The 144,179-nt window shown below is 46.5% G+C and overlaps 1 protein-coding gene across 1 annotated transcript; it reads left to right on the forward strand.

Annotated features, from left to right (window-relative positions):
* Nucleotides 1–39,959: 39,959 nt before the first annotated feature.
* Glg1 (Golgi apparatus protein 1) lies at nucleotides 39,960–111,255 on the forward strand. The gene is given in 27 exon segments (XM_077647401.1): nucleotides 39,960–40,335; nucleotides 49,162–49,200; nucleotides 50,598–50,684; nucleotides 50,970–51,179; nucleotides 57,473–57,718; nucleotides 60,477–60,657; nucleotides 61,336–61,562; nucleotides 62,652–62,773; nucleotides 66,099–66,200; nucleotides 67,718–67,880; nucleotides 68,369–68,506; nucleotides 71,483–71,522; nucleotides 71,525–71,631; nucleotides 73,648–73,729; nucleotides 73,732–73,766; nucleotides 73,876–73,890; nucleotides 73,892–73,927; nucleotides 73,929–73,966; nucleotides 78,272–78,386; nucleotides 78,787–78,879; nucleotides 84,771–84,923; nucleotides 89,744–89,962; nucleotides 93,173–93,310; nucleotides 96,754–96,846; nucleotides 104,853–104,973; nucleotides 108,806–108,912; nucleotides 109,029–111,255. Coding segments are annotated over 27 exon segments (3,411 nt in total). The 5' UTR covers nucleotides 39,960–39,999; the 3' UTR covers nucleotides 109,197–111,255.
* The last annotated feature ends 32,924 nt before the right edge of the window (nucleotides 111,256–144,179 follow it).

Here is a 144,179-nt window from a genome sequence, read left to right on the forward strand (position 1 = left end):
TTGTTAAGCACCTTGGCAGGCAAACTAAACATAACCGATTTTCAACCAGCAGATATCTCGGCATTACATTGACTGCCATCCAGAGGCGACTATATTCCACCGTTTCTAGTGCAAACTCGGTCAATTTCTGATAAGCAGAAGTGGCTCGGAAGGGCCTTCCTGATTTGGTGCAAGACGATCAATCTCCTCGGCTGTTCTTTAACGATAACCTGTCTCGGGTTAATCGCGAATTGTTCCGACTAGCAAGGTCTAGGGGCAAGGAAAAGGGTTTTGAGTTCGTCTGGACCAAAAATGGGAAGGTTCTGTTAAACATTCCGAAGACGCACCTCTGATTCGCATCAGCAAGTTCTGGGATCTTGAAAAACTAACATAACCATTCTGACATGCGATATCTAAGGTGCGATATCTTCTCTGCAAATCCTGTATTTGTTGGATATCTTTTGCTAGCTGTGCAGGAAGTTCGCCGATCCTTAGGTTTGTTGTGAACGGATTCCACTACTGTTTCCACTGCTTACACACTACTCAATGGACGTTTGAAAAGCCGTCTGGGGTCTGTACCTCTTAAGTGTTCACTGAATCCAATGGCAGTCATACTGGAGGTTCTGGGGTAGCGAAGTACCGTTGAGTCGATCTATCAGCGTGCGACAGTACGAGTCCGATTGCTGGGCGGAAGCCAAATCATGCTGGATGTCGGAAAAGGCAGCAATCGACGCGGTATTCACATCCTTAATGGGCAAATGATTGGTACGTGCGGGAAATTGTAAGTACTCAAAGAATTACTAGGTGATGGTGTGCCAAGGGGCAACGAGAAAGGGCATCGGCGTCGAGGTGCGTCTTGCCAGATTTGTAAGTTATTGTGAACTGAAATTCTTGAAGTCGTAGAATCCAGCGTCCGAGCCGGCCGGTTAAATTTTTCAGGGATGAGAGCCAGCACAAAGCGTGGTGATCAGTGACTACCCCGAAACGCCGGCCGTAAAGGTAAGGACGAAATCTTTGAACAGCCCAAACAACTGCAAGAGACTCTTGTTCTGTTATAGGGTAGTTCTGCTCAGCCGGAGTGAGCGAGCGACTGGCATAAGCGACAACCCTTTCGCTGGTTGAGTCTTGTTGCAGAAGCACGGCGCCAGTGCCGCAACCACTAGCATCAGTGTACAAAATGGTTGTCAAAGACTCATCAAAATGGCACAGAACTAGATCTGATGTCAGCATTCGCTTCAGCTTCTGAAAGGCAGTCTCGCAGTCAGGAGTCCAGCCGAAGGGGACGCCGGTAGAAAGCAGCCGAGTAGGGGGGGGGGGGGGGGATGCAATAGATGCGAAATTACGGATGAACCAGCGAAAATAAGACGCTAGTCCGAGGAATCTACGGAGATCATTGAGGCAGGGCGGCCGAGGAAAATGCACAACAGCAGCAATTTTGTCAGGATCAGGCCTAATGCCATCTTTGCTGACGATATGCCCAGGGACTTTGATGGACATTTCTTTGTATTGAGCTGGAGGCCGCCGCTGGAGATTGCAATTAAAACTTCTCCGAGACGCTGTAGGTGTTCTGAAAACGTTCGGGTAAATATTACTATGTCGTCGAGGTAGCATAGGCAAGTTTTTCATTTGAGACCTTGCAGAACGGTTGCAATCATACGCTCAACTGTTGCGGGAGCGTTGCAGAGGCCAAATGGCATCACATTAAACTCGTATAACCCATCGTGAGTGGCGAAAGCGGTCTTTTCTTTGTCTTTCTCATGCGTGGGTATTTGCCAATAACCAGATCGGAGGTCTAAACTGGAGAAAAATTCGGCACCTTGAAGACAGTCAAGGGCGTCGTCAATGCGTGGCAAGGGATATACATCTTTTTGAGTAATCTTATTCAGAGCACGGTAATCAACGCAAAATCTAACAGAGCTGTCTTTTTTCTTCACCAGCACAACAGGTGATGACCAAGGACTAGAAGTCGGGCGAATGATGTTGCGATTCAGCATATCCACAATGTTATCCCGTATTATCTTACGTTCTGAAGAACACACTCGGTAGGACCGGCGGCGAACTATGGTAGAACCGTCAGTTGTAATTCGATGTGTGGCTGCAGAGGTGCGACCCAGAATATAGGAGTGAGTGTCGAATGAGGGGGCATGTTTCGTTAAGAGGGTAAGTAATGCTTGCTGCTGGTTTTGCGAAAGGTCATGGCTGATGGAATTAGAAAGCGTCTCACCAGAAGCAGAAGAATCAGGTGCAGGAAGAGGAATGCTGAGGGGTAGAAGACCAACAGGTTGAGTGCGGGCGATAGATCCAACTGCAGAACCTTTCCGTAGAATAATGGGATCGTGAGTAGCGTTCCTGACGGTCAGACGGGATGAACCAGATGAGAAGCGAAGAAGCGATGTATCAACGATGATTCCCCGGAAGAAGGTTCGCGCGCATGATACAACTAAAACGTCACCATCAGTAACATGTTCGCACTTGACTTCAATACCGTGATCTCTCCCAGGGCTGAATACATTGTCAGTAGTTGTGAGCACGCGCAACTATGGCCAATGATCAAGAGGAAATATGTTGGTTTCAGCAACCTCTATGGTGCGATCACGGCACTTGATGACTGCAGACGCAGAAGACAGAAAGTCCCAACCAAGAATCAGTGGATGGACACGTGAGGAAAACACAGCAAGTTCGACGGGATGGCGGCAGCCGTCTATGGTGATCCGAGCGCTACAGTGTCCAGAAAGGGATATGGGTGCTTCATTGGCGGCGCGTAAACGAGGACCAGAGTAGGGTGTACGATCTTTCTTGAGTCGAGAACATAAACCGGATCGTATGACGGAAATAGATGCGCCGGTGTCAATAAAAGCTTCTACGGACATCCCTTCAACTCCTCCGGCGCCGCGCGGCAGCGTGACCCGACCATCTTCAGCGGCACAGATGACACGGATGTGGAGGATTGGTTGGCCTCCTTTGAACGCGTAAGCGCATACAACAAGTGGGACGATAGCGTTAAGCTCACCAACGTTATCTTTTATTTGAGCGACGTAGCCAATCTCTGGTTTCGAAACCACGAGGCTGACATCTCAAGCTGGGCAGCTCTAAAAATCAGTCTGACAGAAGTCTTTGGCCGTCCCGCGGTGCGAAAGCTTCGCGCCGAGCAACGCTTGCGAAGTCGGGCCCAGCAAACCGGTGAAAATTTCACCAGTTATATAGAAGATGTCGTCGACCTCTGCAAGCGTGTCAACCCTTCTATGACCGAGGCCGACAAGCTCAGACACATTATGAAAGGGATTGAGGATGATGCCTTCCAGATGCTCGTCGTCAAAGATCCCCAGACTGTCTCCGGTGTCATCGGCTACTGCTAAAGCTTCGATGAGCTGCGCAAACAGCGCCTTTCTACCCGGCGTGCAGGCTTTCAGGAGGCCGCACTTTGCAGCTTGGCTCTGCCAGGGGACGGTGCTCTGGACCAACAGTCGCATCCAGCAGTTTGTACGTGAGGAAGTCGCACGCCAGCTATCTTTGTCTACCTGCCCGCCTACGCCTGCGCCGTCGCTCACTCCCAACCTACAACGTGTTATCGAGGAGTAGGTCGCTGAAGTCCTGCCACCTCCTCCTCAGCCACCCCTGATCGCGGCTCCTCTGACGTAAGCCGATGCCGTGATGCGGTCGCGGCCCTCACCTGCTGCCCCTGTCTACAGGCCACCTACCCGGCAGTTAGAACCCCAGCGACCTGCAACCCGACCTTACCGTCCGGTTGCCCGCCCCCGATCACAGCCGCAGCCGCTCAACCCTTGACGCACACAAGACAACCGCCCTATTTGCTACGCCTGTGGCGTCGCTGGTCACGTGGCTCGTTTGTGTCGAAGTCGTGACCACCGTCCCTACGATTATAGGCGGGAGCCGACGTACGACCTTCCGCCGTCGTCCTCGCCTGCATCACACTTGCCGCCTCCGGATTCTTCTCCTAGTTACTATCCCCGCTCCCACCGCTCACCGTCTCCTGGCCGACGTTCCCGTTCTCCAATGCTACGCCACCAACCCGCCGTCCACGCGGAAAACTAACGGCCGCAGTTCCAGAGGCAAGAACTGCGTCACTAGCGACTCACTCAAGACCTGTTTCTGCGCCTGCCAATATTATTATAGTACAGGGAGTCGCCATCGAAGCATTTGTTGACATTGGCGCAGCCGTTTCCGTTCTCAGTCACACCCTCTGTCGCAGACTCAAAAAAGTGACGACGCCCCTTCCTGCCGTTTCTCTCCGCACCGCCAGCGCTCAGGACATTCGACCGTTAGCCGCCTGTCCCTACACAATCGAGTTCATCGTCCTCGCCCGCTCCTCTCACGACGTTATCCTTGGTTGGGACTTCCTCTCCTCACATCACGCCGTTATTGACTGCGCCCGTGCTCAGCTTGACTTGCCCTACAGTGACGCTCTCTTGGACGTACCCGGTGCTGCTGCCGCTACTGTGGTCGTCTCAGAGGGCACATGCCTTTCTCTCCAGTGCTGGTGTCTATTTCTTGTGCTGCCCTCTCTCAGATGCAACTGTCACTTATACCCCCTCTACAATGCGCTGGCCAGAAGTCTGTTTTGCTGCCTCATGCCGTGCTGACAATTGTTAGTGGCTCCAGCGCTATTTATGTGGCCAACCCGTTCTCCTGCCCTATCACTTTACTCCATGGCCAATCGCTTGGTAGCGTCGCCTTTCTCGATCCCGCCTCAGCATACCCCCTCGTCGATAGCACGGCCGGCCTTCACGTCAGCGCTATTACGCTTGTTCCCATCACCAATCAGTCGTCTTTCGATATATTTCACCGTTCCGTAGACGGCGCCCTGAAGTCTACCCAACAAGACCAGCTTACCGCCGTTCTGCACCGTTTGCAAGCTTCGTTTGATTACCAGCAACCTTCCTTGGGCCGCACCACCACCGCACTGTATTGACACTGGAACCCATGCCCCTTTGCGCCAACGTCCGTACCGCGTGTCAGCCGCTGAGCGCCGCCTCATTGACGAGCAGGTGACCGACATGATCAAGCGCCACGTGATACAGCCGTCGCACAGCCCGTGGGCATCGCCAGTGTTCCTGGCCAAGAAAAAAGACGATTCCATCCGGTTCTGCGTGGACTACCGTTGTCTGAAAAAGATTACACGTAAGGACGTTTACCCTCTCCCCCGTATCGACGATGCCTTCGACTGCCTGCAGGGCGCTGAGTTCTTTTCTTCATTGGACTTGCGTTCCGGTTATTGGCAGGTGCCGATGGCGGAGTTCGATCGCACAAAAACTGCATTCGTCACACCCGACGGACTCTGTAAATTTAATGTCATGCCCTTCGGCCTCTGCAATGCACCCGCCACATTCGAGCACATGATGGACAACATACTCCGAGAGCTCAAATGGCACACATGCCTTTGTTACCTAGACGACGTTGTGATATTTTCCCCGGACTTTTCGTCCCACCTCCAGCGTCTTGAGACTGTTCTTCGCTGCCTGGCCGACGCTGGCCTCCAATTCAATTTGAAAAAGTGTCGCTTCGGAGCTCGGCAGCTCACTATTCTCGGACATGTCGTGTCGAAGGATGGAGTTCTACCGGACCCGGCCAAGTTACGAGCTGTGGCCGAATTTCTGAAGCCCACTTCTGTAAAAGACCTCCGCAGCTTCGTCGGCCTCTGCTCCTACTTCCGCCGCTTTGTCCGCAATTTCGCCACCATCATCGACCCTCTCCGAAGTTGTAGAAGGTCTCCTTCAGGAATGGGACATCGTTCACCGCACCAGCTCCGCCTACCATCCCCAGACAAATGGCATGGTTGAGCGTTTTAACCGCACCCTCGGCGACATGCTGACCATGTATGTTGCTTCCGACCATTGTAACTGGGACCGCAATCTCCCTTTTGCCACATACGCTTATAACTCCGCTGCTCAAGTCACAACGGGATTCTCTCCGTACTTTCTCCTGTACGGCCGGGAGCCTTCTTGCACAATGGACACCATTCTACCTTACCGCCCTGATGCTTACGAATTTACAACTCTTTCTCAAGCCGCAACTTATGCCGAAGAAAGCCGACAGCTTGCCCGGTCCTTCACTTCTCACGCCCAGCAGCAACAGAAAAGCACCCGTGATCACTCTGCACTTCCTCCCGCTTACCTTCCTGACTCTTTGGTCTGGCTCTGGGTACCCTCCTCAGGTCCCGGCCTTTCCTCCAAACTTGTTAGCAAGTACCAGGGACCCTACCGTATTCTTCAGCAGACATCCCCCGTCAATTACCTCATCGAACCCCTTACGCCGCGCCATTGTCCACACGACCCGCCTCAAACCATACTACGACCCCGCCGTCGTCACATCGCCCTAGGCCATCAGGATGGCGCCCTTTCGCCCGGGGGGAATTGTAAGACTGGCCTTCGTCTTTGGAATCTTCAGAGGCTGGCGCTTAACGAAGAAGACGATGAGAAGCACCGAACGCTCCGTCCCTCGTGCGTACTCTTACTGACGGCTGCCGCTGGTTGTTCGCGACGCTGTGTTTTGCAAGACGTTCCTTATTACAATGCTATCATTGCAGCCGGTCACGCTTTGTGTTAAACTGCGACGCTCTCTCGCAGTGTGCATTGCACATGGTCGTCTATCAGTTTCCATCTGCGGCGTGAACAGATCAGCATAACCTCGATCAGTGCTTAACCTGAGTCTAATATCGTTGCCAGGCGTGCCTACGATCCAACAAAGCAAAACCATGAGCCAATCAGGGGCCGTATTCCGAGTTTGTGTCATGATAAAAAGCGTCAATCTACCGCAGCAGCCACACCTGATTGGTCGAAATACAGGAAGCGGATGTCGGTTAGGTTCCGACTGTGAGCGGCGGCAGGATGTCACTGCGTTGCGGTTGCCGCATCGAAACGTCCAGCGGCGCTTTTGCTCTTTCCCCAGAAATGGAACGCGACCAATGCGTAACCACGACCTCGACGTAACCACGGACGGGCTCATTCGGAAGCTGGATCCTGGACTCGAGCAGTCATTCGGCTCTTTCTTTAATCACGACACTGGTGAATACCTTCGATAGTTCTCTCTTGAATAGCTCCCATGTCGTAAGGGACGACTCGCGGTTTTCGTACCACGTGCGTGCGGAGCCATACAGTGAGAAAAATACGTCCAACTTTTGCCGCATCATCCCACTTGTTGAATGACGCCACGCGCTCAAATTGGTTCAACCATTCTTCGGGGTCTTCGCCTAGGGATCCATTGAAAGTTGGCGGCACCCTCGGCTGCTGCAGTATGATCGGTGTCATCTTCGTCGAGGTTGCGGTGCTCGTAGCAGCGTCTTTTCGCTGTCTGGTGCGGTCCGGCAGGGTGCTGAACTCAGGCTCCTCTCACTGGAGACGTCGGCTGGCTCGCTGAGCCGCTGGCTCTTCTTCGGGTGCGAAGCGCTGAGGGCTGGCGTCATGACTTGAAGGAGGCGCCCGGAACATGGAAGGCCACCCAGCACCTCCACCAGATGTCACGTAGTGGTGACGGCAGTCGAAGGAGCGATGAAGACGGACGGAAGGTCTTCTAAAAGAAAACTGTTTATTGGGCTGACTTGCGCCCACAATGGACTGAATCGGTCAGCGGCGGCGAAGCGACAAGCGTTCTCGGCGGTCGTCGAACAGAATGCCCGCCGCTTTCGGCAGTGCTCAATTTAGAGCTGATAGCGAACTTTCTAGATAAAGCCTGCAAAGTAACCAGAACATTATGGAACAACGTAGAATCAGCTCTGCCTGGCTGCGATCAATCGAGATAAATCTAGTCGCGTCTTGCATCGCAAACAAAGCGATAAAGTGGCGTGGCGGCAGATTTGAAGAATGAACAAACACTGCGAAGATTCGCGGCAATATAACGGCCTGAAGCTCCGTGCCACGCAGCGTCAATTTTGAATGGGCGATTAGAGCACACCCGACGTTACTCTCCAAGCTCCGATCTGTGATTTTAGCAGATGAGTAAGACAAACACGCCCTACAAACTGTGCTGGGAATTGTTCCGTTCAGCTTGATGTCTGCCCGCTGCACAGCGTGCGTCACGCAGACGTATGTACGCTGTCACTTTTAGAATGACGGTATGTGGGGCGAGTTGCTGCATGACTGAAAAAACTGCGGTGCAATGAAGACAACACACGGAAGAAAAAGACAACACATGCGCACACTACCAGCTGTTTATTGGAAGAAAAGTGGAAGCGGAAAGGAGAAATAAGCAGAAAATTGGAACCAACTCGAACTTCGTCGCTCTTGTGCAGGTTTTATCCCGATAGGGTACAGTGAAGTAGTGTTTCAATGCAAATTCGATCTAACGAAGCCTGCGCACACTACATGAGCGAGTTCGCGGCCTTTGAGAGAATAAAAAGAAATACGGAGGGTACTTAAGACCACTTGCGTGGCCAGCATGTGCGCGCAGTGTTCGGCTGCGGCGATATGGCGCGCTTCTGTAGTGCAGTGGCCGGCGAAGCTCATCTGTTCGCGCCGCCCGAATGGGAGAGGATGAACACGACGGTACCCAAACCAAGCGCGAGAGGCTGGCAGTTGAGCGCGCGGGGTGTTGTGCTGCTCTGATGGCGCAGTGCCCTAATCAAGTGGCCAGGTAAGCTGATATGTTCGCGACGGCCTGGATTGGATACCCACCCCGGGAGAAATTTGATTTAGGCGACTTCCTTTCCTGGTGAGGTCAAGTGGGTATTCGGACCGTCTGGCGTGGACCACTACGACAACGCCGGATTTTCCGCCTCATGAGCCATATAATGCCTTCGCATTAATCAGCAAAGCAGACGAAGAGGAGAAAGGCTGAACACTCATTACCTACAAGGCCCGTCTAAGCATCCCCTGCACTTGTTATAGGCTAGGGCAACTATCGGAGGCCGCCTTCGAACGCGCCGTTCAGCGAGCGGAGCTGCACGGTTATCACAAGGGCGCTCGCGTGAGCCCGCAACTCGCGAGATAAGCGAGTGTATAGGTGCGACGGGCCGGCGCTCGTGCACGCTTTCCCCCTTTTCCTCGAATAAAGCATGCTTGCTTTGCCAATGTCTTCTTTGTGGCGCGACGGGTAAAATTTGACCCACTTTTCTGGGCTGGCTTTCAGCGCCTGCAGGCAAGCGCAAGGTAAATTTTAACCCAGCTTGTATGGTGCTGCCGGTTCATAATTGAAAATAGATTAGTTTGTAGAGTTTTCATTTGATGAGAACAGGATCGAGAGGAGTTTTAATTGAGTAGTGCATGTGCGAGTCTTTGCCTGGACGCCGTCAGCTACGCTTCTTCTCGAGCATGCTTGCATGGTAAGGTTCTCCATTTCCCGTTTTTGACATCAGTACCTCAACGCTCTATATATAAAAAGAAAGTTAGCACCCTATGTTCACAGGTACTGATCTACAAGGCTTACACATGTATGGGTGCGTGCCAGCAGACAGCATACAAGTGGTTGCGATTGTTGCTGCTGGGCAGCCAGCTGGTCAATGAGAACAGTCAGCGAAAAACTGGCGTATTCAGTAGAACAAAAATGATGCGTTACCTCTCGGCATTCTCAGCTTTAAGTTCACGAAAGGACACATTCAGCTAATTAATGGTATGCAGTTTCCTCGACGTAGTTTCACTCGCTTTTCATGCCAAAATAATTTCTTACTACCGAAGCCTAGAACTAACTACGGTAAATTCCCAGTATATTTATCTGCCTCATTTTTATGGAATTCAGTGCCATTTAGTATGAAGCGACCATCTAACATTCTTACTTTCAAGCGTAGTTTCGGTACTTTTCTTCAATCGCAATAATCTTTTTTTTTTCATAGAGCATACGGAGCACTCGCTTGAATTGTTCTCCTCTATTTACGTATTTATGTACGTTTACCCCATTATGTTTCGTTTACAGTTGCATCTTACTGCATTTTTGCGTGATTTACTAATTATTTTATGTAGCCTGTTTCAATTTTTTTCGCCGTTGTTTGCACATATTCATTTTTTTGCAAGTAAGTTTGTAACAGGAGGTCCTCTGAGCAGCCATTGGCTTGGGACCTCCTCCTGTACTTAGCAAATATGTCTATGTATTGTTAGTTCGTTTAAATAAACTGATTCTGATTCAAAAAGAATTCTCAGGAAAATCCGTCTAATTACGCGTGCGAAGGCGTGGCACTCGGCATGAAGCTCCTGCCTGGTGTGACGCAGCTATTGCGCTCTAAACACGAATACACCCATAAGGGAGTAAAATGGGAATAAGCCGTCCTCTATAGCACACACCCCTGTACAAAAGGGTGTGCGCTACAGGACAGCTTACTTCCATTTTACCCTTTTACTCCATTCTGTTTAGAGTGTATGACGCTCCATCTGATAAGAAAGCGGAGCGACAGGCGACAGGGATTACTTTTCGTTTTTGGACTGCGTTTTCGTTCTTGGCCAGCGAAGCCGAAGAATGCCTCTGCGGACGACGTCGGTGACGCGAGCCTGCTTCTTTTCTTTTTTTAGGCGATTCCTATTAGAGTGGGTGATAAGACGGGGTGCCGCATTTGACCTGGCATGCGGTCAAGTGCAGATATACCGCACTGCTAGCCGTGGGCGAAAAACAATGACGCTTTCTTGTTAGACGGAGCGTCATACGCAATAGCTTCGTCACCCCAGGGAGGAGCCTCATACCGAGTGCCACGCCTTCGCATGCGTGATTAGACGGACTGGGCTGAAATTTTAGGCGTGCACATCTGAGGACAGAGGCGCGTTACTAAATTTGCACGAAATAGAGTACAGACATCAAATGCCTAAGCTTCTACGTTTTCAAAATAAAAGTGCTTGCTAACTGTCGTGCATAAAAAAGTTAATTATCTATTCTAGTTAATTACTGATATTACGAATAGAATTATCCTCACAGTATGCGTCCGCCTGGTCGCATATCCCGTGTACAAAAACAACTTTTTTGTGTAGTGCTCTTTGTATGTTTTTTTTTAATGCAGAGAGAGAGAGAGCAACTTTGAACACCTTGTGTAATGCGCTCGCTGAATAGGTGAATGCAACATGGACACGACCAGTCACAATACGTCGTCGTGTTATATGCCAGCTCAAGATATCGCTAGTGCAGTCAGCCGGTGCGTTCTGTTCGAAATTGAGGAGACACCCAGAATATAGCCACCGGAAATAGACTCGAAACCAAGTGAGCCGAGACTTCCACAGCCGACGCTGCGGTGGTCGCGATCTAAGGTCAGCGCAATGAACACGTCGTAGCAACTCGACTAGGAAAATTATTCACATGCGCTGAATATTATGGAATGAAGGAAACGAAAAACATCCCAAACCCAAAGGCCAAGTGTGTGTGTGCAGCATGTCCAAAAATTTCCACGCTGTGAAAAAGAAAAAAAAAAGGCAATCGCGCGATTAAAAAACACCGCAGTAATTGCGCGCAAACTGGCCAGGAAGTTGCACGTTCTTTCTATGCACTGATTTTTGCGAGCTAAGGCTGCGTCTTGATTATAAAGAATGGCGTATTATGAGACTCGGAGCGAAATAATTTCTACCGCTAACACTCCCTTACCCTGCACGGAAATTTGTGGTCATGAGCATTTTGCATTTCACAAATACCGTATATTACACCGTATACCATACCGTGTACCGCAAATAATACCGTAAATACTGTTTGTTTTTTGTTTTAGCACGGGGGGGGGGGGGTGCACAGGGCAATCGCAGACTTTCAGATACCCTGAAAACGTATAACATGCTAGCCTGCTTCCCATACGTTGAGGATTACTTAATATGGCTACCAAAATGCCCGGATGGATCGCTGAACACTGAAAGGATTATTAATGAATGGAAAACAACATTTCCATGGGCTTGAGTTCACGTGCGAAACCCCAAAAGACTGCCAGGTCAGATTTCTAGACTTTCTCATCGATTGCAGTGATAATCACACATGCTGGGCTTACAAACCCACAGCAGAAAATCCTTTGTTGCGTTTTGATTCCGGCCATTTAAAAATCGTCAAAAGAGGTGTTGCATTATCGTGTTTAAAGCAAGCGATCAAAAAATTGTGTCGCCACTCGGTAATGCACAGCCTTGATCAGCAGGTTACCCGATTTAAGGCGAGTGGCTATCCTGGACAGCTTTATTGAGGAAACCTTCTTAAGAGATATTGCAGGCTTCAAAACGGCAAATCAAACGAGCGATGAAGGATGCTGATGAAGCACGATGAAGGACACCCCGTTGTGATGCCGTATATTCACAAAATTTCTCACAGATAAAACAAAATGGTGGGCAAGTACGGCCTAAACGTAGTTTTTTCGGCCCCTCGTAAGCTGATAGGAAAGTGCAAAAACGTGAACGAACAAGGAGAACATAAAAAGAAGCCCGGGTATGGCGTCAGACACGATATACCTATGCTCAGTGCGCCGAAAACGTCATTTACAATACTGCGCTTAGCATCAAACGGGCGTACGTTGGGCAGACGTTTAGGTGCCTGAACAAGAGACTAAGAGATCATGACAGGGCCCGTGAACAAATTGCAAAATCTGGAAATCTAGCACCTTACTGCGCACACTGCGAATGCATTTAACTACTAAAAAAGGCAATTGTTAGAGGTAGAGCTAAATGTAGGAAAGAACGAGAAATCGTCGAAGCTTTTGCAATGATGATTGCGCCAGGCAAGCAATGTGTCAGTGCGTCTTCGGTCATCTTAGGAACAACCGAATTTAATTCGTGGTGAGATTTTATACTCGTCTCTTCCGAAAAATAAAGTTTAGTTGCGCTTCGTCGCGCGCGCACGTGTGTGTGTGTGTGTGTGTGTGTGTGTGTGTGTGTGTGTGTGTGTGTGTGTGTGTGTGTGTGTGTGTGTGTGTGTGTGTGTGTGTGTGTGTGTGTGTGTGTGTGTGTGTGTGTGTGTGTGTGCGTGTGTGCGTGCGTGCGTGCGTGCGTGCGTGCGCGTTGTTGGGATGGGGTAGCGTGGTCGGGCCGGAGAAGGGACGAAGAGGTCGGAGACGTGCTTACGAAGGAAAAGGCAAGGAAAACTTTATACAAAGAATAATTGCACACTGTACAGGAGAGAGCAACTAAGAGTGCCTCTCAGTACAGGGAGCTTCTTAGCGGTCGGGAGTGTCTCGGTACCCAAACCAGCAGCTCGTTAAGTACCCTTCGTATTCCCCAGATCCCTGACTGGGGAGTACAGTTCGAAGAATGATGTCCAATCACACGATGACACTGATGGTACCGCCCACGGCAGGGCGGTGCTGATGTTCTCTCGCAGCTCGGTCGATGGAAAGGGAACAGGACACGGTCACGTTGTTGTCAACACAGCCTCCGGGTGGGCGCGCACGTGGGTCCGGAATGCGCCCACGTAGCCCAGGAATGCGCGTACGTGACACAAGAATGCGGGCCCATGTGGCACAGGAATGTCTGGCTGTCTGTGCCAGCAGGGGTTGAAAGACCTTGCACTTCCTCTTCTGATGACGGGAACGCGGAACCTCTGTCGAAGGCGCAGCTCTCCGTCAATTGTTCAACCCAAGCGTGACTAATGAGGAGAACGCTCGGTTCGTCGACCCGATGGAATGCTCGACCACGTGGGGACGCCATTGTCGTCGCTGCCTCTGCCGTTCCTTCCGCGAATGCCAGTCTTTGCAGTCACGTTTGTTCCAGAAGGCTCAACAGCCTTCAAGATGGTTTTTTGGAAATCCTGGTCGGGGAGTCCGCGTCTTTATTCGTTTGGGCTGGAAGGCACGCCAGGCATAACAGCGTGTGTGTGTGTTACCCCGCTTTCCGAAACTATGATGAAATGCCAACTAGCCCTGGTAGTAGCTCTTCTAACCGTATAGCCACTGCGTGCGCTGAAATTCAATGTGCAGAAAAAACTGAATATTTTAACACCGCATTCATTTACTTCAAGCTGCACGAGCTGGTTGCTATGCTACGCCAAGCAAGAATTATTAAGACGTCAGAGCTGATGTCTGCGCGACGCTCAGGAAAAAAGTAAGGTGTGCGCTATTATAAGTGCTATTTAAGAAAAGATAATGAAATGGGTGGCTGGTAGACATCCTAGGTTTACCTAGTAATTTTACATGTCATTGTCTGATAACTAGAAAGAAGGAATTTGCAGTTATTTTTTGTTCATATAAATTATTCAGAAACACAAAAATTCATCACCAAAAGGTCGGCTACTGCGCTTGCGAGCATTGGTGCTTTTTTTCAACTTTGGTTACTGATAACTAAGTATGTATTGTGAGGAGATGCCTGATTTTTTTTACAGGAATTTTATGCTTGTAGTGAGTTCGTACAGCTCCTTTTCTAGGTTTCTAGTAAACTCCGCGAACTTGGCGCATGGAAAGTTTTTCCGCTAACTTTGGGGGTGTTTGTCTTAAAGAAGTAATAGCATATAACAACGAAAATTTAATGCTGCATTCGACGCAGACTATCCACTAACCGATACAATATTCTACGACATATCTTTTATGGATAAGGAAATATTACTGTGAAGGCACAGAACAAAGATATTGGATTATTAAAATTAAAAATCGCTGGGTTGATTTACGAGGTGTAACGTTCCATAGCGACATGGGCTATGAAAGTGCAGGGCTCCAAATTAATTTCGACCATCTGGGGTTCTTTACCGAGCACTAGCATCGCACAGAACGCACGGCGTCTTGCCTTTCGCCTCCATCGAAACGCGGCCGAGATGAAACCCGAGACCTCAGGCCCGTCAGCCGAGCGCTATAACCGCCTAACCAACGCCGCAGGTAACAATGATTGAAAACAAAGAGAATTTTAATATCATTTTTTATATATTCTGTCCAGGCACTGTTTATTCTTGTGTGCGAGGTAGCTCAGAATAAGGCTCCTTAGCTCAGAATAGTGTTCCTGTATGTGCTCCCGTAGGGAGCAGAGTTGCGCGTCTGTTTTCCCTTGCCGCTCCGAACGCCATTCGCCGAGAGGCGATCACATGATTTTCGTGACGTCAAGTGTTCAACTTTCCGCGGGGAAGCTGGCTTCACAGGCATAGTGTTGTTGTTTATGCTCCCACAGGAACACTACACAGGGGGACAGCCCCTCCTATCTCGAGCACAGTCTGCTTTGTTATCCGACGGGGGGTATTGTGAAGGCCCCACCTGGACGAGGATGGGGCCAGGGGCTCCCCATCTTGAGTGCGGTTTGCTTTGTTATCCGACTGAGGGGGTATTGTGAAGCCCCCACAGGGACGAAGAGGGTTGCCTGTAAACAGCCTTCTCGTGAGGCTCCTGCCACACGAGAAGCATCTTTCCCACAGAGCTTGGAACAAAATTGCGGACCTTCGCGCAACTCTGCTCCCTGCGGGAGCATATACAGGAACGCTAGCTCAGAAATGTGGCGAGGGCCATCTTCCCTCGCGAACATTCACCTCGGCCAACAGGGGTGATCCGGCCCGACAGCGACTCACGTGTGGAAGAGCGCCGAGCGAACACGTGCAGTTTGCGCACCTCACCGACCCTCTGTCTGCCACAACTGTGCGCACCGTTGACGGTCGTCAGACATGCCGTACGCGCATACGAGAAGCGCCGTCTTAGATCGCTATTACGACACCCGCTTGGTTTTCCACCTCCGTCATGGACGACTGCACACGCTTGCATGAGTCCCCGGCGTCATGTTCCCACCTTTTGAAGCTCTAATGACGAGGTGCAACGCCCCGAAGCCGCTCGTGGGCGTGTATGCCCATTAGAGGCACTGCGGAGGTAAGCTACTGAGTAATTTCGACTGCACAGGCTTCTTTGACGTGTACTCACAGCGCACGGGTGTTTTGGCATTTCGAACCCGCGGAAACACATGATTCGCCCCTGCAATCGTGGAATGAGAGGCATTACGCCACAGCCACTCAGTCACCGCGGTGGGTCGAACGACCAAAGATCTCAGCACACATGGTGTCGAAAGCGGTCTAGGTTTTCAATTACCTGGCAATAATTTACGAGAGGACAAAAAGGCGACACGAACTAAGTAGAATATGAATTTCTGTAGCTACGCTTGATCGTCCCGGAGGTGTAAGATCACCCTTTCGAACGACTTCGTCAAATTCATTGCAAGGTGCACGAAAACCCGATAAAATGTTAAGCACGCGTTCAGTTCGTTCAGCAGCCCATGCTATAATTAGGAATCGGAGCTTTCGGTTTGAACAAAAAAAAAAAACGATAAACACATGCCGCATTTATTTTTTGATGTTCGAGTTTTACCGAAAAAAGGTCATCATTGTTCAGATGTGTGCCATAGCTTGCTGGCTACTGAGTGCCAGCTACAAACGGTCATAAGTGAGAAAATTAAAACGGCATTGTTGGAATGAAGCAGTGCTGTTGTACGTTTTGAGGCATTGCTTGGCTACATTATGCAAACGCCGGGTGCAGACCAAGAGGCCCCATTACTTCGTCAAGCTTCGGCTACTAGACTGTCATCATTTTATCAGAGCCGTTGCTTGTTCAGGGAGTTTTCGCAAGGCGCGTAAGGACATGATATAGAGCGAGACCAAAAGAGAAGCGGTCTCTTCCCGTGCCACTAAATATAGTGTATCTCGGGTGGCATGTGAGGACACTCTGGCAATTCTTGTAACCGCGTAACAAACCACTGTCAATTCGAAACCGCGCAACGTTAGGGCTTTCGCGACGGTTCAGCGGCACTTCCGCTGCCTCCGTCATCGCAGACTACGTGACTGGAGACCCTCTGACTGCAACATTTGCTGATTTCACAGTTTACCTCGTGACTGAATGAGTGAGCACTGTGTCGCAAGCAAGAAATATTTGTACTTATCACAACCAGATAAAGCTACACCGGCATGAAGGCGGAGACAGAAAGGACTGGTTCTACCTGCCTAAGCGGTGTCGCTCCCTTGCCGCTTGTAGATAAAGTGATGTGGCTGACAAATAAGCCTAGACAAACTACGCGCGACATTTCATCGCATAGGGGTGCCACATGCACCACAACCAAAAAAAAAAAAAAGAGAGAGAGAGAGAGAGAGAGAGAGAGAGAGAGAGAGAGAGAGAGAGAGAGAGAGAGAAAGCTGGTAATTCTTCCGCGAGACATGACGTTCACCGAAAAAAAAAACGAAAATTATGTTCTGAAATAAACACCGAAAGAAGTCGTTCGAAGTTTAAAAAAAATAAAAACCGAGAAGTCCAAATCCTTGGTATAATAAACGGTAGAGGTAAATTCAATTGATGCTGTAGGTTGCCGTCGCAAAGTAAGACACAGATGAAGGTGTACTGTACACACGAATGTACACTCATCGATGAGGCATGTAATTATACTGTTAAAGGTATTCTTTGTCTCTAGTTTCTATGCGCAATCAACGAAGCCAAACCAAGCAAAGAAAGAGGATAAAAAGACTGTTAAGCAATCGGCCTTAAGAGATGTGGCTAACAATATTCCAGCGGTACTTCAATGGGCTGTTTGGTCTAGCTATTGGTCCGCAAACCAATATTGGTTGGATAAGTCAGACACGCCCAGAGAAACATGGATAAATAGTAAAAGGAGAAAGATGTTTTCCTCTGAGGTGTGCCAGACTGAGCAATACTTTGCCTTGCAGCTGCTCTAAGAAATTATAAGGGAGGCCTCAGAACGCCAAGACACCAGCTGTGCATCCGCGCCTGTGCATGGACAGGTGCCTTTTCGTAGGCACACAGCACAATGACAATGAATGGTAGGTTGGAGAGAGGAGAAACACGAGAGAAATTCTTGTATCTGCATATCGCCCGTATACAGATCGCGCACAGCAGACCACAAAAGGGTGATTCACAGTATACGAATCATCATTTGCTTATCTGTTCATGTTTTTAATAGACAGCGCCGAAAGGCAAAGTTTTGGAGGACAAAACAAAGAGCAGTGATGTGATTGACCACCACAACACTCAAAGCGGCGTATGTTCGCCGTGCATCGATAAGTTAACAGCAGGCAAGGTACGCAAGGCAGCGATGTGGGCTAGTTGGTTGTACATTTGATGTGAATAACGCCCTGCACACTTCCGTTCCAGTTGTCGTTTTTGTCAGTGTGTATCGCGTTATTCACAGCAAGGTAGGTTATGGTAGTAAAACTGTATTGCATAGTTTGGCACGCAAAGAACAGCAATAATCATAAAATGACGCGAAATATAGGTAGTTTTTTTGTGCATTTAAGAAGCAGGCCCCAAAATGCGTCTTCTTCATTTATTAAAGATAGAAGCAGATAAACGTGATTTTAATTCACGAATTAAAAGCAGGTAACTATTGGGCTAATTGTATTCCGCACAATTTATGTTCATGGTTAAAGCGCAGTGAAGACAACACCAGGACGACGAGCACAGGCCGGACTTACTCATGAAAAATAGATGTGAATCAAGAAACATTACAGCAACGTGGAATATGTTCTGAATTAGACAAGCCCGACATTCCATTTCAACTGCGTTACTACGTGCAGTAAACTTCAAGCAGGGGCACAGTGACGTATTTGCATCTCTTAGGACAGACAAACCTGTGCGTATGGTACGGTATCGAATTCAAGAGGCATGAATGGGCAAGTATCTTATCAGTTTACTTCTCCCACATCGAGAGAGCGCGTTGCCCCGAAGCGACGTGACATGAGTCACGAGCTGATACGGTGCCAAACAGGAAGCACGGCATACCGGGCATAGAGCCTCGCGACGGCAACGGGAGCCGGGAGTTCCCGCTTCTGAGGCCTGTCCGCGTGAACTCGAACGTCTGCGAGATAACTTGCCGCATTCGTGATACTAAAGTCTGTTTCACAGCGCTGCACATTCTGATAAGAGTGTACGTTATATGCAAAGGCACTTATGAGTACTTAATATGCCTTACCGAGTATGAAAGCAATGGGAAGTATAAGAGCCGTCTATTTCACGCGTACACACGCGGAGGGAATTCCCCTTCGCGAGGAGTGTTATTTTTGAATCGTAGCGCCCTCTATTAGCGGCGCGCAGCACTGAAGCAGAGCGCGGTTAATTCAGACTGGCGTGTTCTACGTTAGCACAACCGCTGTGAGTTGCACAGTGGCAGCTTATAACTTTCCTGTCCGATATCCTGTTATGGAGACGATCAGTCTTCTATAGGCAGCCTGCACATGGTGTTGCAGTTGCCCGAGGTGGGAGACAAGAAAGAGGTAACCTGTCTCAACTGGATTTGCTCATCAGCCGGAGGCAGAGGTCAGCAGGAGCGCATGACACTGTAGGCGCTGGGAGTGAGCGCATTGAGACCCGCTCAGACCACTAGATGGTGCGCCAACCGAAACAAATACCACAGACCACTTGCGATATTGTTATCGCCGTCGGTTGTTATTCCTGATGTAGTTAAGGAGTCTTTTTTTTCTTTTTTTTTTTCGACACAGGCGCCACCCGTGTTAGACACTTTGCCGAAGCGCGGCACTAATGCCCGCGCCTTATGACTGCTGCCAAAAGACGTCACCGCGCACGAGGGCATCGAGGCGCCGCCGTCACAATGCTGTCTCGCTAATACTGACTCTGGTGAAAGGCACTGACCGAGATGCATGAGCCGCTTGAGATAAACCTGGATGAGTTGTTTCCTGTTTGGATCTTCACCAAACCCTGGCCAATTGTCCCCCCCCCCCCCCCCCCCCCCCGCACCGTGGGTATGTGCGATCGTATTTGAGGCAACAACAACAACAGCTGTGTGGGTGCGAGACATCCCATCTTAACTGCTCCCGCAGAGGCCACGCTCGCCGCTGCGTGAGGCAGTGACTCCGCTCAGTTAGTTTCGCCTTCCGCACCTTCCGCGAAGGGTTGCAGTGCGCGTCGAAACAGTGCGCGTCGGTGCAGCCCCGAGAAAAAAGGTCCGCACGACTGCCAGTAGATCTTTGTCAGCGTCAGCGTAATTACAAGCCTAATTATAGCACCAGTGCTGCAGTCTGCAGGAGAATGATAACGACTATCTCTTCCTTGTCATTGACTGAAACAATGAAATGTTTGGGATAACTCGCCGCCACCACACGTGCTACCTGCTTTTCATCTTCCAGTAGAAGCAGGCCGCAAGTAGCAGGTGTCGCTGCGGTCGCCAACGGCGACAGCGGGAAACTCAGGAACGAACTAATAAGAGCTGACGCTCAAAAATACTTCTCCAGCGTTGGAGGCGTTAGAGGTGTCAACTGCATGCTGTCATAACATTCAATGACGCAACACAGCGGTAGCCACGGTTCTTTGGCCTAGTCAGAGGCCGTAAAACTCTCAAGTTGACCGGTGTCGAGTTTACTCTGCTGACCGAGCAGCACAGCAAGTCACAAAACAAGCCCAGGAAGCTAAACGGCTGAGTGGTAAGATGAGTTCAATAACGAATTAGAGGCGGTGCGTACGGAATAAATGAGTCGGAACATGTTAGCAGAGGGGAAAGCTTCGCAGTGAAGTAACTTTATGCCTCTAACTCATTTATCAAAAGAATATTTTTGTTACAAAGGTAGCATTATTTTCAAAACGAAACGAGACAGACAGAAGTTCAAATCTATTCTTGTGTCTTATATAATAGTGTAATGATCTTGTACTTCGGCCCGTACAAGATCCATCGTCCACTTGGAGAGGTGGACTATGAAGGCCCCCGACGCAGCGACAAGATCACAGCGGCGCCGCGCACGCCCAGAAGGTGTACATGTTGCGGGTCTGAAGCTTTATTAAGCGCGTTAATGGATACAGTGTATGCATTCACAAAGATTGTTTTTGCACTTTCAGTGTTTATTTTTCCCTACATTTCTTTTCGTTGTAGAGCATCGGGGCGATGCTTCTTTATGAGGTTGGCAACGATGCAAAGCTTTGTAATTTGTTCATTCCCCCTCAACGCTGCCGCATGCGACTTTATCGCCTTGTGATGCAAGATGCGATCTGATTTAACCCGCATGATCACACCCAGGCGGAACCGATTCTGAATTGCGAGGCTATTTTGGCTACTTTGCGCGCCTTATCTCGAAAGTTCGTTTATTTATTTATTTAGTCCTCAAATGCCCCTTGGGACAGGGGGTCAGCATTAAACTGAGCATGGCCAAGGGCGGCGGGGATGCTGTTCGACGACCGCCGAGCACGCTTGTCACTGTCGCCGCTGCGGAGTCATTCAGTTCTTTGTGCGCGCATGTCAGCCCAGTGAAGTTTCTCTGGGAAGCCGTTTTCGCTGCCTTGCTGCCGCCGGACTGACCTCACCACTACGTGGCAATATAATGAACCAAAATTTGGCATGTGCAATGAACGGTGGCGGCTGCGTTTTTATGGAGGAAAAACGCTAAGGCGCCCGTGTGCTGTGCGATGCCAGTGCACGTTAAAGATACCCAGGTGGTCGAAATTATTCCGGAGCCCGCCACTACGGCACCTCCTTCTTCCTTTCTTCGTTCACTCCCTCCTTTATCCCTTCCCTTACGGCGCGGTTCAGGTGTCCAACGATATATGAGACAGATACTGCGCCATTTCCTTCCTCAAAAACCAATTATTATTATTATTAATGAACTGTATCAATTTTATAGAGAAAAACAACACCAAAAGTGATCGTTAATTTAGTGCTCTAGAGAAAAACATAAAAACCAGTGTTTTTCTTGTGTTAAATAGTATTGGTTCAATAGAAAGAACATAAATCACTGAGCAAAACGATACGAACAGGCAGCCGTTATCTCTATTGGTTGTCGAGAAAAGTGTACTGGAACATGCCCAATATGCAATGGGAAGATAGGACTTACTTTTGTGGACTCTTCTTCGGGATAGTTGGGGCACCCCGAACAGCAAGGGCACCGATGAATGCTGCGAGCCGATTCTAGCTGAAACAGGCAAAATGCGAAAGGTGAAGAAAAAAAAAATGATTGATTCAAACGCATGCACTCATCGAATTCGAGCAATGCAAGGGCTCGGGCCGGCCCGAAAGCCCGGGCCAAAAAATGCTCTATCGCTGGGACCGGGGTTTGAATTGCGCGCCCGGGCAGCGCTCCGGCTCGGGCCTGCATCCGATTTTTTTTATTTAGTATTGCAGGGTGAAGCACACTTGGGGCGTTCTACCGGCGACACGAATCAAACAAGGCCACAGTGTAGGCAGAGAAAAAAAAGTTACTCAGTGCCTATTTGTTTATTGTTTGATGCCTTGCATAGTCGCGTTTTACAGCGATAGCTGTTAGGCGCCCGTCCCTGGCCTGCGAGTCGTAGTCGTCCGGCGTCGTCGCCGTCGGCGTAGCCGGTGGGCGCGTTAATGACATCCACCCGATTTCATTAACATCCCCCCGATGTCATTAACATTAATGGCATCCACCGGATGGGTGGATGTCATTAACGACCCCACCGGTCATTAACGCACTCATATTACATCACGGTCAACCTGGGGGCGTATTCCCAGTTTGTGTCATAATAAAAAACGTCATAATCTGCAGCAGCGGCCGCACCTGATTGGTCCAAGCTCCGGAATCGGATGTCGGTTCGGTTGCGACTGTGAGCGGCGGCAGGATGTATAGAGTTTCTAAATATTGCCTAGAGAGAAAGTTGGCGCCACCGTCTATGCGAGTTTCTGAAGGAGCCACGAAAGAGCACTTCATCTACCGCGGGAATGCCGGGAAGATGACAAGGCGCACTTGGCTTGGCACTAAAACATAACTACGACTGCAGAAATACAAATTTTCGCAAATTATATGTTGCAAGAAAGCTTGTTTTGCAATCAATATGTCCTGTAATAAAATATGCAATATAATATAATATAATAATAAATATAGTAAGTGAGCAGAAAAGCAAATGATAACCGAATTTGATCCTGGGCAGAGAAGGCTTTCTCTTCAATCAATCAATCAATCAATCAATCAATCAATCAATCAATCAATCATGTTTATTTAACACCATGACGATGTTGGGTGCGCCGACAAAAAGCCATTGGGAAGGCTTGACGAGGCCGACGCACCCCACAAGGGCATTGCAGTGGTACACAACATGTTAGCATTTCGAGGGATAAAAAAAAAGGAAATGAACAAAAGTAACATATTTGGCATTAGCTGCACATCAATTCGGACTCCTTATTTAGTTGATGTGGGAGAGTGTAGCTCAACATTTGATAACCATAATTTGTTCGCATCCTAGGCACATACCATTTGGGTGTCGCACGTGTAGTGTACTTTGGCTCATTGCATTGTAATCTTGACAGATTTAGCATATTGCAATTATGGTGATTAATACCGGTTTTATACCGTTGTAGAAGTAAAACATCGTACAGCTGTGGCAAACGGATGATTCGAAGTTCATTGAAAAACGGTTCGGTGTGTTCTAGTCGAGGAGCATTCATAATATTTCGAACAGCTTTCTTTTGAAGAAGATACAAGCGGTTAATATTTGTAAAAGACGTGGTACCCCACACCAAAAAACAATATTTTATAACAGAGGAAAAAAGTGCACTATACAACATTTTCTTGATACTCTTCGGCATGAAATATCTCAGTCGACACAAAATACCGACAACCTTTGACAGCTTGTTCATCACCATGTCAACGTGATCAATCCAACTCAAATGCTCATTAAAAATAACACCTAAACTTTTGACCGCAGGGACCGTTTCGATGAGCGACTTACCGATCCTCAAACAGAGTGGTGGCATATTTGTCAACTTGTTACGAGGCCGGAAAAGCACGGCCTTCGTTTTTGCAGTGTTTATGTTTAATAAATTATTTTGAGACCATTCTTGGAGTGACTGTAAACATTTTGTGGCTTGTTTCTCAAGATCTGGCAGCTGTGCAGCTCTAAAGAATAAAGTGGTGTCATCAGCGTAAATCACAAAGGTTGGAAGATTACTAATACAGACGATGTCATTAACATAAAGAAGAAACAGCAATGGTCCCAAGATGCTACCTTGCGGGACACCAGAAACGATGTGTCTAATATCAGATAAATCATTGTTTATTTTTACTTGTTGCGATCGAGCACTTAAGTAAGACTGAATTATGTCAAGAAACTGTCCGCGGAAACCGTAATGCTCGAGCTTAGTTAACATTATTTTGTGGTTAATGCGGTCAAACGCTTTTGAAAAATCGATGAATATGCCAAGAGTGAGAAGTTTCTGCTCGAAGGACTCTAAAATTAGCTCTTTTGTGTCAGCAGCGCGGTTTCCGTCGAAAGGTTCTTCCTAAGCCCATGCTGACTGGGCGTTATTATGTTATTTTTGTCACAAAAACTAGATATCTGGTTGAACAAGATCTTTTCAAAGCACTTTGAAAAAACAAGTAGAATAGATATTGGACGATAATTTGACAGACTGTTTTTGTTTCCACCTTTGTGAATAACTGTGACCTTGGCAAACTGCATTTTCTTAGGGAACACTGCGTGTTCAATACAGCTATTGAAAATACATTCTAACACAGGACTAATTACATCAGCGACATATTTTACTGGGGAAATTTTCAGGTCATCAATATCACACGACTTGCTGTTACGCAAAGCTAGAAGACAATTTTTGATTTCGTTCGCATCAGTTGGAGACAAGAAAGCACTGCAAACAACCCGCGAGTCAAGACACTTCATGTTCATAAAATTGTAGCTCACGTCTGCCTGAGACACAAAATAGTTATTGAAATCATCTGCTAGTCGTTTCCCACTCACTGTTTCGTTGTTGACTAAAATTTCAAGTGCACTAGGAACAGTTGTACCTCGATTTAAAATTTTGTTGATGTTTTTCCACACAAGATCGCTCCTTTTTAATAAGTCTTGGTTGAACAGATTTTCCATGTACTCTTTTTTCGCCTGTCGAAGAAAATACGTAACTTTGTTCCGGTATGTTTTAAATTGTTGAAGGTCATCTAGTGACCTGGTTTGGATAAAACAGTTGTAAAGGTCTGTTTTTGTTTTTATCATTTTGAGGCATTCGGCGGTTATCCATGGTTTGCGAGCTTTGCGGGGTTTCTTTGAGGTTACGAGAGGAAAGCTTTGTTCATATATGGATTTAAATATGGTAATAAAGACATTGCAAGCATCTTCTGGGTCCTTGTTTTGCACAACACTCCAGTCAAAATTTGATAGGGCTGCCCTAAAGGGATTTAGTGTGTCATGATTAATGCGTCGGTGTGTAATACTTGGAGGCATACGATTTTTAGTAGAGGGGGGGGGGGGGGCTCTCGACGACCAGGTATATTGGAAGATGGTCACTTATGTGGCCATTAATTACTCCAGAGTTCAGGCGATTCGGTGGGGAGTTAGTAAAAAAGACGTCGATTGCTGTCGCTGCTTGTAATCGTGTGGGGACATTTATAACGTTAATGAAGCCATTGCATTCCAATATCGACTCAACCTCTAACTTATTAACTGATTGTGATAGAAAATCTATGTTAATGTCACCCCCTAAAACCTATGTTAATGTCACCCGCCAAATGTAGCGAACCGTGGAAAATAATTTTTGCGTTTGAGAGACGTACTTTTTACAGCCAATATTCTTTAAAAAAAATGGTTAGCGCTTAAAATACTTCGCTTTAGAAGCTTCCGCTTTCGCACTGTGAAAAACAGAAACCTTTCATTGGTGCAGTCTGCTATTGCTGGACGCGCCCTATGTGAAGTGCATACTAGCTACGTTCGCGCCGTGAGAAACTTGCCCGATCCCCCGATTTTCTGTGAGAAACTAGTTTGCGCACACTAGGTGCCGGCTCTGTAGGCATGTCCTGGCTGCGCTTACAGATTTTGCCAAGTAAAACATGAATTAGGAAGCGAGACCTCTCCTACCACAAGTAAGTGACGACCGTGTTCACGCCGACAAGTGCAACATGCGGGTATTTGTGTGAATTAATTCATGAAGTGGAAGACATTCCTGCATGCAATGCGCGGCCACCGTCAGTCTTCGAAATGAAACAAGCGCAACCCTCGGCGAGTACGGTTAAGATATAAGTTGCACTTGCCGAAGTGCTTAATTTCGCGCTTTTAAATTGTCTCCGACTCTCGTATACGAGAAATGTGCAGAGTGATCACATCAACGGACTGTTGCGTTGTCAGTTCACATCACAAAAACTTTTTCCCTTCTTTCACATTTCATTGCACAGGTAGCACAGGTTCCCGCTGAGGAAAACCCAGCTTGCTGCATAAATCGCTCCCAGTGAGGGGGGAAACGGAATTTAGGCCTAGCAGGCACCAGGCGCTGTGCTCAGCTCACAGGAGTCAAAACGCCTTCGGATGTTTCGAATCTCAAAAGAACGGTGTGAGTAGCTGCACTGCACAACCACAAAACTAAAAAAAACATCAGTGAAAAGTACAGTAGTGCAAAAATCCAATTCGTAGCACAGTCAACAAGCCACAAGATGTCAGTCCAGTTTGCTGTCTTCCCAGCATGCATCGGGCGTCCATGGTGAATGTGAAAAACCGACAGCTTTCCCTCTGGGTACACTAAGGAACTCCATAGCATGATGTCACCGCGTTGCGTTTGCAGCACGGAAACGTCCAGCGGCTCTGTTGCTTCTCTTCGCCGACAAATGGAACGAGTTCAATGCGAGGGAAGAAACATTCAGCCACAAGTTCAGTTGCCCATCGGATTCCAGCGTAAAGGGGTAATATGAAAGCTGCTTTATTTGCCCAATGGATTTCAACAAACTGAAACAATAGTTCAGATACTCTTTTTTGTAGCGAAAAGGCCGGAGGAATACTTAAAGAAGAAAATATTGTACGCAATACGCATGCCGTTTCAGTGACAGAAGGTGGCCCCTTCAGCCACGATCGCCTATGGTAAATAAAAGGCAGCTAGCTTGTTCGCATAACACGGCGCTTTACATTTATCTTGAGCAAAAGGGAACGGATAGGAAAATTTGTGACATGCACTCACCGATCGCTTCACAATGCGCACTCCGTGCCGTGCTTTACCAAGACGCCGTGACGAACTGCCGTCTGCAACATCGCTGAACTCAGGTTGGCACTGTTATCGGACGGTTGTGCAGACGGTAATTTACTTTTGTTCATTTCTTGCAAGAAACGTGAGATACCGTTGTTATGTTTTAAAATTTTCTGCAGTAAATAAATAAAAGGGATGTGCTAAAAGAACCTTCTTGCTGTGTTTCTCTTCATAGATGCGTTGGGAGACTTCGCAGACGAACTTTTCATAGGTTGGCCATGGTACGAAGCGCAGGTACGCCCACGCTGACGCCTGAAAAATAACTTGCAAGCTAACTCGCGAGCTCTAGGCAAAGCCACACCACCGCAGCTTTCGAGAACTTTTAAGTAGTGTTTTACAAGATATTGTAGTGGCAAAAGCGGCTCTCTCCCCGTGAGGCTCTAGAAGCGGTTGCCGCGGCGCGGCGCTGGCGTTAACAGCGTGCCGTCGGTAAGCGTGGCGCGCGGCTACGTGGGGCCGACCGGAGAACCACGCTTGTGACGTTGCGTTATCACATAAGTGACTCATTTTTCTAATGCATCAGCGCTTGGCTGCCAATGAAGATGCACAAACTAATGGATAATTATTTTTAACCTTTCAAAGAGAAATCAGTAGCAGCCCGTTTCAGTGACGGCGCCAACGCAATGCGAGGGATGGCGGCCGCTACCTCAAAGATTTGGCCGGCGCTCCTTTCTGTCCCTGGATAGGGTGCCTCGATGCGCACCTGCTCTCATCGAGGCACCCTATCCCTGGATGACTTTGTTTACTCACAAACACCTTAGCGTCTTAATCCTTGCGTTCGGTTATGCGAAACGGATGTATCGCTGTCTCAATGCCGCAATTTGTTCTTTTTATTTTGTCTTGAAGAGGAACAATGTCCAAAAATTGACTCCCCTTTCGACGTACGCCACCTCCGTAGGATATCCTGGGCAGCCCTAAAACTAACCTAAAACAATACTTTTGGCTGCAAGTTTGTTCTGTTTGAAGAAAGGCAACTGCCAATCTTGTTTTTTTCCGAGGGTTTTCGTTCCTTTTTTTTTTTTTCAACAAGGTAAGGTGGACGTGGAATATTTTCCTGATGAAATAGGGTAGCGCTTGAACTATGAGTCCGCAGGTGCCGTCTACAGTTTCACTGCATTCATTGAGGTTCAGAACACAGGACATCGGAGCTTTGTTTTTTTTTTCACTGGAATATTAATTCATCACCGTTCTGATTGTAATTTTATTCCTGATACTTTTATAATGCTATTATAATATTATGCGCTCAAAGTGTTGCTAACGCTACTAGGAGATTTTATAGCTGCACTCCCCTAGTTTGACATCGCAATGCTGGTGGGGCGGGCGGGTGTAGCTTCAGCTGCGTGGGAGTACGACGCCCACTATTCCCCAAATGAAGGCCATTCATACATTCAGGCAAATCGTCCTATAGTGCGCCATTTTCTACCCAGTGTCAGTGCTTATTCAGGAGGCTTGTGCTTCCAGGCTCCTACTGCTGTGCACCGAAAAAAATCATGGTTGCTGCGTTTAATTACGCGCTTTCCCCAAAGATCGCCTAGAAGTCCCCCTCAAAATTTCAAGTGTCCTTTTCGCTTTACCTATCACGAGTATCGCAGAGCTTAACCATGAACCCCAGTTTACTTCCAGGCTCATCCTGATCATGTTTCCTAGCCTGTTGCAATAGGGTACAGGCCACGCGCAGCCTGGGCGCAGCAGCACGAATTCTGCTTTAGGACTGCGCGAACAGGACTCTTAAAACCGCATTGAATACGAATCGAACAGCCAAACGCCTGAAGGGAACACGAATAGGCTCACTGAAAGGACAGAATCGAACGCCGAATATTTTGCAAGCGTAGCTGTATTCTGTATGCACTGCCTGTAATGGACAGGAAGGTATGTACAGCAGTCTTTGATTGATCATGCCATTAGTAAACGGCTTTCGAAGCCGTAATATACTTGTAACACTGAAACCTAGAAGTGAAATCGGTTGTTAAAAAAAAGAAGAACGGTTGCGTTGGCGTCACCAGAGGAATATAACGCCGAGCGAAGAAGATGACATGGTTTATGTGGATTAACTGAAGAACAAACGTGCAATTAGAGAGGAAGCTTGGTGTTGTTACTCAACCCACCCGTGGATAAACAACACTGGCCACTGGCATACTGCATCAGTCACGAAGCGTAGCTTCCCTGCAAGTTGTAGGGATTTATCCATGCTGCCCCTCGACCGCGTTTAGGCATCTTTCTGCCTCTCTTGTGGCCTACCGCGGCTTTCCCCTCAGGCCCCCTGCGTGCGGGGCGGAGGATGCGGGGAAGAGGCGCCCGCGTCTCCGCGTCATCCCGCGCCTTTCCTCCTCCGATTCGTCGGCGGCCGGGCCGCGCACGCAACGGGCAGCCGGGGAGTTGAGAGCGAGACGCCGGACTGATCGGACGGAGGCGACGACGCCTCAGCGGCCCAGGTGACCAGAACTGTTCCCCGTGCCTGCTGCCTGCCTGCCGCTGCTTGCGCGCGACCAAGGGAGGCTGTCCGAATTTGGGAGATCCCAATAAACGGTTCTGCCTGCGGGCTAATCCTCGGTGGTGTCGTTCTTCGCGGCCACAGCTGTGGTTCGAGCTAGCGGAGTGGTGTTGGCCCTGAGTGCAGGGTCCAAACCGCGCTAGAAACCCCACAAAGCAGAGCGTGGCTCACGCACAGTGCACGCCAAAAATTAACAACATGCAAGTGCATTAGGCACTTAAACCGCTCGCACACCAGGGGAAAGACAGAAGCCACCAATTTGGCTCGAACACCTCCCGGCTTGCAGTATAGCCCATCCATCCCCAAGAGTCACGGCGCCGCACCAAAATGCCCATTACAGCGACGAAACTGCGCACAGCTCAACAAGGGACGCGGCTGCGCTTGCTACGACACAGTGCGCGCTGATAATAAAAGCGTTGAAAGCAGTGCAGCGACATTGTTGCAGGCAGCACGACAGAAGGATTAAACTGTCAAACATATCTACCCGCGCATAGGAATAACCGTTGCCGATAACGATAAATCGGCCACTTACGAGGGAGACATATCTGATCTAGGTCCCGGCCCATTCGGACAATCCCGGGAACGGAGCTGCCCGCAATCATGCTCGAGGTCTCGTCGGCCGAGCAGTGGGTACCTCGGACTCGGATGCAGCGAACGAGGGTCTGAACTCATTTCATGACATCGGCCAGTACTGCCGCCACGCGAGGCCAAGCATGCCGCCACCGCACACGTCCCTCACCAAAAATCAAGAAGTAACTTGGCGCAGCCTCCAGGCCAACTCGCATCCCTGCCCCCAGGTATATGCGCACGTATTCCCCGACTGAAACAGTCCGCATTGTAAACTCTGCGGAGACCTAGCTACCCTAGATCGCACATCATGGGACTGCATGGAGAATCCCCCTCCTTCAGATCTCGTGGCTTCTCCCTCACTCAAAGCATGGGAAGATGCGCTGCTCAGCTCGGACCAGACCACGCAAGTGAAGGCTATCCAGCGAGCCGGATAGGTCGCCGCCAGCCATCACAACCGAAGACCAACGGGCAAAAGTGACTACCCACTAATCCCACCCTTTTTTGCCGATGAATAAATGTTTTTTCACTCATTCACTGGCCGCATCACGTCACAACGTGAGACAGGCGCACCGGTCAGGCTTTGGATGCGGCGGGACTCGCTGAACCTTGCCTTGATATCCAAAATAGACGCCTCCGCTCACACTAAACCCTCCTTCCTGCCCACTCCCATCGCGGCCCTTGTGTTGTACAGCGTCACAGAGCGGGCCATTTTTAAAACACATGTCGAAAAACAATAAGTCGCTGCGTCATAACACATTCGTATTCAAAAACAGCTTGAAAATAATTCCAAGGCTACTACTATTCCAGAAAAAAATATACAGTAAACTGGAATCCTGAATGTGCAGTGTAGACGAAATTCGATTTGCTATTCAGAAGTCTCTAGTAGTCACACAGCACTAGTTGCTTCACTTTCTGTCGTACCGCACACTCGCCCGTGCTGCCACACCCCAGTCAACAAAGTAAATCCACTTTGGGACGAAAATGCTTCTCTAGCAAGCACATGTGCGCACGACACAAGAGTCAGTCCCAGAGAAATAAGGAATAAATGTTCCGTACAAACAATACTTCACACGTCGGATGTGGTTGCTTCGTGCGAGAAAGTAAGCAACGTGGTAAGCTGTGCAGCGATGGTGCTTAAACTATAGATTTTAAGCTTAAAAGGGCCCAGCAGTCTTGATGCTGTCCTCAACTGAACGCGCGTCTCATCTAATACCAAAAAAAAAAAAAAATGGGCCAGCTTTGAAATGACAATAAGCAGCGCGCATCGAATGTTTACTGAATACTGGCAAACGTTTCTGCAAGGGGTACCCACTCGTGACGAAAAGGCCTCATTCGGTAGACGTTATTACTGACTGGCGTGTCCATTCACAGTGACGGCAGTGATCCTTGTACACCTGCTTTTTGATGCTCAAGTAATTAGGGCTTGAAACAAGTTCCTTGCTGCAGCTCATCACAACATGTATTCGGGCCATTCTTTGCATTCACCAAGACACCAAAAAAGGATGAACGCCTGCAGCCCAATAAAATAAAGCCCCTCCATGGCGCTCACGCCATGGAGGGGCTTTACAACAGAACAGCCGGCTAAACTATCATTGCGGTCAACTGCTTAGCACAAGGTGCTATTCAGACTGCGCTGAAGATTTACAGCAGTTCACTCTTGGTATAAAGGGTGCTTCACCTAATATTTTACACAATTTTTAAAAATAGGCTTTTTGAGTTAGAAGAGTGCTTTTTTCGGCATAGCATTGTCAGTGGTGTAGTACATCAGAATGCAGCTAAGACGTGCTAACTAACAGGCTGCTTAAATAATATTGAATAGCTAACTTGTTAACTTAATAGGCTCCTTAATTATTGAGAGGCGTGTAGCCTACTGTAAGTAATATCCATATCAGTTTTTAGAATTTCGAAAACAGGGGTGCACTCGGCGCTCTGGCCCAAGAATTTTTGACAACATCGCGCCAAAATGCATGCGCTTTCGAGAACCTTGCAGACAGAGCAACCTCTCCAGCGCACGTAACTCGTCGAAATGACCAAAAGTGGTTGGGCCACAGTGCCGAAGGTAACCGCGTTTTCGAAATTCTAAAACCCGGTATGGATATTACTTACGGTGAGCTACACGCATCTCTATAATTAAGCAGCCTAGCAGTTATAGTTAAATCGTTAACAATTTAATATTAGTTCATCAACCTGCTAGTTAACATGTTTTAGCTGTATTCTGATGCTAAACCACTGACAATGCTATGCCGAAAAAAGCGCTCTTCTAACTCAAAAAGCCTATTTTTAAAAATTGTGTGATGTGTTAGATGAAACGTCCTGTATATGCAGTGGCGACGACAAAGCATCTATGCGGCACGGAAGAAAAAAAAAACATTCTTACACTTCTCACGCTGAAATAAATCGCAATAACGAGGAGAACGGCTGTGCATGCAAGGTTGTTAAAAAAAAAAAAAAACATTCATACTTTACACCCTGGATACTGACAGCAATGGTGAGCTTATTGATTCACAGAATCTTGGTTCCATATGCAGCAGTACTTTTTTTCCGTTTTATGGAGCATCCAGTCGGATACAGCAAGCAACTGAAACCATTCAGTTTATCATGCAGGTGACAACTGGGTTCGGGATTTGCATTTTATCTCCTGGGCAGTCTGCGGGAGAGTAAACCGTATCGTGTTACAACATTTTTCCTGCATGTTGCAGAGCGGGGACTTGCAAAACAAGCAAGCCACAGATATGGACAGTAAAGTATACACGTAATCAGATAAAGCGGACAGCGCGTGTTAGAGGCTCGGTTCCGTCGAGCGTTTCTGTGATAGAAACGCACGATCTGCCCAGGATAAATAACTCGCCAGAAAACTGAAGGTGACGAGTACGGCATAATAAGCTAAAGAACCATAACTGCTGGCATGAATTCAAATTTAACACGTTGTTTTATAGCTTGTCAACTTTGACAATTTCTACGTGTGAAGGTATCCGGGAGCTGCTGCGCCTCCTGGAGAGTATACACTGGGCAAAATGGTTTGGTTGGTTTATGGGGGTTTAACGTCCCAAAGCGACTCAGGCTATGAGAGACGCCGTAGTGAAGGGCTCCGGAAATTTCGACCACCTGGGGTTCTTTAACGTGCACTGACATCGCACAGTACACGGGCCTCTAGAATTTCGCCTCCATCGAAATTCGACCGCCGCGGCCGGGATCGAACCCGCGTCTTACGGGCCAGCAGCCGAGCGCCGTAACCACTCAGCCACCGCGGCGGCTGTATGGGCAAAATGGTGCGTCTAGTATAAACGAACCTCACAACTGTATACGCCATGCCAGACAGCGGATATTGCACGTAGCGATTCCAAACAATACTCGTCTATCTCATTGTCGAACATACTGTCTATGTGTAGTCCGTCTCATGGGCACTCATTTAACCTTATTTACATCGAGATTTTTCTAGCGCGACCGAAGCAAGCCGCAATAAAGAGATTGATTCAGTACTCGCTAATGCGGTTAGTTAACGCTTCTTCTTTTCTTGAAGCCTTGCTGCATAAATTGTTTTTTTTTAATGGCACGGTACGGTACGGTATGGTAGGTTTAAAGGACTATATACGCCTCATTTTAGTGCATTTTTTTTTCAAACGATGCGTTGACATTAGCATACATGGACCACCATATGGCGCTCCCCTACGACCAGTAAATAATTTAGAATTTAATCCCTTCTTGATGCTGTTTCGGTTTCAACAAGACGGTGTGACGTGTAAGGAGTGTTTAGGTGACGTGAGGAATGAAGAAATGAGTTATTTTTGTCATTCCAACTTTTGAAGCCGGCTAGCTCAAGCATTGTAGTGAATAAAAACTACGTTTCAGCGATTATACTGCAGTTTTTTTTTTTTTCATGGTGAAACCACCCTGCATTAACAACCTGCCAGAGGGAAGGCCAAAGGCCTTTCTTAAACAGGGCCACCATAAGTGTGGGAGCCTTTTCGTGCTCCTTCGGGATAACATGTATTGAGTATATAGATCGGTGTCTGAACGCATTTACGCCTTGGCAGGGTTCGCTAGCATCATACAGCAATCACCGTCACCGACCACGAGGAACGTGGTGCGAGTCGGGCAAGCGCAATGCCTTATCCTCTCTCGCCACAAACATAATGTGCCCTATATTTACGAAGGAAGGCGCGACGTCAAATTGTCACGCGTCGGCGGAATAAGTTCTTGGAACACCGACGATGTAGGCGATGGATAGTTGTCACGTATTCGGGCGCTTAACACCTCTTCCCATCGCCTAACTAAGGCCGCAGTCCTTCCTCTGCGCATACAAGTTAATTCATTCTTTCGGAATGTAACCAACTCTCACGAACGCTTGGCGCCCGCCGAAATCCGTGGTGACGGGATAGCGCGACGACGAAGTGTTGTTTTCTTCGCATGTAGTGCATGCTTATAGTTTGTAACGTGGTACGCTAACGCGATACACTGCTCGTTTAGCATCCTATGAGTTGCGTGCTCGCCTCGATAGTCCTCGCAATCTGAAGGTTAATGGTTGAATTCATTGCACCTTCGGAAGAAATTTTTTTCTTTGCTGATGACCGCATTGGGGGTCAGATACCTCGGGTCCCTCCACGACTTTCAGGGTTTGTTTCGGACCTGCCAGCACTAACCGTCGAGTGCTTTTCGCGGTTTTTCAGACACCGGAAGTATGTGTGGTGTGATCCAGCCACTAGATGCTTTAGGTCGTCAGCCTTTTGGCCCTCCGGCCCTCGGCGCCATGACCTAACACCTCCGGGGGGGGGGGGGGGGGGGGGGGGGGCACCTGTGCTTCCAACCAACCAACCAACTATGCACTTATTTTCTCCCCTAGCTTGCTCCACGCCTACTGGGGGAGGGAGTGTTCAAGGCTCGGCTGACCGGGCCTCAAACCAAGAACATGGCTTAGGGTGAGATGACACGGGCCTATTCCGCCGGTATTCCACAACATCGACGGTTTTCGCACTGGTCGTACTACGCCCCACAACCTCGGCGTCCCGCAATCACCGCAATGGCCCCGCGGTCAGCCGTGAGGCTGCCTCCCCCGAGGACATCGCTTCCGATGAGCCTGGCTGCTGTAAGCCCCCGCGCGGACCTGGCCTCCCCGTAGCCAGAAACCGGCTCGTCGGCCGTCAGACGTGCACGCCCCCGCGTGCGGAGGTGAGTAGCATGTATTTGAAAACCTTTTGAAATTTGACACATGCCTTCCGTGTCGGATTTTCGTGGGTCCAGCCTGGGTGTGTCCCCACGCCTGTCTCCGCTCAGGCATCGGACCACACGAGCGCGATTGGCCCTCACAGTCGCCTGGGAGTCGCCTGCCACTCCCACGGGGCTTTGCATCCTCAGAGGATGGGCCCGGCCAACCCATCCTCACCGCTGGCGTTGCACCGGAACAAAGCCTAGTAGCCGAAACTACACCGGCCCGTATCAGGCGGGGGGAAGGGGGGGGGGGGGGGGGAAGCAGGTTGCACAGTCGGATTCCCCCCCCCCCCCCCCCCCCCCCCAATATTCTCACATATATTAGTGTTGGCAGAGAATATTCTCACAGAAGTTAGAGTCGGCTTAAAAGAAATGAAAACATTAGTGCTCAGCCCGCACCAGCAATATGCTACAAGGGGCTCGAAAATATTCTCACAGCGGGAAGGATGCGCTGTGTTGTCAGACTGGCGGCAAGATGAAAAGAACATCGAACTATTGCGGCTTGCGGCACTGAGTGATCTCGCCGTTGAAGCATCATCGTCGGAACATTCCAAACGGATCGAATTCCAAAACCATGACAATGCGCATGCGCACATTCTCATTTCGCTGCACCAGAGCGCGCGGACAGCTGCCCTCAATTTTGTGCGTTTTACGCAGCACAGCGCAAACGTTGTCAGTTTTTTTTTTTGTTTTCTGGGCCAACCCTGCAAAAAAATGTGTAATTCCATCTTCAGGTTCAGTTGTAGAAAAAGAAAGAGTAGGTTGTGACAATGGAGAATAGTTAAGCAATCATTTGGTTGCGAGCAGGAGAAGACAGCTTGTCATCGTAAGTAGTGGAGAAAGCCCTCGTCGTACCTCGGTTGAGTACGTTCGCGACTTTCGGAGGTCATAGGTTTGGCTCCTATCGGCATGTTGTTTCTCCCTCTGCACAGTGCCAAATTACTATACCTGTGTGAATAATTGCGTAATTACTTTTCTTATCTAAAGGAAAAAAAGTAATATTCCTTGACAAGGGTGGAAAGTTGGGCGAGTCGGTATCGATCCAAGAGAAAATTAGCGCGAAAACGAGACGACGGACGAAGACGGCGCTCCTTTTGTCGTGGATCGATACCGACTCGCCCAACTTTCCACCCTCGAAGTAAAAGCGATAGCGGCTGCGACTGCGTGGTCGCGGTCGACGCAGAGCAGTGGATCCGATGACTCACGGCACCGCGGAGAAGTTTGCAGATGCATGACGCGAGCATCCGGCTCGTTACCCGGGGTGATGCAACGCACACGGCTTCCGCTTTCCTTTCCTGAACCGCGTCTGAGCGGTCTGCGGCTTTGTACAGTCAGCGCCACTAGGAGGTATTCACGACGGGCGCCGTTTTAGAGCTCAGATTCGGCGATAAGCCAGTCAGACATGCGTGCCGCCTTTGGCCGTGCTTCATGTGCACCAAAATGGCGGTCACTGTGGCTTGAGTGCGTTACAAGGGGATCGCTTGCGTGCTGGCCAAACGAGAGCGATGTTTGCTTTCTGTTGCGAATTACACTCCGGTAAAAGCGGGGTTAAGAGTAGGGGAACCAACAGACCAGCTCTGCTCATGAATTTTGTTTCATCTTCTTGCAAATCGAACAGCGCGTGGGTCTAGATACGCGCCTCGAGCACGATGCTGCATCGTGATTCAAGACTGAAGCAGTTACCGGTGCCTTCCCTTCCTTCGTAATCTCCTCCTCCTGTTCCTCGCAGTTCCCGCTCAGCGCTCCGCACTGTCGCCATCTGAAGCATGCCGTCTCGGCAACAATGACCGTACACTGTTCTTTGTTAAACCGTCGGTTTCTCTCACTAGGTGCGTGTACGCTTAAACTCGAGCACAGCACATCCTTCGTCTAGAGAGTGCGCGACGCTGAGCTTTCATCATGTTTTCACTATGTTGTAACAAAGAAGAAACGACACATAATAAAGAAGCAACGTTTCGCGATAGCCTCACTCTCCGAAGAGTACAGTAAGGACCTTGAAGTGTTCATCGCGGGAATATTTTAGCTCACTACGCAGAAACTCTCAGACCACCTTGCCTAGCTCGTACCTGAAGGAACAGCCTTGGCTGGTCCAACGGGTGCGAGCAATCGGGGAAGCCAGCGGCACGTTGGAGAAAGGGGAGCGACCAGACCAGGTGTCACCAGTTCATGAGTAAAATAAAGTATTTCATCATTATCGTCTTATCATTGCCAATTTATCATATTATCATCATTATCATCATGACCTGGCTGACGTGTTAAAAACTTTGTGATGCTCTCCCATTACTATGCTTGTTATGTAATAAAACAGTTAAAACTCGTTAACTCGGACTCAAAAATCTCGAAATATCTGTAAATTTAATGTTTTTCATCTCGGCCAATAAACTGCAATAGGTACGGCGCATGTTTGCACCCGCTTATCTCGAATTATTTTCGTGACAAAATTCGAACGTCTCGAAATTGAGCCTGTGAAGATTCAAAAAGGGCTAGGGGTTCGCGCCGAACCATTCCACCACGTGTCAAACCATTCCGCGAACCGAGAGATTTGTGGTATACAATACCACACCTCCCGCCACAGCTTAGATTATAATTATAGCGACGCTGTCGGGCGCTTCTGTCGGCCATGTTTTTTGTGCTACCGCGCCGCGTTGCGGGACACTTTTTTTTTTATTTAAGTGCGGGTTTTTGTGCAGTACAGTTTGGGTTCAAAATAAAGGTAGATCGAAGGCTCGAATTTTTACATTAAACGATCAGCGCAGAAAAAAAATAGTATTCCGTTTTTCTCATAACTCCATTTCTCTCGATTTCTTTTTTTATGTCTTCGAGTTAACGAGGGTTTTGCTACAAGTAAGGGGTTCTTGCATGCTAAGGCACGCTTGGGTACGCTGTGGTCTATATGAACCATGGCCTATGCTGAGTGCCCCTGAAATGCACAGGTACACAGCTGCAGCCTCGGAGCTATACCGCGGCGCGTCAAGCTGTATAGTTGAAACCGCAGGACTTGTGGGGCCGTATTCCTAGTTTGTGTCACAATAAAAAGCATCATAATCTGCCGCAGTGGCCACACCTGATTGGTCGCAACACCAGACGCGGATGTCGGTTCGGTTGCGACCGTGCGCGGCGGCAGGATGCCACTGCGTTGCGGTTACCGCAGAGAAACGTCCAGCGGCGTTTTTGCTCTTTCCCGAGAAATGGGACGCGACCAATGCGACAGAAGGAACATTCAGCCACAAGTTTGGTTGCGCATCGGATTCCACTGTAAAGGGGTAATATCAAAGCTGCTTTATTTGCCCAATGGTCTTCAACAAATATAGACAGCAGTTCAGACATTCTTCTGCAACGCATGGCTTTTCAGTGACAGAAGGTGGCCCCTTCAGCCGCGATCGCCTATGGTAAACAGAGATAGGCATCCTCACAAGGGCAAACCCTCATGAGGGCGTCCTCACCCTCATCTCATGAGGATTTCACACTGTGAGGTGAGGGTGAGGCAGGATGGGCGGATGAAAATACGTGAGAACGAGGGTGAGGGAGGAAAGACATGTTGAGGTCAGGGCGAGGGTGGTGGCCCAAACCGTACTCTGGGCTAATGCTTTTGCCTGTGCCGCCGTTTATGAATTCTCATTTTAAAGCGTTACTTCTTAGGGTGAAGATCCCGGGGAAGACGTAGTTTCTGCGCTCTGGAGGTACACGAGGCGAACCGGAAACGCGGGTGCAGCACACCTTCTCCGTCTCCGTGATGTACTACACCGCCGAAAAAAGCGCTCTTCTAACTCAAAACCTTTTTTTTAACTGTGTAAAGTATACGGTGAAACACACTGAATATATATATAGTGCGATAACAAGGGGCCACTGGCCGGACCGTGCGGGTGGCTGCCATTCCAACGGGAACCATGGCACCGCCGTCAACATTTTCATTATCAGCCCCAAGTATGTCGGATGATCAGAGTGTAGAGTAAAACACGTAGAAATTATACCTAATAACAATGTTGAATTACCAAGTTCTAGGCCTTCTTTGCCGGAACGATGTCAAATTTCAGCTCAGTGAGGTTTCACAGAATTGGCTGCAGCGCAAAAAATGCTTTCGCGAAATTCCGCTGTAAAATCAGAGCCTGTTGGCGGCGTTGGTGTGGATTTTTTTTTTATTCACGCTGTGAGTAGTTGAGTACAGTGGTAACTTCTTTGTATATTCTATTTTCTCTGGAACTGCGGTGTATGAAAGCGGTGCCGCAATTTGGTGGCGTAGTCTTACCATGAAAATAAAGCAGCACCTTAACCACCGTTGTCTGAATTATCGCTCAATCCGCCTTGCATTGTACTATGTGCTAAAAAAGAAAAAGTTGTGCTGCTCTCCAAATAACATCAACATCTCTTGGTTTATTTCTGTCCCTGGTAAGACCTGCGACCGCGTAATCGCGCGCCTGATTTTATGAACCAAATTTCTAGCAGACATGGTAGGTAACTGACACTCGGCGTTTGATTAAGGCGTAGATCTTGCAAGCAAAAATAATCGCGGACGGTTTCGCTTGGGGTTAACCATGAGTTCTCGTGCGCTAGCACCGTTAGTCCTGTTTCAAGTTCTGGAAGCTCAGAGACTGACCACCAATTTTAGGTCCAATTAAAAAATGCTTTCATCATATCAAGCAAGTAAAGCGGAAATAACTACATAAGCGCTGCTTCAATTGTGATGTACAGACCACATGTGCGACGCAGCTCTTATATTTAGCATGCCTTATTGCAATAAACCAGTTGCGAGTGCAGCGTTCGTCTCACTGTGTGTCTTCCTAATGTGAAGCGGTTCTTGCGCTGCAGTTCTGTCTTAAATTTTAGCTTGCGCTAGAGGGCTTTGAAGCGCGCGCGCTGCGCAAGGTACCCAGCCGCTCAAGCCGCTCGCGCGTAGCGCCACGCCTGGTGGTTCGCACGTTCGCGTGCGCCGCTTGCGGGTTGCGTCTGAAGCAGGCTGCGGCGGCGGTATGAATACGTCTGTCAACAACTATCATGGCGTCTAGGGACGATCGTGGTTCGGTGACGCCGCGTTGTACCATGTCGTGCTGGCGGTGGAACTCGTCGTGGTGTTGTCTGTCCGCAGTTTTATTTGCCTTTGTTCTGCTTCAGCAAGCGCCTTTTGCGTATTGCTTAAACGCCGCTGCGGCGCGAAATAGTCAGGACAATAACGTGGCTGGCAATGCCGACAGCAAAGTAAGGCGTGTTGAGCCGCCAACAATTGTGAAGCTTGCTGATGATCCTACGTGCGCTAGTGAACTGAAGCTTCTGTGCTCTCCCAGCCAATTGACGAACAATTTTAATGTCTTGGAATGCGTTCAGAACGCCCATGTAAGTGGTTTTGATCCTAGACGCTGCCACTTGAACTGTTTGAGGAGCGTGACGTAACCCGCCCTCTTGCACCTTGAGCTGTCGAAGTGTTTCACAGTGTTTTTTGTGCGGTAAATGTTGCGTGGCTACCCACAGAAAAGCACGGCAGCGGTACTGCTGCGTGCAAGCATATTCCGCGACTGGTACGGTGTTATTCAACCCGTGTCACTCGTGAATAGGCTCGTGAATAGGCTCCGTATTTGCTCTGCAGTGTACGATTGCACATTGCGTACGCTTTGTAAGTTTTGACATATTGACTGACCTAAAGAGAAACGCCCATAACGGCTATGAGAGTTACCCTTTGTTATTTAAAGTGTTGCGGCGTAGTGCGTGTACTGACTAATAATAATAATAATAATTGGTTTTTGGGGAAAGGAAATGGCGCAGTATCTGTCTCATATATCGTTGGACACCTGAACCGCGCCGTAAGGGAAGGGATAAAGGAGGGAGTGAAAGAAGAAAGGAAGAAGAGGTGCCGTAGTGGAGGGCTCCGGAATTATTTCGACCACCTGGGGATCTTTAACGTGCACTGACATCGCACAGCACACGGGCGCCTTAGCGTATTTCCTCCATAAAAACGCAGCCGCCGCGGTCGGGTTCGAACCCGACCGCGGCGGCTGCGTTTTTTTTTTTTTCCTGCCATATCAGAACAATTAAGGGAAAGTGAATGTGTTTAAAAATCACAAATGGCTCTTCATAGATATCACGGCGACGTTATTTTCTTTAATGATATAGCTGGTGAACCCCATGTCTGAGTCCATACTCAATTCTCATGCCCTGCTCAAATGACCGTACTCAATGATTATAAAGTAGTCCCCACTAAATCCAAATACTGGCTGTTTGCTGTGTCCTGCGCCTAGTTTGTTTTTCTTCTTGTAATGGGTGCCCGTAAGGAATAATTTTGGGCATCATTTAAGGTGTAGGTTAGGTTGAACTATGCTTGTCGAAATTGTGCAGTTACATAATGAACTCGGACCATGCCTGCCATTTGTTGAACTTTGGACTGCTGTTCTTTTGTGTCAGTGAGTTCAACAAACGTAGGCTTATTCCTACAGTACAGTAATGTAGTGGAAAGTTGGAGCTAGCTGATGGCTTATTTAAAGCACAAACACATAATAATGCTAGTATATTCATCTGCAAAGAATGGGGCATAGTAGCTATGCAACAATTTTTTGCATGCATTATTTGGACTGACTTTTTTAATTTTCAGTAGGTTTGTGGAGTTGTTACGTTAGGGTCGGAGTGGTTTCAGCATCATTCTTTCTTGTCTGCCCCAAATGATGTTGGTACGGCATGGTGGTTGCAGCTTCAGCAGTAGAATTATGAATGGGAATGAAATGGCCTGGGCCTGTTTTGCTTTTAACGTAATGGGAGTGAAATGGGCTCTTTTCTCAACAGGCATTCACTGAACACTGGAATGCATTTTATTTTGTATTAAGCTTGTGCTAAAGTAGCATGGATCTTGAACTCAGCAGTATCATGCAAAAAATTCAATAAAAGGGATTCAGTATGGTAAAGAGCTATTTTATTTTCTCTGTGCTATGTCATAAGCCTCGAGGCATGCATTCAAGGTTTTCGCATGGATACCTGGTGGGCCAAGCACTATGCACTGTTGTAGACAGCTGTGACACATTCATCTCTTAAGTTGCATAACTGCATAGCATGCTTTTTTCCAGCAATTGCTCATATGTAGTCATGAAGGCACTGGTCACCAAGAAAAGTTTGGTTATGGATTTAACTCGTGAATGAGCTAAAAAAACAGAAATGCTAGAAATAGAATACAGTCTGCTCTCCCAAGCCAGCTGTGTGCTTCATCATAACAAAAATTTTTAAAGCGAATTTTGTACATCCTACATGGAATCATGTATACCGAACACAAGTGCTTGTAAGTAGTTTTGTGGGGTTACTGGGGTGCAGCTCAACATGAAGGTGCATGAAAAAATACGAAATGCATAAAATTTCTGGTTCTTGGTTCTTATTTGCCTGGTTTCTACATTTACAAATTAAAAAGATGTTTAGGGAACCGGAGCATGTGCTAAATGTTTAGACCATTATAGTCGGATACAACTTAAGTCTGCAGTGAAGCTCCGCCCACTTTAAGGACCGGCACACAAAATTCCTCCACGACAAAAAAGTAGTCCGTTGTTAAAACTTCTCTTGTCACCTAAACAAGAAACTAATCAGCAGAAAAAAAGTTATGAGCTCTAAACTTCTGATACGTGGCTTGTTTAATAAAGTCAAACGTTAAAAAGCTGATTTCGTTTACTTTTGTGACTGGCAAGCGTAGCGGTACAGCACGCTGCAGACCGTGGCCCAAGGTTAACAACTGCTGTTTTTTTAAGTTGTATCCTACTGTAGTTATTTTTAAAGAAGTTATGCGGAAGCTAACAATAAAAAGACTACCGTATGAAGATATTCAGCTTCAAAGAAAATTTGCCCATACAGTCTACATTACAGATCAGACTGTTTTCTTTACCCCTCAGTGAGAACGCCTGCGTTTTTCTACATTTCCGAATGGCGAGATAGTTGGATAAAAGATATAAGTTTGGACACAGGTAAACTAATCATGCTGTTCACAAAGGTTTTTGCTGATGTAACCCTTTGCAGCAAATAAAAAGATAGGTTGCAAAAAATTTCTCAGTGAAATTATACTTAGGGCTGTTGGGGGTTGTGTATAATTAGTGCGAGAGGTGAAATAAGTATTGTGTACAGGCATCGGTACTGTTGCTAGCTGAAGTTCTATTACCATGAGAGTGGTAGCCAATATTCATTGCAGCACTGTCTGACATTGTGGCTATGGGACCTAGATCTGTGTAACCTGTGTGCATACCTTTCTAATTTGCTGTTTTGCTCACTTTGATTCAGTGCACATGTGCTCAGTGGGGTAGATGCATGGTGTCGCTTCCATATCCATTGTGGCACGTCGTGTGTGCTTACACAGTGAGTAATGCAGTATGCCAGACAAACGATGCTCGCTGCTCTGTTTAAGCATTGTGGCTAAGTATTCATCATGCACCTTACAAATGGTGTGTCAAAATGCACTGCCATGCATTTTGGATGGCACTCTCATGGCTTCCAGGCTTTCGCTTGCGACATTGCATTTATACAGATGAAGCTTGCTTCATCTTATGCCAGAAGAAAGTAAATGTGACATATTAATTTTCCCTAATCATTTGTGCACTCATCACATTTGAATAATTAATACACCTAAGGGTCATACAATTTTAACAAAAAGTAGTCACTTTTCGTCATTCCACAGTTTGGACCTGTGTGCCATATTTGAATAAATTTATGGGACTTTCATCATTTCAGGAATTGGAATTAGCCTCCATTCGGTGCTCTGGGGAGTTAGAAGAATAGAATAATTCCAGTACCCCATTTTGCAAGCTGGAATAGGATAATGCCACGTTGGTACCATAATTATGATATATGTATTTTCTGTCTATAAGCTAACCTTATATAAGTCGCAGCCTTTTATAAACAGCCCTTTACCTTGAAATCATTATGGAATAAGCCACACTTCTGTATTGGCGATTTTCGCTGCCTAGAGAGGGTCCCTCAAGTATTCCAGTATGGCGGTGTTATGGAGGACTTCTGTGGGCAGCCTAGGTAGAATTGCACTTCTCTAAAATATTGCAATAAACTCGTGCTTATTGGCCGATGGTAGCAGCATGTGTGAGTCACCATTTCATTTCTCTTGGGTGTAAGGGAATATTTGAAAGACAAGGAATAAATTTTCTGGCATTTGAAAATGGCAGCGTGGAAGCAGAGAGGTAGATGGTCGATGTGTGGTTTGGAGAGAATTTAAAGTCTTTGACATTAACATTAAAGAATCATGCGCAGTCTTGCACAGCACCTCAATCACGTTTCAGGTATGTGGCAGTGGTGTCCACCTGCAAAAAACTGCTTCCGCACAATATTTTGTGCTTAGCAATGCTAAACCACCAGTCATTTTTTTCTGGCCCTTTTCAAGGCACTTTTCAAAGTTTTTGTGTGCAAAGTAAAAAAGCACGCTGTATTGGTGTGGGATACAGGGTCAGCAAATGGAATGCGGTGCTCCAAACGGCGATACCTGCATTTAGCACTGCGTGAGGCTTGTTGAGAGTATTTTTACTATATATATATATGGCCATTTACCAAAGCAATTACGCTTTATCCAGCATGGAATATATTGACTATGAGGCAGCCATAATAATATGGCAGCTTCATAGTCAATATATTCTGCATTTTATTCATTTATGACCGTACGTGCGGCACAGTGTGTACAAATGCACCTTGTTGTATGCCGAAGTAGCTGATTCTGTCATGATCTTCTAGCAAAAGTGTGCATTCTAAAAGATAAGTTCAGTGAATTCTACTTATGAAGCAGTATATTAGGGAGGGATCCCTGCGCAACGCTGAGGCAGGTGGCATAACAGTTTGCATTGGCGTGAGGTATGGCATTATGCATACATGAAAGGCTCTTGCCATGCACAGGTGATATGAAAACAAAAAAGTGACTAAAGATAACTGCTGAAGTGAACAATCAATCTTTGAAGCAAACTCAGTGGAGCTAGGCTTCACGTTGTAGCTGACTATTTTCCGCTTGTCTGCAGGGGGCATATGGCACATATTAGATCGGGTTCTCCTTGATGGCTGCAGCATCACGATCATGCGCACTTTTCACAAGGGCACACCTTGCTTACTTCATTATGGAGCGTAAGAAATAGGCAGAGACTGGAAAAAACTTAAAATTGCTGCCGTGAATGTCAGCCATCCTTGTAGGGACGAATGAATGGTGGCAACTGCTGTCCCAAGCATGCTTTCCAAAACAACCACCAGGCGGCTTTCAGGTGTGTCCTACAGTCAAGCGTCAGGCCGTGAAGTCAGAGATGCGGCGGCGCTGGTGTCAGCAGTGACTTTTGTTGTGTCAGCAAAAAGCGGGACCTTCCACATTGGGTGGCCATGCTTGCGTGTTTTTGGGCACAATTCACGGCGTGCCGACAAATTGTGGTGCGGTTGGTTGAGCTGCAATGCAGAAGAAAGGAAGCGGCATAAGTTTCCACGAGTTTATTGCAGTCAGGCGCAAAAGCGATGGGCACGGGCCGAGGAGCAAGACAAGTTCGGCGATGGATCGGCTTCATGGCTAATTATTACCACCGAGCTCGTGGGTTATTATGCCGAGCTCCTTTCGCCCTTGGGTTATTACATTGCGTTTCTGCATTCAAACCTGATAAGTTGGTTCATGCCTCTGACTTCGCATCGTTGCTGTTCGGTCGTGTGATGAACAGTGCAAAAATCAATAAACGCCTGCAACTCGTTCTCAATCTGTCGTGCTCGCAGCGGAAGTTTAGGCACGATATTCCGTGTGCTTGGGATTGTAAGTTGAATGCAGGGGGCCATTTTCAAATGCTTATCACCCGGACAACGTCCTGAACATCACTCCGCGCAAAAAAAAAGACAAAAAGCTGCCGCCAGTCGCCTTCAGCATTCACGCCGTGCTGCGCTTGAGGAAGCACCGTACTCTGGTAATAGCATACACAACTTTTTTTTTTTTCGCGAATTTCAACAAGTGTGTCCTTTAAACACCGGTCCAACGACGCTAGGGTCTTGACAAAGCTGCTCAGTGTTATTTCCCAAATTATTTGAATTTTCACATTGTAGGCCGATCAGAACCTGGCGAATACAGCAAATTCCGCGTCGAAAGCCACTCAGACCAAGCAGAATGAGCACACATGAATAAATTCTAAAAGAAGAACCAAATTTTATAGCTGAGCATAGTGAATATAAATTTCGTTTGGAACTTGAGGAAAACGTCTATGCATGTACTCGTGGAGCTCTTGGATCGCATTTGCCTTATTCAGAGCAGCTATAGTGTTCATTAATTTCCAAGGTCTCCGGAGTGAAACGGCTTGGTGAAAATAGGAAGCACATTACAAGGTTCGTCGTGTGAGTAAGCTGATTCGCATCGTGCATCACGTTGCCCTATCTTACACTAGCAATCGGATATGCTTTATCGGCCCATAAGTTGAGAACTGTGGATGGTTAGTTCCTCCCCATATATCGTGCTTTCACCCGCCGTAGCGCTGTGCTGTTACTTGTTGCCAACTAGGAGCGGAGAAACACCCGATGCAGCACTCCGCCTACTAATTCCGTCTGGTGAACAGGCTGAAAAAATGCAGAACTACTCTCCGAGCATCAACAAAAGTGTTTCTAACCACAAGCGACACGCACGCTTTGAAATATTCGCATACGCCAGTTTGTTTCGAAGGCTGTGTCGCTTAGCGCAGTGTAGGCGTGCTGCATTTTTCCTACGCCCCGCTTTGCTGCCGACCACAGAACCACCTTTGTTTATAAACATGACGCTTGTCTATAGAACCTTTCTAGGGCAAGGAGGATGTTGAAACGCCTCCTCTCTGGGCTGTTGCAAATTGGCTTAGCTGCCACTTCCACCGTGCTAGTGCCAAGTGCACACAACAACCCAACAAGCAGAAAGGCGACACCCAGGGATCTCTCAGTGCAAAGGTCTTTAGGCAGTACATTGGGCATGCTATAGGTACATGCAAAAGAAAGCCTCGAAGCATTGATCACATAAACAAATAAAGAAGGCTAAGGATTTTGTCGTTATCTAAAATAGTTGATGAGAGATAGCATTGATATCTTCTTGCTATAATTCAGGGATCGAGTTGGATGTTAAGCAGGTAGTTTGGCGGTGGAGCTCACCTGCTCAGTGACAGGATCCGATCAAATTGGGCAAGCAAAATCAGCTTAGAGCACTGAAGCTCAAGAGGAGGGATACAGAATTGTTTTCACTTTACCATGTACGATAGCATTCCATTCATTATTGTGTGATTTTGCTCCCTTTTAAATGAGAGAAGGTAGGTCAGTATTTGTATGGCAGATGACATCTACGAGTACAATCTGTACCCCAAATATTTTTTGTTGCAGCTTTCTTTTTTTTTAATAGAAAAAACAGAATTATACTAGTATTGCAACAATGTGGCATAATTAACTGTGATAGAAAAGGCATGTTAACATTTTGTGCACATAAACCCTGTGCAGTAAAGTTGAAAGGGTTTGCCGATGAAATGTGATTTGGTGTCTTCATTTTATATGTTATGCCTGTTAGTGACGTGAAAAACATTTGAAATATGTCGGCCTCAGGATAGACAGTTAGTTTTAATATACTAGTTGAAATGACTACAAAACAAGTTGCTAGCTAGCTGCCAAGTGGACAGCTTATAAGTGTAAACAAGTGTCAACTTTTTTTTTTATTCAGGTGTCAAGTATTATTAAATTGCATAAATTTCTATACATAAAAACCCTAGTCCTAGAATATTGTTGAAGACACCTTTTCAAGTATATTGTAAGATTTTGTCCATCATTCAAGATAAGTAACCTCCATCATTCAAGAATAACCTTAAGCAATAGTGAAAATAGTAATTTTTTTATTTTCAAGTTGCAGAACTGTGCTTTCATTTTTGGCACAAGAATATTGAATATGAATGCTAGTGAATAATAGACCTTTTGTTTGTTGTTTTCTCATCTCTGGTTTTTTAACTAGCTTTCTTCAAGGAAATATTAATAGGGCCATTTGTTTTCAGGTAACAACACTCAGTTTCTACTGATTTCTGCACCCTGAGCAAGTCCTGTCAATGTTGCACCAAACCCAATTTCTATCCACAAAGTACCTTTCCAAATTGTATTTTGTCAGTGCGCAGAGCTGAACTGAGGTACTGCTTTAGAAACCAGCAGCTATCGTAACCCTGTTTCCGAAAGGACTTCAAAGTTTATTCTTTGTCACTTGTCACCCAATTTTAACCTGTTTTTAGTCACTCAACGTAAGGCTTCACTGCAAATGAGATTGAACCATTCACATCAAAAGTGAGACCTCAGAATACAGGTTTTACATCACTGTCATGCATTACCCCTTGTTATCTGATGGTGCTGTTAAGTAGTTGTGTATTTCACTATTCACGTTTTCTCAGTATACATGAAGTGGTTTAGCAGGTCAAGAGTTAAATGCTATGACTGCTAGTAATAAGGAAAGTAAAGAAAGGTTATGAAATAAAAAAAAGCATATGTGTGTGCTAGTCAGTTTTTCCTTGCTGTCACCTAAATTGCATAGTTTCTGTGTAGAATTTAAGAATTTAAATATTTTATGCCCTGAAGCAAAATGAATCCGTATGGTTCATTTTCTCTAAATGTTAAAATAACCCCAAGGAACCTGTAACAGTGGAACAGCGCAAAACCTAATTCCTGTGTTTTTCAGTTAAAAGATAACACTGATTTTTACCCCTCGCCCCTCTTTCTAATTTTGAAAAATATAAAACCTGGAACAAAAGTATTTAAATACAAAGTATGAAGATAAACAGTAATTCCCATTAAATCTTCATGTTTTCCTGTTTTCCCAATGGCACATATGTTTACTGTATTATTTTATGGCGGCCTGTTCTGTAGCCGTGCCAACTTCAAGTGCTGCGAATTTCGCTCGCTTGTGCATTGGGTAATGAATTTAATACTCCTAGCACTTCTCTTGTAGTAAATTTGGTGATAAGTATTGCTTTTTTTTTGAGTGGACAAAAACACCTTCGATGCATTTAATTTGTATCAAATGATGTTCTGTTTCTTGGTTGGCCTTTTCTGTATAAAGCCCCTAGTTTAGTTTTGTCTTTTTGTTGACACTTTGAGCATTGTGGATGTAAGGGGTGCTTTGGAAGGTCGTTCACATGGCCTCAGTCTGTATCTCTCCTGTTTTCCATCTATAACATTCTTAACTGTACATTTCTTTTGGGGATTCTCTAACAGAGGAAAGAAGATGAAGGGCTCTCCGAGGCCTGCCATCATGTAAGTTCTCTTGTTCCTCTCATGTGTCACGTTATCCTGCCGCATAATTTTGTTTCCGAGTTGTTTTTGTATTCTTTGCACTTGATGCATTATGCTTCTGAAGTTTATTGCTAGTATTTCTTTAGTGTACACAAGTTTGACTGACTACTTGTTGACACACACAACTTGCTGCACCAGTCTGACGTGACATGGGATTGTACTCTCGGTCCCACTCAGCCATAAAAAACAGTTGACGTGTATTTTTTTGGTCAGTTTTGTGAAACTTGTCTTTGCCTCAGCAGTGCTTAGTTCTATTTTTCTCTTTGCATCTATGTCAGTGGCCCTTTGAGCCCGTGGGGCCCTTGAATATGTTTCTGGGGCCCTTGCAGCTCTTGCCTTTCAGAAGCCCCTTACCTCCCATTTTTTTCTTCTCCTTGATGGAACACACCTCATGGAAACACTTGTGCTTATTGAAACCCAGCTTATAAGCTGCATTTGAGTTTAGCCTTTGTCTGTAAACCTTGCTTGTAGTATAAAAATCTGCAAAAGTTTTTTACCCAGCTTCGGTTCCTAATGACGTGTCCTGGAGACTTTTGTCCCCGACAGTACGTGTTCTGCCCATGGTTGCTATTATTTGTTATCCATTTTTGGCACATGATACTAACTAGCACAGACAAACCAGTGTGTAGAATTCAGGGTATTTTTTGCTTATTTCGATGGTAGTTTTTTTTTTTTCCAACTTTTCATTGTGTTTGGAAATTGGCTGAGGGCTGTGCAGCTCTGGTGAAAGGGGCTCCATCAGATATCAATGAATCTAGAGGGAGAATCACGGCATACCAGGGATTAAGAATGGCTTACTTTCCTTGTAGGGCCCTTGTGTCTAAGCCAAGTATTATCCACATCCACTGCAGACTTGATTTTTATTTCCTGATACCATGAGGAATGAAGTGTGCAGGCATTTTGTTGCCTGATCTCTCTTTATCATTGGGCATTTGATACATTTGATAGCAAAGCCTTTGCTCACAAGTTTCTTGTAGGACTGAGAGGTGTAATTACATTTTTGCTCTATAAAGGCAGGCATCATCTCTGCAGATATGTTTTTAAAGTGGCCAGAGGTAGTCATTATTAAGGTATGCTGTATCTGGCTCTGTTGTATAGTATAATTCTGCCCATGTGTATAAAGAGTTTCTCTGTTTGGGGTAGAAATACACATTTTATCCGTGCATGTGCTTAGGAGCAGCATTGGAAATGGTTTTCAGATCTGCACATGTTTTGTTGCTAGTATTTTGGCTGCCTTAGTTGCTGATGTGAATCTGCTGTTTACATTTTTCCATTGACTAAGCTTATAGCTTTGATATGCTTGAATAATGGTCTTGTGTTAGTCTAATTACTAAATTTATTTTCGTATTTTATTTCAGTTGCTCTGGAAATATCGCCGTGATATTACTCAAGACAACCGTTTTAATGACGCAGCATCAAAGTTCTGCCCACGACTGATGGAAATGGTGCGACACCTGCCTTGTTTTCAGCTTATTGGCATACTTATATAGGGTGCTACCCAACTGTAATGGCGCCCCTTGTAATGATGAATAATTTATTGCTGTGATTCTTTTACCATGGTTAGGATGCTTCACATTTATTGTGCTATCATCCCAGATATGGTGTATGCTTATGATCACATTTTCCTATGTTATTTGAGTTGTGGTCATAAGTATCAAGGTGCTTCTCTCTGGTTGTGTTTTGGCATAAGTATATTTATCTGCAAATTTTCTCCATTTTTCTCCGGGCAGTTTCCTCAGTGCGTACCAGGAGAAAAGGGGAAGCTTTTGGCCTGCCTCATGGATCACAGTGAGAATGCAACAGAACCAGAATGCCACACCTTCTTAGAGCGCATGCAGTCAGTGGTGTTTTCAGATTACCGGCTTGTATACAAATTCACGGATGCCTGTGGCCCGGACATTGATCGCTTCACTTGTGGTCGAATACCAAAGAGCTCTGATGTAAGCATGAACTCTCTTTTATCTGCTGGAATATGGAGATTTACTTTGTTTTCTGCCATATTTAATTTGTATTCTGCAGCTTGCCTATAAACCATGCCACAACTTGTTCACAGCAGTGGAGTAGAGGCTATGAGTGAGTGTGACTTCTTCGACAAGTGTGCTGTTCTCGTGCTCTTAAAGGGACTATGCAACGAATAAAAAGTCACTTGTAAATGTTTTCAATGCTTAGAAATGATGCTAGGAAGCATTCACACAAAGTATGAGTCTTCGGAAATGAGCCGGCAATTTATTATGAACTTTTAAAAACCGTGTTTTTCAAAATTCGCGGGCCGATTGGTGTACTCGTAGTGACCGATTTTGGAACTAAAATCATGGAACAAAGACGTCACTGTACCATGACATCGCCAGGCCACCACACGGTCTCATTCGCTGGAGCCACGGCAGCCACGACGTCACGGGCACACTTCCGGTAGCCGTGAAAATCGTCTGCTCGTGCCGCCGCGTGACCCTGTCTGGCAAGCGAGCCAGGGCATTGCCTTCGCGCATATGGTTTCAATTTTCCTCTGCCGCCTCCTTCTGTCCGGAGATCCAGAGCCACTCGCACGGCTCTTCGTGCGCACGCATAGGGCTCGATGCCCATCGCGGCCGTAAAAGCGAGCAGTCACACCTCGAGGTCCGGGTTTATTACTGCTAATTACCACAGATGACAAGCAAAGAAAGCCGACGCGCGCTGCAATCCAGGAAGGAGAAGAGACCGGAGAGATGCCGCCACGCCGCCGACGCTGCTGCTGGGGGGCTAGGAGCGACAGCCGGAAGTTGCAAAGCGAACGTCATCTGATGACGTATTCAAAGGCGGGGCCCAGTCCCAGAGCTGTTCTCTTTATTTTTTTCTGGTGCTCCTCGTGTACGAGTTGAGGGGGGAGAGGAGGAGCGCAATTTTTAATCGTCTATATCTTCGTTGTTATTGATGCTAGCTCAAAAATTCTTGCACTGGGGTGACGAGTGATCAAATGCCTATCTCTCGTCTGCTTTACGTAATCTCAATTAATTTATTGCATAGTCCCTTTAAGCAAACCTCACGCATGACATGGCCACTGTTTAGCTGTACTGTAAGTGGCCATTGCTATTCGAGCCACACTCTCTTGTCGTAAATATAGTTGCAGAAAGAACTTCATATATTTTAATAATAATAATAATAATAATAATAATAATAATAATAATAATAATAATAATAATAATAATAATGCTTTATTCATCAGTATTTTAGTCATTTCCAGCCCACTTACGTAATCAAAGTTGGCTTGTGAGCGTCCTGGGCAGTCAAGCTAGAAACACTGCGTACAGAAAAAAAAAGATAAAAATCAGAGTGCCTCCTCGTGACAAATAAATGAACAGCCTTTATACAATGGAAAAAATTCTCATTATGTACACTCATATGCATAGAATGCTACAAAAATACTCATAAATGCACTTGTACATGCTTATACACTCATACATACATACACTGATTATAACATTAAAAAAACATGATATTCACATGGAACACTAAATCTCCATTTTAACAAATGTGCTGGAAATGTATGTGAAACTAGTAGTATTTGTTTATGCACCACGAGATTTGAAAACTGCAACCTCTCACCTCACTTTAAGAAAAATTAGAAAGGGAAACATCAACATTTATTAATTGCATAGCACATTCAATATCGCTAAGAGAGGTGCCAGTTCACTGATTTTTATTCAGGCACTTCGAAATCTGCGGCAGCTGTGTCATGTGCTATGCATGGCTTACTTATTTGTGTAGCCAGAGCACTTAATAGGAATTACAATACCTTCACTGTGGAGGAACAAAGTGTGTTTTGGTGGTTGAGCACATGATTGAACAGTGTGCACATAAAGTAATTAAAGTGACTAATTGAGTGTGGAACTTGCATCATGGGGCATACTGTATGTGGCCCAGCTTTCAAGCCATCTATGTATTATCATATCTTGATCGCTACCCCATGTTCCTAACCTTTGGAGCTACTAGTCTCAGCTGCAGTGGTTTTTGTGTGGAATTGGATAACAGCAAAGTGGGTTAGTGTGTTAGTGATGTTCATCATCTTAATGTTAAAAACACGGGCGTAAGGTAGCGAAATATTCTCGTTGCAAACAAAATTACGAAAGGAGGCTTACTTTGTTGGCAGCTGTTTTGTACTAGCTGAGAGCCACGTTGCCAAGGACTAATCGAAGCAGTCAGCTTGGTCTTTGTAAGACAAGAGAGACTGAACCACCACATCCCACACCCATTGCCGTCAGTGAGCAGTTGTCTCTCTCAACATAAGAAACCGGTTTGCCCTCTGTTATCTGTAGTCAAATGCTTCTATAAGCCATGAGCGCTGCCTGTATAGGCGCCACTGATATCCCCCTTGTGGTCGGTTCTGAAAACAGTGAGGGGGTTCGCTGGCCGCGCTCCCTCTTCTGGTACGAGTTTGCCGACCACGTTGCCGGCTTGTCATGACGACAGTGACTCGAGTTATGGGGCTGAGGTTTTCCTTTTTGTGTTTTCTAGTGAAGGATATTTTTATAAATGCAAAGATAAGAGGTAGAGATGGATCAGAGCTCAGCGAGAGTGGGTGCATCTTTGACGCCGCTGCAGTATGGCGAGCCCAATGCGCGTGTGCATTAAGTGCTTGTGGCAAGACCAATGACGCCCGACTACGAAATACAGTTGACTTCAGTTACTTGTTTTCAAACTCCCAACAGCACTTATATGCTACATGCTACAAGCCCCTGTCGGATACTTGTCCTTCTTATAGCCCAGCAGCCATGCGCCACGGAGCGCCGATTATGCATACCCGCATGTTACGCTTGCTGATAGCAATTGAATGCGTGCCAGTAAATTACCACACTAATGCAGAAACCGAACCTTTCGGCGCAGTTCCTCAAGAGTTTTGAGAAAACTATCTGATGCTTGATAAAATTCTATGGCACCACTGTTACCCGGCCAGTTATTGGCGTTTGTTTTAATTTCATTGCCACACTAGCAATAAGACACAGTATTGAAAAAAAAATCATGGTAATTAGACGTTGCACTTCGAAATATACAGTTTTAGATGGTAACTTTTCGAACTCCTAACTACAGCACTACGAGTGACATTGTCGGGGTAATGTAGGCTCGAGCCTTTGTCACTCGGTACTTCTTGGTTGAAAAAAAAGCAGCAATATACCGAGTGGCTGATTTTCGCCTGACACCTGTCAGCAGCTGTGATTTGGGAGCACTGGACTACATGGTGAGAAATTTGATCCGCATGTTGGCTGGGCTCTTGATTATCGATTTCTTCTCATTAACAAAGTTCTATAGCTAGAGATCTCGCTCTTTTTGTTATAGACTTAGGGACTAACATTGTTTTGTGAGTGGGCTAACAAGCCTGCGAAAATTACCCGCCTTGGTGGTGGCTTGGTAGCTTTGGCGTTTCACCACCGACATCGCTAGTGTAAACAGAGCATGCGGCACGCCCCGTTCAACCGGTCTAAGCGTGGATAGAGTCCCCGAAATGCATTCAAGCATTGTGCACCTGCTCAAAAACCCCTGGACATGGCTACTGAGCCCAAAGTCGTGGGATTGGTGCTTCGCAAAAGCAATGACAGGTGGCGTAGCCGGTGCTTGGCTCATGGCATAAAACGAAAGGGGTGGGACCGCAACATCGCTTCATTGTGAGGTAATTTTGACGGAAACGAAGGTTTATTGCCGGAGGGTACACCATATAATTATTGGAAGAAGCCAGTAATTTTTTTTTTTACGGTGCGCCTCACAGAATATGCAAATACCACTAACCTAATGTTTTCAAGCCCAACGGCGTACGGTGTCAGAAGGTCTTGTAGTGATACAAGAAACAATTGCAGAGTGTCAAATGTTTCTGCGACTTCACTGGTCATTACCACTCTCAGATCTATGACCAGCTCATCCCCGCTGTTTGCATGCGAGATTTAGGCGAAGGGCTGCTGTGTGGCCCTTGCACGCTCTTCACCAGCTGTGTTGTTGCTGTTGCTTCCTGTAATTTCCACATGTTTGTGTCCTCTCCATGTGTCTTTGGTGTGCCAGAGACAACTACTTAGGATTAGGCATCGCCGCAAATCCCATTCAAACCGAACGCCAGTCGCAGTCTGTCGGTATGCAACCTCCATGCGGCTAAAGCGCATGATGCGAAAAGAGAACCGCGACGACTGGATATGCATGTTCTGTTCTGGCGAGCAATGAAATTAGGAGGAATTTGCAATGCGCATGCTCGCACATGGCCTGCTCGCTGTGGTGCCAGATGGTGCTTTTCACCACAACCCTGATTGCAGGATGTGGCCTTCGCTTGGCACATGGAGAAGAGTGATATTTTTGGGGATGATGTCAGCGTGGGCTGCTTTTACTTTGTGACACTGCGGCACCTCGTGGCACTTGAATAGTCGCGCTTTGCTGGCATGAACTCATTACCGAAGGAACTATTATGTCTTGCATGCGTGTTCATTATAACATCACGAGTACATGGTCTGGAATGCGTGAACATTTCATTAAATAGGCAAATTTGTTGTAATAGTCTCTGTTGTAGTGGCATCCAAAACACATTATTAGAATAGGCAACTGGCCAGGGCTAGCTGACTTCTTTGTTCAACTGGTCATTTCGTAGTAGAGGCGTTTGACTGAACTTGTGGAACTGGCGTGTATTCGTACCATTGCAGAAGCATCGAAAAGTGGGTTGAGACGTGCTGATGTGCTTTTCCTTGGCCCATGCACATTTTATCATAGTGCTTGCATGCAGTACTGGCTTGCAGTGGACACATAGGTTGCACACATTGTACCCTGGAGAGGTTACAAGAAATTATACTTTCTTTTAGGAGTACACATTTGGCATATCAGCTCCAACTTGCATTCGTGTACTGCGTGCCAAACCACTATAGTACTGGTAGTATTGAGGTTGCTGACAAAAGTAATGCTGTAATGACTCAGTGCTGTATTTTTTACATGGCCAGTCTACCCTGTCAGGTTTTAAGATACTGTACAAACGCCTGTGAGGGCCGCACTCATGTACGGGCCACACATTGTTTTCTCGAAGGAAATATTAAAAAAAAAAGATCCCTGTAAGGGCCGCACCCAAACTTTCCATGACCCATGCGGGAATAGCCGTGGCCATGCGGGAATAGCCGTGCATGCGCCGTGGCCTCCACGATCCGCTCCGGCTGCGAGCAACGATTTGCTTGATCGCGGAGGCCACGCATATGCACAGGAGCTTCCAGGTGCCGCCCACAAATAGCGCCCGAGGCCGCGGGTCATCGTCATCGTCGTGGATTATCCATATCGGCATTGGCGCCGAGCGTTTTAAGTTTTGCACGATGGGCAGCACCTCAATAACTACATGGCTGGGAGCTTGCGGTGGAACACGGCGAGCGTGCGGCGGGCAGGAAATTCGACAGGGCCGAGAATAGCGTCTGGCGATGGTGCAACCAAAAGGATGCATTGAGTAACACAAGCTGCAAAAAGCGCGCTTTCTGAGGCAAGCCATGCAAGCTTCCCGAACTGGAAGAAAAGCTGCTCCGTTATGTGATGGAAGTGCGGAACAACGGCTATGCTTTGACAACGGACATGCTGTACGACTTCTTGAGGGATGAGCACGCACCAGAGCATAGCACCAGCTTGGAGTCGGGACACTCTGTTAGTGACGATTGAACGTAGAATAAGTGCCACTAATTCCTATTGGTGTGTTTTTACTTAAAAAGAAAAAAAATTGCACATTGCGTGTATGGGCCGCACCCCGAAAATTGGCCCTCGATTGTGGAAAAAAAAGTGTTGCCCTTACACGCGTTTATACGGTATTTCCACCATATTTCAAAGAGAAAACAGCCCAGAACAGCCAAACACTAAAATATAAAGGCGCGGACTAGGACTTATTCATGTGTTCTTTTTTTGTATCATGCACATCGCACTCACATCACATTCCAGCTTGCTCAATTTTTCATCTTGCTGCGTTCCTTTGATAGAAGCTTCGTGCTGAGAGGTGAAGAGCGTTGAGCAGAGAAACTGAAAAACTAAATCTGATATAACTATAAAACTATGCAGAGAAGAATGTTCTACTGTTATGTCCAATCTGACATGTCACATAGCCTTTTTTTTTCTGTCCACCTCTACCAGAAAAAAAAGGCTTTGCTGACATGTCAGCGATTAGGATGTAGCATCACCATCAAGCTTAGTGCATTTTTCTCTGCATAGGCACTATGCCCTTTCATTGATGTCTTTTTTATTTATTTTGTTTCTTTGCTTTCATTTGCAGGAGCGCCACTCACAGGGAGCAACACTTGAGTGCCTGTCACGTGTAATTAACCAGCTTAAAGACAACTGTCGTCGCGAGTTACTGCATTTGGCCCGCCTCCAAGGGGAGGACTTTCATCTGGATCGGCCGCTCTTTTTTGCATGTCAGGAAGATAGAGATCGCTTGTGCCCACATGTTGCCTCAGGTGAAGGCCGAATCTATCGTTGCCTTCTGCGCCATCGTTCGAGCAGGGAAATGAGTGAACAGGTGAGTGAGTCTTGCATTTGCCATGAGAACCGAAGGCAAACGAAAATCTGTTGTCAAGTGGACACTGGCTCTTGTGTTGTGCCAGGCTTGGATATATGAAGTGCTGTTAATATACAGCAAATGACTTAAAATCCCAAGTCAGTCATCTTACAAATTCCTCAAATGCAAGTTGCAGTTTCGCTTGCTGTGTGGCAGGGAAAACTGAGTATTTGATATGATTGGTAGCTGCAGTGGTAGGTTCCATGTTAAGCTTATTCAGTACACCAAAGTACTTGTACTACGTTGCTTTTTTGTTCTTGTGCCTTGTGACTGGTGGCTAATATGAAGGCAGGTACAATTCTTGAGTACGTGTACAATGCAGCCCTGTTGTATTTTTTGAACTGAGGAAGTAAAAGGCAACTACAGGGAGAAACTTGAGCATACAGTAGACTCTTGTTAATTCAGGCTTCAAGAGAACAGAGATACTGTAGAACGTCAGTGATACGAATCTCACGGGGTCACGAAAAAATTCATATCTGAAATTCTGTGTCATCCAAGTGAACAAAATTCATATGCAGAAGCACAGAAAATGCATTCACGCAGATCTATTTATGGCTGACGGGATTTATTCACGGCCGTGCGGCCATGCTATTCGCGGTGCAAACCGAACGATTAGCGATTGCGATTTCAGCGATGTTAGGGCCACGCACCGCCGCTCACTGCTCGCAGTGTGTACCGAGCGATTATCGATAGTGATTTCGGCGATGTGAGCGTCGCACACTGCCGCTCACTGCTCGCAGTGCGTACCGCACGATTAGCGATCACGATCTCGGCGATGTGAGGGCCGCGCACTGCCGCTCACTGCTCGCGGTGCATACTACACGATTAGTGATCACAACATTGGCGATGTGTGGGCAGCGCTTAGTGCTCTAGGGTGCTACCGTGGCTCGCGTGTTTGTATCATCCAATGTGGCTTGGGAGAGAGTTCGGAGCATCCGCAATTCCGCACCTTGTGCACAATGCACTCCAGTCGGGGAAATTTACGAATTCGTATATCATCACGAAATACGTATCAACCATGTTCGTATCACCGAGATTCTACTGTATTTGTTTGAATTATCAGAAGTGCACCTTAATCGAAAACCAAATGCGATTTGCTTTGCGGGTACTCATGCATACAAGGCACCGTGGTGGCTTAGTGGTTATGGCGCTCGGCTGCTGACCCAAAAGACTTGAGTTCGATCCCGGCCACGGTGGTGGAATTTTGATGGAGGCGAAATTCTAGAGGCCCGTGTGCTGTGCGATGTCATTGCAGATTAAAATACCCCAGGTGGTGGAAATTTACGGAGCTCTTCACTGCCCCCGTAAAATACCCCAGGTGGTTGAAATTTACGGAGCCCTTCACTACGGTGTCCCTCATAGCCTGAGTCGCTTTGAGACGTTAAACCCCCTAAATCAAAAAACTTAAGCACACAGAAATTATTTTGGATCTATTTTTCTCTGCAAATGTAGCTAAAAGCTTTAGCATAACGTAAAATATGGTGTAGAGGCAGTGATGTGTTTGTTACCGCATTGAGGCCTAAAGTTACAGAAAAAAAGGTCCCGATTATCCAAATGTCGAATAGAAGAATCGCTGGAAAAGAAAAGTAACTTTCAGAAACTGTTTTGCATCGCAGCAAATTTAATTGAAAAAAAAATGGCAATAGTCGGCTGCTTTTAAGTGAAACTGTGTGGCAGTGATGATTTTTTTTAATTCCATCATGGTGTACTGCATGCAAACTGTTGGGAATATCAAAGCAGAACTGCTCTAAAATAGTAAGGGCTTCCGCAGCCCTCTTCACAGGTGTGGTGTAGTATTGGTGGAGCCTCCTCACAAGCGGTGGTGCCTATGTAAGGAGGCTTCACCACACAATGAGCAGCCTATGATGGGCACACATTATCGACACACAGGACCACATGGACGGAAGCAGAGTGAATGCACATTTGCGCCGGAACAGCGTGACATCTTTTTCTAAAAAGAAATAAAAAGAGCAGCGACATGTCAATTAGCGTACGAATTGGCTCGCAGCTGGGCTTGGCTCGCTGACGCACGTCCAGAAGACAAAACCATGCGGTGACAGAGTGACTCTGATCGACACGGTTTCTCTCTGGCCGGCTTCTGAGTTAACCAGTTGGAGGGGCTGAATTTCCAGCTCACTGAAAACCTGACGCATGAGACCTCGGTGGCTGTCCTTTCGTTTGCCGGGAGCGTTGGAGCAAGACAAAAAGTTTGAATGAACCGAATTTAAGAGAAAAACGGTACGAATTAAGCAACTTTAAAATGTATCGGAAATATAGCCAGCCAACCAAAATTTTAAAATTTGTTTAAATTAACCGAAAGTATGAATTATCCGAGTTTGAATTATGACGAGTCTACTGTATAAGTGTTTACACATGCTCCAGTTCATTCAGACCTTGCAACTGAGAATTCAGAAAAATGGCACCAACAGTAGTTGTTCACTGGCATATTAGTGCACCGTGTATGTAAAAAGAAAAGGTAGGGCAGGGACAGCACTTTGGATTGCTAGCCATTCACCTTATGGAGCATTTGACAGTTTCAGATGTGTCTTACAACTGTGTGCAGCAAGCATGTAATAACTGCTGCTTTGAAGATGAGTGGTGTTGGTGACTTCACATTGGGACATATGGTTCACTGAGTTGTCCAATCAAATCAATCAAGAGTTCACCAAACCACCAAGCACCTTTTCGTGAATGTCACTGTCATGTTGGTCATGTGCAGTGTCGGGAGAAGTTGGCCCAGAGGGAGCAGCTGACAATGCAGGACTTCCGGGTGAGCCAGGGTCTTAGTGGAGCGTGCCTACAAGACATCCGTATATACCGTTGCCGTGAAAAGACCTCAACTCGCCGAGAGTTTCGCTTGGCCCAGATCCTCCTCTGCCTTGAAAATGCAATACACAAAGGTTAGTGTAAGCATGATCGATTAAGCATTTTTTTTTTACATGCCAAATCTGCACTGGACTTGGGAATCCGATATTATAGGGTGCTTGATTAATTTTGATTTTCATGGCTCATTAGTGCGCACTGAAATATTTGTATGTAAGTAGTCTGGCATATGGCCTCCATTAAAGAGCATGACTAGGGCACAAGTTTTGTGCCCCTAGGTTCTGCAATAGGCACACATTGTGGTAAATAATACCATGTAGGCTAGGCTGAAAGTCTGCCTTTGGCCTGACTTCTTTGCAAGCATTGTAGCTTATTTGGTACTACTATTTGTAACCTGGTTTCTAATATGTCAGGGAGGTAATTTTGGTTAGCGTGAGCAAAAAATGAATGTTTAAGCAACGTGGAAATTCGGGCTTGTTGGTTCATATTTCGTGGCAATAGCGCAAACAGGACAAGGGACCAAGACGAGTCAGCGCTGTGTGTGTCTACTCGTCTTGGTCCCTTGTCCTGTTTGCGCTATTGCCACGAAATATGAATGTTTAAGTTTGTCATAACCTTGCAGTGTGGTATGTTAGTTCTCTAAATTGTGCTACTCGTATCTAGCATATATCTGATTTGAATACTTTCTTGTTGCTCGTGTTACATTATCACAGTGTAATTCCATGTTATGACCACCTAATGCTTGGTTGTTGCAGACTATCCAGTGGGAGCTGAATGCCAGCAGGAGATGCTGGAGCACCGCCGCTTCCTTATGGAGAACTTCCAACTTACTCCAGACCTGGCCTCCTCGTGTGAGCAGGATATTGCAGCTTTCTGCCGGCGACGCCTAGAGCCCAATGGCAAAACTCTACACTGTCTAATGAGACATGCTCGACCTTCAGTTCAGGGCAGCCAACGACTCTCAGACCAGTGCCGTCGACAGGTCAGCAGCTTGTTTTGCATTCAGGTTGTCTGTTGTAGAATGCTTAAGCATCTCAGTAAATGAGAAGTGACACGCTTACATGTGCTAAATGGTGATAAAAAAGTTCAGAACAGATGTTGTACTGTATGGCGGGAATTCTGCTATCTTGCACCAGAACTGAAAAAAAAAAAAAAGTTCTGTTGCTTCATTTAATTGCTGGAAACAAGCTTCAGCCAAAGCTCTACTTTCTTGCATACATTTTTGCAGTGTTTGTTTGTGTTGCTGCTGTGTTGCAGATCACTAGGTACAGGGTGCATCAGAAGTTTTGAGGCCATTGGATCTGCTTTTGAGCTGTGCAGGGGGGCATTTATGACACCCTCGAACCTCAAAATGTCCATAGGGTGCAGGAGCAGTATCATTCTCACCTGCAAAACCCTTGATACCTTTATAGGTATTTTTAAGTTAATGGTTTATGAGGGTTTAACATCCCAAAGCGACTGAGGCTATGAGAGACGCCGTAGTGAAGGACTCCGGGAATTTCGACCATCTGGGGTTCTTTAACGTGCACTGACATCGCACAGTACACGGGCCTCTAGAATTTCGCCTCCATCGAAATTCGACCGCCGCGGCCGGGATCGAACGCACGTCTTTCGGGCCAGCAGCCGAGCGCCATAACCACTCAGCCACCGCGGCGGCTATAGGTATTTTTAAGTACGAGAATATACTTCTGAAAGTCAAACCCTACAGGCTAGGAACTTTTGACACACCCTGTACATGTACAAGGAATAATTTGGAGCAGCAATACTTTTTAAGTGCAAGTGTGCAGCTCAGTCATCTTTTACGGTAGAAATTATCAGTAATCATTATCAGGTAGCACGTTTGTTTACTGAAGCATGTTGAGAACAGAGCGAAGGAAAGCATTGAGGATTTTATATTGCCTAACGGAAGGTGAACCTGTGTGTTTGCTATCTTGAGATTTTGCCATTTGATGCATGCTGAGAGTGTGAAAGCAGGGTTTGTAAATTGTGTGAATATTCCTTCTGTTTACCATACACTGACTTGATGCACAAGTGAACCTATTCTTTTTGGTCATCACATCTGTGGAGCCAGGTTGAGCATGTGCTGAAGGTTTCTGCTGCTGGGGAAGATTGGCGTGTGGATCCTGTTCTTCAAGAAGCCTGCCAGTCAACTGCGTCACATCTGTGCCAGGATGTCAAGCCTGGTCGGGGCAGGTAATAAGCAACCAGTTTTGTGTGGCACCCCTCTCTTAATTATTCTCATTCCATGCAAATACTCAGGAAAAAACTGTGCTAGGACATAACTTCATCCAAAGCTTATGTAAGGGCCTAAGTATTGGCATTGAGCACCAAGCACCACAATACTTAAAACTGGCTTTATCATGATGGTGCCCTTGAGATGGCCGAGCTACACCTATGTAAAACTGGAGAACATTATTAAAGGGGCCTAAGCTACTCCATTCTTGATCATGAGACACACTGTAGCCTGTATGTCATCTTATGAGCAATGCCATCCCGGAAGATTTTTTTCTAAACACAAAGTGCAAGTGGTGAAATGAAATGTACACTATTTAGCTCTTGCCTTTTCCTTCAACTTGGATTCTTTTTTTCATTTACCTTTGACTTGTGCTTCTAGGGACATTGCACTGCTTATCATGGCACGTGTTATCCGTCTTTTTCACAAGGCCACTCTGGGCATGCGCGCCTCCTCTCTCCCAGCTGCACTGGTTGAAAAGAAAACCACCAGCTCCTACTGCTTATGCGCAAGTTATGTTAGTTACAAGTGCATGCGACAGATGGTGGCAGCTGTCAAGCACTCACATGCCACTTCACAGTGGCAGTCGGCTCCTCATGGAACCGGGTAGCGTCTCCCACCTGCGCTTGTTTCTATCTGGTAGCAGATTGTGCCTGCATCTGTTTTCACCCAGTAGCAGACGAATTTTTGCCACTCCCCAGAGGGCGCCACATCTTGTGAAAAAGGCTGATTGCCCTTGACACCCCTGCTATCACCATTATCTCGAGGGGAGGCACCAGCAGTTGTGTAGTTGAGTATAGGCATTGATGACTCAATGTCGGCTGCAGCATTACATCATGGCACTGCAATAGAGGAACTGTAAGGAAGGAAGGAGAGCTTACTTCTGTGCTCCTTTTGAGTGCTCCACACCACAGAGGACTGTGGAACTTTTGGCTCATGTGCTTGAGGGAGGTTTGGGCCCCTTAAAGAGAGCATTCTTAAATTTTGGTATATGTGGTGAATCATGTTGCTTTTCCATTTTTTGTTTGTCGTCTAAGCTGCCTCCTTTTTATGTTAATTTGCACACAGCAAAACTTTTGGGGCCGTCGTGGTTTTTATGGCTGTTGGCAAGGTTCTAAATACCGTATATACTCGTGTATAAGTTGCCCTCGTGTATAGCCCGCACCCCCCATTTTCGGCCGCAAAAATGTGAAAAAAAAAAAACTAACTAAAATGTGCCTAGTCCCACAAAGTGCTTCAAGATGGTGCCAGTGAGTATTTCTCTCACCACATTCATTATCATCATTGTTGTGCAACACGACGTTTCCGCGGCTTTCTGTTTCCCGTTTTCACATTGCCTTGCCCAGCGCCATTTAGTCTTTGTTATCCTGTACTTCATTCGAAAGTGTGTGGACTACTTGCAAAATTTGTTGTGTTGTGTGCGCCATCATGTGGCAGGCTGCGTGCTTTTGAACACGAACAAAAAGCAATGGGCAAGTGCAGACAGTCCTACACTGCAGGCTTCAATCTTCAAGTGGCAAAATACGCTGAGGAACACTGTAAACGGGAGACTGGTCACAAGTTTAACGTCAATGAAAAGTGTGTTCACTGCTGGTGTATGCAAATGCAAGACCTTGCTGATACTACCCACACCTGGAAGGCTTTCCGTGGAAAACGGTGCAAGTTCCCAAAACTTGAACATGACCTCGTCGAGTATGTTTGCACTAATAGGAGCAATGGCTTTGCGGTGTCTATGGAAATGATCTGCACGAAGCAATCGCTGTCGCACAGCACATGAACATTTGACTGCGTACTTCAAAGCCAGTCGAGGGTGGCTTCAACGTTTTATGAAATAGCATCAACTCTGCATCTGCCGTAGAATGATGTGCCAGAAGCTCCCAGCCGAATACGAGGACCAAATAATGAAGTTTCATGACTTGCAAATAATGTGGTTTCATCACTTGGAAAACACCTTGGAGGGAGCATGAGTACGACCTCTCGCAAATAGGCAATGCTGATCAGACCCCTGTCTGGTTTGATGCCTCTGAAAATTGCACGGTGGAAGCCAAAGGGGCATAAAGTGTCTCTATGCACACTACTGGTGCCGAACGCAAACGTACACAGTGATGCTTTGCATCACCGCTGATGGAAGGAAGCTTCCACCCTACTTTGTCTTTAAGAGAAAGACTCTGCCACGAGAGAAGTTTCCCCAGGGTATCGTAGTCCGGGTGCAAGAATAAGATTGGATGTCCGATGAATTGGCCATAGATTGGCTGAAAACAGTGTGGCAGAACCGAACAGGAGGCCTGCTATGCTGCAAAACCTCGGCAGTTTTGGAGGGCACTTAACACAGCGAGTGAAGACTCAGCTGGCAGACTGCCGAACGGACTTGGTCATAATTTCTGGTGGCCAGACAAGCGTGCTGCAGCTGCTCGATGTTTGCGTTAACTGGCCATCCAAGACGGAACTTTGGCGGTGCTACACCGATGGATGGCCGCGGGCAACCACGGAACATCTCCAGCAGGGCGGCTGAAGACAGCGTCCCTCCAGCATGTGTACACTTGGATTCTGCACACGTGGTCTTCGTTGTCAGCGGGCACCATCTCAAAGAGTTTTAGAGTCACAGGGCTGTCAAACGGCATGGACAGCACAGAGGACGACCAGCTTTGGGAGCACTCCAATGAGGCGAGCTCGTCTGATAGCAGTGAGAGTGCCGATGAGCTGAGAGCGTCTGACGACTATTAGCGCGAAAGCGGTGATGAATGGTGAAATAAAATGTTCGCATCTGTTTGCCAGCTTTTTAATTATCTGACACAGTAGTTGCAGTGTCACCACAGTGTGTTAATGTGTAGCTATAGGCCTGATTCGTGTATAACCCGCACCTGAAAAAATTTAATGAAAAAAAGTAAGGCTTATGCACGAGTATATATGGTATTTTGCAATCCCTAGTCCTTACTGGTGTGGATGAACGATAGTATTAACGTTTGAATAAACATGTTTGAAGTTACGCTAAGGCAAAAGGCAAGGAAAGCTCTCTAAAAGCATGAACTGAAGTAAATTTTTAAAGAAAGTATTGAAACCATATTGAAACCTCATTCTAGCACTTGTTAATTCACATCCTGCATTCAGTCAGAACATTCAGTCAGACTGTGAATTTTTTTTTTCGAAGTCGCACGCAAATGGAAAGAAGGATTGGCATTTCATGTGGTATTTTAGGGTGAAAACTTGTCTCGTATTGTTTTCTACCTGAGTGTTCGGAAAGCAGTGCAAGTTCTGCGTGCATAGTATTTGAAAATCACTTTTCAGAATGCTCTCATGCCTGATGGATCAAGTGAGCAATATTGCCATGAAGGACACCTGCAAGGAAGCTTTACTGCAGATTCAGTACTTTGTGGCACGTGACTTCAAGTACGTTGTATCTTTTTTATGCTCAATTCACAGCTATGTCTGTTTTTTATGTGTTTACTATTGTCTAGAGGCACCAAGAGGGAGTTTAGCAGTGTTTATACTTCAGCTGTGTACTTGAGGAATACAATGTGTTAGACTTGCTGTATTTTGCTATGTATAGTTTTTTCTGAATTTTTTTCAGCATGTCTTGTGCAACAGGTGTCATTTGTATGTGGTGAAAAATGACACTCCACTGCGTGACATCTCTTGCCATGCCCAGTAACTTTGTTTGAAAACAAAATTGATGAGTAAAGGAGAAAAAAAAATCGACTTCTTTATCTTACTGATAGAATCGCATTATCTCTCCACTGTACTGAATGCAGTGGCAGCATGAAGCATGCACCTCCTCCGTATTCATTCCAGCTGGTGCGGTCATGTCTCGAAAGTTTCGATTTCGGCATCACATCCATCTGGCTTCATGCACATAGTGTTGTTCTTGTTCAACATAACACCACCTGTGAGGGGAAGGAGTTGCAATGCAAAATTCATGTTGCATGCCATTGACTGTGCTCTGGAGAATGGGAACCAGGCAGCAGGGAGTCCATTTGATGTGGGTGAAATTTTTTTTTTTTTTTTCGGGGGGGGGGGGGGGGGGGGGGGCAGAAAGCCGCATGAGTGCTTACGTTGGTGAAGGCAACAAAAAAAAAAGCAGACTGGGGGAAGAAGGTACGTTGACCAGAGCGTGATAATCATCTGTGCAAGGCTGTTGCCGCAAGCGTGTTTTTTCGCCGTGCTTTTTGACGAAGTTATCATCTGTGTATTTTGATAGTGCTTACTGAGTGAACAGGTAATACGTCTTGTATACCGAGATTTATTTTTCACATAACTGCCATTTGCAAGGGATGGGAATTATATATGCAGGTGTGACTTATAGACCAAAATATATGGTGGTTTCGTTTTCAGATAGTCTTAACGTGCCCAGCTATTTTCAGGAATTGAAGGTTTTCCTGTTTTTATTTCTACCTGGTTACAGTGTTGATGGGATAATTCACCCAGAGTCCGAATGGTTGCATTGGCAGTGCAGTACATCCTGTGTAAAATGAGCCAATGTTTAAAAGTAGCAGTTTAGCTGGTTTGATGCTCCACGCTGTAGCTGTTAGGTTGGAGTGGGCAATAAACAAGTTTAGCCCTGCTTCAGTGGAGTCATAAGTTGTGCCTGAGTGTAGTACCAAGTTTATGTAAAAGACAGCTTTGAATTTATAAGCATATTGGTGTAATGAATGCTGATTCTAACAACCCTGAATTAACGATTGTGCCAGTTATTCTTTAAAGTGAGCTTACCCAGCAATGAGAGTCAGTCTGGGTTCTAAATGCTATGTTTGGAAATGACCTTTTTAATGAAAAGAAGAGTGTGCTGAGGATATTTTTAATGTGTGCTTTTAATGAGGGGAGAATTACGGCTTTTAGACCTTTTGCACTGCATTCTTGTTTCTCTCCAACTATAAGGAAATTGATTCATTCATGTTCCTTTTATGCAGGCTGGACCCTGTCTTGTACAAGGAATGCAGGGCAGATGCCGTGGCATATTGTAAAGCCAAAAAGGAGTGGTATGATGACCCCACCCGCATGGACCCAGAAAGAGGCCCAATAGTACTTCCTTGTCTCTACCGTTACGCATACCACCCTGACGACAGCGTCCGAGTAAGGCCAGCTGCATGAAACATCTCTATTTCTAGGCTAATTCACATTAAAGCTGAAAAGCCTTTCATTTCGGTTCTGCATGGTTCTATGTTTATTTTTCTCTCATCATTTGTTTTAATTTTATTCATGTGTTTCACATTTGGCTGCTGAGCACAAATTTGGGGTTTCAATCTTGGCTGTGGCGGCTGCTTTTCTAAGATGGGGAAGTGCATAAACAGATGAATACCAAGATTTCAGTGCACGCTAAAGAACCTCAGATGAGTGATTAATCTGAGCCACCATTTTGGCATGGCATGTCTTCTAGCCAGCAATGCAGCCTAGCATGTAAAAACCTAGTAATTCTAATTCTTTGTATCAATTAATGGTAATACAAAAATATCACTTTTGAATCTGTGTAAATACATACAGTGTAAATACATACAGTGCATTAGTCTACCCAAGTTACTGACAAGAATGGCTTGCTTGTTCTCCCTTACCCCTTACCCCAGCTGTCAAAGCAGTGTTTGTATGAAATTCGGAGGGTGATGCGACAGCGAGCAGTCTCCATTGATCTACATCCTGAAATTGAAGAGCCCTGCATGTCTGATCTGGCTAGGATGTGCAGCGATCACCTTGGACGTGGAGAGGTAATCTGCTGCTAACATTCAAAGCACCTGAAACTGTGGTGCCATTGTGTCTTACAGTATAATGAACTTCAGATGCTGAAAATGGAGAGGTTTTTGGCTAACAGGATAATTGGACACAAAACTTATCTTTTTGCCCCTGGGCTTTTAGCTCCAGGTGTTTTGAGCCCTTAAAAATACAATCAAGAACTTTGTTGTAAACTTTACTACCAGCTGTAATTAACTTTTGTAGTGTTTCAGTTATTTACATCTATTGCTGTTGTAAAGAACAAACAGCTAGTTTCCTTTCTGGGCTTAGTCAAACCCCACTACAACGAATGCCACGATAGCGAAATTTCTGCCACAGTGAAGTATTTGCAATTCCTTGTCAACATACCATACTAGGCAATGCAATTATTTTTTACCACAAAGAAGAATTTTCGGGGCGAGGTTCCGCTTCAACAAAATTTTTCCGAGTAAGCGGCCGATTTTTTTTTTTTGTGCGCCCACATGTGCCCATATCTCGTTAGGTTTCACCAAAAATGGCTGCCGAAGACAGTTAACACTTTCAACAGTGCAGCTGACATTCCCTGGAGAATCGAAATTAATGTGCAGTCATGTGCGCATAAAGATGCGATGCGGCACACGACTACCTGTGATGGTTTTGCCGACGGCCCGGACTCCGCGCTTGCGAACAGCGGTCATTGGTGCACGGTGGCTTTCTCGCTCGCTTTGCTGACGAAGGCATAACGGAAATGAGTTCTACAGTGTTTATTTCACTGCGAAGTAATCGTGTCAACGGAAATCAATGAAAATGTTAAACGTTATACGATAACTGGTGGCTAGTTGCAGAGCGCTTTTTTCGAGGCTTCTTTGCGGAGAACATTAGGCGTTAAGCTTAGCGACACTGAGCAAGTGACGTGCAACGATCCGCTGTTGCTCGGCGCGCCGTTGGGAGGCACGTTGTTGCAAGAAGCCTGACGTCGGCTAGGGTGCACTCTAGTCTCGCTTTTTCACCGCAGGCGAGCATCGTGACAATGTTTCTTTCTTTTTTTCTCCCCCCCCGTTTGGTGCACTCTGGCTCTGACCGAATACAGCCACTGCGAGTGTTGGTGGTTCTTGGCGGATGTTTCAACAGACCGACACTCCGTCGGTATGTTCGTTCTGCGCGTCGCAAAACATAAAATGTCTTCGAAGAATCGAAGCAACTGCATTTCTGGTGCGTCGTCTAAAGGATTAGTTTCGAGGTCCATGTGACCGCTACCCCATGTGCAGTGACAGGGGCGCACATGCGTGTAGGCTACACCGAAATGCGTCCAGGCAGTGTGGTCTAAGTACGGGTTCTCACACGACGAAAGGAAGGGCGCTTTTAAAACGTGTGCGGAAAAATTACTTTTGATAGCAAATGTAGCAGGTGCGTTTATTACACATTCCGAGATTTTCAGAGTGCCAAGGAAATTGCCACGAAGCCCATTTCGAAGCGGCAAAAGACCAAAATTGACGTTTTGTAAAATAAATGTTCTTGAATTGTCCGGCCCTAACTGTCAAATGTTCTGGCCCGATTTCGCGACAATGAAGCTTCCACTTTAACGAAATTTTTCACGCGTCCCGTGGATTTCGTTGAAGTGAGATTCGACTGTATTATCATTGTACAAAATCAGCAAACCTGTTTTTTTTTTTAGGCATGTGTTCGACTGCATTCTGCCCTCTAGCTTGTCATTGCCGATCGTGCTGAAAATAAATTGTTCAGTTCATCTTCAACTATTGCTTTGTTGATCGTGTATAATCTTTTAAAAGTGCTTTCCCTATTTTCTCGACAACCATTGCCAATGAAGTGTGATTGAAAAAAATCATTTGATTTATAGGCAGTGACAAGGGCAGTGATGTGTTAAAATTGGTTTTGCTTTGAATGATTACATTGGCTTATCCCTTTTTAATTGGTGTGCATAAATATTCTTGTTGAGGTTTTTTATTCACATTGTGCAAGCTTATAATCAACTGAACATCTCCAACCAAAAGCCTAAATTTTAACCCAATGTGGGGAGGCTGTGGGGAGGCGGTCAATCATCAGGGGTGACTGAGGGCAGTAGCTAGCGTCTTTAAGTATGGATGGTCATGACTGCCTCCCACAGTGCACAATGTGACTAACAGCCTTAACCCCCCCCCCCCTTCCCCCCACGCCTTTCATTCCTTTCATCACAGCTTTCCTTCCTTTGACCCCCCTCCTCCCCTCCATACTTAAAGACGCCTAGCTACTGCCCTCAGTCACCCCTGATGAAAGAGCTGGGTGGGCTTCCAAACGTTGGGTTAAAATTAGTTTTTGGTTGGAGATGTGCAGTTTACTATAAGTCTTCAAACCCAGCCAGACTAGCAAATCTGTCAAAATGTTTAGTTTTCAATTGTGCAAGCTGGGAACTTCTTTCCAACATAAGGCTTTTTACAGAATACTTTCTATTTGTTCTGCAAGGTAGAGAAATAAATTCAGGTAGCTGAACAGAAATTAGCAAAACCTGTAAAGGCATGTCTGTAGCCTTTAGCAAGGCTGGAACAGTGATTAACTGGGAATGTTGCACAATCAACACTTAGAAAAGATGAGGACAGGAGGGGTGCTGTCGTGGCCTCGCCTTTTCTATATGTTTTAATGCTGTGTTCTTTGTCCGGATGCACAAGTTCAGTTAGAAGGTTCACTGCTGTAAAATGAACTTGCTTGTGGAGTGTACCCCATGCTGTGCGCAATTTAGCGGTATGCTCAGTATGTTTTAATAAACCAAGTATCGTGTTTGTATTGACAATATCTCAAAGACTGGGAAAGACGTGCATTTGTGATTTGACAATCCTGTTATTAAAGGGCTTAATGCAGCATGTCAAATTAAAAGTTTTTCTTCTGTCGTGGCTCAGAACAAGGAGAGTCAGGTTGGTAAATGAAGGCATAAGATGCAGTTGTACTGTTGACTAGTAAGTAGTGAGAAATGGTGCCTTGTGACTTTGTGCCTATACTAGGAGATGCAGTGCCTGCAAGACAATCTGGAGAAGCTGAGCCGGAGTGTCGTTCAGCAGTGGCTAACTACACAGAAGAGGAAGCCGAGCATCTGGAGTTGAACTACCCTCTCTACCACAGCTGCCAGGCTGTACTCAAAGACCTATGCAGCGTAAGAGTGCAAGACACAGTATTGCTTTGTTGAACCAATACCATATTTATGCTGTTGTGATGCATTTTTTTTTTTCTTTCTGAGGAGACTGGGGTTAGCACTGAATGTTAGAATAAGATATGAGAACAAGATTGCTTGGGCCATGGCTTGATTAGCATTCACATTCAGGTATTGCAATTTTATTATCTGGAGTAACAGGTAGAAGGGCGGCAGGGGGGCAGACACTGACATGCTCTCCAAAGTACTGTTGTGAGGAGAACTCTATCATCAGTAGAGCATTGCATTTTCTGTAAACTAAACATTTTGTTTACAAGTTTAGTAATATTGAAATGCAGTGATCTGGACAGGAATAGTGATGCAGGACTATTGAAGAATGGCAGGGCAGAACACTTGTTTCCCAGTAAAGCTTATTTCTTTATACACAAAAAACACTTTCCTCCATTTGACCTTATTAATAAACCATGCAATAAAATTGTCTAATTGTATTGAGCAAAACATAAAAACACTAAAACTGTGTCGTCACAAACAAGCACTCAGAAACTGTTCATGAAAAAGATTGCAGTAAAAGTAAACTGAGAGAAGAAAAACAACGCTGTGCTAAGAACGAGTCAACAAGTACTAATAAATGCCAACACTAGGGGTACAGAAAATTAATGCAAGTGCGTGGACTGAGCATCATTTAACATCAAGTTCTGGTTGACCACCAAAGTTGGCCATTGTTATTAGTGGCTAGGTGTAACTTTTCACAGTGATGTAGAAAAGTAGTTATCATAGTTGGGCACACACCACCTTAGAGGTAAATAACTAGTGGGCAAAGGCCCACTTAGTAAATTTTAATTTTTAAATTGGATTTTATATGCAGTTAAACCTGCTTATAACGAAATTTATAAAAGTCCGTGATTTTTCGATACATGCAGGTTTTCGCGAGAAGAGTCGAAATGACACTGCAAAATAAGAAATAAATGTAGGTAAAATCACCTTGAATATGCTTAAAGAAAACTGTGTTACTCGGTGTCATAAACACGGAGAAACATTTCGCAATCGCGCTGATAGCATGACTGAAGCAGTAGCTGCCGCCACCTCCGCCGCGGCTCGCGCAACGTCGCTACGAGTGGGGGAGGTGGGGGGCGCCGTGGCCGAGTGAGAGAACACACGCGGCTGTACCACTGCCGTAGACCAATCGCGGAGGCATGTGCTTCTACCTGCATGTTCCCTCTCTCGGCCTTCCCATCGCTGTTGCCCGAGGAAATGGACTCCTCACCTTGCGTCGCAGGCACTCTCCGCGGTCTCCGCTCGCTGTCGGGGCCGGAATCGCGTGCAAGTGTACAGCGGTGATGGCCGTGCATTGCTTGTGTTGTTTATTTTTTTTTTGCTATGCCCTATTATTTTTCGCTGCTGTTGAGCATGAACTGTTGTAATGCCACATGGTATGATGTTCCGAAAGAGAAAGCGCCGGAGATGCGCTGACGGCGCTGGAGCACGGCGCGTTGTGCCAACCGCACTTGCTCGTTGCGATCGTAGACATTCTTATCATGTCAGTTCGTGCTTTATCATCACGAAACTTTCGCGTGGTTGTACCAAATTTTGAGTAACTCAGCACAAGCTAACAGATAGATGGTGTAGCCAGTTCATTATTGTACTATCAAGGTCAACGCTGCGATACCTTCGATACATGGAGGTCTCAAATACAACGTGCTTCAGTGGGGGCAGTGTTGGGGAATCGAGCAACTTCATTATATTGAGGAATTTGCTATATGGAGGTTCGTTACATCCAGGTTTAACTGTACTTTCTTTATTTTTTTTTTTTTTGCTGTTTGGAACTATTTGCACATTTGTTTTAGTTTAAATTGCACTCCCCTAATTCCTGCAGTGTTCCAAATGCTAACTACACATTCTCACTCTTGTAGTAGATTTTTAAGTTTTTGGCAATCTATATTGTTTGAAAGTGCCTTTGTCTCCGATTCCAGTGGTAAGTAGTCAAGTTCCAGAGCCAAGAAGTTTCATCTGTGTTTGCAGGACTTGCTTTCCAAAGATGTTGACCAGGGAGACCTCTTGGGTTGCCTTGTTCAACACAAGAATGACTTTCGCATGAAAGAGGACAGCGCTGCCGGGCTGCTCTTGAGCACTTCCAGCTGGTGGGTCGGCCTCTCTGCTTAGGCCTTCATGCAAATGTGCACATAGGCTAGCGTTATATATAGTTCTTGCTTGTATATCTCGCCTCTCTTTTATGCACGTGCACTGTAGATTTCACTGAAGGACTAACAAGTTCAGTTATGCCTTTAAAGAAGCCTGCCGGGAAGGATGCTCAGACATACTGTGGAAACTCGAAGTCTGGGTAAGCTCCTTCAGTGTATTCTGCTACATAGTCATTGCATTTAGGGCCTGTAATGTGATTCTTTTATTGTCCCTGCTTCTATATGTGTGCTGTCATGCAGCTTGATGAGGCAGAAATTGCACTGTAATCGTGCGAGGAAATGTAGTTTTATTTTCACCATGTGTACCTTGCCTCATCGAATCTCAAAAGAACTCCTTCTTGGGCGAGTTGGTCACAATTCATCTTTGGTACTAGCGCGAACACACACACAACACAAGGAAGGCGCTTTGTCCCGTTCCCTTCCTTGTGTTCTGTGTGTTTTCGCGCCTAGTACCAAAGATGAGTCTCTCTGTAGCTGCCCAGTGTTACGTGGCAAAAGAGTGTCCTTTGGAATTTGTAGCAGTGACAGGCAGTGTGGCACGCAAGTGCTCAATATTTCAGAATTAAAAGGTCTGTTCTAACAGAAGCTTTTTTTGCAACTTTATTAGCTTAGTGAAATACAGTCGCCGACTGATTTTTCAGACTCGGCGGGACCTGGAGAATGGTCTGAATAATCCAGCAGTCCGAAAAATCTATGAACTTAAGGGGAGATGCTACTCGTAAAAACTTTCTCTTTAATTTTTGTCACAGTTCAATGAAACTCGCACCATTTATTCAAATCTGCTCTTAGTTTGTTGATAGCTCATTTAGTTCATTTCTTGCACACCACACAATGCTACAAACAATGCATGTTTGTGCACACTTCGGCAATTACAGGAAGCAAAACAGAACACTAAAAATTAGCTCATATTGTTCCCAATGAACAGTAGAATTCAATAAAGCATAGAAATATAGTGTTCCATTACTGCTCTCTTCTAGAAAAAAATTTTGAATGTGAAGTTTCAGTTTTGCCATTCCCAGCCAAGAAACTTATGAAATTATTTTACTGAATATGTTTGGAAAAAGCTCTGAAAGTAGTTTCTTTGAATTCAGGACATGCTAAAGCATAACCATGCCAATTTTCATTGTGATTGGACTCCAAAAAGTGCTCAAAGTTTAGTGCACAAACTCTAGAAATGGGACAAAATGAGGAACAGAGAAAAATGCGTTTGAAAGTTAAAAAACATGTTTACTACTGTACTAGTCCGTCAATACATACTAATGAAATTTGCACAGAATGCCAGCAAGGATGTCTCAGAAGAGGGCACAAAGCTAGAAGGCACCAGCCCCATACATCGGCCCCTCACAGTCCCTGCGAGCCGACTCCTCCAGACGGGCCTTCGTTACGTTGCAGCGACGGACCCGCAACGTTGCGCGATGCCCGCGCATTGCGTCGGTGGGCCTGCAAGCTTTCGCGGCGGCAGCATACAGTTTTTTGCCAATATCAGTAAAAGCATTGTGGTGCGCCGGTTTCGCAAAACCCATAATCGCACAAAACCGCAAAACCTGTTCATGTGTGACGCCGATCGCGCGCACAGCGACCACGGACTTCTTGTTCACGGCGAAGGTATCCTGTGCACTGCCGCGGGCGGATGCCTCATCGCTGCCGTTGCATGATCGAGATACGCAGCTCGAAGAGTATGTTGATGAAACAACAGTTGTCGGACACGCGTCATTTCGGCAGTAGGGTTCCAAAAATGATTCGAGTCCTTTCCGTTTTGCGGCCGATTCTCTGACAGAGAGATCACATCGTCCACAGGCGGGGCATGCCGCTCCGCTGATGAGGTCATGCATCATGCCGATTTCACTGGTAACTGTGCTTCCGCGCTCGTTTTCACGCTTGTTTTGTTCGTCGAACATCTTTATCTTTCGCTCAGACGCACTGACGAAGTCATCGATGCTCTGCAAGAAGCTTGAAGGATCCAGATCGGGTGCATCGCCGTCATTGCAGTTAGGCCTAGAAGCAGACGAACTTCCCGTCACTGGAGCTCTCCGCTTGCGCTTGGAGCGTCTTCCTTTACACTGATGCCTCGTCAGAACTTGCGTGAACGAAAATCTCGTTTCTCGGTCACATCTATAGCGGAGAAAGGAGAAAAACCCGGGCAGAAGCGTTGGTTCATGTCTCGGTGGCGGCAGAACGAAGCAAGAGCGTCTGCGTCCGACCGTGTGTTAGAATGCACGTAGCCAATGGAAGGGCTCCGATCATGCCACGTGATTTAAATAAAATGGCCAGTCGCGACGCTCGACTCAGGTGGGAAACTATCTTTTTTTAAGTATTTTTATCAAGAATGCGCCGCTGCCAAAGTGGCTTCGTGTAGAAGAGGGTTGGGCCTACTTCCCCGCGAAAATTCAAGAGCGGGGGACGCCGTGGAGCGAAATGCGGTGTTCCCGAAATTCGGTCAAATTCGCTCTTTCACGAGCCAAGCCACTGTGAGTGCTTTAATTGCATTTTTTACTAACTTCCCATTGATTATCAGCGTTGATTTTTTTTATAGATAAAAGAAGAGGCTTGGGGGAATACAAAACACAAGAAAACACAAAATCTACTTTTTCGAAAAAAAATCGCGGTTTTTTTCACTCGCATCTCCCCTTAAAAAGATTATTCTGCAAAAAACCGGCTTTCAAATTCGTGAAAATTGCCGCTCCCCATGTTCCGCCTACAAGCGATAATATTAGACTGTATGTAAGCCATAGTCATGCTTTCGTCATTTCCGCACCCTCTCATGTCACGATACCATACTGTGTAACAACGGCCGCAAGTCATGCTGCGAACGAATGCACCCGCCATGCTAACAAGAACAGTCATTTTGCATGGGGCAACGATGCTCGTGAAAACCGAGAGGTAACCCACGGGAAGACTCGAGTGGAAGCCAGCGCCTCCGAATGCACTTCTCCCCATATCGCGTTTGCTGCCTTGCACCGCAGGTGGCATTGTCCGTGCCGTGGCGGACGCTGTAGCTGTACCGCTGCAGCTGCAGCTGTCCCACTGTCGCGCTATCCCGTTGTACTGTTTTCAATGTGACTGCGCGCTCTTTGTAGGCCATCTCGATGGCAATGGAAAGTGTCCCATTATCTCGTCGCATGGCAATGATGGAGAAGAAATAGCCAAGCCATTCCGTCCGATTCACTTCGTCAGCACCCGCTGCCTGCTGATTCCGTCTAAATCCAAGATGGCACCTTTCACGGCGGCGGAGAACGACTTGGTTGTGACAGTGATGCCCGCGCGTCTATACTATGTCGAAATAATGTACTTTCGATTGAAAAACGATCTCCACGATCGACATCTGTTTTAGTCTGAAATATCTAACTTTTAGACCCCACAAAGTCCGAAATATCGGTTGTGAAAATTTAGACCCCACAAAGTCCGAAATATCGGTCGTGAAAATGTACACGTTCCTATGAGGTGCGCGACGATCCCTCAGCTGAGTCCGAAATATTGCAAGTCTGAATTACTGGAGTCCGAAAAATCGGTTGGGTACTGTATTAAAATAAAATTCTGGGCTACAAAAAGTTTATTGAGCATCCACACTATTAAGATAGCAAAGTATGCTCTTCATTTGAGGCTAGCTAATCGTGTACCATAAGAGGGTTTCTCAGCAGCACGTGTAATAAATATGCTTCTCTCTAAATACTTGCATTCTTCTTTTCAGTAGCATTTACTTGTACCATTGAAACACGTCATTTTCATGCCTGTGAACCAAGTAACATGATTTATGAGTGAGTGCTGTGAGTTTCCTGATATCAGCCACTGCATAATGCATATTTTGTGATTGCTTGCTGAATGACTTAAACATTGAGTGTTCAGGGCACTGTGTAATGTGTCCGCTGGAAGCTTACCCTTAGTTTCACCCTGAGCTTCTTCATCACCAGCAGCAGCATCAGTAGTAGCCTGGTTACTTATGCTGCAGTGCAAAGGCCTCTCTCAATGTTTTCCAGTTAGTCATGACCTGTGCCAGCCGCAAACACCCTATCCTCACAGATTTCCTTATCTCTTCTCTCTATCTGGCTCTCTCTGCTGTCCCTTGCTGCATTTTATTCCTGTGGAATCCACTCAATTACCTTGAGAGGTCATTGGTTATCTGTTTTGCTACATATATGCCCTGCCCAAGTTGATTGAATGCAAGTAGGGTTATGTAACATATAAGTGCTATGTAGCCTCCTGTGCACCTGTCTTATTGTGTGAAACTTTCTTAGTTTTAGTTAAATAATTTGAAAACACCTGTAAACATTTGTCATGTGCCACCAGAGAGAGAGATTCTTATGAACTTAAATGTTTTTCCTGGAAATGTTATTCATGTTACAAGCACATTATTCTCTTTGTGCAGTTTTTTTGTCTGTGTGAGTGTTGTACTATTGTGTGTTCTGAAAAAAAAAAATAACAGGTTTTCATTGTTGCATTATATGCAGAGCTGACGTGGTAAGCTGCCTCAGCAAGTTGGTGCTGGACGATGTTACAGATGAGAAGGTTCCTCGGTCTCTTCACCGTTGCAGACTACAACTGCGAGTGGAACTTTTCCAGAGGGTCAGTTCATGCTATGCTGTCTGGCTTCTGAAGTATTGGAAGATTCTTTGGCCAACTATGAGGGCAGAGGTGTAATCGTGGCAAATGCCTTTGCATTTCTTTGTAAATCTGATTTGCTTGTGTACTTTTGTGGCATTTTAATTTTTCTTTTTTTTTATGCTTGTGGATAACCTGAGGAAAGTACTCCTGCATATGCTTGGAAGTTACTAACTCTCCAGGTTCTATGGGGCACGAACGCATCATGTGATGTCCTGGCAGGTTTCAAAGGGGTTAGCTCTTCTTTTTCTTTTTTAGTGCTGGTTGAATATAGTATGATGAAGTTGGTAGTAAGCTTTGTGATGTATGTATGTGTAGTTCTGGAATTTAAATTGTGTAATTTTTGTGCCTTGTATACTTGCAGGAAGAAAATATCAAATTAGATCCAAAACTGGATGCTGCTTGTGCCGTAGACCAGCGCACTTTGTGTAGCAATGTTCACCCTGGAGAAGGCGCGGTAAGTTGCTAAAAACATGCAGTATTTTGGTTGGACGTTGCTAACAGTTTTTCCACACTCTTACTCATTGCACTGTCACCACATAGCTTCTTTGGAAGTAGAACAGTTACCATACTTGTCACAAGATTGTTACTCACCTCCTAAAAATTGTTGCATTAATATCAGCTTATGTGCAGCTTGTTGCTCAATCTACCAGATCACCACTGTGAAGCCAAATCGCTTATTTTTCATTCAGCCTGCATGCTCACGGCATGATCTCGCACACAACCATGTAGACCGTCATGGCTGGAGTCGTACTGTACAATCAATCAATCAATCAATCAATCAATCAATCAATCAATCAATCAATCAATCAATCAATCAATCAATCAATCAATCAATCAATCAATCAATCAATCAATCAATCAATCAATCAATCAATCAATCAATCAATCAATCTATTTATTTACTTAGAAAAGGACGAGTAGATAAAAGTGCCTGTTGTTAGATAAAAGTGCCCATTGTCTGCCCCCTGTTTACTTATTACTAGGCATGTGCGAATGGTGATTTCTTTTTTCGAAGTGAATTCAAAGTGAATACAGTAGATCCTGGATATATCGAACTTGAAGGGGTCGCGAAAAAGTTCGATATATCGATAATTTGAAATATAAAATACGCCTATTAGATGCTTATTTGAAAATTGCGCACATCTTGGACAGTTTCCCCGGGATCGTGACAAGTGGGAGCTTACCGTTTGCTCCTCTAAAGTCCACAGAAAACGAAAGCACAGCTCCATAAAGTTCATTAAGCTGTCCTCAAGCTTGTTGATGTTATCCAAATGAGAAAGTCCAGTGCCTTCCATTGCGCCACAACGGTGACGAATGATGCTGAATGCGGATGCAACTTCAGCCACAGTGCATGGCGGCTGGATCTCTTCACCTGAATCTTCGCCACTGCTCGGGTCGCTTCCTCGGTATCTATGATGTCAGCCACAATCTCAGCATAGCACGATCCACACAACAGCTGCATGTTGTTGTCAGCACTGACAAAATCTTGTGCTGTTTCGCCGTCTGAGACAGCACCTGCGGACGCCGAGAGCTCATGAAACTCTCTCTTCAGACATCCAACACCATCGCCTTCTGTGTCTAGACACTTGTTATCTGAAGCCACCACAAACCCTGCTTTGCGGAAGCAGTTCACGATTATGCTTTGCTTCACGTCATTCCAGGCACCAGCCAGCATCTGTATGGCTCTGAGGAGGTCCACCTTGAGTTTGATTCTCAACCGAAGGTTGATTGGGAGCCTTTGCACCAGTCGCCGTCTGTAACCACCTTAAACGCTTTCACTGTGTCCTGATCGAGAGGTTGAAGCTTCGTCGTTGTATTTGGTGGCAGAAATTTGATGGTGATCTGCTTCAACTCGCAGACGACATGATGGGCAGAACAGTTGTCGAGAAAACAAACCTTGCGGCCTGACTTCTCCAATTTGGCATCCCACGTTAGGAGCCACTCTGCGAAAAGATTGCGTGTCATCCAAGTTTTCTTATTAGATGTGTATCAAACCGGGAGGCCTTTCTTGTTTTTGAAACAGCGTGGTGACCTGCTTTTGCCAATAACCAGTGGCTGCATTTTGCATGACCCATCCATATTTGCAGCGAGAAAGATTGAGGCGCGCACTTTGCTGTTCTTTCTACCATGGCATGCACTGCCCTTCAGGTGTGTTGTCTTATTTGGCAGTGTTTGCCAAAGCAATGCTGTCTCATCTGTGTTCAATATTTGCGACTACGAAAAGCTGTCTCAAATCTCTGGCCGCTCTTCGGACAGCTACTTCTCAGTGTCAATGCTACTGGTTGCTTTGCTTTCACCCGAGAGGGTCTTTCCGACAATGCTGTAGCAACTCTTAAAACGCTACTGCCAACCAGTACCAACAGTGAAGCTCTCTTCTCCGTAGGCTACAGCAAACCATTTCGCTTTCTCCATGAGCACCAGGCCGTCGACAGGGATGTTTCTGGCACGTCTCTAAAAACTGGGCGTACAAAAGTTTCTTGACCTTGTCGTAGGTCGGAGCACACATACGACACACTCCAAGGCGACTGGATTTATTCGGCTTTATTCTTCAGGATAGTACTCAGCGTGTTACGAAGAATTCTGAACGCATCGGTGACCAGTGACTTTTTCTCGCCGGCCTCCACCCGTCGAATGTTGTCTGTCTTTGTTGCCAAGTCCAAATTCTTGCGTTCTTTCGTGTTCATGGCTCATGAACACACGACCAAAGCGAAAAGAAAAACTCACCGCACCGCACAAGTCACAAGCAAGTATTGGCCTCGCGAACAAAGCGAAAAGAACGACCACTGCACCGTACCACACCAGTCACATGCCGAAGCAGCACCGACAATAGTGACAGCCAAAATGACCGAAACGTTGGTACAGCTAGCTGATGTCGCTTGTTTTGGCTACGCCAGCGGAGTCGGCCAACCAGCATGCATAAATCGGGTGCTTGCGGGCCTGCGGCCAGCACGGTTTCCCTCTTCCCAGCCCCTTGCATGCCCCTATGGCCATTCCCATTTCCGTTCACGCCCCACAAAGTTCTCATCACGTGACTCTTACTTGTGCAGCTCCACACAGAAGTGTCCAAGGCCAGCGCCGCACTCGAGGTGCGATTTCGGGAAGATCGTGACTTCATTAGAAGCCCATTTGCAGGGGTGTGAGCGATGGCAGAAGCCCACTTCCAGGGTGGGGCATATTGGGAGAAGCGCACTTGCGGGGGCGTGGCGTGGCACGGAGTTCGATATATCAAATATGGGGTGCAGAGAGGTTTGGTAAACGCAAATAAATATGCAATACTTTTGCATGGGATTCCAAAGGAGATTTTACAACTGTTTGATATAGGCAATAATTCGATTATATTCGGGTTCGATATATCCGGGATCGACTGTTGTAATTTTCTTTAAATAAATGTATAGTGAATATTTTGAATACTTCTGGCAAACAACGATTGAATGGCACAATAGGCATTTTAAAAATCACTTATTTTTTGCACAGACAAGGCCATTACTTAAAAAAAAGGGAGAATGCATTGAAGCTTTGTCACACTCATTGAAGCTGTGATAACTTTTTGCAAAAATGGCATTGGAAATATGGGAAGCCAACCTACATACAGTCCTGATGTATCTGTAGGGTGTGAGACCTGTGTGTGGTGCCTCCAACTGCTCCTCTCTTAATTGCGATTGCGTTGTTGCGCAGCTGTTGCTTTTAAGTGGTGCACTAGTGCAGCGACTGCAGCCAAATCGAAGAGACCTCTTGTTGCTTAATCACATCAGCTTTATTTTTGTGCTACATAATCACCCATAGTAGTTGTTAATGAGTGATATCCCATGTTATGTTATTCGCAGCAGAGAGAGTCATTTTTTTTTATCGTATTTACACGATTGTAAATCAACCTATATATTTTTTTTTAAATTTCAGAATCAAAAGCATGGCAATATAAATAAAGGCGAGGCAAACTAGATATCAGGGCTATTACAGCGTGGTTGCAATTTTATGTTTGCTCTACGGCTCTACCCAATAGCATTCGGCTATTCTGTGCGCTTGTTCGGAAGGATTTTTTTCTTTTTACTTCTAAGTGTGCACTCGGCGCTCATGGGAGTGTCGATAGATGATGGAAGGGCCGCTGTTCCAATCACGGCAGCACTGCGTCTGGAAATGGCAGCGCTTCCGGGGGCTGTTGGCAACTGATGGAAGAGCCGACGCCGTTTACACATAGTTTCCCTTTGGCTTTTGACTGCCAGACACGTTTTACCAGTTTTTAATGTAGTGCTTAGTCAGTTGCCATTTTTGCTCCAGGGCTGGTAAGCGTTTGGCGTTCGTTCATGGTTACATTCAAGATGGCTGCCATTCTTTACGCTGAAGAAACTGACTGTATGCTGGGCCACAAGTTCGACGTTTCAGAACAGCTGATGCAGGTGTGGCAGCTGCAGTGAGGCAAAATTTTCAACGAAATGGAGGATTTTGCTAAATGCCGGCATTAGGACGACATGCTGTGGGACCGCAGCAGCAATGGCGACTGCTGCACTAGTGGGGACAGTGACGCAAGTTTGAACGAGTAGTCCAGTGACTAATACATTTTCATTTTGGAATATGCCCACTGGCATGCCCTTTTTTTTTTTTTCCTGACACGTGATATGAGGGGGTCGACTTACATTTAAGTCTATTTGCAGTCGTGTAAATATGGTACTTAACCAACGGTGGAGCACCTTGGAGTTGCTACAATTGCTCTCAGCAATGTTGTGGTCCATGTTTAATTATTCATTGACTGTTGCAACAGCAGGAGTACAAGTGGGCTTGTGGTGTTCACCATTAAAGCCATGCACATAAATTTCGGTTACACTGGCATTGGCTGCATAGCATCTTTGCCTCCATTGATGTTCGAAGGATTGGCAGAGCTCATTGCTGCTTTTCAGAAGCCTTGTTGTCATCTGTGTAATGGCACATGGTGTATTCTAGAGCAGTTGCTGTCTGTAGTGCTGCTCTTTCAAACCCATTGGCACCCATTGGCATCTTACTTTCCTCATAAGGCACCCTTTCCAGTCTTTAGATGCAGAGTTTGTGTTGTACAGTCTTTGTCAAAAATATACAGCCCAAGGGGTCTGATTCCAAGCCATGTAGTGGGGCGCATAAGCACATTTGACAGCGCTAAGCTTGGGAGGGTTGAGGATTTAGGTTCCTCCCGCCTTCGTGAGATTAGGGTCTCTGAGTATGCAAGAGGAGCCATGCTGCAGGGCTCAGAAGCGGACCCCTTGGGCTGTATACTTTTGGCAAAGACTGTACATCAGCATTCTCTGTAACAGAACTGCATGGCTTGCTAGATGCTCTCACGGCAGGACGAAGAAGAAAAGAAGAATGTGTGTATGAGCTCCTGCACTGCAACTACCAGTGAAAAACAAAGAAAGAGGCAAAGAAGGTGCATAATTACCCAAAGTAACTGTTAACGAACAATTTCCCATGTGTTATTTTGTGTATCGACAGACTACAGCATTCTGACAACAAAGAAACTGTGCTAACTGGAAATGGCTAGAAAAGGCCAAAACACCAAAGCTAGAAAAGACCAAAAAATGAAGTACAGGTTTCACCATCACCATCTAGTTTTGCAAGTAAATTGCATGCGTTGGTACCGAATTTTTTTTTATGGATCCTATTTACTTCAATACGGTGGAAACCGGTCCCACTCAGCGTGGACGTCAGAAGTTTGAATTGACCGGTGGGAAAATTTTAAACTTAATTTTCTAGGTCATAAAGGGGTTTTTTACTGTTATAAAAAAGTTAAAATGTCCAGAAAGAGCCAGAGAATAACATTTTGCTGAGAGCAATAATTGGATTCAGTCATCCTCATTGTCTCTAAGATTCACAGCAGAGCAGAGCCATTGCGGTGTTTTTCGCCATGTTAGGTGCCTCAGAAGTTGCAACCATACTTGATAAATTATACAAGCAGGAACTCTGGCTGCTCAAATTATTTAGCACAAGTTGCTTTTAGAAATTTCAGGACCATAGGTAATCGTTGAATTAACTGGGGTTTCAAATTAACTTATTCCGAATTACCAAGGCTTTTACTGTGGATTGTTCATAAACATGGTTCTGTTTATATGAACAGCGTACTTTTTTTGAATATGAAGGACATTTAGGGGTTGGTGCTTGTCCCTCTACCTTTTCCTCACTTCCTTTGCTGCACACCTTTCTGTGCATACTAATATGGATATTTGCCAGCCTGACCAAACTGTAACCTTTAAGAGTTTTTTTTATAAATGCATTTTGGGCGTAGGTGACCACTGGAGTAAGTTTTATGAAAACTTGGAATGGTGGCCGACATTTACATTAGGACATGGCCTCTCTTTATTTATTTATTATTATTATTTTCAGATGCTGGAGTGCTTGAAGGACCATAAGAATAAGCTAACACGAGAGTGCCACATTGCTGTGTTCCAGCGGGAACGTTTGGAAGCAGAAAGTGTAGGCTTGGACTACAGCCTCACGCTGGCATGCAAGCCAGCCTTGCGTCTATTTTGCCCAGAGGTATGACAATTAGCCTTTCTGGGATTAGTGAGGATCTGCAGTATTTTTTAGTGTGACCATAAATTTCTTTTGGTGCAGAAGTTTTCTCATGCAAGAAAAAACGGTTTTATAAAATAAATACTACAAAGAGACAAAGTAAATGTCGTTTCGTAAGAATGTAATGATTTTAAGGTTTGTAACAGCAGTGTGACCGAAGGTTAAGAAGCTCACAAAAGGTTCAGTAAAAAAAAGCAAATGAACTCATTGAAGCCTAGAAGATTTAATGTAGTCATTTCAGGTGACCACCATGCTATAAATAGTCTCCATTCAATTTCTGTGGAATGGTTTCAAGTAGTACTTCACTTTTCTCAGGCAGCGAGGAACAGTGCTTCTTTTGCAGATCAGTTTTGCTCTTGGTGGTGTTATTTTATGTTGTATATTATGCAGCTTTTTGAAGTTATTCTTTTTGACTGGTGTTTCCATGGCTGTACGTCGTGCCTGCTACAAATTGCTGGTTTTTGATGAAGTTGTGCCAAGGCTGCGCCAAAATACTATTCCAGCAGCCAAGAGTTGTGGCGAATGCAAAGAGGCTGACTACCGCTTATTGTTCACAGGCATGGTTCCTTATGTTACAATGTGTAATGAGAAAGATGACCAATGGAATCTAACCCTGTCCCATTTTGCTTTACAGGCCTTTGCCTTCTATTGTTAGTGCTCAGTGTGTTCATGTTTTGCACATCTGGTTCAGCAGTGCTGTACCACACTGTATGACATGAGCATGGTGAATGCACTTTAAAAATAAAATTGCTGTTAAGAGGCTCAATTTGTGTTAAATTTGAGTCCTGCTATATTTATTGAGCTTCTGCGCAGCACTGTCACGTGTCTCATAAATTCAATGTGAGACCGTGAGAAAGGTTTAGGACACACTTCAGCTGATAGCTCGATTCTAAGGACCTGATTCTTGGTTGCTGTAACAGTGCCGTCAACATACTAGTGTCCGGTTTGCTTGTACAGTAGAACAACATTAATTCGAACTTTAGCTTATAAAGTTGGTTCATATACATAAGAGTTGTAACTAAATTGAGCCACTTCTGATTATGGGTTGGCATTTTCTGTGTGCCGGCATACGATGACATCACACTTGCACGTGTGCACTCGTGACCTCAAGCTTGTGCCGTTCGTTGCCTGACGTCTTCCGATACATGAGCTTGAATTATTTTATGGTGCGAGGAAGTCCGAACCAAGTGTCTTTGTTGAAAGCACTTGAAGAGGAAATAGTCAAGGGTTCAACTAAAGTTTGTCTGGTCTTGTATTAGTTTAATAATAAGTATAACAGTCACAGATGGATCCTGCAACTGAGGAGTGCCAGTCACAAGGTTTTTACCGCCACTGCTGGCATTCCGTATGGATGTAGTGCAAGCGAAGCTTTGTCTCATATTGTAGTGGAATATGACCTCCGCATTGGACACGTACCATCCAGTAAACTTCGGAGTATGCTGGTGAAAGTCAAGAACACCCTGTCAATAACCTGGTGTTGTCTCTTGAATTCTCTGCACTGATTGCAACCAAACCTACATCGGTGAAACAGGAAAATTCATTAGAAGAATCAGATCATCAACACAATGTCAAAATCACAAACTGGCTTCTTGTGCAATTGCCGAGTATGCGCACGCACACGAGCACATGCATGATATCGACTGGAACAACGCTTCAGTTTTATCAAAAGAGCGAAATTTGACAACATGTATTTATTTTGCTTGAGTCGTCATTCATCCAAACGCCTGATACCATGAAGCAGAAGGAAGGGATGATGCTGCCCATTTACATGCAATCATTACGTCATGTGCTGCACTTTTAAATTTCGACTGCTTGTCCTGTTAGCCTCATTGTGAACAAGGAACTTGGCACAGGTTCCGAAACCTCATTTTTATTTTGGCTTGGTCTGTGACAGTCAACTTCTTCAACCTGAAAAGGAAGCAGCAAACCACATGGGAAGCACATAAAAATGCCGAAGCCATCTGTGGAGAGAAATAGCAGTGCTACTTAAGTCAGCACCTGCCCTGTCCAGTGTTTCTTTGTTGAATGCCGGTTTTGCGCTGTTCTTTTATGACCCTGGTTATTGTCCTTTTAAGCCGACAGTCGGTCTTTGCTGGTACATAGTTGTTTACACTTAGTAACTTTGTTAAGATCAAGTGCAGCTAAGTTCCCGTTATTATAGATACTGGCTTTGAAAAAGTAAGGACGAGGGAGCATTGTGTATATGGTGTGCAGTCCTCACTTTTTATAGCAGTGCCATTTCTATTTGTTCATGGTCGCAGCATAGCTTTGTGCCTTGTGGTCATTTCACTGCTTCCTCGTCACATATTAAGGATAAGGGAACTTGGCTTAGAAGAGTTCCTTGAACCGTAACTACCACTCAAGTTCGCGTTGCACACATTCACGCATGCACGATGCAATTGCTTTGTGCCAACCTGCACAGAATGAGAGCGCCTGCAATAAAAGTGCATATTGACTTCACCACTGCATGGTGCTAAACAAACTGGAACACTGCAGTTTCTAAAATCGCGGAATAAATTCTCAAGTCCAGTTGAACTGTGCAAGATTTTGTAGGTTTTATTAAAGCGGATCCCTGTTTCAGAAATAGTTAGCTGTGGGGTCAGTATGTTGCATTTCATTTTATGGTCAGGTGATAGGGAATTCGGAATAAACTTCAGTGTAGCAAAAATTGTGTTCATTTCCCTCCAATATGACAGGAAGCAACCGATTCGCACAAGGAGGCAAATTTTGAGGGTATTTTTCTACTAAAGTTGAAAATATTTTTTGGATATTGTACGCAGAGCTGAAAACTAGTTAGAAAACTGGAAAAAGCATGCTTGTCATACATTATTATGGAGCAGTCATTAATTGAATGTTCAAACTTTGCTTCCTTTCATATTGGAGGGACCTGTATTTGTAGTAGTGTGTAAAATAGTGCTGTTGTAGTGTTTTAAGGATCATAGTACTAGTATTAGAGTGGTGGTGAATAAATTGCATGATTTGATTGTTGCCATTGGCACTAACATGGCTTTATGGTGTAGACTTACTCTACCTCATGTTGTTGCAGAGCTGTTTTCAGCATTAATGCAATCCGCCTTTTTCACAAGTTGCGGCGCCCTCTGGGGAGGGCGAAAATTCGTCTGCTATTGGTTGAAAACAAACACAGGTGCAATCTGGTTCCATGAGGAGCCAGCTATGCTTGCGAAGTGGCGTGTGAGTGCTTGACAGCTGCCACCATCTGTCGCATGCGCCTGCTACTAACAAGAACTGTGCACGTGCAGTAGGAGCTGGCGGTTTTCTTATCAACCAGTGGAGCCAGAGGAGAAGAGGTGCAATGTGCAGAGCTGCCTTGTGAAAAAGGCAGATTGGTAGTGGTGCGTTTTTAGAGGCTATCTCTGGGTGCACAGCTGATCCGCGCTGTGAAAGATGGCAGGAAGGAGTGTGGGTGAAGGGTGGTGTCATCTGGTATTCGAAGTTCTATGTCCTGAAACCGGACATTGGTAATGAGACGCATCGTAGTGGAGGGCTCTGTGTAAAACTGAACACCTGGGGTTTTTTAATGTGCACTGACTTTGCACAGCACGTGGGCAGCCTCTTTTACATTTTGACATCATTGAAGTGTGGCTGTGGTGATAGGGATTCAGACACGCAACCTCGTGCTCAGCAGCTGAACCCTGTAGCCATCGAGCCATCATGGCAGGTTAATTTACTTTCCAGGACAGTGTCAAAGTGAGCACATATGTTCGGAGAGCACTGTGAATTCACATCGGCACACCGCATGCGAGACTGGTTCAACTATATTGCACTGGCAAACTGCTGCTTGCTGCATGCATCAAACCGAATAGATATGACTGGCCGCGCCACATGTGGTGCACTCTACTAGTGGGCAGCAGCAGCCTGTATGAGCACAGTGTGTGCCAGTGTCATGATTACATAAGAGTGCGCTTCTTTTGCCGGCCTGCCAGTCTGGATGCTGGCCACCACTGGCGTCAGAAAAATGCACTAGTATTGTTTCTTCACGTTCATAACAGGCCCTGGGGTAGAGGAATGTCAAAAATTGATCCTTTTTGGGGATCGTTGACCAATAGCAAGTTGCTGATAGAAGTGATAACGACGATACAAGGAAATTTCCTCCCATAGCTGCTTTGCTGCTGCTGAAGGCATCGTGGAAATCAAGCATGTTGTTATTTTATTATGAGATAAGGCTCACAGTAAAGCAGTGATGAGAGTAGTACCTTTATTACAGCACTGGCCAGTTTTGATGCACCGTTCACTACGACATCAATGTGAAACCGGCTAGGCTTAGCGACGATCAGGGAAGCCAGAAAGCATCGCAGTTCGTCGCCCAGTGCCCCCGCGGTCATGAATATAGCAGGTGTTCTTTCTGATAGCACGGCTGTTTTGCCTTTTCTGGTGTGGACTTGAAGTACACCGAGCTAAGCGGTGCTAAAACACTGCTGCGTGATGGCAAGGTGATCCCAGCTGTTGGTAGAGCTTGAGTGAAGCGGCGCACTGGTGCTTGCCGCTCCGTGTATCCCTGCTTGCATTGGGGTGGCAGTTCGCTGGCGGCAACCTGTGCGGTGGCCGGCCAAGTGTCCGCACATGTGTCTCCTGCTTAATTCTTCATGTGCAAATTATAGTTCGGAATGTGCAAGCGCACACACATACAAAATTTTAATTGCTCTAAAATTGTTACCTGCCTTGACAAAAAAGAGCTGCTTCAGTTTTGTTTTTGCTTACTACACCTGGTGTGTTTCAGTGGACACAAGTTTCTAAAATATAATGCACCTGCACCATTTTTTTAGGTCGAACCAAGCCGTGCTCTTCGTTGCCTAGCAGACCATCGAAAAGAACCAACAATGGACGTCCGCTGTCGCAACATGGTGCAACGTCGCTTGGTGGAACAGAACACGGACTACAGGCTCAATGCTCAGTTGCAGCATGCTTGCCGCATGGACATTGCCAAGTTTTGCTCTGCCCTTGTTCTTGACAAGGCAGCGGAGAGCACAGAGCTCCAGGGAAAGGTTTGTTTTATGGCTGTCATTGTAGATGGCTTGAGAGGCTAGAATAATGAATGCTATGTTTTCTTGGTTCCTTCTACCACAGCCCTTCTACCACAGCCATAGCACTGAGGCTAGCTCCGACTGCGGCAGGCAGGCGCTCGAGAAGTGCGCATAGTCACTGCCTCCGTGAGCAGCATGCGCTCTTTTTCGTCATTGGCATTGAACTTGGAGGCATGTTTCCTGCCATCAGTGGCTTCGAAAAAGCAGCACGGTGATAATGCGCAAAATTTCCCTTTCCACCCTGGCTTGGCCAAGAAAGGAACGGTGTGCAAGTTGTTTGCTTGTGCATTATTTTTCACTGGAATCTCCGCTGGTCTGCTGCCGGCTGTCTATTCTGTTAACAGAATGAACAAGGCTGCTGAAATACTATACATATGAACTCTGAATGCTCGTTGGTATGGCAGGGGAGCTGCAACCGCGATACTCGTTGATTGAGAAGGTGCAGATGGTTGTCGCCTGTGTAAAAATGAATGGCAGCACTCGCCTTGCCTCAAGACTCAATGCCTTCGAGAATCTTGGCCGCCCGGTTCCGTCACATACAATGTTCGCTAAAATGCACAAACTGTTCCGGACCACAGGATCAGTGCTTCATTCAAGGAAGGCAAAGGGAGTTATTCGTGCATACCTTGAAGCCAGCATCCATCAAATCGTCGAGGCTGTTGGATCCTCCTGCTATTCAACCTGGAGAGTGCTCAAGGAGCATAGTTTTTATCCTTACCACATATTGCTGCATCAGGAGCTCAGTGAAGACGATTATAAAAAGCGGTATGAATTCAGCAACTGGGCGTTGATCAATTGTGACGAAGACTCAGACCTTTTTAGGAAAGTTCTGTGGACGGACGAGGCCCACTTTTGCCGTAATGGGGAAGTCAATGTGCATAACGCCCACTGCTGGTCTGATCAGAACCCACACTGGCTCCGGGAACACCACCACCAAATCCGGTGGTCAGTGAATGCCTGGTGTGGCATTTACTCAAATCGAGTAGTGGGGACTTACTTTCTGGAAGAAAATCTAACAGCAAAGCCATACACAGCGAGCATTCTAAGTGGTCGACATCCCATTGTGGTTTCAGCACGACGGGGCGCCTGTGCACTTCTCGTCACGTGCAAGGGATTGGCTCGACAGCAATTTCTCCTGTCAGTGGATAGGCACCTAGGTCACCCGACCTAACTCCATTAGGCTTGTAGCGCCCTCTCTTGGGTGGCGCCAGGAACCCGAATAGCGTACGCCACCCGGCGAAGAAAAGAAAGGCAGCACCTGGCCGTGGCTCATGCAGCCACGGCTCGCAGTTCTGTTCGGGTGTCGGTTCACAGCAGTGGTCTTGTTCCTTCGCTCCCGAGGCGTTAAGCCTACAGACTTCTTTCTTTGGGGTTACGTCAAGAACGAAGTCTACGCAACTTAACCCGAAGACGTGGCAGACTTCAAACAAAGAATCATCAAGGCATATGTGAATATACCCCCGCTGGTTTTGAAACGAGTTCTGCAGCCCATGAAAGAGATATTCATGGCATGCATGGCGGTTGAAGGCAAGCACTTTGAGCATTACTGATGCATAAAACCTAGCCACCGAGATACGACGTGGTAAAAGTCGTCAGTTCACGTATTCTGAAATTACCTTGGATGAAAAATAATAAAGCACAAGCAAATAACTTGCACACCATTCTTTTCTTGGCCAAGCCAGAGTCGAAAGGGAAATTTTGCGCATTATCACCATGCTGCTTTTTCGAAGCCGCTGATGGCAGGAAACATGCCTCCAAGATCAATGCCAATGACGAAAAAGAGCGGGTACCGCTCACGGAAGCAGTGGCTATGCGCTCTTTTCGAGCGCCTGCCTGCCGCAGTCGCAGCTATAGCCTTGATGCCATCAGTTGTCGTAATCATTTCTTCAGTCTCTTATGTAGTATCGTGGCGGATTTTTCGGCGCACTCTGAGCGTTCAGTTTCCGAATCAGATCAGAAAGGGTTGAAAATTCAATTGCGAATATCTCAATACCTGTTGCGCTTAGGGACATGCTGCAAATTGTATTTGCTTTCAATCATAACAGTCTCCAAAATCACAATTGCAAAATGCAGCATAAAGTGAAGAGTTAAAAAAATAAATTAACGGAATTTGGCTAATTATTTCATTAACCTAGACCGCTATTTTCTTATCTTGTGTCCGCCGAGCCAAATATACATTCCATGAAGGCGGCATTCACGATACTATCAGCGCCTTCTTTTTAAAAATCTGTAAACAGTTGAAAAAACACCCTGTATATGTGGCTGACACTATATACAGTTGACGATTCCAGGATGCTTTCTCTGTACTGCACTTTTCATTGCTCTGGCATCTTGCAAACTTTTGGAGCCAGCAGTCTGTGCTCTTTGTGCGTATTGCAATCTTCTCTTTAGCGTTAAGGAAGTATTGATTAAATAAACCTTAGTCAGCCTCAATTTGAAGTGATCCTTTCAATACAAATTACACTGTGCATATTTCATTATTGTTCATGGTGTATTGAAATGGTACCACTTGTGTGTTGCTCCTTGTTTTCTGTGTGTATTTCAGACCACAGTGTGTACCAATACTCTGTGTGACGCTCAGAAAGTGTTTCTCATAATGGCATTATACATTTTATTATCCTTGAAGTTAATGGAAGACGTTGTATGTACTGTGATATTGAAGAACTTGGGTCCTGTGGTGAATGATGGCATTGTAAGTGCTTTAAACAGCAGCGAGCAGATTGGGGTAAAGCATGGACAGAAATAAATGGAGTATGCTAAGAGGTTCTAACACTCTTAAATGCTTCTTAGAGGAAATTGCCCAGTAAGATGTGTGGTTGCTCATAGTCTCATCTATATTGTCTTGTATATACATTGCATGGCTCTTAATTTTTGCCAGGTCAAGCATCAGTAGAGTTGAAGCAGCAGAATGTGTTCCATTTACTTCTTTCTTTGTCTGTATGTGTACTGAAATCACATTGTAGGAGCTTGAGTCAAAAAAAGTTATGTACTAAAGATAAACATTTTTTAGTCACGTGCATTTTTACTGTGAAAGCACTAAGTGCAGATCACACTGCTTGGCGTCTGGATGCTGTAATGCTTCATTTTACTTGTGCTGTAAGGTGCTCTTGTAAATTCTGTGGAATATGCATTGGCTCTATAACATGAATGCGCATTTTGTCATGGTCTCAGGTAATCCAGTGCCTCAAGGCCCAGTTTGTTCGTCATCAGCTGACGAAGACGTGTGAACCTGTAGTGACGGGCATTGTACGAGATGCAGCTCTTGATTATCAGCTAGATCCTGTCCTGGCAAGGGCCTGTGCTTCTGAGGTGTGTATATGTGAACCCCTTTGACTTCTGTAAATCAAGGTGTTAGAGCATTGGCCTGCATTAACAAACAGTTCTGCTTATCGTCGCTGATTTCCATCACCAGCTCTCTTCAGTTTGACATTTACTGGCTTCTGCAAAGTGCAGTCAAGATCAATCATGTCCGAGATAAGCTAGCTGTATTCTCATAAGGTGTATATAAGCCTTGACATTGTTCAGAAAATACTTCGGCAGATTTGTCAACCCATATTCAAGGCACAGGCAGGCTATTTGTGCACTAGTCTTAAAAAGGAGGTTTACAAGTAGTGGGGTAGGTCAAGTAAAGTTGTGGAGATCTTTAAAAGGATGGAAAGCTGATTTTGCTAATGCTGGAAGAAGCATCAGAGTCCACAAATTAGAGATTCACATCACCGATGAATTTATGCAGCTTGTCACTAACTGCCGATATTGTAACAGAAAGGGTGTAGTCTTTTGCCACTCTCTTGTGAACTTGCTAGAACTGATGAAGTAAGCCTTCTTAGTGTTTTTTTTTCTTAAGCATTTGTGTTCTGCTGAATGATGATGGCAAGGTGGTTCCTGTGTACTATTTAATGTGCAAGTGCTGCTGTTTAATACTTGTGTCATGCAGCCGTTCAAAAGTCCTTTGAACTGATTGGGTTAAAGCCATGCCATAGAACAGTTATCAAATCAGTTTTCACTTCAGTGAGCTGAGGAGCATTCAATTTCGAAAGAATTCTGTGTCAGGAGAGCTCTCAGAAGCCTTTGCTTTTAAAGGCAAGGCCATTTAAGTATGGTGTGCTGTCAGTATGTGCCACAAGCATTGGTCGCAGGGTAGTAGCAGTAAGTAGTCATAGAGTTGATGTTGTTAAAACAAGAAAAAGAAAAGAAACAAAAAGTAGACAACAAACTGAATTGCCAAAATTGTGACAAAATCCACTTGTAGTTTGTCCAAAAGGGAATGACTACAATTATAGCCTTTTGAAAAAATATTTATGGTGAGTTATAAGCAGTTTATCTTTTGATTGTAATGAAAATGTGCCTTTCTCTGATTTTAACCAGAATTATTCGATAATTTTTTTCTCCTCACTACAATGCCAGTGTGGAGTTTGCCTAGATGACGACCGCGGCCACATTAATTGAGGGCTGCCAGAGCGGAGATGGTAGCTGTGGGACGGTGGCGGCAGCGTCCGGCCCTGGCCAAGGTCTCGAGTGTTCTCTAGCGCGTGCCAGCGACCCTTCGTCCTCTTCGGCATTTCACCACTGCCGGCCGCGCGGGTCGCTACAGGGCTGCCCCTAGACGATTAGTCGGTACATGAAACCGGTGTGTGAAGAATAATGCAGGGCATCCGGGGTCCGAAGGCGAGGCTCAGGCAGGCGACTCTGGCTGTGGCATTGTGGCCGAGCTTTCGGTGGGCGTCGAAGGACGCATAGTGGCAGGTGAGGGATGTTGGTCAGCCTACTAAGTGGACCCACTGCCGGCGGTTCTGGTGCAGCAAATAACGGCTGGCGCAAGATGGACAGTACAGCAGAGGGAACTAGGTGTGTTGCAGGTCGCGAGATTTGTGCAACAGATGCCGGGCCGAGCTGCCCAATATCCAGGCGGGCGGCCGCGGGAGGCGCAGCGAGGTTCGAGGTGGGGTGTGGCTGTGGTGAACTGCATGTGGCTGCTGGGACACGCTCACAGCCAGCCGTGGACTGAGTGGCCTGAACGCAATGGGCAGCCGCACTAGTGGCGCCGTTGCCTCTGGCGCCAAGCCGTTCATGAAGGAGGACGACAGCGATGTATCGTCAATCGGAGAGAGCCACGGCACCGGTGCAGCAACGGGGGGCACGTCCACAGGCCTGGTCAGCCGAGCCATCTTGCTAGATGGTGGCTGGCGAAGCTGCAGCATGGGTGTAACTGGAATGTGCTGTGGACAGTAGGTTGTGTGCAGTGGGCTCCCGTCGAACTTGCATTTGGTGGCGGTCGAGCCAGTGGTGTCAGGATTCTTTGATGATTCTAACACCGATGGGGAGCAAGAAGGGCGCACATCAGTGGCCTGGTTTGGCTTGAGGACAGGCGCTGGCAATGGTTCAGGGTCCTTTTCAGGCAAAATAGGACATGTGACAATCGCCACGCTTGATACTACTGTAACCGGGTTGGCCTTCTGATCCTGCGTCGTGTGACTTTTAGTGTGTTGCAGACCTTTGGAGGGGCTGAGGGCATGGCTGGCAGGCTTGGGCTTTGCTGAGACCTCTTTAGCATCATCTGGCTGCGGCTTCGACATCGCTGCAGAGCCCTGTTGGGCTGCTGGCTGTTATGACGAGGCAGATGGGGATGCCGAAAACAGCAACACGCATCCTGCTGCAGAGCATTCCTTGTCGTCTGTAGGTGGTGGCAGCAGCATCAGTGAAGGGTGATGTGGTGGGAAGTATTGTGATGAGGCGTAGCAGGGGCATCGTGCGACGTGGTTGTGGCCTGACGCGAAGAAATGCAAGAAGGTAGGTCCAAAGAAGCAAAGTGGGCAGTTGTGGGAGCAGGACATGTGGCAAAGCTTGTGCTGAGCCTAACCTGGTGTGGCATGGAGAGGGATGGCCGGGCCGGAGACGCTGGGCAGGAGAGGCGGGGAGGCGGCCAGGGGCTGCCGAGGTGGGCAGTGTTTGGATGAAGGTGCATGGGCAAGAGTGAGGCTGGTACGGGGCCAGATGCTGGTGGCAGCAAAAGCGGGTTTGCAGCATCGTAGAGTGGCAGCGGGACGTAGCAGATGCCGGAGCCCGTAGAGACGGCTGCGCGCAGTTCATCGCATGGCCAGCAGTCTTAGCCAGGGCAGGCGAGTCAGCTCAGCAGGTCGGGCGGGAGGATATTGCAGAGGTCTGCGTGTTTGAACGGCTGGATGGTGATGCCGTTCAGGTACAGCGCAGCCTCGAACTGAGCGAACCACCCGCCAACGTCCTGTAGCCGGAACGTTGGAAGCGGCGGGTCAAAACCTGGGTCCTGCCAGCCTGTCATCCAGGAACGCTGCTAAAGAACTTCTAAAGGTGCGGCTTGGCGGGTCACCATGATGCATTGTGCCGGTTGCGAGGGCGTTCGTGTAGTCCGCGGTCGCCACAATGTGGAGGTTGCCCGGATGACTACTGTGGCCACATTTATAGAGGGCTGCCGGAAAGGAGATAGCTGTGGAGTGGTGGTGGCAGCATCCGGCCCTGGTCAAGGTCCAGAGTGTTCTCTAGCGCAAGCCGGTGAGGTGTGCTAGCATTTGTGGTATCTTATTTCTCTTGCTCTGTGTCCCTGTTCTTACTTGCTAGTTATTATGTCCTCACTGCTAACACCATCTAGCTGAGCTTTCTGCTTCAAGTGCCCTAAAGGCTCCTATTCACTTCGTAGTCACCCAGCTCTGTGAATTCTGTTGATGGCTTGGAAATCACTCATCACATCTGAATCCAATAACTTATCACATGACTTTCAGATCCAGAATTCCTGCAAAGATGACCGTGATATAGAAGAATGCTTAAAGTCACGTTTTCAAAACCGCGAGATCAAAAGCCCAGAGTGCAAAAAGGTATGTGCTCTACAATTTCTGACAGAACATTTTTCTCTTCATTTCATCATGTGCAGTTAATACGAATTTTCAAATATAATGAGCAGTGTGAGAACATTTGGTTGATCGTTCATATACTAAGTGCAAAAAAATATATAATATGAACCACTTCATGCATTTTTTGGCTAAGAGGGATGTGGGGCTGAAATACAGATTTTTGGAAAAAAGTGTGTTAAGTTTGAGTTGTTATGGATTGCTGTCTTAATGAAGAATATTCTCACCAAGTTTGGTTGTTATCTGAGCAGTGGAAAAAAAAGAATACTCTTTTTACGAGGCGGTGGTGTGCATTTGTTGTCGAAGGCATCTATGAACGCTCTTCTCAAGACGCGGCCGCAGTGTGGGCAAAGAAGTGAATGCCCACGGTCGAAAGTTTATTTTTCGCGCTTTTTAGTCACGGAAGACCTTCTATTGAGAATACGCAAGGCCACTAAAGAAAAACTAAAAAGAAAGGAATATATTTCTGGCCGCCGCGGCAACTGCAGAGTGGCTGGCAAACCAAAGCAGGAGCTCGAAATGGCAGAAATATACCACGTGACAGCCCAACGTTGTTTTTGCGCCATTCGGAATGTATCCCGCTTTGGTTGTGTTAGACGCTTGCTATTTTTTACCTTTTATTTCTTCTGCGAGTTTATTGCGATCAGTGAGTGGCCGGTAGTGTGACTGGAAGATGCCCGCAATGAAGGCTTCGACACGAAGAAGCTTAGGGAAGCAAAGACGCACCAGGAAAGACAGGCGTACACAGCACTGGGTGACCGCCAGCAAGTGAGCATGAGGCTTGTGCGTTCGCCAGGCCCAAGCCTGCTGCCGGCGACCGACATGAACCCTTCAAGCTCCGATGATGGTTCGTCATCTGAAGACCTAATTTGTGTCACTAAAAATCGGGGAGACTGCAGCAGCCTTGGCTGTACTAGAATTTAGTACTAGAATTTAGTGAGGGTGCACGTGGCATCAGGAAAGTGTTTGACAAGCTGGAACTAGAACATGGAGTCCAGGCGACAAAGCACGTCGAGCAAGCAACCGATCAATGTATTTCACGAGTGAAAGCAAGGGCGATGCACAGCTCTAAAGATTAAAAAAAGAAAGAAGGCTTGAAGCAATTGCCACAGACCACCGTCGTGTTGAAGAGGAGGGCCCGACCTATGGAGCAGGGCACTTTGATTAATTTTTTTTACCCCAAAATAAAATAGCATGTTTGGAAATATCTGAACTCATTTTTTTCAGTTTGCACTTTTTGGGAAAACAAAACCGTTAGGAAAACTATCATTTCCAAGCTGCATCGCCAGAAACTGCTTTCAAGGTGGTTTCTTGACAAATTTTCTCAGGAACAAGATAAGGTACTGTTTACATCGCTAAATATTTTCCAACACACAATATTTTGTGATGTCTGACATATAATGACGACAAAAAATTGAACTTTGTTTTTAGGGTGATGACATTTTTGCACAAATGCTATAAAAAAACATGCGACTGACCTTATCCTGCACTATGAACCATCTAGAATATATATAATCACACACAATTAGTATATCCTCATTATTTTTTAAATGAGCCGCCGTGGTGGCTGAGTGGTTATGCCGCTCGGCTGCTGGTCTGAAAGACGCGGATTCAAACCCGGCTGCGGTGCTCGAATTTCTGTGGAGGCGGAATTCTAGAGGCCCGTGTACCGTGCGATGTCAGTGCACGTTAAAGAACCCCAGGAGGTCGAACTTTCCGGAGGCCTTCACTACGGCATCCCTCATAGCCAGAGTCGCTTTAGGACGTTAAACCCCCATAAACCATATTTTTGAAACGATAGTTTTCCTAAGCTGACGTACCTGATTGCTCAGTATGACAGCTATGACTTTTTTTTTTTAACTTGAGCTAGAGAGCTGAAATTTTGAACATAGTTTAGTGAGAAGAAGGTACACCATCTCTGAAAATTTTATCACAATTGGCGCAACAGTTTAAAAGTTGACTCTTCAGCCTAGCATCCTTAAGATGAACTATCTCAGTAGCCGTGAACCACAATGACCCCACGCAGTGTTACTCGTGGAGTGTTCATGCGACACTCTAGGGCAGGGTCTCAACCTCATCTCACTACATGCATTGGCAAAGCTTTTGTCTTGTGTGGGCCAGTGCACAGAAAGGAGAGAATAAGGAAAAACGCAAGAAGGTAGCTTACCCTTCACGCTGCCTGTGGTAGCTTCGTTTCTTCAGCTGCCTCGGGCGTAGAAAAATTTTAATGCTGACACAAAGCAGGGGAATAGTGTGAAGTTTGGAGATTACTACCACTAAATTTGCCATTAAGCATGCCCAGCTGCTTACTTGCAAGAAAAACACGGGGAGCAAACAGCCTTTGTCAGAGAGTTAACAGCAGTAAAGAGATGTGATGCTCTTGGAGATTAAAACCAAGGTGTTACTGGCACGGGTCTTTTCTAAGAAAAGCAGAAATTCTTAAGGGCAGTGGGCCGCATGTTTGATTCCTCTGCTCTAGAGGCTAGGAAGGAAGAAGAAAATAATAAAGTTACCATATCTTTGCGCCTGCCTCAGGCAGCAGTGATGGGTGATGCATGTGCTGCACAGAGATTTGATATGGCCAGATCTCTGTGTTGTCACGTCACCTGCTGCACGGAGGTGCTGGTTGCACTGGCTTATAGACTTGAAGGTTAAATAGCCCATTTTGCAACTGTCGCAGTGTCACACCACGCATTTTCACGTCTGCCTGAGGCAAGTACTGCAGGTAGCATGAACTCTGCACACTGTGCATGGACCTGACATGGCCAAATCTTGGCATTGGTGCGTCACCTGCTGTGCATTGCTACTAATGAACAAAAAGGCACTTAGGTGCTGGGTTCACCTGCCCGTAAAACAGATAGCAGCCATGTTGCAGAAGGAGTGAAGTAAGAGGAGAAAAAAAAAGAAGGAAAAAGTCAATCGTGGTCTCCAAGCCAGTACTGTGGGCCTAACCAGCAACACGCTCTGAGCACTTTGACATAGGGGAGGACCAAATAGAAAAAAAAAAGGGCACTGCGAAGAGGATGAAAAAGGAGGTGAAAAAAAAAAATGCCGCCACCGTCTGGAAGACGAATTAACGATCATTAGCTGTTTGGTTTACTAGAATTGATATGAATGAGATTAAAGTGAGGTACACCAATGGAAATACGAATTTGACATCTTGGATTTTTAAGCGATGTCGCCAATCAATCACCAATTGGATAAATCAGTGATGTCACCAATCACCAATTTGATATGCTAATGACGTCACCAATAGGGTTGCTATATCGATTTACTATGGGGGCCTCCATTTCGAATTCCTTGGACTTGGGAAAATTTCACGCCGAAGGGAGGTGGTAGCAGAACCCAAGAAATCGAGAAACGTGATGAGTAAGAGCTAACGCTTTTAAAAATGGCTGGCGGTTTAGTGTTGCTAAGCACGAAGCATTGTGCAAATACAGTTTTTTTGCAGGTGGGCGCCACTGCCGCATACCTGAAAGTGTAATTGAGGTGTCCACTGACCCAGTGCTCCAGTTATGCACGTCTTCAACTTTTTCATTGTCAATGCCATTTACCCAATGTACGCCGGTGGCCTCTGCTCTAGTGCCGCGTTTCCAGAGCCGTGTTTTTGCCACTACGTTGTCCACTCCAACGCATGCAGCGCTCATCTCTCTGTCACTACTGCCACATAGCTCTAAGCGCTAATATTAGTTTGATAGTAGTATTAGTTGATGAATAAGACGTTGCGCAATGCACAGAGCAAGGGTGTGTTGCAGTTTAACACGAGGCGTGTTCAGGTACAGTGAAAGCTCGTTAATTCAAACCTCGATAATTCGAATTTTCAGATGATTCGAACTGCACTACTTGGTCCGGCCAAGCTCCATAGTGATCTGTGCATAAAAAATCCCTTTAATTCGAAAGAGAGTCGGTTCCGCTACGGATAATTTGAGCTATGCGCTGTCGCGCTTGAGCGGCTTGGCACACAGCACATGGCCAAAAAACAAAAAATAACACCTCTGCATAGTTAGAGGCTGCACACGTCCTAAATGGGCAGAAGATGGAACCAGATAAAGCTATGGAAGAGTGGGTAAATCCTAAATAGCGTCATCACCGGCGCGGCGGCCGGTGACGCCGGAGGGTACGGGTTGGTGGCCGCGGGGGCGGCTACGTACCCTCATTTCCGCGCAGCCTCCGAAACTCGCAGCTGAATACTCGTTAATTCAGGCCCTATTAATTCAGGAACACGGATAAATACTGTCAGCGTGGTCCCAGCCAACGCCCATTAACGGCTATGACTTCGGACGGGCACTACAAATTATGTGCGAAAACCTTTTTCTTTCTTTGTGAGTGTCGTCTGTCCTTCCACCCAACAGTCGCCAACGGAAGCACGCGGTCAGTCGCGATCATGACGTCGGCTTTTAGCATTGCCCGGCTACAGTGTTCTAGAACCTTCTAGAACACTGTAGCCCGGCAGTCAGCCGCTGGCCGGAAGCGGCCAACATGGGCTTTCAGTGTGAACCAATCTGGTCGCGACAGCATCTGACTTCCGCCCGCTTCTACAACATGGCCGCGCCTGCCGAAGCAGCCTCTCGCTTCACCATGAACTTGTTGTTGCACAAAATTTTAGCGATGAAACATGCCAGATTTTCAGAATGCTTCTGGATTTTGAAAGCTGCTAGGCTTAGCCACTACGCATCGGTTGGCGTCAGGAAGCGCGAGAGGTTCAAACAGGGTAACTATTTTGTTTCAGAAAAGGGGTCACAAAGAATACACTGTTGTCTTTGTCGTCATGGAATAAATAATAGCTTAATTGTAAATGCACAGCTGTTCTTTTCAGCATTTTACTGAGCATATGGAATCGCGCTGTTTCTAAATCCTTGCGGCAACGGTCTGGCGGCAGCCGCGCGTTTTCGGCGTTCCGCCGCGCCGCTCAAAATCCGCAGCGCAAGTTCGCTCCATGTGGGTCGCCCTACATACGGTACATATACCGTAATGCAAATGGTTCTTGTCAGTTTTTTCGAGGCCATTCGATAATTCGAACATCGGATAATTCGAACTTTTTTCCCGGTCCCGTGAAGTTCGAATTAACGAGCTTTTACTGTATAGCGATAACCTAGTGCTCTCGTGCACTGGCCTGCGAAGCTGATCTATTCGTGCTGCCGTGGGTTTGAATCCCAGTCACGGATATTGATTTGATTTATTTTTATTTTTCTCTTTATTTTCTTGTGAGATATGCCGAATGGTGTTCCCAGTACTTAACGCTCATATTTAAGAAGTCTCTGTTAAACGCCGAGCTCCCGGAGGACTGGAAGCACGGAAAAATTATTCCTATTCCCAAAACTGAAAATTCCTCTCTACTTAGCTCATATAGGCCAATATCTTTACTGTGTACTTCTTGAAAAATACTTGAACATATACTTTTTGGGCATATATCAGCCTTCCTGGAAACCAATCACGTAATTGACGACCGGCAACACGGTTTTCGCAAAGGCTTCTCTACAGTGACCCAACTTCTAGAGACGATGCAGGATTTTGCCGCAGCCATTGATAACCAGTGTCAAATTGATGTCATTTTTTTAGATTTCGAAAAAGCATTTGACCGCGTCTCACACAGAAAGTTCTTGCTAAAGCTAAATACTATCTTTAAAAACGATCTACTGTTGGCGTGGGTACAAGCATATCTATCGTCTCGATATCAGTCCATATCAATCGGCAATGCATGTTCGAGCCCAGCTTTGGTAAGCTCCGGTATCCCACAAGGCTCAGTACTTGGGCCATTGTTCTTTTTAATTTTTATAAATGACATTGTTAAAGAAATTCCTGTCAAAATCAAGCTGTTTGCCGACGATTGTGTATTATATCATGAAATACGAACTCCTGCTGACCAGCTTCTTCTTAATGACGCCTTGGCTAAAATTCATGATTGGTGCTCAACGTGGCAGATGAGTATTAATACTAAAAAAACAGTTTCAATGTCTATTACGCGGAAGAAGCGGCCATTAGGTTTTGCCTATACTATTAATAACCATCCCCTGTCTACCGTGGACAGCTACAAGTACTTGGGATTAACGATTAGCTCTGACCTACGGTGGAACAAACACATTTCTAATATTAAAAATAAAGCTATGAAAAAACTTGGCTTTTTAAGAAGATCTCTCCGGTACTCTACGCAGGAAATTAGGTTACTAGCTTACAAAACTTTTATCCGACCTGTTTTAGAATACGCCTCTGTTGTGTGGGACCCTTATACTAAAGAAAACATTAAAACACTCGAAAATATTCAAAGAAAGTCAGTGCGATTTATTTATAATTCATACAGCTGGCAGACGTCCCCTACCATGCTACTTGAGAAAGCAAATTTGGATTCTTTGCAGCTCAGGAGATACCGCGAGAGGCTTAAATACATGTTCATGATTGTTCACAACAAATTAGGAATTAACAGCAGCAAGTACATTGAGCTCGTGCCGGGTCGTTCGACACGATCCTACCATTCTTTAAAAGTGAAGGAATACTCATGCCGCACTGAAACATACAAGAATTCTTTCTTCCCCCGTACTGTACGGGAATGGAATGTCCTCAAAGCGAATATTGTAGAGGCTTCTACTGTGGAGTCATTTACGGAGTCGCTTAGGAATTCGTAACAATTTTGCAGCATTCAACATTTCCTTTTTTTTTTTTCCCAGTGCTCATTTTGACGCCAGGCGTCGTCTAATATTGTATAATGTTGTTTCTTTTCGTCGTTCATTTTTTCGGTATTGTGTGCTGAGTTGCGTGTACCTCAGGGAGGTTTTCTTTTTGTCAAAGTGTATTTTACACCCACTCCTGCTTAAGGCTTTGCAATAAAGCCAGCAGTCTTCTGTAAATAAATAAAATAAATAAAAAATAATTTCACTTGGCACACAACCGCGAACACCACAAGCTTAATTACATCGCAAGATCTTGCTTGGGGTTTACCCATCGAAATTACTTTCGCACTATAAAAATCTTGCCCAGTGCTCTTTGGGATTGGGATCACGCGTGCTTTATTTTATACCATCACCTCATTGCCCTTCATTCATGGTGCAAAGCTTTTATTGCAATTATCTTGCTGCAAGGCCATTTCATTCATTGTTTTCATTAAAGAGGTTTTTTGATCTCAGTGCTCATTGAGTCAGTGGTCATCGAAATTTTTGAGGGCCATCCAGATGCACCACTACCGTACGATGGATTTCAATGATCTTTGATCAATGAGCATGTGATCTGACAGATGGCGCTATGGTTAGCAACATTTAGGGAAAATATTAAGTGAAGCAGAATAGAATGAGCCTAATATTGGAGTAATTGTTATTTTTAATTGATAGTTTGTAAGAAGCTATCAAAATACTACATACTAGTTCGCCACAATGGGCAATGATGCAACCTTCCTTCTTTTCAGAAGCATTTATTTTTCGCTGGCTAAGCTGCCAGGGATTGGTGACTGTTTTCTCATGTTCATAGCTAATAATTCTATTTTATGGTAGGACTCCATTAATGCATTCATAGCTACTATTGTTTCAGCACTTGTGGGGCGCTTCTTGGTCTTGGTTGCCATTTAACACACTAGAGGTAAAAATGAGCGAAACGCAGTGCCATGCCGTGCAACAAGAACAGCGTTCGATTGTTTACATCTGACCACCAGACAGTCTGCAGAGGTGTCATTTTGACTACAAAATAATAATTAGTTTATGAACTGGTTAATATGTAGTCTAAAATTTTGTAAGTAAATGGTAGTTTTATTTATTTCAAGCATTTATGTCCTGTTTTTTTTTTAATGTATGATGAGTGAGAGGCTGTTCTCAATGGCCCTTGAGATTCCAATGTCGGTTAGTGAAGTTCAATTGAGTCATTGCCCCATCAAGTTCAATAGCCATTGCAAACTGCCTTGTGGCACTGGGCTTTGAAACTGCCTGCTTGTGTGACAGGAGTATTGTCTGAAAGGGAGCCTACTGTACTACCACTGTTTTACTTGGTTACAGGAAGTTGCTCGTCTCATACATGAAGGCAAAGCTGATGTCCAAGCTGACCCAATTTTGTACAAGGCCTGCCTGCATGACATCAAGCATTTCTGCCATGACCTCACACCAGGCCAGGGGCACTGTGAGTCCCTGCTTCTCCATTTGCGCTTCAGCTTAGGAAGTTCTTTTTTTTTTCTTAGTTATGCAGTGCTCTGCTGTGCTGCTGTAACACTTGAAATTTGGCTGTGACGTACAAATGAGCCAGCCTATAACATGTATGACCTTCTTCATTTAAGGATCTTTTCATTAATGAATTTGTTGCTGAAAATGGGCTGGGAACCTAAGTGATGGTGTCTTGGCAAGGCTTAGCATACTTCAAATAACATAAGTAGTGCGCTAAGGTGGCAGTCTTGGTTAGCTGGTCTGACTTGGTGTGAGAGACTTGGACAGTGCCCTATTATTTTTAGTACAGTAAAACCTCGGTAATTTGAAATCATTGGGACTGCAAAAAATATTGCGCACGTCTTCGAATTAACTGAACATAGCAAAAAGAAAAAAATGGGACGCATGCAAAAATTTTCGCTTCAAGGAGTACGCTGCCTTCATTGCAAAAATTTTGCGATTACCTAAAGTTATCAGAGATGCTGGTAACCTAACCCACTAACCGCGGCACACCACACAAAGTAATGGCATAGGCCGGTGTGGCACGCAGTCAGTCCATTGCAGGCGTGCAGGCGCGCAACAAGAATGGTTGCGTCGCAAGGCACGCACTGACGCTGCTATGGTGCGAAGTGCTCGGATGCCAGTGCCTCCACTAGACGCTGCCTTGATGAAGCGCCGAGAGCACAGAACATTGAAACCATCATCTCTTGTTGCGTTGCAGTAAAGCACGCCTTCTCTTCTGCTGGTGGGCGTTTCAGCGGACCACAAACCATACCATGGACTATTTTTTTTTGTGCATCATCAATTTTCATCTGTTGTCAGTGGATCCAGAACACATTGCTATCGCAGTGCCCTCTTAAAGTGCATTAAGCTGTCCACAAATTTTATAGTGCGCGACTACTAAGGTTCCCAATCACCGATTTCACTGATCTTTGCCTGAAGCTTGACCTTAGAATGCTAGCCTCGAACCGCAAGTGAATTGAGACGCGACACGCTAGCGCACATACTTCGCATTTTGCCAAGTAAGCTAAATCGGCTGTTATTTATTTATCCGGGTTCATTTTTGGTATGGTTGGTTAATTTGATTATTTTCTGCGGTCTCAATGGCTTCGAATTAACGAGGTGCTACTGTGTTATGCTCGAAAACTTTCACATCTATCATATTTACTTGTGTAATTTGCACACCCCAACTTTTTACCTAAATTGTTGAAAAAAAAAATTGCATATTTTGCTCTCCCTGCTGTGTCAGACCACCAGCATGCACACAGGTGTGCGCAAGGCAGGCTTGAGAAGATCGACGCGGCCCTGTTGCCATGTGTGTCTATGAAAGGAGCAAGTGGCGAGGGGAGGAACTGTGCGCCGTTTACCCAGCTCGCTCCCTCTGGCAGTCGCTTTCCTGGAGGAACAGTTGCACACGCGCCAGAATCCGAAACTACTGAACCGTTTGCTGTTCGGTTTGCCGCTAGTCAGCTGGGCTACTGCGAGGGCACCGTTTTATCGCTTGTTATATACAGCTGGCTTCGTAATTGTATCGTTGCGCGTTTAGTGCTTAGAGCTGTGCATGCGCCGTCATGCCATCCCATAGGGAACTACATAATGTGGGGTGGGGCGGGAGGGATATGCGTCTTATATATGGAGTCAGCTTTTTTTTTGGCCATCGAGGGGTGCAAGTTAGGGGGTCAGCGTATATGCGGCAGTAATGCAGTATATATTGTGCATTATGACCTTTGTAGAGTTTTTAAGGGCGTTTTCACAAATATTTCGCGTAATTTGCTCACTCGCCGAATGCAATCGGCAGTCAACATCGCTGCGTTTATCTAATTTTTCAGTCTCTCTGTCAGCAACAGCATCCCTCCATTTTGTCCCCCAACTCCTTCCCATCTTTCTCCCGTCACCCTTTCTCATCTTTCTTGCCTGGCCACTTCAGTCGGTGGCCTTGGACGCACTTATTCACATGACTACCCGAGGTGGGCTCTGTATAACGGTTCATGCTGTAAAAAATTGGTTGTTGGGTGTACCGTTTCTAGTTTATGTACAAGAAAAGCATGGTGAGAAAGTGGTACACATGCCATACCAGTGTGTCATACAAAGGGTTAATTTGAATGTTTTGCATTTACTCTCACCATTTTGTTCGAATGTAGAGAGCTTCATGTGGGAACTTAGCTATCTGTTCACACATGCCCCCAGTAACTGTAATTGCACGGTGCCACAATTAGTTTCCTGGCTTATGCTGGTGGTCTCTTTCCTTGCCGGGCAATGGGTGGCTCGAGGGTAACTCCTTGCTGAAGCTACTTCTGGAGCGTGTGCTATACCAGAATCTGAAGCCACGAAAAGGTTGATAATTTACTGCTCACCTGGCTTGCCATACTGTGTGGCGGAGCATTTGTGTGTGGAAAGGATGCTTGTAATTCTTCTACTGTGTGGCCTTCCTTTGCTTCTGGCTGTTAGCCTTGCAACTGCATCTGATTTGCCCTGAACAGTCTCAGTCTCTGAATGTTGCAATGTCTGTCCACAAAAAGTCTCTAGCTTTAGCACTCAAGAACTTGAGGGCAGTAGACATGAGATTGTGAAGAAACATAATGTACAGCTAGAGACCCATGTGCTGTGCGATGTCAGTGCACGTTAAAGAACCCCATGTGGTCGAAATTGTCCGGAGCCCACCATTGTGGCGTCCCTCATAGTCCTAGTCGCTTTGAGACATTAAACCCAATAAAACCTAAACCTAAAACCTAAACATATTTTACAGGAGAGCACACTTTCAACATGCATCCGTGTCAGGGTGACAAAGATGTCTACAAGGCTGAAATCCAGCCATGCAGAAAAGCAGGCTATGGTTAATGCCTTTGACTTTTTCCCATCGGAGGTTCACTGTGAGGATGGTGTTGGTCAACTATATGATGAAAACAGTGATGTTGGTGTTGGTATGGAAAGGGAAGAGTAAGAGAGAAATGACTTCATTTCTAAGGATACCTATGAAAAGGACACACTGGAGCAGCCTTCATCATAGTAGGTGATGCAGAAGACATTGTATGTCGCATGTCTGTTCTTAAGTTTTGAAGGGGACAACGAAAAAAAGTTTTTTTTAAAACAGTCATTTGGTTTGAACCTATTGAACACCCCTTGGAGTTCATATTAACAGGATTTTACTGTATTTGTGTACTTTATGCCACTTGAACTGTATCCAATGCCAAGAAAGTTTTTTTTTGAGTAGGAGCTGTTATGTCTGTTCAAAAAATGTGATGTGCTGTTGTTGATCTTTCACACTGTACTGTGTACTTTGCATATTGCCCAAGCCACAATCTAATAAAATCTCGCCCACTTTAGTAGCTTTAGTAGCTCGGGACGCCACGCTAGCTCAGTGGTTAGGGTGCATGGTTGCTGACCCGAAAAATGCAGGTTCGATTCTGGCCACGGTGGTCACATTTCGATGGAGGCGAAATGCTAGACGCCTGTGTGCTGTACGATGTCAGTGCACGTTAAAGAGACCAAGGTGGTCGAAATTATCTGGAGCCCTCCGCTACGCCATCCCTTATAGCCTGAGTTGCTCTGGGGCGTTAAACCACATCAAATCAAACTTTAGTAGCTCAGTTGCTCTGATTTTGTGCCATTGAGCACTGGCACAGAGGCTCAATTCCTGGCTGCTGCAGCTGTCTGTGTACTGAATCTTTGGTACCTGATAAAGAACTTCCGGCATGTGCGTGCTCCCAGGTGCAGCTTTAGCATGCATAAAACATTTAATCTTTTCCTCCTAACATCTTGGATATTTTTGCAGACAGTGTTGGATGTGTCAAACTTTTTATCTCTTTTGTTAGTGCTTTCTTGCCTCCTGACGGGCCTGGAGTCGGATACAATTGCCTTGACGGAAGAATGTCGAACATTGCTTTCGAAAAGAGTGGAAATGTTTGAGTATGCTGCTCAGGTAGGTGCATAGCCCTTTCATGTCTATAGTTGCTTGCGCACTATCCAAAAGAATTTGATAGGGCAAAAAGAAGCAGTAAACAACATTTATGGTTTTCTTTCCTTACTCACTTACAGGTGGCCCCCGTGGAGTCAATTCGAGATGTAGTGCAACAGATTGCTAACTCGCCATCAAGAAACTATTTTGTTGTGGTAGCCATGGGTGTACTAGGCATCATCTTTGTGGGTGGACTGTTTTGTGGCCGTGTCACCAAGCGACTTCCTGCAAATCTCAAGAACAAATGATGTGTGCAGGTTGACAACCAACATGACCAATAGTGTATGAAAAAGAATGCAACCCCCAGCTGAGAGACCATTGGGTAGTTCCACTTGGCCGCAGTTACCACAGTGCTACAGTTAGCATTGGAGTTCATATGCCTTGGAAGCAGGCTAAAGTTATTTGTGTGAACACTATCAAAGCTAACCATGTGGCAAGATTCATGCGCGCATGCTTGACAGAAGTGACATGACGAATTTGTGAGGACAGAGGCCTTCGCATCCTCCAGTGTTGCTGCCATGTCAAATGAATTTGTGTTGTTCACATGAACAGTTGAGTGAGTGCCCAAATGTTATGTTTTTGGTGCTTTGTTATTGTTTTCATTGTCTTTTTCTGCTGTTCTTTTAGTCTTCATTACTGCTTTGCATCCTGAGTTATGAGCTGTAGTGTGAAAAATATGTTGAACAACCTGGATCATTTGTTTACACAGCAACTTCCCAATTTGTTTTTTATTTTGTGCTTTGCATAGAGTGATACCATCACTGAAATATCTTGCATGGATGGGCATTCTTCTAAAAGCTGCTTTTCCATTGTTATAATTTCTATTATTAGCATTTAGTGTCATGCTTGTTGGTTGGTCTCTCTTACCTGTCATCCTATAGGGCACTATTGTACAGAGATGACAATTGCTGTGCAATCAACAAAGTGCATCACTTGTTGATTTTATAATTACAAGGCCAGGGTTTATAGTTTTGTTGAACTCTCTTAATCACTTCTTTGTTTGGCTCTTTTTGTCATTGTCCTTTGTTGGTGTTTTTATATAAATATATATTATATATATACAGACACACACACACTTTACATACTGTAATGTACACATATTGTGTGGCAGTCTTGCACCTAACACCTGATATTTAATCAGTGTGGTATCATTTTTGTACATTTTAAACGTAATGTAACTTTTCAAAATGGAATTTATATACATATGTATTTTTGCTTATATAGGCATGCTTTGTATCTGTTCTTGCTTTGGTTTTGCTTAATATTTACAACATTCTTTTAGTATTTTTTCTCATTTCTTTGATGTCCTATATTGGATTGAATGGATTTCTCACCTTTACTAATTAGTAGAAGACAAACATTCTAAAAGTTCTTGCTGCATAAGAGCCTGTGTAAGAATAAGCAACAAGTTTTACTATTTGTTAGTCCCTTATCATTTTTTTTTGTGCTCTAGTCTAGCTTTTCCAGGCTGTGTTGCTTAATTTCAGCCTTTTAGATGTATTTCCACTTTGATTTGTTAGGCTTGATATATACACATAGCAAAAAATTTCTGCACTAAAGGTATGTAATGAGTATATTAGTCATGTTTTTGTTTAGAATAGCCTTGTAGCATATTGAAGCATTTTATTCAGTGCCCAGCTGGAGGCAAGTTCTTGTTGGAAAAAACAAGTAACCTTTTAGTGAAGTGTTGATACCGCTGTATGTCACGGCCCGTCCAGTGTTTCTCTGCTGTTTGGTAATAGGCATAGCTTTGTTGTGGTTTTTGCCTGAATCTTATCGTTTTTTTGTAAAATCAAGGAACTTCACTCCTTTTAAACTTGGCGAGAAAACTCAATTTAACTCAATTTGTAATATTGCTTGAGGTAGTGTGTGGCCCTATATTAAGTGCACTGTCTATTCATTTTTGAGACTTTTTCTTGTCATTGTGTTTGCAACGTCTGTAAGACACTAAAGTTACGTTTGCTTGTCAAAGTCACCATCACATTCGTAGGAGTTCCTCCTGTGTTCCTGTTTGTATTGGGTGAACTGCAGTTTGCACTTCCTGAACCAAGTCTTGCCGTGTCAAGCCTCTTGCCATGATATGGATGTCTGGCTCTTCCATGATACTTTTATACTGAATTCATCCAAGACGCATGCTTTTGTGTGAAACTTGAAGGAGTGCTATACTGCATCTCACAGTATGAAATGTCATCTGCATTCACTGTTGCTTTAAAGCAAACAGCATGGGAACATTTGAAGTTGATTGCTGATAGATGCAAGTTGTGTACTGTTGCACAAATATGAAGATACTTCTTATGGTGATTCTGATACTGGTGTCCTCTTTTGTCTTCAGTACGAGTTTTCCACTACGTTATAGGCCTTTTCATTTGCTGCATTGGTCGTGGGAATCAAGTTATACTTGTTGCTAGTGAAGTGACCATTTGCAGTATGAAAGAAGCATTGCAGTGAGGTCTGGAGAGTGGACCCACACTGACCAGCGGACGTAGATTGTGAATCTACAGTTGGGGCAGTATTAAGGATGTGCTGCTTTCTAAACACTTTTGCTAAGTCAATTGTTCTAGGGAAGTTAACTGTAGATCGTGTCTTCCACAGAAAGCCATTGCCATGGCAAAAGCAACAGAATGCTCAGCTAGGGCTATTTAAACCCCCTCCATGGTGGCCATCCAATTGTATAGCCTTGCTTTTGGAGGCAAGAAACAGACTAGCAGTTAAGAGTAAACATTTTTCGGTTTAGAACACCCTCCATGGCGGCCATCCAATAGTATGGCCTTGCTTTTGGAGGCAAGAAACAGACTAGCAGTTAAGAATAAACACTTTTTGTTTTAGAACTTGTTTATAACTTTGATATAAATTTGTGTTGCATATCTGCCTAATAAAGGTGCGCTCATAAGTCTGGTCATGTGAATTGGTCAAAGGCAGCCAGGAGATCCATTGGCATGAACCTAAGCTGTTAGCTATTGCAGTGGGATCTGCATGTGGTTTGACATCTTAGGGCATGATGTGCCTGTTTTTGCATTAAAGGTGGCAAAACTTACAGCAATGTTCACTCAAATTGTATAAATTTCATTGGTGCCATGCATAGAGCCTCACTGCATTAGTACATACAATAGTATTGGCTCACGCAAAAACTTGTATCCCTCTGAGTGAACGTTTGCGTAAATTTCGTTACAATCACAGCTTCATCAGAGACTTTGCCAAATGCTGCAGTGATCAAGGCGTAACGAGGTCGAAATATGACAAATGAAAAACTCAAGGCTCCGCCTACTACTTAAACTACTCTTCCCATGTCTAATGCAGGGTTATAATCAACCACATCTCCAACCAAAAATTTTAATTTTAACCCGTTTCGAAGCCGACTCGGCTCTGTCATCAGCGGTGACTGGGGGCAGTGGCTAGCGTATATTAAGTATGGAGGGGAGGAGGGGGTCAAAGGAAGGACAGCTGTGATGCGAAAGGCGAGGGGGAGGGGGGTTGAGGCTGTGTCACGTTGCACTGCGGGGAGGCGGTTAATGGCGACTTTTTGTCGAGTTGAAGAGCGAAGCCCCTGGGCATATACTGGGGGCAGGTTTCCTTTTGTGCGGTTGATGTTGTTTGGGTGGTTTGAATGTGCGAGGGTTCCAGAAGGAGCCTTTTGTGGTAATTTGTTTCGTTTCCGAGGATGCGGGTTTCTTCGAAGTTGATTCTATGGTCGGAGTCCTCGGAATGTTACCACCACCAAGTGGTCAAAATTTCCGCAGACCTTCACTATGGCGTCCCTCATAGCCTCAGTAACTTTGCGACATTAAACCCCCATTAAAAACCAATAATTTCTTACCTTTTGCGCATAATTTATATGATTTGTATTAGTTTCTTTCAAGTCCATGTCCCAAATATTTGTGGATCGCCACTGTTGGTCGACGGACTCTGGCATGACATAGCGGCTCAAAAAAGTGATCGACAACTCGTCACTTAATGCCGGCACAACTCTCCTTGGCAGCCTTTATCAGCTATACATCTCTGTTGCTGTTTTAACACAGTCTGTCCAAGCTCCAGCTGCCGATTAGTTCAGCTGCCCATCTAAGACTGATGGCCTGCTTGTCACCGGTAGTCCGCATTTTCTGCTTGGGCTGGGAAAGTAGTGAACTGGTCGAGCCTACCTCTGAAAGCCCAGCAACATTAAAAAGTCGACAGGCGCACCGTATGGGATACCTACTGAGAAAACCGAATTCATGTGTGTCGACAGTTGATCATCACGTTAAGCTAAGGAACTTCACCCCCCTGAAAGAAAAAAAAATGCCAGCAGTCCCAAAAGGCGTTCGCTGATTTGATGTCTAATAAAAATGCACTCCTCAAGAAACGCAAAGCCGTTTCTCTTTCATCCAGGATTGGACGCAAAGCATGCACCGGCATGCAACTTTAAGAAATGTAGGAGGAAAGGTAGGGAGTTTAACCAGGCGGATAGCCGGTTTGCTACCCTGCACGGGGCGAAAGGGGTGAGAGGAGAAAAAGATGAAGGACAAAAGACAGGTGCAAGAAATTAGTCACTAGTAAGGTGACAGCATTCAATAAAGTCGCAGCCTATTGTGCAGGCCAGAAGTCTTCAAAAAGCGGAGAAGTGCCCTGGAGGCCTTCACCGCCAACGACCGGGGCCAGTGGCCGGTGGCGGTGGTGAAAACATTTATTGATAGAGAAAGGTGCGGGATGCCTAGTCAGGCACCCCATTGGCAGTGGCCGCAGCCCGGGCGCGCTGCGTTAAGGCCCTTTGGGCCTCGAGGGTGCAGCAGACGGACAGGGTCGCCTCCCAGTCCTCTCGGGTGGGGTTTGGGATAGGGGGTAGGGATGGGTTCTGCTGGCAGGCCCACACCATGTGGTAGGTGTCAGACACCTCCCCACAGTGTGAGCACCGCCCGTCGAATTGAGGATCGAAATGCTTTAGACGACACGATGCTTTAGGGTTGCCTGGCACAGCATCGTGTTAGTGAGCAGGCGCAGGAGTACCCGCTCGTTGGCCTTCCCCAGCCCTTTGCACGGGGTGGAAAGAGTTTGGTGCGTGGATTTGTAATAATCGCACATTTCCTTGAAAGTGTAAACCGGATTGAAATCGGAGTCCTGGTCAGCGTTGGGTCCTGTGGGAAATGCCCGGAGAGAGCGCGCGGGCGGCGGCGTCAGCTGCTTCGTTTCCGCGGAGGCCGTGGTGGCCTGGAGCCCAAACGAGAGATCGGTGCGCAGGATCCGAGTCTCGGCTAGTTTTGATAGATGCAATAAGCCAGCGGAGTAGCCCACCCTTGCTCGACGTTTCGACAAGCCCCTCGCGAGTCTGTGATTATGTATTTGGAGGAGGAGTCGGAGGCTGCCAGGGTGATGGCAACCTCTGCGTGAATTGCTGACTGGGCCTTGAAAGTAAGGCCGTCTACTGCTTCGCCTTCGTGGACGACCGCGGCCGTGTACCATCCCCTGGGGTTCGGGTTGGAAGCGTCCACGTAGAAGACTCCTGGTTTGCTCCCAAAATGGCGGCGCAAGGCTTCCGCCCGCGCCAGGCGCCTGCCATTATGGTTCTCTTTGGACATGGTGGGGAGAGGCCGCATGTGGAGGGCGCGTCTCCAGTGTACGGGAAGGCGGCATCTCTGTGAATCGGGTGTGCTGGATGTGAAGACGGGCTAGAAGGCAGCGACCCGACCCTGTCTTTGTGAGACGAGTGTATTGGTTGTTGCGGTGGGCCTCCCGAAGCTCCCTGAAAGTGTTCACCATCCCCAGTGCCATGACGTGGCTGGTAGAGGTAGAGACCGGGAGGTCCAGCGCTCGTTTCATGATTTTGCGGAGGATGACCTCAAGGGCATCCTCTTCCTGTATCCGCAGGTGGAGGTAGGGAGTTTAATACAAGATTCGACTGGTCACGAATGCGTTCGCCAGCCGCAAGGCGTCTTTGCATCGTAACCCCCCGCGCTTGTTGGAAACCCGGCGGACCATGCGGCCCACCTGGTCCCCCACCTGCCGGAAATTGGCGAGTGTTGTGTCGCAGCGTCGCTTGTTTTGTGTATGAAGAGTCCGAGGACTCTGATTTCCTTGGATTCGTGAATGGGACCGCTTTGCGAGGAGAGATGAATTTGTGTCGAGCATGTGCGTGAGGGGCGCAGATGCACGAATTCCGATTTCTGCGGGGAGCATTGCATGACCACAGTCTCGGGCATTCCAGTCCACTATGCTGGCGGCCCTTTGCAGGCTGGTCTCCATGTCCCCTAGGCGTCCTTGCGTAGCCCAGAGGGTGATGTCGGCGTACAGCGCGTGCTGGAGTCCTTCGACCGCACCCAGCAGGGCAGGTAGGCGCATCATGGCTATGTTGAATAGTAGAGGGGACAGCACCGCGCCTTGTGGAGTTCCCCTCGTGCCGAGCAGGAAATGTCTATGCTCTTGGTACTGTCTTCGGATGTAGGACAGTCTGTACGTGAGAAACTGTTTCACGTAATTGAAGGTATTGGTGCCGCAGTGAGTTTGACTCAAGTGTGAGAGTATGACCTCGGGGGTTACGTTGTCGAACGCTCCTTTCAGGTCGAGCGCGAGGACAATTTTGCCGTTTTGGGGTTGTGTGATGGGGTTCAAGATTTCACGGTCGAGTTGGAGCAGGACGTCCTGTGTGGGCAAAATTCGAACATGGTGTCCACGAGGGTGTTGTGTTGTTCGAGGTATTCGGGCAGCCGATCCCGCACCGTCGCCTCCATCAATTTGCCCACACACGAGGTGAGAGAGATGGGGCGGAGGTTGTCCATGTCGATCGGTTTCCCGGCCTTCGGGATGAAGGTGGCAAGGGCCGTCTTCCAGTCAATGGGGAGGGGGGTTTCCCCCGTCCAGATCGCATTGGTGCAATCTAGAAGGCACTAGTTGGTATGCTGAATCAGGAAGGTTCGCCAAAAGTTTGACGGTGACCTTGTCCCTGCCCGGCGCGGTGCCCCTATTCATTTTGGCCAGACTGGCCCGCAGATCGTGAAGCTGGAAAGGCTTGTCCAACTCCGAGTTTTCCCTGCCTGTGTGGGAGTAGGCCGATCTGCGGGCGTCCTGAGTTGTGCACAGGTAGCGATCCCGGAGCGCCTGTGCCAACTGCGTTGTATTTCCTTGGAATGAGTGCATGGCTTTGTATAGTTGCTTCTGCGTTTCTATGCGGGTATGTGTTGAGTTGATGAGGGCTCGGAAGAGCCGTCACGTGTTGCGGCTCGACATCTGCCTCGCCGCTGTGTTGCAGCGGTCAACCCAGTTGGAGTCAAAGTGAGTTGGGCCGCGTGCTCTGCTGCCTGCCGGATGAGGTCCGCAATGGGCGCTTTGAGCTTCTTGTGTTTCTGGCGCTTCCAGCGGCGCGTAAGGCCGTGACGCGCTTCCCAGAGGGGGAGGAGGTGGTTGTCCGCGTCCGTGACTACCTCTGAGCTGTATCTTTCAAACGGAGCAGCATCAAACACACCTAAAAGGGGGAGGAGGAAAGGCAGGTAGGTTAACCAGACGAATAGCCACTTTGCTACCCTGCACGGGGGGAAAGGGGTGAGGGGAGAAAAAGATGAAGGTGAAAAGAAAGTTGCAGGAAATTAGTCACTATGCGAAGTCACAGCGTTCAGTAAAGTTACAGCCTATCGTGCAAAAAAGCCTTGGAGGCCTTCACCGCCGCGGCCAGTAACCGAGAATCTTCGTTCTAGATCGAGAATCTTCGTTCTAGGCGCAGGTCTAGATGCTCCAGTGCACGGCAAAGAGACTGTCTTCCGGCGCTGTAGGCAGGGAATTCACAAAGAATGTGGGCTTTAGTCTCATCACACTCGCAGATGGCACATGCAGGGCTGTCAGCCATACCTATTAAGAAGGAGCAGTGCTTGGTGAAAGCTACACCAAGCCACAGTCGACACAACAAAGTTGCTTCACGTCGTGGCAGGCCGGATGGAAGCCGAACGTTCAGATCTGGTTCTAAGGTTTTTAAACGCGAATGCGAGAATTGGCCTGAATTCCACGCGGCAAGCGTGATGACCCGCGACAGTGGTCTAAGCCTACCCGCTGCGTCGGCTCTCGAGATGGGGATGGACACACAATCACCCTCATGGTGAGCAGTTCGCGCGGCCTCGTTTGCGCGGTGGTTGCCTGCGATGCCGCTGTGTCCTGGCAGCCATTGGTAAACAATATCGTGCCCTTTGTTGATGGGTGTGTGGTGGAGCCCTCGGATTTCGGCGACAAGTTGTTCATGGGGCCCATGACGAAGAGCAAATTGTAACGCTTGGAGGGCTGCCTTTGAATCAGTGAAAACAGACCATTGCTGGGGTTTTCTTCACTGATATGCTCAATTGCGACACGAATAGCAGGAAGTTCTGCTCCAGTCGATGAAGTCCGGTGTGATGTTTTTACTTTCTTAACTATGGTCCTTACGGGGATGACTATACGGAGCCCGAGGAGCTGGAAGGGGTCACTGAGCCATCGATGTATACGTGCAGTCGGTGTCGGTGTTTCTCATGCAAATATTCTAGAGTGGTCTGTTTTAGTGCTGTCGTAGATAAATCAGCCTTCTTTTTGACACCCGGTATGGAAAGATCCACAGGAGGTTGGTGCAGACTCCATAATGGAGAAGACTGTCTAGAGGCTGGTGTAAATTGGGTTGTTAGGAAGTCGTGATGGGCATCAATAATTTTCGCAAACGATGTACTCGGCCGGTTAGCAGGAAGACCGGCAAGATGGTGTGCGGGAGTCCGAGAGAGGTGGCGAATATGCGCTCTCAAGGCTTCGACTGTCACATAGGCAGTCACTGGATTCTCCTGAGTGATGAGTACTGTTGCGGCTGTAGACACGCATTTTGGCAGTCCTAGGCACGTCCGTAGAGCTTGAGCCTGAACACTTTGCAGACACTGTATGTTCGTTTTCCTCGAGTTTCCTAGTGCAGGGATACTGTACCGAAGGAATACCATGAATAATGCGGTGTACAGCTGGAGCATCGACTGCACTGATGCTCCCCACGACTTCCCTCCGAGAAAGGAGAGAATGTGAACGATCGATGTCAGTCGGCTTTTCATGTACGAGACATGGGGGCTCCATGTTATATTACGATCGATGATTACTCCGAGGAAGCGATGGCTTCTTTCGTAGGGTATTGTTGACCGATTTTTGCGTACGGGGTAATGGGACATTCTCTTGCATGTAAAGGCAACAACGGAACTTTTTTCAATAGAAATCTCCAGGCCTTGTAGGCGGAGGTACGCCGCAAGAATACTTGCCGCCTTTTGAAGCCTTGCTAGAACTTGTGGTCGCGTAACTCCTGATGCCCAGATAAAATATCGTCTGCACAGACTGAGACTCTCGCCGACTGTGGTAGTACATCGACAAGGCCGACAAGCGCAAGATTGAAAAGCATTGGGCTGAGTACTACACCCTGTGGGACCCCACGGGAAGTGTAATGTGAAGATGTTGGTCTGTCCTCAGTGATCTGCATAAACAGCGATCAGTGATAAATAGTGATCGGTTTTATAGATCACTGCGTATCCAGCAGAACATGCGACCGCCAAGTTCTGCAGCTTCCAGAGTCCAAAATAGCTTGAGTGACGTTATCATACGCCCCTTCAACATCCAGAAACAACGCCGTGGTCAAACGCTTCAGATGCTCCTGACGTTGAACTGATGACACCAGGTCAATCATGCTATCAATAGAAGAACGTCCCCGCGGGAACCCGGACATTACATCTAGGTATATTTGGTAGCGCTCCAGATACCACTCAATTCGCGTAAGTACCATTATTCCCATGAGTTTGCCCACGCAACTAGCCAATGCGATTGGACGGTACGATGGTAGGTCAAGCGGCGATTTTCCAGGTTTAAGGACTGGAACCAGACGACTTGATTTCCACGTGTCCGGAACTGTACCCGCACACCATGATGAGTTTAAGTGGTCTAAAAGAACACGTCGAGCCTCCTGACCAAGGTTTGTAAGTGCAGAGTATGTTATTCCATCGGACCACGGCGATGAAGACCATCTGCAACCGGCCATTGCGGCGTCTAGTTCTTTCATGAAGAAAAGGTCCATTCGCGAATCCCTAGATCTAGGCACTTCGCAGAAATTCAGAGTTGTGGATTGGTTCCTGGGACCTGCTATTCTTGCGCAAAAATCTTCACCAATCTCCGCTTCGCTACGTCCTTGGTGAAATGCGAGAGACTTGAGTGGTTGGAGCTGCTGAGGAGATGTTCGCAAACCACGCACCACACTCCAGGTGCGTGAGAGAGGCTTTCGAGGATCTAGTGATTCACAGAATTCTTTCCAACGGTCAGCCTGCAAGATTTAAATTCTGCGCTGAATTTTCTTATGTGTGCGCCTTGCATCCCTTAAGTCGTGCAGCGACTTTGTGCGCCTGTATCCCCTCTCTGCTCTTCGTCGAAGTGATCGGAGGCGCTGCAGCTCCACATCGAAGTCTGTGAACTTTGGCATTGGAGTGAAGAAGCATCTCGCGTGTTTTATAGTCTCCTTTATGCGCTCTTCAATGCATGTTGTAATGTCTTCTCTGCAGGCTTCTTCCATAAAGGTTTTAAATATAGACCAGTCTATTCGTTGCAAACATTTGGCAGATCTGCATCCAGCGAGACCAGGAACAATAATATATGTGGGGATGTGGTCACTTCCATGCGTTTCTACGTCGGCAAACCACCGGACGCGTCTCGCAAGGCACCGAGACACAAACGCCAAGTCCAGACAACTGCTGTAAGACAGCCCGCGAATGCACGTTGGAGAACCGTCGTTAAGACATTGTAGGTCGTGGTCAGATGCGAAGCAGACAAGACTTCTTTCCTTCGAATTCATCCGGATGCCTTCCCACATGGCGTGATGCGCATTAGTCACCAGTGACGATCCAAGGCCCAGGTATTACAGCCAAGTCCCTCAGTCTGTCGGCGTCAAACCTTGTTGTTGGAGATAAGTACGCGCCCACAAGCGTAAACGTCAGGGTGCGCCTTTTTACCGTTACACAGACGTACTGGTTATGGTTGTGAGGGGGAACCGTATGGTGCACATAAATAAACTACCTTCGAATGGTGAGGATGACCTTGCTATTTCCCTTGTGCGTGGAGGATGCAAACGCTTCATAGCCAGAAATTCGGATTGGATTTTGTAAATTGGGCTCACAAATCACAAGGATTTATAGACGTATTCGCGAATGTCCGAAATGCGGGAATTGAGTCCACGGACATTCCACTAGAAAATGGATGCTTCTCTGACTTGGCTTGCAAATGGTAACGCTGGGTGAGCCATTGTGTCTGCTACTGGAAAGCTGAAAGGACTGGATTTAGCGCGTCCAGTACCGGCAATGCATTCCGTGCTGCTGGCGAGTGAAAGCTAGACAGCATCACACGCATGGCGTTCACAACGGACCTCAAGATGGCGAACACCTGCACTTCTTTACCTGGGGCTGGATTTCTGCCTTGGGCTCGCTCAGCTGTAGGCGTGTGACAGTGGGGGCTTGGTGCCTGCTCAGACACCAAGGTCGAGCGTGGCTTCGGCAATGGTGGTCATGTCACCTCTGAAGCACTCGCTCCGGCTTCACCAGTCACCGGGCTTACATTACTCGGTGGAGGGGGAGGACAAGTAGCAGGAGCGATGGGGGCTTCCCTTCCGCTGTCGGTCTTTTGTCTAGCAGATCGTCGACGACGCGAACGACGCCGACGCACCGTGGCTGAATCCTCTCTGTGCGTTAAATGGTCTCGCACCATTTCCTTCAACACCGCCCGTTCTTTCTTCAGGCGGGGACAGGCTTGTGAAGAAGCGTCATGAGGGCCACGGCAGTTGGCACACTTCAAGACAGTGGCGCGGCAACTGTCACCGCTATGTTATTACAAACACCATTTACATGCTCAGTTTTCAAGCACTTCCGACACTGAAGCGGCTTCGGGACGAATGGGCGAACTGCATGTCGAAAGTGGCCAACCTTCCCGTGCGATGAAATACAGTCGCCCTTAAAAGTGAGTTTGATGCACCTTGACTTGCCGAGGCGCTGAACCTTGGTTATTTCGATGCTGTTCGTCGTTGGTTTAATGAGTATCGACAGGTCGTAGTCAGAGACGTTCGCATCGATGTCATAAATGACGCGAGCGGTTGTGCCATTGTTTTCAAGAACAAGAGAGCGGACGGGGATGTCTCCGATCTTCTTGATAGTGGCTAGACTTTCCAAGACGCTCCGCTCCGTTACATCGATGACAAGGAGGTTCCTTCGGCTGTTGATCCTGACGTCCTTGATCACCCCCGGCACGCGAGCCTCGAGGAACACCGACGTAGCTTGTCTGTTCAGCAGGTAGAGGTTGTCGGTGGGCGTTTCAGGCGAAAAAAGTACTGTATGCGCCAGGGCACCACGCGTCCTGATGTCGGTCCTGATGATTGCACGCCTATCCATATAGTCAGCAATAAAATTCCAATAAGGGAGACACGATCTCGCCAATGCTATTCACTGCCTGTTTACAGGAGGTATTCCGCGGCTTGAAATGGGAACATTTGGGGATAAGAGTTAATGGAGAATACCTGAGTAATTTGCGATTCGCTGATGACATTGCCTTGCTAAGCCACTCAGGACAAGAACTGCAAAGCATGATCAATGAGTTAGACAGGCAGAGCAGAATGGTGGAGCTAAAAAATAATATGCAGAAAACCAAAGTAGAAACAGCAGTTCGCAATTGGTAGCGAGGTGCTGGAAGTAGTAAGAGAATATGCCTACTTAGGGCAGGTAGTGACCGCTAATACAGATCATGAAAGGGAAATAACTAGAAGAATAAGAATGGGTGGAGCGCATATGGCAGGTTCTCCCAGATCATGAATGGCAGTTTACCATTATCCCTCAAGAGAAAAGTCTACGACAGCTGTATCTTACCGGTACTCATCTATGGGGCAGAAATGTGGAGGCTAATAGAGAGGGTTCAGCTTAAGTTAAGGACAACACAGTGAGCTATGGATAGGAAAATGACAGGTGTAACGTTAAGAAACCAGAAGTAGGCAGAGTCGATGAGGGAACAAACGTGGGTTAATGACATCCTAGTTGAAATCAAGAGGAAGAAGTGGGCTTGGGCAGGGCACGTAATGCAAAGGCAAGATAACCGCTGGTCCTTAAGGGTAACAGAGTGGATTCCAAGAGAAGGCAAGCGTAGCAGGGGGCGGCAGGAAGTTAGGTGGGCGGGTGAGATTAAGGAGTTTGCGGGAATGCGGTGGCCGCAGCTGGCAAAGGACAGGGTTAATTGGAGACATGGGAGAGGCCTTCACCCTTCAGTGGGCGTAGTCAGGCTGATGATGACGATGATGACATTCCTCCAGAATAAATTTTTTTTTACAGGCACCTATGGATGTCGCTGAAAGCCAGGAGACTTTGGCAGGCCCATAACAACAGGTATTTTACAATATGCCATTTTGTGACTGCATCAATTCGAAGAACAACAGTGTCTGCGTTTATGTCGCAGCACGAGCGACCAAAAACAGATTTCTGTAACAGAATGCATGCATCCTGGCACTGGCTCAGAGGAAGTTTTCTCTGAATCGCCTCAACACATTAGTCATTTTTTATAATCCTTTTGACAGAACTGAAAACACAGCCTAGCAGTGTGATGCTTTTCTATTTTTTAGTAGTTGCTTAGAACTGAATACATCTTATGCTTTGGTAGAAGCATATTTCTCAAGAATAAAATTTTTTTTCACAGGCACCTATGGATGTCACTGAAAGCCAGGAAACTTTACCAGGCCCATCACAACAGGTATGTTACGATATACCATTTTGTGACAGCAACTGCTAGAAGATTGACAGTGTCTGAGTTTATCTCGCAGCACGAGTCACGAAACGGGTGAATTTTTATGTAAAAGAAAGCTTCCTGGCGCAGGCTCAGAGGAAGTTTTGACCAAGCCACCTCAGCACACCAGTCATATCTTTATTCCTTCAGACATAACTCAAAACGGTCTAGTAGTGTGATGCTTCTCCACTTTTCACTAGGTGCTTAAAACTGAACGCTTGTTATGTCGCGGTACACACACATTTCTCCTGAACAAATTTTTTTTACAGGCATCTATGGATGTGGCCACAATGCTGGACATTCAGCCAGGGCCATCTCAAGCCTTTCAACTTACACCAATAAGTTTCATATCGTCCTGTGTGGTTTCCATCCAGGTTTATTCACTGCATGAGGTAGGATGTCGTTGCAATTCTGCAATGTAAAGTGCAGTAGAACCTGCAGTTGTTTGTCAGGCCCCGTGCTTACCGGAGACAGTAGCAGAGTGCAGTAGGTTCTGCAAAGATCCTTCATATAGGATGGTACCTTTTTGTGGAACCACATAAGCACATTAGTAACTGCCACAATATTCTTTCATGTGCCTTCATTGCTTATGTTCGTTACACAAATCAATATAGTCATCTCGTCAGAGTTCCACTACAAATAATCTGTCAGTATCAAGAAAAATTTGGCTATGCAAGACATACTCCACCAGGTCAGTGATATCTTTTCTACAAAATTTTCTCACGTTATTCCAAACTGGTTTTACTGATTTTGGACAAGGTCATTGACAGCTATGTAGAAAGTATTCGGTGCAAACTGGCATGCGTGCTACATGAAAAATTTGTACTGTTATGTTTTCTTCTTTTTCAGCTGTTCCTTGTATAAGTTTTCATGAAATACTTCTTATATGGGTACATGCCAACCTCTTTAACGTCAGTTCCAGTGGGCATTCAGAAAAGGAGATTGCACGACACAAAATTTAATGCAATAATTTTTAAATCTGTATGTATTCACGCTTCTACACAGTTGTGCTATTAACCCTGCTTTATTTCTGCAACACTTTGAGTGTATAATAAAAATAAAATGTGTAGACATATAACATTACCTTAACATGCTAGGTGATATGAGTTTAACAATGTGCGAGCGTTTTTCTTTTGCAGTGACATCGAAAGGCATTGAGTACTATGCACTGAAGCTGTTGCGTGGCGCAGTAGTGGGCATGCCGAGTAATTTTGTGATTAGCCTCATGTCCTGCTTTCCTTCTTATGCCTTGATGCATGGCGGAGGAGAACAGGGCAACAGGCATTCTAAGGTGGGCTGCATTACTAAACAGTTTATCTTATGCAGGAACTTCCGACTTTGCCAACCGCCCCAGCCTCTGTTGGGACGCCACGAAGGAGGAGGCCAGCAATGGTAAATGGACCTGTCAAATGTGCCTATTTCTGAAGCAGAATTCAACACCATGAATGTCAAATGCTTGTGCATATGCCAAGAGCGTATTTGATAGCGTGAGTGGCTCATCCACAGCATGCATTATTAGCATAATCTTTAACACAGCATGTGCAGGCACCCAGACTGTGTGAATGGACTTAGCTTGATTTCGCCGTGGCAATTTTTACTAATATTTACTAACTGATCTGCATGGTATATTGTATGCAATGATGAATCAATATACCAATGAATTTTTAAGTGTGTGAGTGGCCTGCATATTAAGCTGAGGAGCACATTATGGAATCTTCTTCTTGGACACCTCTCCATCTACCAGAGGAGAATCGGTGAGTCACAGCTTCATTTATTGATCTGTTCAAGTACCCTAAGGGTCCACTAGGGGCATTACATAGGGGGAGATGGGGGGGACTCAAAGCGGAACAAAATTGTTTCAAAAACAAAAAAAGCAACGTAGGTACGGCACTCAGGTGCAAGTCGAGAAACATCATTGCCAAGTAAATATTCTTACGAAAATTCACAAAGAAAAAATAAACAGCAGGTGCGAATTAGTCATCTGAGAAATCAAATTTTGTTACTGAAAGTGTGAGGAATCCATATAAGAAAGTGATCCTGACTGAAATAACAAAGACTCTTGTGATGACCCCCATAATGCGCAGGTCCACACGGGACGGAGAGGCAAAGAGACACCGTATGGCTCAGTTTAAACAAACAGGTATATTCAATAATTACACAGGATTAAGATTATACATCAGAGGCTGGGGCGTCCGAGCTTACGTGCCGACGACTTCATGGGGGCGATGGAGTGGCTCCGGAGTTGGGCTCGAGCGGTTGCTGGCAGAAGCTGCACGCCGACGGGCTTCGGCGCTGACGGCCCTCTTGGCGAACGATGTCGTCCTGAGCGTGCTTGCAGTAGAATTTCAATAGTCGTCCGTTTCTTCGAGGATGGTTCACAAACCCTTCCTCTAGTGTCGTTCGGCTTGGAAGATGAACAGGAGGCGAGCTTGTAGATGATGACAGCAGAGCATAATTTTACAACATACATATACAGAGAGTTAAACTGGAAAAAGCAGAACTGAATTTACAAAAGAACAAACTTTGCAATACTTTACTCATCGACCGGGCAGGTTAGTGCCTAAGTAGCATCACATTACATGCTAAGCATGGAGCCCCAGCTCAGACTGGACTGCATCCGTTTACATGTGCTTTTAAGCACTTGATTAACAAAGGACTAAGGGCGGTCATTTCCAGTGGCCCGCCCAAAGCATCAATTCTCCAATCCAAAATAACATGCGAGATGGGGACCACCCCTTTGGGTTGGGCTTAGCCTCGAACCCAGAGTCTGTTAACAATACAAACTAAATAAACAACAAAAACGCCACCACTCTCTCTCAAGTGAGAGTATACACAGGCTCTCTCTTCGGAGCTAATTCACTAGCGCCTGTCTTTCCACATTCTTGGCGAGTACTGCCTGTCCGCCATGACAGGTGTCCGTCGCGGCCCTTCTGGGAAGCTGTGGGTGCCTTCCCGGCGATAGCCCACGACAAAGGGGGGGAGGGAAAGAATGTCGTCTTCGCGGTTTCGCATAGCGTCGGCTGTGGTACGGCGCGCTCTGGCCCGCTGACAGCTCCCTTGTCCTGGAATGTAACCGGAAATTGGGGAGGATAAAGCCTGTTTCCCCGGGGCGGCGGCGGGACCGGTTTTTCTGGTCGTCACTCAAAGAGCATGGCTGGGTAATTGATGATGCCGCTGTCACGGGTCTCCGTCTACGCCGCGCCGTCGAACGTGGATCCTCGTAGCACACACGGAATGTCACACTCGCTCACCCTCCAGAAGAATGTTCTCCGAACATTTGAGTCCACGCAGCTCCCCTTGTCTTTCTGAATCGCCTCGCACAGTGCGTCCGACAAAACACTTTTCGCTGCACTCGACACCACTGCACAACACCATATGCCTCCGCTGTCAATACTGGCGTCTCCAGGGGCAGCACTGATCTTCTTTTACAGATAAACAAACTCAGCACCCAAGCCTCTCCTTTCTAGTCCAAACTGGACGAAATAAATTTACCACAGTTACAAAGGAGCTCCCACTTCTAGCACGATCACGGCACAGACAAAAATATAGATAACGAAAGGAAGTAGGGCAGGTTCTGCATGCGCTCCGCATGCTCTCCTGTGCAGGTGTTACTTAATGACAGAAAGGTTTAACTACCAACTCCGATAACTTAACACATAAGCACATAGCAATGTTATGAGCTGCGGCATTACACAATTCTAACCAGTTCACAACTCCGCTCTGTTTACGCCATTAGTCCGACTTAGCTTTCCGATTTCGCAGCGGATATCGGCCTTCATGAGTCATACTAAGTAAGTCTGTGCCCCTTTGTCTGCTTTGGGACTCGCGAGGGCTCGTGGCAGGAGCCTCTCCTGGCGTTATCTGCGCGGCAACCTCGCGCGCTTCTTCTTCTAGCAATGCATGAAGTAAATCCGGTGGCATTCCGGCCGTCACCTCGGGCGCCTGCCGAACAAATGCAGGAGAGGGCGTTTCTTGTGAACTATCTGCGCGCTCCGCTTCACTTCTGTCCCCATCAAAATCCGCGCTTTCCCTTTCCTCATTTCGTGAATACTGAACCGGTGCCGACTTGAGGCGATTTGCGTGTATCCTTATCAAACGCCGGTTCACGTCTCGGACTCTGAAGTTTACCGGAGAAAGCTTCTCGACAACCTCGCACGGTCCTCTCCACTTCGTCTGGAACTTACGAGCTAGCCCAATCTGCCTTTGGCAGTTTTCAATGTACACGCTGTCCCCCACATCAAACGGCGCGTCTCTAGCACTGCGATCGTGCACCTCCTTCCTGCGCTTCGCCGCTTTCTTTAAGGACTCCTTTGCGATGTCCCTCGCCACTTGCAAGCGCGATTCTAGCTCAACCTTATAGTCGTCCAGTGAAGCGTATGGGACACGACGGGGGCCCTCTGGCACTTCACTAGGCTGGTCCGGGTCTCGGCCGTAGAGAAGAAAGAATGGCGATTCGCCCGTGCTCTCGTGTGCTGCGGAATTGTAGGCAAACATTGCATACGGGAGCCACAAGTCCCAGTCCCGCTGGTCGCGCGAAACAAAATGCGACAGGAACCCGGCCACGGTTTGGTTCAGTCGCTCCACCGCGCCGTTGCAAGCCGGATGGTACGGTGTTGTCTGCTTCTTAGCGATCTTAAGCAGCTCGCAAACTCTCCTCATTAGCTGCGACACGAAGTTCGTTCCCCGATCTGTCAAGAGTTGCCTCGGGGGTCCATGTCGGAGCACGATCTGTTCGACAAATGCTCTTGCAACCGTGTCTGCCTTCTGATCTGGGAGTGCTACCGCTTCCGCGTATTTTGAAAGGTGGTCGACAAATACTAAAATGTACTTGTTTCCGGAAGTGGTCGTGGGCAATGGGCCCATTATGTCCATACCTGTCCGCTCGAAGGGAGCCGAAACCTCAGGGAACGGCTGAATTGGAGCTGGTCTTCGTCCCTTGGGTGTTTTTCTTTCGAGACAGGAATGACACTTCGCACAGTAGTCTCTAACATCCTGTCGCATGCCACTCCAAAAGTACAAACGCTCCACACGCCTGCGTGTCTTCGCTACGCCAAAATGACCGGCGCATGGCGCATCGTGAAACGCGCGAAGAACCCTTTCTGTCCACGACCGAGGTATGACGACTCTCTCCCAAGCGGTTTTCTCTGGTCTCCCTTTCCTGGTTGGCCTCGTGCGCCGACACAGGGTGCCGTCTTTGTCAATGAAATAACCTAGCTGTTCGGGATGAGACGGTGCGCCCTCTAAGCTTTCGATTATTCGCTTCAGGTCAGGATCTTTGCACTGCTCTGTGCGTAATTCGGCGGGGTCGACTACGGGGACAAACTCTTCTATAGCTGCCACGGCAGCTGTGCGGCTGAGTGCATCAGCATTCAGATGTGTCTTTCCTGACTTGTGCTCAACTTCAAAGCAGTATTCCTGCAGGTGTAGATTCCATCTAGCGAGTCGCGAGCTAGGGTCCCTGACACTCATCACCCATTTCAGAGGATGGCAGTCTGTGACTAGCTTGAATTTGCGGCCGTAAAGGTAGCATCTGAAGTGCTTTACTGCCCAGACAACGGCGAGGCACTCCCTTTCCGTAGCTCCGTACTTTTGCTCTGTTGGGCTCAACTGTCGGCTAGCAAAAGCAACGGGATGTTCTTTGCCCTCGATAACCTGAGATAGCACGGCACCAACTGCGAACTTTGACGCATCTGTGGCCATAACGAAGGGCAAACTAAAATCCGGGTGGCGTAACAGCGGTGCACTCATTAGCTTCCTTTTCAGGGCCCCAAAAGCATTCTCCGCGTTTTCGTCCCAACGAAAGGCGACATTTTTGGCTGTTAAGGCGGTGAGCGGCTTAGCGAGCTTGGCGAACTCCTCTATGTGCCTTCGGTAGTAACCGATCAGGCCGAGAAACTGCCGGACCTGGCGGACGCTAGTCGGGGATGGAAAATCCGAGACACACCTTAGTTTCTCAGGGTCCGGTCGCACGCCGTCAGCTGAAACAACGTGCCCGAGGTATTTCACCTCGTTTTTGAGGAATTGGCACTTAGAGGGCTTCAGTTTGAGACCCGCTGCTCTTAGTCGCACCAAAACCTGCTCAATATCGCGCAAATGGTTATCAAAACTGCCACTGTATATGATAACGTCATCCATATACACGAAGCACAGCCTCCCCAGAAGACCTGCCAGGATAACATCAGCGGTTCTCTGCCAGACAGCAGGGCTGTTGGCCAGACCCATCGGCATTCTTTTCCATTCATAGTGCCCTGAGGGCGTGTTGAATGCCGTTTTCTCGGCATCTGCCGGATCCATTGCTATCTGCCAGAATCCCGCCGCCATGTCCACTACCGTGAAGTACCTGGCAGAGCCCAGCTGAGAAAGCGTCTCCTGTATATTGGGGATGGGGTATGGATCGATGCGAGTTACGGCATTTAGTTTGCGGTAGTCCACTACCAATCGATACGAGCCATCTGGCTTTTCCACCAATAGTGCTGGTGCTCCCCAGGGTGACTTTGAGTGTTCGACAATGCCGCGATCAATCAGGTCCTGCACCTGCCGCTCCATCTCCTCACGTTGGGAGTAAGGAATCCTGTACGCACGCTGGTAAACGGGCGATGAAGTGCCGGTTTCTATCCTGTGCTTTATAACGCCACAGCAGCCCAAATCCAGGTTGGACGCGGCGAATACCTCCGAGTAGTCGTTCAGCAAACCAGCCAGAGCCTCCCTCTCCCTGGATTTTACGTGAGAAAGATCGAACGACACCTTTGGAGCAGCCGAAGGACTAGCATGCTCTACAGTTGCGAGTACCGTATCGGTGGGCTCACGTTGCTCTATCGCAGAGGTGAAGAAAGCCAATGTTTTGTTCTTGGGAAGGCTCAGTGGCTGCTGGCTACAGTTAACCACCCGTAGGGGCACTCTGTGGGCGTCATTAACTGTCACGAGGCACGCGGCTGCCTTCAGGCCATTGCTGAGAGAGTCGACCGGCTCAAGCACTCCCACGGCGCCGCTCTCTACATCTGAAGGCACAAACGCGTACAAAATGTGCTCCGACCAAGGAAGGACGACCGCCTCCTCGACCAGCCGGACGGCAACCCGCGAATATACCTTCTCCAATGATCCCACTGTTTGACGGGTGTCAATATCGGTAATGCGAATCTCAGCCCCTCTCCTGTTCAAAAACGGAACTTTTGAGCCGCCCGCATTAACCTCTTCCTCAGAGAATGAGACTACTACCTTCCCTTTTCTCAAAAAATCCTGCCCTAATATACCTGACACTCCGTTTGGCAGAGACACCGTGTCCGGGCATACGTAGCAGGGGTGCTCCAATGCAATTCCGCCGAGAGAGAAGTGTAACCGGTAGAGTCCACTTATGCCAAGAGGATCCCCCGTTATGCCTACAAATTTGGTTGCCATACCACCAGACGCTTCCAACACCTCGCGGTCCCCCTTCCTTCGAAGCGTGTTAAAACTGCTCTCCTTAAGCAATGTCACCTTTGACCCCGTATCTATCAACAATTCCATACAACAACCATTTAACTTGCAACGCACAACAGGGCATGCCTCGTCGGCCACACAAACTACCACCACCTCATCATCTACTGCTCCCTCCCCACGCTCCTCAGGCTGGGGAGGACTAACTAGTTTTTTGACTCGGTATCTGGAGCCCCGCTGTAGGCTTGCTTAGGGCGTGTCTCGCCTGCTTCTCTTTGTGGCTCCCCACGGCGCACGTTTTGGCAGAACCTGGCGATGTGTCCGCGACCCTGGCAAGCGAAGCATACGATTTCTTCAAAATCTCGCATACCGCGCCTGTAGCTTTGTGGCGGTCTCCGGTTTCCAGCGAATGGGCGCTGTTGAGCGCGCGCTTCAACCTGGCATTCTACCTGCTGAGATAGCAGCTGTTCTAAGCGATCTAACCGCTCTGTCAAGAGAGCAACCTCAGGGTTGAGCACCGCTCTTTCTATGACGCGTACTCTCGCTGCGGCTGTCGTTAACGCCTCATTTTGTTCCTCATCCAATGCGGCCTCCACGGCTTGGTCGAAATTGCTCGGCTTGCGCGAGAGCACGAACCGGCGCACGGGGTCTTGCAGACCAGCCACGAACAAAGCGGTCATTTCCTCTTTAAGTATATCCTCCGCGTATTTCTTCTTAAGCTGGTCTCCTTCCTCCTCCCTGCTTAACGTATCGCGCGCTAAGCGCTGAAGCCGCGACGCAAACGTTCGCACGTCCTCCCCTACCATCTGTCCGGCGTCACGGAACCTTTGTACTCGCACGTGACGTGGTTCAGTGTCAAAATGCTCAAACGCGAGCTTCTTAAATTCCGCAAATGATTTTGTGGATTTTACTTTTTCGTCTCGCCATGCAAAATCATGAGCAGCTCCTGCCATCTTACACCTCGCCATTCCCAGCATTTGAGCATCGGACCATCCCCCCATTTTCCCAATCTCTTCTAGCATGGAAAAGAAATCGCAGATTGGAACCCCTGTCTTATCTCCCGTAAACGTCGGAATGACGCTTCCTAATGCCAGCATGCTTTCTCCGAGCGACGGCTGTGGAGTGGGAGCTCCCTCAGATACAGTCATTTTTTTTTCAAGCCCTCCAGTGCCTCAAGCCTCTCAAATGGGGGTAAAAGTCCCACAATCAGTCCCGTGATTCCCTTTTGATTACAATTTTGAAGTCATGAATGTCACAGCATTCAGAGGACATTTGCTTTTGAGACCCCACTTCTGACACCAGTGTGATGACCCCCATAATGCGCAGGTCCACACGGGACGGAGAGGCAAAGAGACACCGTATGGCTCAGTTTAAACAAACAGGTATATTCAATAATTACACAGGATTAAGATTATACATCAGAGGCTGGGGCGTCCGAGCTTACGTGCCGACGACTTCATGGGGGCGATGGAGTGGCTCCGGAGTTGGGCTCGAGCGGTTGCTGGCAGAAGCTGCACGCCGACGGGCTTCGGCGCTGACGGCCCTCTTGGCGAACGATGTCGTCCTGAGCGTGCTTGCAGTAGAATTTCAATAGTCGTCCGTTTCTTCGAGGATGGTTCACAAACCCTTCCTCTAGTGTCGTTCGGCTTGGAAGATGAACAGGAGGCGAGCTTGTAGATGATGACAGCAGAGCATAATTTTACAACATACATATACAGAGAGTTAAACTGGAAAAAGCAGAACTGAATTTACAAAAGAACAAACTTTGCACTACTTTACTCATCGACCGGGCAGGTTAGTGTGCCTAAGTAGCATCACATTACATGCTAAGCATGGAGCCCCAGCTCAGACTGGACTGCATCCGTTTACATGTGCTTTTAAGCACTTGATTAACAAAGGACTAAGGGCGGTCATTTCCAGTGGCCCGCCCAAAGCATCAATTCTCCAATCCAAAATAACATGCGAGATGGGGACCACCCCTTTGGGTTGGGCTTAGCCTCGAACCCAGAGTCTGTTAACAATACAAACTAAATAAACAACAAAAACGCCACCACTCTCTCTCAAGTGAGAGTATACACAGGCTCTCTCTTCGGAGCTAATTCACTAGCGCCTGTCTTTCCACATTCTTGGCGAGTACTGCCTGTCCGCCATGACAGGTGTCCGTCGCGGCCCTTCTGGGAAGCTGTGGGTGCCTTCCCGGCGATAGCCCACGACAAAGGGGGGGAGGGAAAGAATGTCGTCTTCGCGGTTTCGCATAGCGTCGGCTGTGGTACGGCGCGCTCTGGCCCGCTGACAGCTCCCTTGTCCTGGAATGTAACCGGAAATTGGGGAGGATAAAGCCTGTTTCCCCGGGGCGGCGGCGGGACCGGTTTTTCTGGTCGTCACTCAAAGAGCATGGCTGGGTAATTGATGATGCCGCTGTCACGGGTCTCCGTCTACGCCGCGCCGTCGAACGTGGATCCTCGTAGCACACACGGAATGTCACACTCTGTTATCATGGCAATCCTGGAAGGTAAATCATGGCATTCTTTCATCATTAAGGTTACAGGTGAATTTTTGTACTTTTCCATCTGGACAAAAACGGTTACCCTTGTTGGCATTACCGGCTTGATGCGAGGTGAGGTGCTGGTAAAATATGTGACAGGGCAAATGATCTGTTGCTATGGTACAATGTGCGAGAAAAAGATGATCAAGTGAATTTTCTGTGCGTTGTGAGTGATGGCATGCTGAGCATTTCCATCAGAGGTGAAACACTTTGATATTAAAGTAGGACGAGAAGATTAACTGAGCTCCTTCATTCTTCTTTTAATGGAACATTCAGAGTGCTTTGTGTTTTATATGTGCACACTGTTGTAACTGTGGTATGCAAGGCTTGGGTGTGCATTGTTCTAATGATGCATTGCATTTTCTATCTCTCTTCATAGGAGGACACACCCGAAAAAGCTTACTTGAGAGCAAGGGCTGCGTGGTTTTCTGCAATGCATGCTCAGTCAAGAAAAAGCATACAAAGGCTGCAGCAAACAAGGCGGAGACTGCAAAAGAAAAATGCGGAACTAAAATCTGTTCTGTCAGCTTTAACTACGGAGAATATCCTCCTGACAGAGCAAGTGTCTGTTTTAGATGGCCTGGGTAAAGTAAATAAGCCCCTACTTGAAAGACAAGTCGGAAAGCATGGTGGAATTGGCACTCCAAAGCAGTACTCCCCTGAACTGAGAACTTTTGCCTTAACTTTAAATTTCTATTCCCCACGAGCCTATCAGTATGTCAGGAAAGTTTTTGACACGTGCCTCCCACATCCCAGAACTCTGCGAAAATGGTATGAGACTGTTGATGGCCAGGCAGGACTTTCAACAGAAGCTTTCAATGCACTAAAAATGAAGTGTGCTGAAACAGCAAGCAAGGGGCACCGAACAGTTTGCAGCCTCATGGTTGATGAAATGGCTATTCGGCAAAACATCCAGTGGAACAAACGCAACTTTGAAGGGTTTGTTGACTTTGGCAGTGGCATTGACAGCGACTCTTTGCCACAAGCAAAGGCTGCATTCGTTATAATGGCTGTGGCTATTAATGGGCGATGGAAGTTGCCCCTTGGGTACTTCCTAGTTGATGGCCTAATTGAAACACAGAGGGCTAACCTTGTCACCCAGTGCCTTCATAAGGCACATGATGCTGGAGCTATGGTTGCTTCACTCACTTGTGACGGGGCGACCGCAAATCTGGCTATGTTGCAAGAGCTTGGGTGTGATTTCCAACATGTGGGAGACCTAAAAACAACCTTTCGACACCCAGCTACCCAGGAACCAGTGGCAGCTTTTTTGGATCCCTGCCATATGCTAAAACTTGTGAGGAATGCACTGGCACACAAGAGGTACTTTATTGACCACCAAGGAAGGACAGTGTCATGGGAGCATATTGAGCGGCTGCATACTGTGCAGCATAAAGAAGGCCTACATTTGGCTAACAAGTTGCGCAGAGCTCATATTGAGTGGCAGCGGCAGCCCATGAAAGTTAGACTTGCTGCCCAAGTAATGAGCACTTCTGTTGCGACAGCACTAGCCGAGTGCAGGGAACTTGACCTGGAAGGTTTTTCTGGCACACAGGCAACAGAGAATTTTTTGTTGAAAATTAATGAGACATTTGATGCCCTAAATTCTAGAAGCCCATATCAGAAAGGTTGGAAGAAACCTATAAATGAAAAGAACATTGAAGCTTTCGAAGGCATGTTCAAAACCACAACCCATTACCTCTCTTCCTTGAAGGAGTCTGCAAATGGAGGACGAATGATTGAAACAAACCGAAAGACAGGTTTCTTAGGTTTTATCATCTGCATGCAAAGCCTGATTAGTCTTTTTCATTTTCTTGTCACTGAAAAACGAGTGCTGAAGTACATTCCGGCCCACAAAATTTGCCAGGACCATTTGGAACTGTTTTTTGGCCTGATTCGAGCACATGGCGGGCATAATGACAACCCTACTACACAGCAGTTTCGTGCTGCCTTCAAAAAAGTGATTGTTCAAAGTGAACTGGCTGATGTATCAACAGGCAACTGTCTGAGCCTGGACAGCATCTCCATATTGTCATGCAGCAGTGCAACAGTTATTTCTTCTCAGGTCTTGAATATATCTGCACCAAGGAGGCAACTTTTAGACAGTGATGCTGTTCAGCAGTCTCGGGTAACAGCTGCAGACCATGACTACATCATAGCTCCAGGCTACATCAGTGAATGTGGAGGCCGAATTGTGGCTTACATGGCAGGTTATGTAGCTCATAAATTGGCTGCAAAGCTGACTTGTGAGCACTGCACAAGTGCACTACTCACAACAGAACGAGGAAACATTTACTCACCAATTAAGAGGAAAAGCAGAGGAGGGCTGAAATACCCATCAGAAAGTGTACTGAAGATCTGTCAAAAATCGGAGGCGGTGATCAGGACGGCAGTGCGCCTGAACAAATTGGCATCAAGAACACTACTCACTGATCTTCTCCACGAGGTTCTTTACGCATTCCACGGTAGAGAGCTCTTCAATGAACTTCATGAGCACATGTTCGACAACTCTCCACTCGACAATAATTAGATACACCTTGTCAGAAGTGTTGCAGAAAATTACATCAACATGCGCTTGTTTCATGTTGGCAAGCAGGCAACCGAGAGCCTGCACACTGCTCAGGTCCGGCAGATGTTTAAAAAAATAACTCAATTCAAGGGTCAGTGACTGATGCGACAGTGAGAATTCAAAAATCAGACTTGGTTTTCGTCAGCACATGTCTTAATTTACCGTAGAGTATGAATGCAACCAGCCCATAGGGGTCCCATGCTTCATGTTGACACTGCAGCTTGCTGCCGCAATATGAGCTGAATAAGAATCTTACATGTAACAGACTTTCATGTCTGACTTTGTCAGAATAAAATTCTATTCAAACGGCCGCTCACAGTTTAGAGTACATTACAACCTGTCATACTGAGTATTGAAAAGAATAGCTTTTTAATGTGAATGCGTCATGTACGCCACCGACTTAGGCTCATGCTTGATGGCAGTCACTGTCAGTTTTTTCAGGAGTAATCAGGGTTTTGATTTAGCTTGATTGCTACTGAATCAACCAGAAATTACCTGCTTCCTAAAATCAGATTTCCGTCTTTTGTGGTAAATGAACAATACGCACATTTTAAAAAAGAAGTCAGTACATGTCCAGAGCGCAAATGCTAGTTCTTGTTCATGAATCTATATGCTGTAGATTCACAGATGGGCATGTACTATTGCTCACTGATGTTCAAGAATAGGGGCTGCAGTTAGCAGTCTCCCAGAGCTTTCTTTACAGCGTGCCTGCACTACTGTCCTTTAGGGTACAGGGTGACTGAAGTATCTCGTATTTTGTAAAAAATATGGAGTGCATGTTTTTCATACTATAGAAGCCAGAATAATCAAGAGAGTAATTAGTGTACCATACTTACAATTTTAGTTCTAGATATTCAACACAACTGAAGGTGATTTTGGCCTTTCAAAGTAATAGTGTCAAAAGGGGGTGATCATCCCACTGCACGCAGCAACAGAGTAAGCACTAGCATATAAGTTTTGCAACAAATTCATGTTCTTAAATGATGGAAACACTTTTCCACATGCACTTGGTACATTCATGCATACAGAGGACAACCTTATCATTATACCAGCCGCAATTTGTACATTATATTAAACATTCTTTAGCTGTCATCATGCCTTAGTTGTGCACAGCTCAATTGCCCGACTTATGTGCAGACTATGTTGGTTGGCTCGTGGTTTTGACAAATATAAAACAGCATGTGCACACAAGTACCACATAGTACACAACAAACAGAACAGAAAATTGGACAGAAAACTATGCTATTTCTATACTGTTTCAGGCTAGGCAGATAAGAGTCAAATACAACAATGCAACAATAGAAACAGTGTCAGCAGGGTGCTCTCTTTCTTTACATATATTACAGAAAGGAATACATGAAGCAGAAGGGAGGAAAATGATTCACTTTTTCCACTAGCTGCGACAACTGTTACCAATTTTTCAAGTCACTTCCATGCAGTGCTCCAATTACTTTGCATTTGCATCGCTTAAATTTTATCAACTTTGTGATGCAGAAACAACTACCGAGAAATGAAAGCTTTCACACAATTTGGCAAGATCGGTCCACAAATATTTTTCTGTCTCAAAGCCCCCATTTACTGCCTTCCTATATATGTTTTACTCTCTCTGTTCGAATGGTTCATGGTTGCAAAGTGATCTAATTCAGTTGTGCAATTCTTCTTCTGGTCTTTTTTGTTGAATCCTTTTTGTGTGTGTTCTCCTTCCATGTGTTATCACTTTTGTTAAAAGATTTTGCTTGCTTCAGGTAGCAAGCTATGTTTTGTAATAAGTTTTATGCTGTATCAAACCTTTTTAAAGCTCATATTTTGATTGTCCAATAAAATAGAAATTTTGGACTTCATTAATCCGTTTAATCAGCTGAATGCAAGAAAGTGCAACTCGGCGAGGTGGTCGCGAGGGTCGACTCGGCATCTCGGTAAACGGTAAGTTGCGAGGTACACTCAATCTTACAGAGGCATGGCCTTACACTTCACCACCCTTAAGCGCAAATGTTTTAAACCTAACACTGCGCCTCCTAAACCCGGCTATGTGTCCTTACGCTCGCACAACAGCACTCGATCGAGACAGCAGCGCGGGTCGGTCGATCCACTGGGTCCATATCGGAGAAAACTTGCACGCAGTTGACATATCGCTCGCACAGCGTACAGTAAACATATGATACGCTTCAGACTGCTTCGCGTATCGCTTTGCTGACGGATACCATCGCATGAGGCGCGGCTTCCTTGGCACTGCACGCTTCGGTGAGCACACCGCGGCCCACGCATATCGGTCGCCACCAGTTGTGACCGTCATGCATAGGGTAATGTAGACGCAACGGGTATGCTTACAAGGACACGGTCTGGACGAGTTTGTATTTATTCGTGGTTAAAACAGCGCGGGAAAAATACACAAAAATGAAGGAACACACAGAACACGTATTCACACACAAAACAATTAAGCGCCGACTCGCACTTTTTCTTCCCGCGCTGCTGTAACCATAAACCAGCGTGTCACCGTCGTCTATCGCTTTATGAGCCGTCGGCACTGTCAATTTCTCCTTGGAACAAGGCTAGCAGCGTTGAGGGACGCAACCGCACAAAGCCGGAAGAGAATAGCGCCAAGCCAAGCCTTTTCAGAGAAAGCTGTCGCGGGCATCCAAAACAACCGCTTTCGTCAAGACGGCATCCTGAATGAACTAAGCACACAGCAATGAAGACCAGCACCGACTACAGGCCTCTGGAACTTTGTGCCTCCCGCGGACCACAACGATTGAATAAAAATGCGAATTTCCAACTCTACTCGACCGGTCTGCCGACATGGGTGATGCGTGAAGCAGACGACGCCGCTGCGCCCAACGCTGCTATTGGCTGCGCCATCGGCCAACAAATCCCAGTAGGCCTTGCAAAACCACGTGACTTCCTGCACGTTTTTTGTCATGCGGCTTGGATAGCGAGGGCCTCTCCTATGGTTTCCTTCCTCCGTGGCAGCCACCTCACTGCTGGCTGGCGGCAGAGCTCAGGAAGCGGAATTATACGCCGCCAGACTATCTCTAGGCCTAGCGATGCATCGTCGTCGCATCTGGCGCTGTGCGCAGGTCAGCATGCGCGAGGAACAGTGCACCATGCTATTCATGCTTGGGTCATTTACTCTGGACATGTTCGGGACATTTGGACGACCGCTTGCATAGTTGGTTGCACACCTTGCGACGAGCGTCGTTCGGGAATTCAGCCGAATAAACCGGTGCGAGACCCGCAGCTTCCGAATTATTCAAAATTGCGAATTAACGATGCTTTAGCAAAAAACGGTCTGAGGATTGGTGGCGAAAAAGCATGGATATGCGATGTACAAAGTTGTTTGTTGGAGTAAGAGCTTTAGAAATGTGAATTGAAAGGAGGGTTGAAGGGTTGAAAGCTGAGGGGGACAGTTAAGCTCCGCCTTAAGGGTCGAGAACCTAGAAGGGCCAATGCCCATATATGCAGAATTGGTCATTCTGTACATTCGTAGATCGCTGGAAGTCCTCATACCATGCACTCCTGGGGCAGCGGTGCTGCGGTTGTGCGGCGTAGTTGGTGCTGCAGTGTCCTGCGATGGAAGGTGCTGCGCCATCAGTAAGGCTTGGGAGACCCACGGGAAGAGCAACCTCTCGCGACCAATCATTAATTGAACTGCCACCTGGTATGGTGGGCAGTTTTCTCACAATCCGATGAGCAGGTTGCGACGACGTCACCAGGTCACGTGACCTATAGGTGGCCCACCTAGGTTGCTTCTCCTGGAATTTTTCGCTCACGCAGCCGCCGACGACACCGGGTTTCCGCGTTGAACGGGACCCTTGACGCCACCGCGTTAACAAATTTCGCCACTCCACTGTGATCGATCCCCCTCACGATTAGGTGCACTTTTCATCCGACCTTTGTACGTGCATAGCATGCGCATTCTAACGTCACGTACCGTATTTACCCAATTTCAACGCGCACCTTTTTTCCGGGAAAATTGGTCTTAAAATGCCATGCGCGTTAGATTCAAGTACAAACTGAAACTGCCCCATAGCTGCCTATCGCCATTATGCGGTATGGCACCATCACCATCGTCACTTTCTGCGTCGCAGGAGCCGTTTGCAATCGGTGCGGTGCTGTCGTTGTTCCATCTGAAGCTATCTTGTCCTAGGATGAATGCAGCGGCCAACGAAGACGCGTCGTGTCCGCCAGGAGAACAGCTTTCGTAAAGTTATTCTACTTGCTGAATCGAGCGGCAATAGGGTTGCAGTCCGTCATTTTGGCATGCCGGAGACTTGTGTTCGCGACTGGCGAAGTCTGAAAAAGTCAATCTTTGAGTGCAAGACATCAAGCAAAGGCCGCCACGCTCCGCGAGCGGGGAGGTTTCCAGGCCTTGAAGATGAGCTGGCTGACTTCACGAGACAGCTGCGGGTGGACCACATGCCCATGACCACCGAGGTGCTCAAGGTGAGGGCCCTTGAGCTTGAGAGTAATCCAGGCCTCTCAAGAACCCAATTCAAAGCAAGCCGGAATTGGATCACAAGATTCATGAAGCGCAAAGGATTTTCGCTTCGTAGGTGGACTGGTGTGTACCAGAAACTGCCAGAGGCTCTCAAGGAGAAGCTGATTTCATTTCAGCGATACGTCATATCGTTATGACACAGAAACGTATATCAACTTGGGCAGATCGTCAACGCCGACGAACCTCCTGTCTATTTCGATATGCCCGCCAGTACCACAGTAGAGTTGACAGGGGCGAAACAAGTTCATGGGCTTACGTCCGGCAACGAGAAGACCCGGGTAACCGCGATGCTAGCCTGTACAGCAGATAGTGGCAAGTTGGCTCCTTTTATTGTATTCAAGCTTAAGACACTCCCGAAGCCTGGGAACTTTCCGCGAGGCATTATAGTGCGCGCCAACGAGAAGGGTTGGATGGACACGGACCTCGTCATTGACTGGATAGACTGTGTATGGCGCAAGAGGCCAGGCGTTAGCTTGGGGTTCCGCTCCATGCTTCTTCTGGACGCTTTCAAGTGCCACCTAGACTAGGGTGTCAGAGACAAGCTTGCAGCTTGCAACATGGACCTTGTGGTGACACCGGGTGGAATGACCTCGCAACTACAGCCACTGGATGTGTGCATCAACAAACCTATGAAAGACCACATTCGTGCACTCTATACAGTGAGTGGCTAACGAATGGCTACGACACCTTCACAGCCAGCGTGCCTCAATGGAGGAAATGGCCAGGTGCGTGGTCGAGGCTTGGTTTTGGATTTTGTCTGTTATGGTTGTGAAGTCATTCAAGAAATGCGGAATTTCTAATGCTATGGCCGACAGTGAGGACCATATGTTGTGGTCGGAGAGTAACTATAGGAGCTGTCCGAGAGCGACAGTAAACGATGCTCAGGTGAATAAATAGCCTGTTTCCACCTGAAAATATTGACACGGTGCATTCTTCGTCTCTGCGCTGTTCTCGAGCGCGCGTCTCCTCGAGGCGAGGACGCTGAAGTAAACAGTTAAGCAGCTGACGTATCCTCTCGAGGACAACAACAACTCACACCGCTTTAAGTTCCTCGATTTTCATTCCGATGTCCTCAAGATCTCTCAAAATTCGTGATTTTTATTCTCACAGATTCCTCTATATTTCTGTGCCTCTTTATATAAACCTGGGTGATTTTTTTTGCTGTTTGCATCTGCACCAAACGCTGGCCAATCCCCCACAGTGGGTATGTGCCATCGTTTTTGATACAAAAAAAAAACAACGTTCATCCGTTCGCCTCACCAAGCTCTGTGGTCCTGCTTCCTTTCTGGTCTTCTGGTCCTTCCTGGTTCCGTGACAGGATGAGAACGTCTGCACTTTTTTTTTCTTCCGCGGAAATTACATGCACGTTAGAAGTGAGGCTTAGAGCTTTTTTCTTTTCGGTCACGGAAATCGGGTGCGTGTTAGAATCGGGGCGGGTTACACTCGGGTACATAATGTATTTTAGATTCGGTAGTGGCCCGAAGTACGACTGTACAAAGATGTTAAAATTTGTTGACATTCCTTGAAAAGACTTTTACCAAATATATCTTCCGTGCGTCCACATAAAGGTATCTTGACCAATTTTCAAACGGGGCTTCTAAAAAGTGTTTTTGCGCTCAGCATAAATATTTTGTAGATATATCGTCTACACATTTAACAACAGGAAGTAGATGTTTTATTAGAGCGCAGTTCTTCGGCGCCCGTTCCTGGCTTTCGAGCCGCCGCGGTGGCTGAGTGGTTATGGCGCTCGGCTGCTGGCCCGAAAGACGCGGGTTCGATACCGGCTGCGGCGGTCGAATTTCGATGGAGGCGAAATTCTAGAGGCCCGTGTACTGTGCGATGTCAGTGCACGTTAAAGAACCCCAGGTGGTCGAAATTTCCGGAGCCCTTCACTACGGCGTCCCTCATAGCCTGAGTCGCTTTGGGACGTTAAACCCTCATAAACCAAACCAAACCGTTCCTGGCTTCCGCGTAGTAGTCGTCGGCGTAACCGGTTGTGCAAGTAGCAGAGTTGGTGGCTACTACGGAAAAATCTCGAAGGGTGGCAAAACTAAAATACGTGAAGAACTGCGCTCAAACTTCGCATATTACCGACTATCGTAATCGTCTGTCAATTTTTTAGCCGTCCTGAAAGGTAATAATTTCGTAGCCGTCTTGTAAGCTTAAACTTACTACTTCCAACACCTAGTAATATGGCTGTATACCGGACGTTTCAACTGAGAGCGTTATTAAACTTTTAAAAAATCGGCTTTTTGAGTTAAAATAGCGCTTTCATCGGCGCCGCCATCTTGGGAAGCTGATGTCATGCTGAGTGTCTAGGTTGGCAACAACCGCCATGATGGAATGCGCAGCCTGTATACAACGTAGGTACCTCTTTCTTCGTTCACTCCCACCGTTCTCCTTCCTTTACGGCGCGGCTCAGGTGTCCACCTAGATATGAGACAATTGCTGTGCCGTTTACTTTTCTCAAAAACCACTTTTTTTTTACGCGCAGTCGCATTCGCGCAACATGACGCAAGTGGCACCAGTCGGCATTTCGGAGCTTCCGCATTCATCCTTTTGCGTTCCGAAAATTCCAGTCTAAGAGGAAAAGCTTTTCAACCAGCAATGAAGCTATTCGAATAAAAAATGATCGGAACTTTGGTGGATGATAGAGCCAGGTGTGCGAGCCGACGGCTGACATAAGGAAGTAAAACCCCACTAGGAGTTGTGTGCAACTTATATATGGGGTGCTGCTGGTGTAAAACGGCGGTGGCATATACCGATGGACGCGACGGAGATAAAGAAAGACAGAACAACTGCATGTTAATCTACTTTTATGGTAGTTGACTGAGTTCTAGGAATAGACTCGGGTAACAGTTAGTACAATTGGAAGCTGGCGAAGTAGTCATTTCTCGACGACTGTTTTAAGTGCAAGTCGCGCTACATTTGTTAAGTACACCGATTATGCATGCACTCAGTTTACTATTCGAACAGTAAGGCGTGGAGTTCTCGTGATGCAACTGCAGTTAATTATGGCCATAGCGAAAGTCGGTTTTATGAGCGCTTATTTTCTAGTGCATTTGATCTGGATAATTCCGGTATTTCCAGGAATAGCTGTGGTTCACATAGCCACATTAACACGTACTACTGGCAGCAAGAGTTTACGGAATGCATATTCTAAAAAAATTATGGTCGATTTGCGTAGTTACGCCAAATGCGAATTAGATGCGCTAGAAGTTTTATTATCTCTGTATTATATATATATATATATATATATATATATATATATATATATATATATATATATATATATATATATATATATATATATATATATATATATATATATAAAGGAAGCCAACAGTCACCGAAACCAAGGTGCACAGGGGAATGTTTCTATTTTTTTTAATATCTAGTACCAATCAATTAGTTTTTTTCTTTTAAAGAAAATTACTTATAAAGCAGCAGAAAAAACAACCATGCCGCCGGTGGGATCCGAACCCACGACCTCCGAATATCGCGTCCGGTGCTATATATATATATATATATATATATATATATATATATATATATATATATATATATATATATATATATATATATATATATATATATATATATATATATATATATATATATATATATATATATATATATATATATATGTATATGTATTGTAATGGGACCGACTGGCAGGAGTTCAAGCAGCGCAGAGAAGAGGTAGACCAACTGATAAGTCCTCCGTGTTCTCCTGCTAACGTGATTGAGGTGTCTGTTGAAGGCGTCCCCGTTCTCGCGCTCGTCGACACGGGTGCTTCCGTGTCAGTAATTAGTGATGCCCTTCGCCGCAAACTTCGTAAGGTGGCAACGCCGCTGTCTGACTTTTCACTGCGTACGGCCACATCTCAGCGCATCCACCCCATCGCAGCCTGCACGGTCCGCGTTTCTATTAACGACGTCGCCTATACAATCGAGTTTGTTGTGCTCGGCGCCTGCTCTCGCGATGTCATCCTTGGCTGCGACTTCCTCTCGACCCACCGCGCAGTGATTGATTGTGTCCGTGTTGAACTTGAGCTCTCTCCCGTGTGTAAGTGTCATTGTGTGACGTGCCTGTGCGCTCCGTTAAGCTTCTAGTAGCCGCCGACACCGACATACCTCCCTTCTGTTCTGCCCTCGTTCCGCTCCACCCTGACTCTTCACTCAGCAGCCCTGTCCTTTTCACCCCACCGCCGCTCCTTTGCAGCCGTAACCTTGCCCTGGCCGTCCCTTTGACCGCGTCGGCATTGATCTTTATGGCCTGCTTCCAACTACATCGGCTAACAATCGCTGGGTCATCGTGGCCGTTGACCACCTAACGCGTTACGTTGAAATGTCGGCTCTCAAATCTGCTACCGCAAACGATGTCGCTCACTTCATTCTACGCAGTCTTGTTTTTCTTCAAGGCGCCCCTAAAGACCTGCTAAGTGACCGCGGCCGTGTTTTTCTCTCGG

Source organism: Amblyomma americanum, chromosome 1, assembly GCF_052857255.1.
Source record: "Amblyomma americanum isolate KBUSLIRL-KWMA chromosome 1, ASM5285725v1, whole genome shotgun sequence".
Lineage (NCBI taxonomy): Eukaryota > Metazoa > Arthropoda > Arachnida > Ixodida > Ixodidae > Amblyomma > Amblyomma americanum.